This window comes from Argopecten irradians, chromosome 4, assembly GCF_041381155.1.
Source record: "Argopecten irradians isolate NY chromosome 4, Ai_NY, whole genome shotgun sequence".
Taxonomy (NCBI): Eukaryota; Metazoa; Mollusca; class Bivalvia; order Pectinida; family Pectinidae; genus Argopecten; species Argopecten irradians.
The window spans coordinates 29,439,904-29,574,127 of NC_091137.1; the positions used below are offsets into that span (position 1 = coordinate 29,439,904).

At 37.5% G+C, this 134,224-nt stretch overlaps 4 protein-coding genes and 4 long non-coding RNA genes across 8 annotated transcripts; 2 read left to right on the forward strand and 6 right to left on the reverse strand.

Moving 5' to 3' along the window:
* The first annotated feature begins 352 nt into the window (after positions 1 to 352).
* Positions 353 to 2,908, forward strand: LOC138321230 (uncharacterized). The gene is made up of 3 exons (XR_011208301.1): positions 353 to 558; positions 1,290 to 1,366; positions 1,889 to 2,908. It is a non-coding gene; the product is annotated as an uncharacterized lncRNA (long non-coding RNA).
* Positions 2,909 to 4,199: 1,291 nt separating this feature from the next.
* LOC138322218 (angiotensin-converting enzyme-like) lies at positions 4,200 to 32,852 on the reverse strand. The gene is made up of 13 exons (XM_069266264.1): positions 32,667 to 32,852; positions 21,050 to 21,217; positions 20,587 to 20,680; positions 18,134 to 18,277; positions 10,491 to 10,682; positions 9,186 to 9,283; positions 8,758 to 8,927; positions 8,372 to 8,496; positions 7,904 to 8,002; positions 7,194 to 7,338; positions 6,202 to 6,300; positions 5,660 to 5,782; positions 4,200 to 4,485 (listed from the first exon to the last, which is right to left on the reverse strand). The coding sequence occupies exons 1-13, from the start codon at positions 32,850 to 32,852 to the stop codon at positions 4,200 to 4,202; spliced, it is 1,929 nt and encodes a 642-aa protein (XP_069122365.1).
* Positions 32,853 to 35,522: 2,670 nt separating this feature from the next.
* On the reverse strand, positions 35,523 to 68,612 carry LOC138321225 (angiotensin-converting enzyme-like). Its single transcript, XM_069264741.1, has 13 exons — positions 68,217 to 68,612; positions 62,952 to 63,119; positions 62,345 to 62,438; positions 61,823 to 61,966; positions 61,173 to 61,364; positions 60,693 to 60,790; positions 43,844 to 44,013; positions 42,226 to 42,350; positions 40,809 to 40,907; positions 40,102 to 40,246; positions 39,164 to 39,262; positions 38,636 to 38,758; positions 35,523 to 36,855 (listed from the first exon to the last, which is right to left on the reverse strand). Exons 1-13 carry the CDS (start codon positions 68,403 to 68,405, stop codon positions 36,576 to 36,578), a joined length of 1,926 nt encoding a protein of 641 aa, XP_069120842.1. The 5' UTR covers positions 68,406 to 68,612; the 3' UTR covers positions 35,523 to 36,575.
* Positions 46,312 to 54,525, reverse strand: LOC138321229 (uncharacterized). The gene is made up of 2 exons (XR_011208300.1): positions 52,639 to 54,525; positions 46,312 to 46,858 (listed from the first exon to the last, which is right to left on the reverse strand). It is a non-coding gene; the product is annotated as an uncharacterized lncRNA (long non-coding RNA).
* Positions 46,999 to 52,074, reverse strand: LOC138321227 (uncharacterized). The gene is made up of 5 exons (XR_011208298.1): positions 51,944 to 52,074; positions 48,425 to 48,540; positions 47,936 to 48,010; positions 47,463 to 47,711; positions 46,999 to 47,053 (listed from the first exon to the last, which is right to left on the reverse strand). It is a non-coding gene; the product is annotated as an uncharacterized lncRNA (long non-coding RNA).
* Positions 55,702 to 59,926, forward strand: LOC138321228 (uncharacterized). The gene is made up of 3 exons (XR_011208299.1): positions 55,702 to 55,803; positions 56,583 to 56,693; positions 59,233 to 59,926. It is a non-coding gene; the product is annotated as an uncharacterized lncRNA (long non-coding RNA).
* Positions 68,613 to 87,622: 19,010 nt separating the features above from the next.
* Positions 87,623 to 94,942, reverse strand: LOC138322219 (uncharacterized). Its single transcript, XM_069266265.1, has 2 exons — positions 94,317 to 94,942; positions 87,623 to 87,767 (listed from the first exon to the last, which is right to left on the reverse strand). The coding sequence occupies exons 1-2, from the start codon at positions 94,925 to 94,927 to the stop codon at positions 87,623 to 87,625; spliced, it is 756 nt and encodes a 251-aa protein (XP_069122366.1). The 5' UTR covers positions 94,928 to 94,942.
* Positions 94,943 to 103,647: 8,705 nt separating this feature from the next.
* Positions 103,648 to 127,391, reverse strand: LOC138321232 (KAT8 regulatory NSL complex subunit 1-like). Its single transcript, XM_069264743.1, has 8 exons — positions 125,362 to 127,391; positions 118,334 to 119,193; positions 111,693 to 111,792; positions 111,393 to 111,478; positions 110,782 to 110,922; positions 109,621 to 109,888; positions 108,362 to 108,512; positions 103,648 to 105,887 (listed from the first exon to the last, which is right to left on the reverse strand). The coding sequence occupies exons 1-8, from the start codon at positions 126,714 to 126,716 to the stop codon at positions 105,198 to 105,200; spliced, it is 3,651 nt and encodes a 1,216-aa protein (XP_069120844.1). The 5' UTR covers positions 126,717 to 127,391; the 3' UTR covers positions 103,648 to 105,197.
* Positions 127,392 to 134,224: the final 6,833 nt, after the last annotated feature.

The window sequence follows — 134,224 nt, forward strand, 5'->3', positions numbered from 1 at the left end:
TTAATTATGATTCATAAGAAAATTTCAATAGTTTGCAAGGGAAAATGAATTTAATACTAAAGTGTGAAGAGAATTTTCTATTCTTTAATTACCAAAATAAGGCATGCAAATTGCTTTGCGACTTGTACAAAATAGACATGTGGAAAACTAAGAAATGATATGCTGTTTAATATGCTTGATGTACAGTCATAATAGATATGACGAAAAAGGCCATTTGTATATGGTTTGTTTGTTTGGCTAATTAACGTCATATTAACAGCTATGGTCATTTAAGGACGGCCTCCCATGTGCGAGGTGCGTGTTTTGGGAGACTGCGGTATATTAGTGTTGTGTCTTCTTTACAGTGGAACTGTTGCCCTTTTTATAGTGCTATATCACTGAAGCATGCCGCCGAAGACACCAAGCAACACACCCCACCCAGCGCAGTCAGAAAAATCTTACTGTGATTCAAAGTTTGCCCATATGAAGGGAAGATAAGAGTATACGTTGCATCCGGACACAATGTCATCAGTGCAATGGACATGAAAGAAGCAATTGACAGTGGAAGAGATGTAGTCGGTAAGTACAAAAAGAAAAGAAGAAAAACATGTCTTAGACAATTATGTATATCAAAGTCTAAAGCGATCTATTCTTATCGCCTTTTGTTTGTCGTTGTGAAGGCCACGATGGCCGAGTAGTTTAGATGTCTCGACATATTACCATAAACCCTCCACATCTGGGCTCCACTGTCCATTGCTTCTATCTTTGCTTGAATATCATATGGGTAGTTGCCAGATAATGCCTTCTGGTCACTTATTTTTCCCCTGGTACTCCGGCTTTCCTCCACCAAACAACCTGGCACATCCTTATATGTCCCTGACTGTAAAAGTAAAAAGGGCATAAAACTATTAAATGCCAAATCATCCATCGTATTAAATTCCATAAACAATTTTAAAACATTTTCGACCTTTTCTCCAAAACTACGACTAAAACAAAAATTAAAAAAATACTCACTGTATTACATCAAATATTTGTGGATAATTCTTTAATGGTTTGGAAATTCTGTGTGAAGAAACAACGGAACAAACAGTCACAATGAAATGGAAAAAAATGTTAAATTGATGGTTTCATGAAAGCAACAAATGCACCTTCACAATGAACATTTTATGTTGTACAGTACTTGCAGCAAGTTTAATTATTAGGGATCGTTTTATATACAACTTCAAAACAATGAATGAAAAACTGAAATCAAAGTAGACGTTTTGATACCGAGATGCTATCATAATAAACATGTCTCGTTTTTCCTTTAGGATGTTAGACTACAGTTGTGGATGTAAACATCTCAGCACAAACCTTCACAGGTCACAAAATGAAAGGAGTGTCAAATGTAAGTAACTAGAGATTGGATGAGAATGGAAGAAAGACATTCAGGGAACATAATATCGGCCCTGGTGAATTTATTCAAAAAGAAAAAAAATAATTTCCTTTGCCAACAAAGAACAAGAAAACAAATATCTTTAGGTTCTTTCAAATTTCACCTTTGACAAGGCAACAGATGGGAGAATATTCAAACCAACCACCCGACCTCCACCTGCTTTGCCTAATGAAGAGGGATCATGTGTCCTCACTCCTCACGCAGATGATCAGAGTGGAGAAAGGACTGTGGATAATGTTTGTTTGTTTGGTTAATTAACGTCCTATTAACATCCATGGTCATGTAAGGACGGCATCCCATGTATATACGTATGGAGTGTGCAGCTTGTATGTAAGTGCGAGGTGCGTGTTTTGAGTGACTGGTATTTTCGTGTTGTTTCTTCTTGTATAGCGTAACTGTTGCCCTTTTTATAGTGATATATCACTGAAGCTGTGTGAAAATATTATTATTATCACTGTCCTTTATTTATTACAGTCCGGAAGCACAATCCATTTCCACCCAACTAGGATGTGACAGGTATTAGAGGCAATAATCCAAATTCACGGGATTTGTTGGCGGATCAGCTCACACACACCGCCGCCTGTCCGGATCAACATTACAGATTGATATGTATGTGTCAGCCTGAAGTGAAGTTGATAAGCGAAACAATGTCGTCACCACGAAAACAACTTGAGTATAATGAAAAAGTGCATTCAATTAAACATTTCAATAGTCGTAACCTTACCTCAGCACAATTTCACGGTAAGCGGCATGCCGCCGAAGACACCAAACAACACACTCCATCCGGTCACATTATACTGACAACGGGGCAACTAGTCGTCTCACTCCCTGTTTGCTGAGCGCTAAGCAAGAGCACCAACTACCTGCAGGTATGGCGTTAGAATTGTACCTGCTGCCCCTCTTGCATGATCGTAAAAGGCGACTAAATTTAGGATCTTGCCTTTTCTCTTCTAAGCTTCCTATTGCCTCCCTAAGACCCCTCGCGAGCTTTCATCCGGGCCATCGAGAGTGATTTACATAAGTTGTATAACATGTTTCTCAATCGATGTAAAATAAAATTTATATTTTAATGCCTCCCTTGGCACCGCCTCACTTTTGGCCTTGAGTTGAGCGTTCGCCCCTGTGAGGATGGCTCTGGGTTCTGTCCCCTGGCCGAGACACATCATGCAATAGGGACATCAGGTACAATTCTAACGCCATACCTGCAGCCCTCTGGCTAATAGCAAGTAACGGGTTGGTTTTGTCATCCCCATCTTTGCTGGTTTTGTGTAAACTCCGTTGAGCAAGAATTTGAATTAAATAAGGAGACATTTGAATGATGTACAAGGAATCATTATGACTTATGATATTAAAGACAGCACTAATTGGAAGAGTTTTTTTGTTTGTAATTTTTTTTATTAAATTCCTACTAACGTCCTTACAGCCATGGTCATGTAAGGACGGCCTCCCATGTATCCAGTGTGTAGAGTGTAGGTTGTGCATTGTGGGTGTTTTGCGTTGTATTCATGTGATGTCTTGTATGTCTTTGTATAGTGGAACTGTTGCGTTTTAACACATCCCATCCGGTTACATTATACTGACAACGGGCGAACCAGTCGTCTCCCACCTTAGGCGGTAGATACACGCAACACTACGCATACATGGGAGGCCGTCCTTACATGACCATAGCTGTTAATAGGACGTTTATAAATCAAACAAACAAACAAACAAACTTGAGAAACAATACCACAGGGACAGAAACCAGATCGTCTTTTGATAAGGATCTATATTTGCAAAAAGTCTAGAATATTGGTGACTGAAATATCTGTTTTTAGATACTTTGTTTGAGTTTTACGGCCCATTGACAACTAAGGTCATTTAGGGCAACACTACAACAATTCAAAACAGAACAGAACAGAAGGCAAAATGACGTCCTGGACGTCCTTCTGCCTTCTGTTCCTACAAAAATGGAAAAGAAAATAGTTGACACGACAATTTAGGCGTCTAAAACGGTTAAAGGGATTAATCTTACGTAAACAGATAAATGCCAAACCGTTCAAATTGAGCTACCTTCGCAAAGTTGGTGGGATGCAGGTGTTCGAAAACGTCACTCAGATATCGTCATTCAAAAACCAAAGAATGCCCAAATCATCTGTGGTAGAAAAGTATTTCAGAGACCTTGAATCTCTTATTGCTGATCTAATCGAATTGCAACGAAACGGGTAAATCATTCCAATATAATCCTGTCAGGGTCTTAGCGGGAAAAAAAGGTCCAGGAATGTTGTATCTCGCGTGAGCGAAAACGACACAAATATGACAATGATGTCATGCTTGAATGGCACCGAGGAAAATGTCTTCACTGATCCAAGAGCCTCCATATGCAACCGTTTGGACAACCCAGGAGAATGAATGGATAACCGACGAGACAAATGAAAAGTGGCCCCGGGAAATATTTCTCCGCCACTGTGGAAATGAGCGCCCTCAGTTGCTGCTCATTGATGGCCCCTCATCTCACGAGGGTGTGGGACAATACAAGAGACTATTAATTATAATATCCTTATTCTGTCTACCGGGTTATACTGCATAGGACGGCCTCAATTGTGTGCGGTGTGTTGCGTGTATGAAGTGTGTGGTGCGTGTTTTGGGCGACTGCAGTATATTTCTGCTGTGTCTTCTTGTATAGTGAAACCCTTGCCCTTTTTATAGTGCTTTAGCACTGAAGCATGCAGCCGAATTTGCAGCCAGTAGCGTAAATATATTTGCTTCACAGTACAATAACCATTCAAATTTTTCAAGTAATTTAATGTCAAGAACGAAACAACAGAGAAAACCAAGTGTTTCTATAATATATAAGAATAGCATTCAGATTAGTCTTGTTCGAGCTAGAGGAAGATCCCGGAGAATCTGGAGATGGAATAATTGTTGGACAGATAGAGCTCCATCCTATGTTTTCCTCCTTATTCTGTTCCTTCAGCCACTGTAACAACGGATCGAAATACTGCATCATAGGGAGGACGCTCATTTCCCTGGAACCAGTGATCACTTTCATCGCCTCTTGCCATGGTTTGGATGAACCCATCTTCAACATTTTCCTGAAAAATAAGATTAGAGCTGAAATTATCTTCAAATATGTTTGATATATCAGAGCCACGGTAATCATGGTAGGACGACGACATTTCGTGTTCTGTAGTCATTTTACCAGACGTAATTCTATTCGCATTATAACATTCACAGAGAAAAATGCGAGTGACTTCCCGAACATTATTTTTCTACAAATACAATCCATTTATACTGTTCACTGGTTTATCGATATTCATTGCATTTATTTATTGTCAGTACTAGCCATGGATATTTTCATTAAGTTCAATTTATTTCCTTTTTGTCACTAAATGAATAATTAATTAATACATGGTAAGTATTGCCATTTCTTTATATATATATATATATATAATGAGAAATGTTTCTTTAGTTTCAAATATCGCTAAAGGGAACAACCAACTGATCGATTCACGTGTTCCTATTCGCCCTAGATACTGATTCAAAAACGTATATATCATAATAGAATATGTTTAATATTTATTCTTTGAAATGTTTTCTAACACACAGAAGTATTTGTAAAGGGAACAACAAACAAAATGGGGAAAAAGTGTCCTTCGAAATGGCCCCTGTGTATATGTGTATACAAGATTGAGCCCAGGATAGAATTTTAACCCGGCTGCTGAATGGCTGGCTAATTATGAATTTCAAGAGTAAAAATGTTTCCTGACAATTAATTATTCTTAGATAACCATGATATGAATTCGGAAATTCAGATTGAGATTTAGGTCCAAAATATAAATTCTGATAATGAATAGGTTATACATTTTAATTTCAGGTTTTTTTAGTGTAAATTCGTCCGATTTCAGCACGGCTACCCTTGTTGGAGTTTTAAGCTGAAGGACCCAAACTTTTTTTTCTATCTAATGCTATATGAGAACATAGTCTTTAATAATAGAATACAATAGTTAACTAATATCCCTTTTTTTGATAATACATTACAAAACTTAAACAAACTTTAACATTCTTTTTATGTAAAATTATTTAGTTGGTTGTTCTCTAAAGCATTCATTGTAACATCGTTCATTTTGGAAACCGAAACGACAATCTGTCGAAATTTACATCTTTTAAACAGAGTAAAAAGTATTGAAAATCCAATCATAAGTGAGTATTTCGTGCAATAAAAACAACAATACAAAATATGATACTGATACCAATGCCCTCATTTACCTCAGTAAGTTGCCTGCAGCAGTTTGACGATACACGTCACATCTGTGTAGGGGACCGGTGTATCCAATCTCGTCACAAAGCGCTTTGTGCCATTGGAACTGTAGAATGAAACTCACAAAATACCTTTGAAAGAAACATCAATACATTGTCAGTTAATAAGACGGATTTTGAAACATGTAGTTCTTATCGTCATGAATAGTTATAGTTTTGTAACATCATGTTTTACCAATTTTACGACGATTCCAATCGTCGCGAATCTGCTTGTAAAATTGTTTAAGAGTAAGAATAGAAATCATGGTACAGATAAAATGTTTGACAGTGTCCAATTGTATAACTCTAACGTATCCTTAATTCATTTGTTATTCGAGCGTGAGATTTTGTTTAACTATAGATTCTCATATGATGATAAAATGACAAAATAGTATGTTGCTTATTTTTTCAATGTGTCATCTTAATATTCACACAATAAAGTAGAAAGTTGCACAAGAAATTGAATAAAATAGAAAGTTTAAACATATTGTGACAAACCGAAACAAGCTTACCTGATGTAAGGAGTATTTCCTGGGATGTGATATTTTGCGCCAGGATCGAAATCATCCTCTGTCCTTTCCACGGGAGGAGATATACCTTGGTACTTACATCTGACGATTAACGGATTGTACAAAATACGATAAGCAGATGTGAAATATCAATTACATTATAAAACTTGTTTTGTTCTCCCAGATGAACTTTGTCAGTGATATTTTGGGTTTAAATTTCAAGGATATTGAGGACGACAAATAATGACGAAACCTGAAATTGATTGAAAGTTCCGTCATACAGTTCCTACTAAAAAAAATCTTGATGACAAGAAAAAGGTCCGCGTATCTTCAAAATGAAGTCAATGCACTAGTCGTCTCATTAGCAAGATTGTAATACATAACTTTAACTTGCATTTTCAGCTTTAAAGATGCTCCACCGCCGACAGAGCATACATAATATTCATTATGTGAACAATAATTGGTGTTTTCAATCGTGTATGTATATGCCTTATTAACACAAAAACTAGCATATAATATTTTTTTTCGCCTTTGGTGCATGCGCAATCATTACTTCATTCCATATAGGATATAGTGCAACGAAATTTTTTCGGGATGCAATTAAATATTTTTCACATTTTCAACTTGAAGTAAATTAGAAGCTCAAACTTTTCAATGGTGATGATGGTGTAAAGACAGTAATTTTTGTAACTGAAGAAAAATACTAAATCGTCTGCTCCTGCTTTTGATGGTGAAAAAATACAATTTGTCAGTGGTGGAGCATTTTTAACATATCTTTGCTTTAGTTAAATATTTTGGTCATCACTTATATCACAGTTGCTGTCTTTGGTTTTGATTTTTGTTTAACTAACATTATTTTAACAGGTACGTCCATGCAAGGACGGCCTCCCATGTATGCGGTTTGTGTTTTGGAAGACTGCAGTAGGTTCTTCTGGTGTCTTCTTGTATTGTACCCTTTAAGATCTACTGATTATGTTCGTTACTTTTGAATTTACCTAAGGTCCCACCAATCATTGTTGTAAGTTGACGGAGTTGTCTGCCCATTAAACACACTCCATCGCCACTGATCAATGAGGTAACCAAAGGGCAGGAAGGCTACCTTGTCTAAAGCCATCTTTAGTAGGAAATTTATGTCACTCTCTGTAATATAAAGTTTTAACTAATGGTTCAATTTGAAAAAAAAACATTAGTTTATCCAGAGAGGCCTAAAGGAAAACTATACCAGAAATTGAGGATATTAAATGAGTGACTTTACGATATGAAATTTATTAAAAGAATTCAATAATAATATGTCACGAGCCATTAGGCCTTTAATATTGTTTATTTTATTAATTGTGATCATGACGTCATCATTACCTACCTGTAATGTCAAAATGATGTTATTGCCGTATGATATTTATGACATGGCTGAACGGGTTAGTTACGTGATAAAACAAGAATATATGACAAATTCTATAAAAATGCATATCAGTGTTGCTTGCTGACGAGGATTAATATGCAAGACAGATAAAGGTGAGACTCAAATATCGCGACTTAACCTGTGCCCTTTTTATCTGTCACTGACCGAACTGAGGAAAAAAACTGCTATATATACTACTGTCGTTAAAACTAATGAATTTTACTTGTTTTTATTCTAGAGAAAACAATTCAAATCCAATGCACATACAACATTGGCTTCGAGAAAAAGTCGGTATTAATTACTTACTGTTATCTTTCGGAATTTCATCTAACAGTCCAATCGCCTTCAGATGTTCAGGAGTTTGAAAGGACAAACTGACAATATCAGCCATGCCCTCGTGGAAACCTGTAAAAAAATGGAATAACATAAATAATCACATTTTCATTTAGTTTGTTGAAAATCTAAAATCTTAAAAAAAAAATTTCAATATCATAGTTCTTTTTAATATATGATCTACTCTTAGTATTGAAAATATTCCGTTATTAGACCAAGAGGCCATTAAATAGACCGCTGTGCATCTACTTTTAATCTAAGGAAGCATTCAAACTATGTGAATGATAAGTAAACAAATTCCTTTAAAGTCATGCACTCGGAGCAAACCTTACGTCCATTTAAGTAACAAACAAATCAATTTTAGCGCTGGAAACTGGAAGGATAATTAAAGGCGTGCGAAAAGTGCTATCTTTAAGTGCAGCAGTGCAATATGATGTTTACCAGGATTGGCTCCAGCACGATAAAGTACAGGTTGGTTTCTGTACTCCAAAAAATAGATAACATGTCCCATTTCATGATGGACGGTGAGAAGTTGGGCCTCGGTTAGAGTTGTACATTGTTTTATCCTACAACGAAAGACTAGACATTCTGGGCAAACCACAAATAAAATATTGGTCATGTAGTTCTGCGTTGAATATAACATTTTGCCAGAAACATCCTTGGGGGAAGGGATTTATATAAATTTTGGCTCTGATTCAAACTGGCCGCGATTTCTCAAAACATTTAGCGCGCTGTCTAAATTAAAAACGTTATGTTAATTTTGGTTTTTGGTCCGTTTAAAAATTTCTTTCCACAAATTTTGTTATTTTTAAGTGAAGGACAATCACCTGAAGTCTTGACCGTCAAAGAAATCCCACGCAGAAGCATGACAAACTACGTCACGATCGGCTGGTTTCTCGAGCATGGACTTTGTCCAGAATCCTTCTGGCATAGGGCCAAGGCCGAGTGATGTGAAGAACTCCTCCGCCACTCGGTACATGTGAGTGATATTGTAGCCCTAAGCAAAGAGAATAGGATCATAATGTCAATTTTAAATCATCGTAATATCAATTTTATAAACGCTGTCGAACCACTTTTCCCAACAATAGCAACGGTCTGATAACTCTCGAACATAACCGGCTTTATGGTAGATCGAAGAAGAATTAATTTAGAAAATCTATATGTAAAAATGTGAAATGGCTGTACCAATCAGCTATTTATCAGTTATTTAATTCGACTCGATGAATTTCTCTGCTGACTACCATTTCCATGTTACCTTCTCTATCATCTTGGCTGTGACGTTTACACTGGTGGCCTCGGGGTATGGTTCTACAATGTCGTATATATTCAGCCAGTTCTGTGACCACATGTTACCTAATAAACAAATATTCCATGTCACAAAGATTAGGCTGGTAGCAAAAACGCTCAAAGATATTGAGAATAATGCTTATAATATAATTCAGATAACTCAATCAGGTACTAATAAGGCATAAATTTCCGTAAATTAACGAACTTTTACAATAAAACAAATTGAGTTGTGGTTTGTTTATTTGTTTGATTAATCAACGTCCTATTAACAGCTATGGTCATGTAAAGATGGCCTCCCATAAATGCTGTGTGTAGCTTGTATGTTGTACGAGGTGCGTGTTTTGGGAAACAGTGGTATATTCATGTAGTGTCTTGTCTAGTATAACTGTTGCCCTTTTTTATATGCTATATCACTGAAACATGTCGCCCAAGGCACTAAACAACACATCCCATAATTCAGTTTTGCAAATGACTGTGCCACTTTCAGAATTCCCCGCGAAAACGTTTTGTATTTATGACGTCATATTTTGTGACGTACAATTCTTTCAGTCTATCGAAAAATTACCTCAAATATCAAACCAATAGAAATGAGTGTAACATATGAAATTAAATTATTTTATCACAATTATTATGTAAATCAATTATAAGTCATATTAAACGGTCTACCATGTATGCGGTATGTAGAGTGTATGAAGTGCGCAATGCGTGCTTTGGGAGACTACGTTATGTTCGTTTGTTTGATTATTTTAACGTCCTATTAACAGCCAGGGTCATGTAAGGACTGCCTTCCATGCATGAAGTGTGTAACGTGTGTGAAGTGCGAGGTGCGTGTTTTAGGAGACTGCGGTATGTTTTTGTTGTGTCTTCTGGTATAGTGGAACCGTTGCCCTTTTATAGTGCTATACCACATAAGCATGCCGCCGAAAGCTTTTCTCACATGGGTGGACGCTCAACTCAAGGCCAAAAGTGAGGTGAAGAAAGAAAAGATAAGATCATAAATTAAGACGCCTTTTAAGATAATGCAATAGAGGCATGTGGTACAATTTTAACGCCTTATATGCAGGGCAAAGCTATGCTATAAAATCTCGTTCCTAACTGTTTGAAAATATTTTGATAGTTATTGTTTCGTGTGTTACCGTTCGAAGACATTTGTTGATGATATTTACGACAATTATGAGCAACCGTTGCCAATATGGGAACATTTATATACCGTTGACAAATGACGGCATCGGGATACACAAGCATCTTTAAGCCATCAACATAATGCAATTACCAAACAAATGAGCGGGAATATGCCCGTTGTCAGGGAAATACTGTTCCCCATATTGCTTCATCAACTTCCGGCGGACATAGGCATGGAGGTTTTCATATAATGGACGGAGTTGTTCGTATAGATTTTTAACATCCTCCTCAAACGTCGGTGTCTCGTACCAAGATCTCCAGTACTCCCCCGTATCGTTGTAACCTGGAAATAGCAATGCCCGGGCAACATTTTATGATAGTTAGTTTAAACAGATTATATGTTCATTCAAAACACATCTAGGATTAAAACCAAGCTTAAAGTTTACGTGAATTCCTTTCCCAAAACCATCAAGGGTAACTTATTTTTGGCACTAGAAACACTTTTATAAGGTATTGTAAAGACACGTCAACATAGAAAAGTAAATATAGTCAAATACATGTACGTGTACATACAAACATTTGCCCTGCAGGTAGGGCGTTAGAATTGTACCTGCTGCCCCTATTGCATGATCGTAAAAGGCGACTAAATTTAGGATCTTATCTTTTCTCTTGTTCCTAACTGACTTTATCTTTCCTAATGCCTCCCTTGGTACCTGAGTTGAGCGTTCGCCCCTATGAGGAAGGCTCTGGGTTCTGTCCCCTGGCCGAGACACACCAAAGTCTATAAAAGCGGTAGTTTCTGCTCCTGCTTAGCGCTCAACAAACGGGGAGTGGGACGACTGGTTCGCCCGTTGTAAGTATAATGTGACTGGGTGGAGTGTGTTGCTTGGTGTCTTCGGCGGCATGCTTCAGTGATATAGCACTATAGAAAGGGCAACAGTTCCACTATAAAAGGAGACACAATATGAATAACCGCGTCTCCCAAAACACGCACCTCGCACAACATACACGCAACACACCGCATACATGGGAGGCCGTCCTTACATGACCAAAGCTGTTAATAGGATGTTAATTAATCAAACAAACAAACAAACAAATCAGTTATAAATCTTGGACAAAATAGAACGAAATGAGAAATATCCTCAACAGAGCTGCCATAGATACAAGATGCATTATCAATAAGATAATCTCTATATAAATCTGAATTTAATTGACTTGCTTGGTTTCTTAGTTGGCATAAAATACTATTAAATGATCTAGATCCACTGTATCTAAAAGTATCAGTATATAATTCATTAGCATTAATGGGTATGGCATGACGGACTAGCTCCCTCTTAAGTTCACATGATCTCATAACATAATAATTACAATCAGGTCTATTCCAATAAGACATTAAATTAGGATAAAAGCTATTAAAGTACATACGATATCTGCATATAGGTGTTTGAAATATACTTTGGTGTCTCATATCATGATTTATTATGTTATTGTCAATAATATAAGGTTCAATATTTTCGAAAAAATAGTATGGAGTTTGAAGGTTGATAATTTTGAAGAAAAACATATGTTGTTGGTCATTTCTACGTTTCTTTATAATATCCTAGCAAAGTTCTTCATAAATGAGAGCATGGTTTGTACCTCTGCGTAATCCGGTGACAATCCTAGCTGCATCTAATTGGATAGATTCTAATAGATCAGTTTCAGTTTGGTTACAATTATTCCACACAACACTTGCATATTCAAGGTTGCTGCGTATATAAGATTTATAAATAAATTTCAAGTGATTTCCTATCGAGCTTGTGTTTAAGAGATCTAAACATATTCATTTTTTTTCGTAAATGTAATTGATGTGGTCTGACCAAGAACCGTGATAATTTAAGTAGACTCCAAGATGTTGTTTTTTTTTTACATTTGCTTCAGTATTATTTATAAATGTCGGATCCGGATGGAGAATATCGGCATTATGTTTATTAGAAATAATAAGTGCTTCAATTTTATTAGGATTAAAAAGTATTCCCCATTTATCAACCCAAAGAGATATTCTTAAAAGATCATTATCTAAAATTTCAGCTGCTGTTACTTGATTATTATTAATGAGAACAAAGAGTGATGTGTCATCTGTAAAAAAAATTGACATTAGAGTGAATTTCCCAAGATGATTTATATCAATCAATTAGTACTCTCCGCTGTCTATCCATTAGTTTGTGAGCCAATTGAGAACATTATCTTTTATACCATAATTTTTAAATTTATATACTAGACCATCATGCGAAACCCTATCAAATGTCTTGCTAATATCACAGAAAACTAACCTTGTCTCTTTCCTTTTATCAAGTTGCTTAAGTATTGTATCATAAACAGATAAGAGTTGATTTACAGTGGAGTCTTCTGGAAGAAATCCTGACTGATTTTTTGAAATTATGTTATTAGACGACAGATAATTAAAGAGATTTTTAGGTCACCTGAGACGAAGTCTCAAGTGACCTATTCTAATCGCCTTTTGTCCGTCGTCGTCCGTCGTCCGTCCGTCGTGCGTCGTCCGTCGTATGTCCGTAAACAATTTACATTTTCAACTTCTTCTCCAAAACTGCTGAAGCAATTTCAATGAAATTTTGCACAAACCTTCTAAGGCATAAGGCCAATCAAAATTGTGAATTATATGGTCCCCACCCCCCAGGGAGCTATTGGAGGGGCTAAAAGGGATAAAATTGACTAAAATTTCAAAAATCTTCTTCTCCACTCACAGATGTGATGGAATTAAATACTCTTCATAGATAGAAAGGTCCTAAGGTCCTTTACAAAAATTGTGAATTATATGACCCTGGGGTCTCAGGTTTCCCCCTGGGGAGGGGGTTAAGTTTACTATAGTTTATATAGGGAAAACACATTTTTGAGTATTATTTGATCATTTGTAATAGGAAATGAGTCAAATATTGTCAGAATTATCCGTATGAGATGGCCATTGAATCCTATTAACCAATTTTCCATAACTGACCCCCAGGGGCCTTAGGGGCGGGGTCAAAAGGGGTCAAATAGGCTATAACTTCAAAAATCTTCTTCTGAAATCCTGGAAATGGTAGAATCACATACTCTTCGTAGGATCTGAAAGGTCTTAAGGTCCTTTACAAAAATTGTGAATTATATGACCCTGGTGTCTCAGGTTTCCCCCTGGGGAGGGGGTTAAGTTTACTATAGTTTATATAGGGAAAACACATTTTTGAGTATTATTTGATCATTTGTAATAGGAAATGAGTCAAATATTGTCAGAATTATCAGTATGAGATGGCCATTGAATCCTATTAACCAATTTTCCATAACTGACCCCCAGGGGCCTTAGGGGCGGGGTCAAAAGGGGTCAAATAGGCTATAACTACAAAAATCTTCTTCTGAAATCCTGGAAATGGTAGAATCACATACTCATAGATGGAAAGGTCTTGAGGTCCTTTACAAAAATTGTGAATTATATGACCCTGGGGTCTCACGTTTCCCCCTGGGGAGGGGGTCAAGTTTACTAGGGAAAACACATTTATGAGCATTTTTTTGCTCAATTTTCATAGGAAATGAGTCGAACTTGTTTAGAATTATTAGCCTGAGATAACATTTTAATATCATATCTATATTGGTCCTGGTCAACCCCCTCGGGCAGAGGGGCGGGGCCAAAAGGGGCAAATAGGCTAAAACTTTAAAAATTTTCTTCTTAAATACTGGAAATGGTAGAACCAAATACTCTTCTTAGATGGACAGGTCTTAAGGTGTTTTATGAAAATTGTGAATTATATGACCCATCACGTTTTCCCCCTGGGGAGGGGGTCAAGTTTACTATAGTTTATATAGGGAAAACACATTTATGAGCATTTTTTGCTCAATTTTCATAGGAAATGAGTCAAACTTGTTTAGAATTATTAGCCTGAGATAACATTTATATATTATATCTATATTGGTCCTGGTCAACCCCCTCAGGGCACAGGGGCGGGGCCAAAAAGGGGCAAATAGGCTAAAACTTCAAAAAAAATCTTCTTCTTAAATACTGGAAATGGTAGAATCAAATACTCGTCATAAAAAAGGCAGGTCTTAAGGTGTTTTATGAAAATTGTGAATTATATGACCCTTGGGTCTCGGGTTTCCCCCTGGGGAGGGGGGTAAGTTTACTGTAGTTTATAAAGGGAAAAGACATTTTTGAGCATTATTTAGTCATTATAATAGGAAATTAGTCAATTGTAGTCAGAATTATCCCTATGTGATGACCATTGAAACTTATTACCAACTTTTCCATGGCTGATCCCCAGGGTCCTTAGGGGCGGGGCCAAAAACGGGTCAAATAGGCTAAAACTTCAAAAATCTTCTTCTGAAATTCTGGAACTGGTAGAATCAAATACTCTGCATAGATTGAAAGGTCTTAAAGTCCTTTACAAAAATTGTGAATTTCATGGCCCTGGGGTCCCATGTTTCCCTCTGGGGAGGGGGTCAAGTTTACTTTAGTTTATATAGGAAAAACACATTTATGAACATTATTTGCCTATTTTTCATAGGAAATTAGTCAAACTGGGTTAGAATTATTAGTCTGAGATAGCATTTTAACATCATATCCATATTGGTCCTGGCCGACCCCCAGGGGCCAGAGGGGTGGGGCCAAAAGGGGTCAAAATGGATAACATTTCAAAAATCTTTCTTCTGATTTCACAGATTTGATGGAACCAAATAATCTTCATAGATTAAAAAGTCAAATTTATAAAATCACTGACTGACTTCAAGGGCCTGATGGGCAAATATATAGTGTTTATATGCATGTCTTTGTTTCATTCTGTATCTGAACACAGGTGACCGTTAAGGCCCATGGGCCTCTTGTTAAAAATTATTTTCTCAAGCATTTTGCTAAATAATGTTGTAACAGAAATAGGCCTATAATCAGATGGGTCACTTCTTATTCCTTTACCTTTACAGATAGCTGTAACATTAGCATTTTTCCAGATTTGAGGTAGATGTCCAAGTTCAATTGATTTACTAATTAAAAAAGAATATGTTATGGTTTAACAAGTGATTCAGATACACCTTTGATAAATTAAGGGTGAATTGAGTCAGGACCTGGACGTTTTTTTACATTGATGAGATGAAGCTGGTCAAGTATGTCTTGTTCAGTGATAGTAATATTTGATAGTTCGTGGGGGAAATGGGGGATATCTAATGGAACATCATCAATAGTTTTATTAGTTGTAGAAATAGATGTAAAAAAAGGAGTTCAGAGATTCACACTTCTCTACTGGATGTAATTTCAAATCACCATTTATTTCCAAAGGATAATATGTATCATTTATACTTTTGGTATTCATTACAGACTTGGCAATTCGCCACCATTTACCTGAAGGGATACTTTTGTCCATAAGAGAATTTTATAATTTTAAACGATAATTTTGTTTCGCATTTCTTATCATAGTTATCACACTATTCCGTAGAGGTCTATATTTTTCCCATGAAGCAGGAGAATTTATCTGTTTAGCCTTAGTGGGTTGTCTGTTTCTCTGTCTCATCTTCAAGCGTATTTCATTATTCATCCATATTTTATCACCAGGTCGTATAATTGCAGTTTTTTGTGGTACATATTGGTTAACACAATTAAATATTTTATTGGAAACAATTTCATTCAAAATATCAATGTCGTTAGTAATACCAAGTTCCCTGTCCCAGTCAACTGATGAAAGATATTGATTAGCATTATCAAAATCGGTGTTATTGTAGTATATTAGTGGGTTTTTTTTAAAACCACGTTTGCGTATAGTCTTGAACGAAACAGATGCACTTACAGCACAGTGGTCACTACAAGCTGGAGGATTGACAGATACATTAAAAATTTTATTTTTAGCCCACCATCATCAGATGGTGGGCTATTCAAACCGCTTTTTGTCCGTGGTCCGACGTCCGTCCTTCCGTCCGTCCGTTAACAAGTATTGTTATCGCTATTTCTCAAAAAGCACTGAAGGGATCTGTCTCACATTTCATATGTAGGTTTCCCTAGGGCCCTTATTGTGCATATTGCATTTTGGGAATCGGTCAACAAGATGGCCACCAGGCAGCCATCTTGGATTTTGACAGTTAAAGATTGTTATCGCTATTTATCACAAAGTACTGAAGGGGTCTTTCTCAAATTTGATATGTCGGTTACCATAGGATCTAGTTGTGCCTGTTGAATTTTTGGATCAATCGGTCAACAAAATGGCCGCCTGGCAGCCATCTTGGAATTTGATTGTTAAAGTTTGATATCGCTATTTCTCAGAAAGAATTGAATGAATCTGTCTCAAATTTCATATATAGGTTCCCTTAGGGCTCTAGTTGTGCATATTTCGATTTGGGACCGATCGATCAACAAGATGGCCGCCAAGGAGCCATCTTGGATTTTGATAGTTGAAGTGTGTTACTACTATTTCTCAGAAAGTACTGAAGCGATCTGTCTCAAATTTTATATGTAGTATGTTTGCAAAAGTTTGAAAAGCAGAGAAAAGATCCCTATTTCCATTGTAAGACATAGATCATTCTTTGCTGGGCGCCAAGATCCCTCTGGGATCTCTTGTTATCGTTAGTCAGGATAACGTCAAAAGAAGATGATGAAGTGGAGGTTATCCTAGTAGGTTCATTAACAGTGTTTTCCAACCCATATTTCATCATTACTCTTTTTAAATGTGAATAAGATGTTAATTTCAACATATCTTGAATGATATCGCCAAGTAGAAATATTTTTTTATCTAAATGTGACACTTTCTCGATGGCTTCATCAAATTATATAAACACCCAATAAGTACATTTTCATTTTGTAACTTAACTTCTATCCAGATCATCTCCAGACTCTCATGTTCAAGATCATATCTCTGTTTTGCAATAATAGTGTTTTTGACATATATCAAAACATCTCCCCCTTGTCTATTTTGTCTGTCCTTTCTGAATAAAAAATGCTCTGTCAAAATATCTTCATCATTGATGTCTTGGTTCAAATGGGATTCACTAATGCAAACAATATCAAATTCACCATATTAGAGCATCAATTAGATCAGTTTTGTTCCTTAATGAACAAGCATTTACATGGCAAATGCTTCAATCATCATATATATATATTAATTATTGTTTGTATCGGACCCTGGATTAGGATGTACATCTGCACATATTAAAAGGGGTAGCCATATTACAGAATATTGGAATGAAAGGTCTGGATTTGCTAGGCTCAAAGACAAGACGAAATAATAGATTTTCAAACGTACAAGTACAGGTATATCCGTTATAGAACTCATAGGCCGGGCCGTGTACATATATTTACATTTAGTCTTTATGGAATAAGATGAAGCATGTGTAATTGTATATGCAACTATAACATAGACATGACCAGGCCATGAGCTCCGTAGAATACCTGTATAACGATGTATTGACAGTAACTACATGTATAATGATTAGAAATGTTGAGTTTCCGCTGATGTACAAGTACAAAGAGGACTATTGTTTGTTTCTTTTTGTAGTATTGCTTGATATTACCACATTTAAGTCCATGGTATGAATAGCAACTGTAGGATTACCACCTGTATTAAGGCGGTATCATTGGCAAAAAATCTCATTCTACAATTGATATCTTTCACTATATCATTAATATATACAAGGAAGAAAAGAGGACCTAAGATTGAGCCTTGAGGTACATCAATCTTAATATTACGTGTTGTGGGGTGTACATTTTTGACCCAACTAGCCCATGGCCTAATATATTGTTTGAATATAATAACTTCGCTGAGACTGGGAAACGGACATATGTAAACATCATACCACTAAAAGCGATGGCCTCGTTCATGACGTTGACAAATTCTGTATACTTTGATCTCATTGTCTTTCCTGTAGCGTTTCGCCATCCTTTCCAAACAGCCACCAACTCCTGATAGTTCCTACTCTTCGCCATCAAATCCGTAAGACCTGGATTATCATAAACGTCGTTAATGACATAGACAACGAAGTTAAGGTAAAACTAATTGTATATATTGCTGATGAATGTTTGGTATTCATTTAGGAAAATCAGAATTTTCAATTGTTTGTTTGATTGAATTAAAGTCCAATTAACAGCCAGGGTCATGTCGCGGCTTCCCATGTATGTAGTGTAATGACGTGAGAATATGTTTTGAAAGATTGTGTGTTGTGTCGTTTTGTATAGTGAAACGCTTGCCTTTTTATAGTGCTATATCACTGGAGCATGCTGCCGAAGACACCAAGCAATACACCCCACCCGGTCACATTATATTGACAATGGGCGAACGAGTCTTCCCATTCTCTTAATGCTAAGCGTTAAGCAGGAGCAGAAACTACTACTTTAATAGAGTATGGCGTGTCTCGGACAGGTGACAGAACCCAGATGCTTTCTCACAGGGGCGAGTGCTCAACCAAAGGCCAGAAGAGGGTTGGTGTCAAAGGAGACGTTATGAAGAAAGTAAGTTTTTTTTTGGTTTGATTAATTAAGGTCCTATTAACAGTCAGGGTCATGTAAGGACGGCCTCTCATGTATGCGTTGTGCTGTGTGTATGAAGTGCGGGTGTGTTTTAGAAGTTTGCAGTATATTCGTGTTTTGTCTTCTTTTATAGTGGACGTCTTGTCTTTTTGTCGTGCTATATCACTGAAGCATGGCGCCGAACACACCAAGCAACACAACCCACCCGGTCACATTACACTAACGGGCGAACCAGTCGTCCCATCCCCTTAATACTGAGCGCTGGGTAGGAGCATGAAACCACCACTGTTATAGACTATGGTGTAGACGTCAGATCTCAGAGCCTTCATCAAAGGGGCGAGTGCTCAATAAAAGGTCAAAAGTGGAGTGGTGTCAAGGAAGACGTTATGACGAAGATAGTAAGGCAGGAAGAAAAAAACTATAAGATTTACCACCTCATCTCGACGCCTCACACTTATGTCACAATAATTTATGTATTAACATTGAACATTTGAGTTTAGAACCACATTCTTTTAATAACAACAGAATACATTGCAAACATCTGAGCAAATGTACAGGACATAGAGAATTATATCCTAATAGTTTGTCCCAATGTTATATACAGGTATATTACATAATAGATGAGTAAACTTAAAACCAACGTTTCATATTCACACCTTTAATCAAACATGACTTAGAACACGGCCCAAGCCCGCCTCAAAACATATGCATGTTTTCGGTTTGTTTTCCTATTTTATGTTTTTGTTGAATTAACAATAAAAAGGGCAACAGTTCTACTATATAAGAAGACACAACATGAACATATCGCCCACAACATACACGAAACACACCGCATACATGGGAGGCCGTCCTTACATAACCCTGGCTGTTATTAGGACGTTAATTAATAATAAAAAAACCCAGCTACACTGCAAGTATCATCGCGGGAGAAACTCTGGTTTAGTATATAATGTCATTTCAAAATATTTTATTTAATCGAAAGATTTAATTCTGGATCGGGCAGCAGGCAAAGCCTATATAAGCCCTCTCCACATGATTGCTTGCATGTATTATATATACAATTTAGAAACATATTTTATCTTTAAAAGCATATTTGCGCTGGACTGATTCTATAAAAGAATATTTACATAATTAATCATTTTTAGAATTAGCACAAATTATACATATTACTGAAAACACTTATAAATAGTAATTTACATATACAATTAGATGAAATTACATAAAGTTATGAATAATATGCATATCTTCCTTTAGTATTAAACTTTAATTAATAACGGTATTTATTGATTAATATTTGCTTAATCAAATGGTTCTAATTTTAACTTAACTGGATTCTGATTAGGATTATAACTGGAAAATTCTCACTCCGGACTTTCATTGTAACTGGGCAGCACTAAAATGTCCAGTGTTTTACCACTAAGTGCCTACACAGTCACAAATATACGGAGTATGAGCAACATCGAGGGAGTAAACTATTATATATATATGCACGTATATTTTTACATTCAATTCATCAAGGAAAGTGATTAATCAGTGCTATTGGTTTAGTATATAATATACCATAATCGTGGAAAAAACCAAAAGAAATGGTTTCACTGCAAACCGTGCACCACGTGATGTCTTAATTGGAACAATAGTATTATTTTTATGTTAATATATCATGTAAACCTTAGGTAACCCTACGTGGAACATTGTACAAGTCGTCAGTAGTTTTGTAACTTTACAATGATACTGCATATCTTTATCTTTCTTGATACGTGTTTTGTCTATATTTTGGACTTACCTGGTTCCAGAGACAGACAGCCTTTACCGAACTCCGGTAGACACACTTCAGCGGTACTGTATATACTTGTAAGTTCAGCCCCAAGCGTGGATATCTAGCGAACGTTAATACCGAAAATATTATCTAGGTATAGGATAAAACGTATAGAAGTTTTAGTATAGGTAGTGATATCCAATAGGATTCAACAATGTCTATTACCAATAATTAGGAAAAATATGAATGAAGTTGTTTAGCAGGATACATGCAACACTGCAATGACATACATAACAGAATTCCGTTCGTGTTTCTTCTTTTCCTTTCGTGCTTTTTCTACTAATGGTGTCATGTGCACGAAACATTTATTCTACATAAATGAAAACCGGTGTCTATTCTCACCTTGTTAGCTCAGGGTTATAATTGACAACATTTTATCTACATAAACACTATTTTTTCCTGTAGAATACCTCCACAATTCCATACTTACTGATCTAAATTTCTCGGTGTCGTTTATAGCAGCAAACCCTATGTCAACAAGTCCACCGAACTGCCGTTTAATATCAGGGTCTGTAAAGGTTTTCCAATTAGGAAATCTAGTGCTGATGTTTCTAGCAACTTCATTGGCAAATTCGGCAGCTTCCAAATTAATTGCTGTCTGCAAAGAACGTTAAAGATTATCGATTATGTGTGGTGCTTCTGCTTAGAAAAGTGGTAAAAACTCCAAATGTTGTATTTTGCATTACATTCATATGTTCTAAATAAAATTTTGCCGTATGGGGTGTGTTACTTGGTGTCTTTGGTGGCATGACTCAGTGATATAGCACTATAAAAATGTCAAGTTCCGCAATAAAAGCAGACAAAACACGAATATAACGCAGCAACAAACACCCGCACTTCATACACGCAACACATCGCATATATTGTTAGACCGTACTTACATGACCCTAGCTGTTAATAGGACGTTATTAATTTAATCAAACACACAAACGTAATTTTCGCGCATATGATATCCATTTAATATCACAACTTATTTATAGAGTCATGGGTAACATATTTTATTATTCATCACTGGCAATATATTGTCGGATATTATAGTATCGTCTGATGTTATGGCACAAGAAAAACTGTCTACTTAAAAAAAACATATATATATACAATACAGTGGACAAATGTACATACCAATGAATTTGGTTAGTTGGTTGGTCGTGCAAGGACGGCCTTCTGCGTATGTGATGTCTTAGGTATTTTGAAGGGTGAGGTGCGTGATTTGGGAGACATGTATGTTAGTGTCTTCTTGTATATTGGATTTCTTTCCCTTTTTATAGTCCTATATCACTGTAGCATGAAGCCGAAGACACCAAGCAACACACCCCGACCCGGTCAAATACTAACAACGGCGAACCAGTTGTCCAACTATGGGTATGCCGAACTCTAAGCAGGAGCGGACACTACCACTTTAATATTCTATGGTGTGTCGTGGCCAAGGGAAAGAACCCGGAGCTTTCCTCATAGGGGCGAGAAGTCAACCGAAGGCCAAAGGTGAGGTGGTGTCAAGGGAGGAAGAAAGGAAAGGAAAATACCCTAAATTTAGTCGCCTTTAGTTTCACTTTTACTATCTAAAGAGTAGGGAATTGTTTGAAACAGTCATTTACCTGAAAACGAGTTATTTACATGCATTCAATTTTGCTTTTTTGTTTGGGAAACGCATTGGGTGTACTTCATTCGGAACCTCTCTGACTATCTTTATTTCCAATGAAAAAATACAACGCTTGGTGATCCATCTGCTTTGGTGATCCAGATTTGATGCAGCGGATGAAAATTTGTTTACATATTCTAGCAACATGGCCTCCAGGTTGCCATCTCTGGAAATAATTGGTAACCGATAGGGACAGTGAAAATAAGCAACAAGTAGTTAAAACCGCAGTAAATATTCTAAATGACTACATACGAGAAAAATCACTGGGCAGTATCGATAATAATATACATGTAATACATATATGTGTGTGTGTTTATTGTTATAATTTTGATAAACAGTATGTTTTCAAGTTGTGATAACATTTTTCTCAACGATATAACAAAACACCTTTTGAATGGATTATTCGGAAATAGCACTTTTATTGTCTACCTCAACATAAACTATTATATAAACTAGTTTATGTCTGGTGGGACAATAAAGTGATATTTCCCTAATACCCATTCAATAACTGTATATCAGCAAACCAAAATGTTTACAAGTGACAATGTGCGACTTGGATTAAGACCCAGCAAATGAATATTTTACAAACTGAAAAATTGGAAGTGACCCTGCAGGTAGGGCGTTAGAATACACAGATTCCAGGATACAAAGTTTAGCTCACCTCGTCCGATTTTTGTTTGTTTGATTTATTAACGTCCTATTAACAACTATGGTCATGTAAGGACGGCCTCCCATGAATGCCCTGCAGGTAGGGCGTTAGAATTGTACCTGCTGCCCCTATTGCATGATCGTAAAAGGCGACTAAATTTAGGATCTTATCTTTTCTCTTCTTCCTAACTGACTTTATCTTTCCTAATGCCTCCCTTGGCACCGCCTCACTTTTGGCCTTGAGTTGAGCGTTCGCCTCTGTGAGGAAGGCTCTGGGTTCTGTCCCCTGGCCGAGACACACCACAGTCTATAAAAGTGGTAGTTTCTGCTCCTGCTTGGCGCTCAGCATACAGGGAGTGGGACGACTGGTTCGCCCGTTGTCAGTTTAATGTGACCGGGTGGGGTGCTTCAGTGATATAGCACTATAAAAAGGGCAACAGTTCCACTATAAAAGAAGACACAACATGTATATACCGCAGTCTCCCAAAAACACATACCGGCACAACATACATGCAACATACCGCATACATGGGAGGCCGTCCTTACATGACCATAGCTGTTAATAGGATGTAAATTAATCAAACAAACAAACAAAAAGAATGCAGTGTGTTGCGTGTATGTTGTGCAAAGTGCGTGTTTTGGGAGACTGCGGTATGTTCGTGTTGTGTCTTCTTGTATAGTGGAACTGTTGCCCTTTTTATAGTGCTATAGCTATATCACTGTCCAAGGACCGAGGTGAGCTTATGGGATACCGCGGCGTCCGGCGTCCGTCAACAATCGACTTCTCCATAACTGCTGCTCGGATTTCAACAAAATTTGACTGGTAGCATCCTTATGGGCTTCTAACTGAAAATTGTACAAAAGATAGGGCAGACCCTCAGGGGCCTGGCCAAAAGGGCTCAATTTGGCTATTTCCATATAAATGACTTCTTCTCTGAAACTAAGCATGGGATAGCAATCATTATGTAAAGGTAGCATCCTTATAGTGTTTGGATTCAAAATTTTGCAAATGATGGGGCTGATCCCCCGGGGACCTGAGGGGCGGAGTCAAAAATGGTCAATTTGACTATTTCCATATAAACGACTTCTTCTCTGCAACTAAACATGGGATTACGCTCATAATGCAATGGAAGCATCCTTATAGGTGGGGATTCAAATTGTGCAAATGATGGGGCAGAACAACAACCTCCCCCCCCCCCCCCCCGGTGGCCTGAGGGGCGAGGTAAAAAGGGGTCAATTTGGCTGTTTCCATGTAAACGACTTCTCTGCAATTAAGCATGGGAGAGCACTCATAATGCAATACTATGTATTAAGGTAGCATCCTTATAAGGTGGGGATTTGAAATTGTACAAATGATAGGGCTGATCCCCCGGGGTTTAAGACGCGGGGCCAAAAAGGTCAATTAGGCTACTATTTTCATATAAATTACTTCCTCTCTAAACCTTTGTGTTGGATAGCATATTCGTATGGTATCTTTAGCATCATTATGTGGCTGTGATTCAAAATCGAACAAATTTTAGAGTCAATTTTGCTATGTTTTTCTAATTGTAAGAAGCTTTGTGATAATTACTAAAAACAAACCATGTGAGCGATAAGGCCCTCTGGGCCTCTTGTTCCGTCACGCGGTGATACTTATAGGCAGAGAATACCAATGTCCGAGTAACGGTCATTGTCGGTAATACTTGCTCAATAACGGAACTAAGATTCAACTATTATGTTTTGTTTCTTATTTATATTTTATTACTGATTTTTGTAAGAAAGTACCCAGGTAAGTTATGAGATATCTGTGAGACGTCAGATGCCGTTGATTTCCAAATGTTGGACAACAGCTGGATTTGATGTCGTAACTTACATGTCATTTCCTTGTGAAGTGTCTATTAAAGTTAATTTTTCATGCGTATTCAGATTATATTTGGTACAATATATTTTGACAATCAATGTTCAGTGTTTTGTCATAATGTGTGATTCTCCACTCGTGAACAATTGTTACATATACCGCCATTTATTTCATATGTGCCCTACATAAATAAAGTCAAGAGGTCATGAAAGTCACATGTCAAAATTGACTGTATGTGGTATTGCGAAACGGTGTATTGTACCTGCTGGCCCTATTGCATGATCCTAAAGGCGACTAAATTTAGGATACTATCTTTTTACTTTCTGACTTGACATTATTTTTCTTAGCGTCTCCATCGACACAAACAAACAAAACTTTGAACAATTTACTTTCTATCCTTATCGTTTTATAATGAGAAATAATTGTTGGATCTTTGAGCATTTGTGAACAATCGTCGTGTTTTGGTTTCAAAGTTTTAAAGCAACCACCACCACAGCGGAAATGTCTTCACAACAACTTTACCAATTAATAACATTTAGTATCCAACTGGAAAGATGTTTGTATAAAATAAAATTTTGGACCTAAGTATGTCAGTTCGTTCAAAAAGATCTCAATAATGTTTCCCTGAGGCGTACAGGTATCAATATTGCACAGTCAGTAAATCACATAACCCACAGCCTTCATCCCGCCTGACATGTCCATCCGTCTAACTTGTTACCCACAACCTTCATCCCGCTTGACATGTCCATCCGTCTAACTTGTTACAAAGTAGAGCAATGTCTTAATGAGAATGTTAAATGGAATAAGAGGTCAATGAATAGAATATTTCAGTTAGAATTTACTAGACTGGCATACCTTAAACCATAGCTTACACTGTACATTCGATTTGATAACAAGTTTGAAAATGTACACATATAATTCTTCTTCGTGTATCGATACTCTTTCAATTTATAAATTTCACGAATGTTTATCCATTGATCAATATCATAACGAAAAATTAAGCATATCACATTCACGAGAGAAACATCTTAATACCCTATTTTGACCACCAGTTGAATAGTACTCCACATAGCCAGATCCATTGAGTCAAACCTTTGTCATACTGTATATCTCAGACCTGACTGGTCCTAAAGAACAAAACTACAATAGTGCTTAGGTGTCGGACTATACCAGAGCCAATGGATTAGTCCAGGCAATTTTTAAATGCTGGCCAACAAGTATTGTTCTACATGTGTGAAAAAGGTTTGATAACAGGAAAAGGTCATTGCCCTTAATCTGATAAATGCTGGCCAACATTATTGTTCTACATGTGTGAAAAGGGTTTGATAACAGGAAAAGGTCATTGTCCTTAACCTGCTAGTTTTCAGCAACAACCTAAAGTAGTACACTCACTTTTTTTTCATTTTGGAACAGAACAAAATGGCCGCGAAATCTGCAAACGTTCAAAATGACATGTGATTAAAGTTATTGTGACGGGGTTGTGAACAGGTTAGTGTTGATATATGTAAAGAATAACATCTTATTGTATAATAGGCGCGGTGGCACGCAGACATTGCCCAGAACAAATTATACAGAACTTTTACTGAAGGTGGTGAAAATTTTGGCCAGCGATGCATTTCATTCCTGGTGTTTTTATATAGTATATAGGGGTATTTTTTATATGTATACTATATATTATTGACAGAACGTCAAACTCCTGTGCATAAAGTCAGTTATGCCAGGTTTACACTATTTTCCCTGCGGCCACGGCAGCCCCGTTTTGCCCGGAACGTAGTTCGCCGTTTTCACGGTTCGCCAAGGCTAACTAGAGATGAAAGTCTGATGACGGACTCTTTGGAGCAGGTGTATGCCCATAGTATTAAAATTGAAAATAATGAAATAATCAGAAATGAAACGATATCTAATTTCTTTAAAACACATATTAATTACAAAATGTATTAAAAGAAAAGAAAAATCTGAACTAGATTTGGTAAATATATCATATTATTACATAATTTGTTTACACCAATCTATATGAAGAAATATACTATTTTCAACTATTACACCGACCGTTCAATAAAACCTTGTTATATTGCACGGTTCGAAGTTATATTGCACGCTTCCATGGAAACGTTATATTGCACGGTTCGAGATGTTATATTGCACGGCTTCAGGAACACCTCGCTGTTGTCGTCTAGTTTTGTAGACAACTTGCGAGTAACAGTGAGTTACGTTATTATGACGTCACAAAGGTTCACGCTCAATTTCGCGCTGGTTTTATAGATCTCGAATCAAGCACGTCATGTAGACGTTTACTGTACCGAGTAAAGGACAGACACGATGAATGTATTAGATCAAAAGGTTGCAAGCAGGTCTAATAATGTGAAAACAGACAATAAGACATCCAAACCGGAGTTACAACTTGACGTACGTGGGCTATACGTCAATCTTCAATAGGATATTAGTTTTTTTCCGTACGGTACGGTGTTGATGATTTTGTTAAGTGATTGTCGTATTCGTTTTATAAAACTGGTGATTATGTAATAAAACAAATATTCCATGGTTACTGTGCTCTAGTTCATAATATTTACCCCTCGGTGATGGCAATCAACAAATGCTATATTGTACTCGGCCTTTGGCCTCGTGCAATATAACATTTGTTGATTACCATCACCTCGGGTTAAATATTATGAACTAGAGCACAGTAACCCATGAAATATTTCTATAATGTATTATATAGCAGCTAACTAATAGGAGACAGTAGTTTAATATGGCAAAGTGTTTCTATGTAGATCACTTTTATGTTATGGTTCTCACTTAATTGAATGTTTTTGTAATAATAGCTTTGGTATAATTTGATGGTTAATATGTGTTTGATAATGCCTATTTCTATTATTCGTTAATACAAATACTCGATAAAGTATCAAATATGTACCAGACCAACCTATGATATTCCATCATATATTGCTTGCAACGTACAGTTGTGTGACCGCACAACGTACCTAAACCTGCGTGCGCACAACTGTGCGGTTCGGATCGCACAGCTGTGCGATCGGGACGATCGGACAATCAAATTTGCGAAATTATTCCATAAACGGACCGTGTTGATTAATGATGAGTCTAATTTACTTGTACTGTCATTTCAGTGGATATCTAAATCTACTACTTACTTTCTGTTTAAACATAGGTTTCTACACATTTACCATCATAATATTTTAAATATATTTTGATTGATATATATTTAATTTTGATTTATTCATTGTATTGTCAGTTTGAACGATATCTCTATATATATATAATATAAAGACATGGAATCAATATAAGTTGTGTACATTTATTAGAAGATCATTAAATGAAAGTGGTGACATGTACATTAAAATAATGTGGAGTGTCATATATAATTCATGTTGTCAAGAGACAAGATCTGTTTAGTTAGTGTACTTATACACATAAAATCAATCGTGATAAAACGTGGGAAAACGTAACAGAACGTTAAAAAAACTTGAAAGCACCATGAGTTTCCGGGGAACGTGCTTGCTGCCCGTTCCACTACGGACCGTCTGCAAGTTCTGTTATGGCTTCGTACGCACTGTTACGTTTTGTTTCGTCAATCCCGTTTTATTACGTCATGTTACATTTATCATCTGTACCGTGACAGCCATGGCAAATATTAATCACGTAATTCCATTAATCAAAATGTTAATCACGGCGGCTCACGTTTGTCTATCACGTCCTCCTGCGTTGTTTCACGTTGTGTCGCGGTCACCACGTTTTGTCCATGGTGGCCTGAAACAGGGCTGCCGTGTCATTAGGAAGAAGATCCTAAATTTAGTCGCCTTTTACGATCATGCAATAGGGGCAGCAGGTACAATTCTAAAGTCCTACCTGCAGGCCCAATTATGCAAACAAATTGACACATAATTCAGTGTAAAAATCATGTAAAAGGATTAGGAAAATTAACATAAAACAGAACATCTTAATATTGATATTGAGGTGGGGGTGCGATAGAACACGGCCAAAAAATTAAAAGAAATAGGGCGTGTATACAAAGGATGGGTTTTATGGCAACTTGTTAGATTAATAACAATAAAATGTTGAAGAAAATGTATGCCAATATGACGCATGTGATTTTTTTCTGAGAAGGCAGATCACTTAAACCAATCAGGTTATTTTACAAAAGGTGACGTCATACGGTACCCCATATAGGGGACAGCATAGTAAAATGGAGGGAACTACTAAAATTGTACAACATTATTTCTATATGTGTCTGTACATAAATTAGCTATAAGTATAGCTTGCATTTATGCACACTCCACATACAGGAAACAAAGATTTAAATGATTGAAAATGACCAACGTAAGGTGACATATTTATTATCAATAAAAAAAGATAAATAAAACCTATATATCAAAGTAATATAACAAATATTAGGCAAACAAATTGACACATAATTCAAAGGTTCAAAGTTTAAAATATCTCTGTTGTGCGTAGTGAGAGATCTTGACAAAGCCGTGTTAGTTCATGGTTTATTCATTCTAACAAAAATAACGTGACGTCACGGTCACAAAGCTATAACGTCACAATGCACTATGGCGCGCAAAGGCATATAAAATGTTAATGAAATATCTCAAAGAGGATTTTTTAACTTCCCTACCAAAATATCAATGGCCTTTTGCGGTTACAATACTAAATACAAGTTTCCTGCATCTCCATGTTAACAGTGAAGATTCATTTGATGTGAAAATGATAGTTGCTTTAATGTAATGTATTAAAATATTATAATGTGAAATAATCGTTGAATATTCCAGCATTCGTAAACAGTCATCGTTAGTTTGAATATTCCAGCATTCGTAAACAGTCATCGTTAGTTTGAATATATTGTTGTGAAGCAGCCGCCAAAACTTTATCAACTGGAAAGCTTAGACGTGTGTCTATAATAAGCTTTTCGACCATAAGTAGGTTAAGTTCACGTTATAAGATGTCAATGATGTTGCCTTAGGCGTACAAGTATTCATATCACGCAGTCAGTAAATAAAAAAAACTCAACCTTCACCCCTCCTGACATGTCCATCTCCCTTATGTGTAACCAAGTAGAGCAATGTATTTAAGATGCTCCACCGCTGACAAATGGTATTTTTTCACTATCAAAAACAGGAGACGATTTAGTATTTTTCTTCAGTTACAAAAGTTACTTACTTTACACCATAACCTCCGTTAAAAAGTTTAAGCTTCTAATTTTGATTCAAGTTGAAAATATGAAAAAATAATTCATTGCATCCCGAAAAAATTCCGTGGCACTATATCCTATATGGAATGAAGTATTAATTGCGCATGCACCCAAAGCCGAAATGAATTATTTTATATTAATTATTTTTCAAATGAAGAATATCATTTATACTCTGTCGGCGGTGGAGCATCTTTAATGGGAATGTTAAATCGAGTAAGGGGTCAATTAATAGAATATTTCAGTCAGGATTTACAGGACTTGCATATCGTAAATTACAGCTGATGCTCCGTACTGTTTTCAAATTAAAAATTAAGTAAATTTGAAGCATGTACATATACAGTTCTTTTTTGGTGTATCGGTACTCTTTCTTAATCACGAATGTACTGGCACTTTTGTTAACATAATAATGGCGTAATTAACGGCTGACTTTTTCATTGAATTAATTACAGGAATGTATCGGTATCCGCTGATCAATATGAAACGAGATAGAAAATATAATTAACATTTTACATATTCGACAGATACATCATAAAAACCCTAATTTGAATACCAGTTAAGTAATAACCGACATAGCCAAATCTATTGAGCCAAACATAAACTGTAAATACAAGATCTGATCAAAAAGGGCAAAACTACAATAGTGCTGAAGGATCAACCACATCGTAAGCAAAGAAATATCAGCATACAGGTGTTAGGTTACATTGATCATGTTGACTTAAAGTAGGCGATGTTTGATTGCATGCCAACAAGCATTGTTTTACAAAATCAAGTAAAAAAGGTCAAATAAACAGCAAGAGGTCATTGTCCTCATTCTGTGAGTTTTCTTTGTTTGTTTGTTTGATTATTTTAACGTCCTATTAACAGCTAGGGTCATGTAAGGACGGCCTCCCATGTATGCAGTGTGTAGCATGTGTGAAGTGCGTGGTTCGTGTTTTGGGAAACTGCAGTATGTTCGTGTTGTGTCTTCTTGTATGGTGGAACTGTTGCCCTTTTTATAGTGCTATATCACTGAAGCATGCCGCCGAAGACACAAAGCAACACACCCCACTCGGTCACATTATACTGACAACGGGCGAACCAGTCGTCCCACTCCCTGTTTGCTGAGCGCTAAGCAAGAGTAGAAACTACCACTTTTATAGACTTTGGTGTGTCTCGGCCAGGGGACAGAACCCAAAGCCTTCCTCACAAGGGCAACGCTCAACCCAATGCCAAAAGTGAGGCGGTACCAAGGTAGGCATTAGGAAAGATAAAGTCAGTTAGAAAGAAGAGAAAAGATAAGATCCTAAATTTAGTGGCCTTTTACGATCATGCAATAGGGGCAGCAGGTACAATTCTAACGCCCAACCTGCAGGGCCACTGTCAGTTTTCAACAGCAGCCTAAAGTAGTACATCCACTACAGGTAAATATCGGATTCGGCATATCGGTACTGAAACAGCCGCTTTTGAGGTCTCGAAGTTCTGAGATCAAGCGTAAAATATATTAAAATTTGTTGTTTTTTTTATTAATTAACGTCCCATTAACAGCTATGGTCATGTAAGGACGGCCTCCCATGTATGCGTGTATGTTGTGCGAGGTGCGTGTTTTGGGAGACTGTGGTATATTCATGTTGTTTCTTCTTGTATAGTGCAACTGTTGACATTTTATAGTGCTATATCACTGAAGCATGCCACCGAAAACACCAAGCCCGGTCACATTATACTGACACTGGTTCGCCCGTTGTCAGAACATACCGCAGTCTCCCAGTACACTCACCTCGCACAACATACACGCAACTCACCGCATACATGGGAGGCCGTCCTTACATGACCATAGCTGTTAATAGGACGTTAATAAATCAAACAAACAAACAAACAAAGAATAATGTGACCGGAGGGGTGTGTTGCTTGTTGTCTTCGGCGGCATGCTTCAATGATACAACACTATAAAAAGAGCAACAGTTCCACTATACCGCAGTCTCCCAAAACACGCACCTCGCACAACATACACGCAACACACCGCATACATGGGAGGACCTCCTTACATGACCCTAGCTGTTAATAGGACGTTAATTAATCAAACAAACCTTAACAGTCCATTATCTTTCCGAAACAAGATCTATAAACAACAATATCATGATAAAACTAATCATTGGCCTACGATGAGGTTATAACACCAAACAAATGCGTGATTCTCTGTGTAATCTATGTTAACAATGAAGATTAATTTTACTGTTTCCTGTCTGGTTCAACTATAGGAGATTTCAGAAAAGATGGCGTGCGTTAATTGGGACGATGGCGAGAAACATTATACGACCCGGTGTAATGAAAATTTACATTTTATTTATTTTGATTTAAATTATTCAGAAGATGATGAGTGTAGTGTATACTGTCATGAAATAACTTCCGCCGCGAATCTACAAAATTATTAATCTAGCTTTGTATTCCCATTTTAAAAATCAAAGTTGTTTCGGAAAGATCGTGGGCGTTTAAAACATGTGGCAGCGATGTATAGCTGATAGATACTCCTATTGTCTTTCTCTGATAGGCCCACACCAAAATCAACATCTATCGCGCTCTAATTATACGGCATAAGATGTAGGGATACAGAATGTGTAATACAACATCGAACAAGCGAGTTTTATGATAAGGTTGTTAGACCGGAACAGATAAGGTTTGATTAATACATTAGACGAACTGATTCAGAAATGTTGTAAGAGTATCATTAAAACAAGTCTCACCATTGTCTTGAGGTTTTCGTCTGTGATATTGGTGTTGTAATTCCATGATGCTTTCACGTTTTTGTTGTAAACTATTCCAGCCTTTGCATCATATTCCTGTAAAAACAATCTCCCCTCGGACTCCGTACCGCCCTGGGCCTGTCCCCTCCCAAGGGTCAGTGATATTACGATCAGTACAATCCACATGGTGTTATATTTGTAAGCACTTGAGTGCTGGATTGCTTTCTGAAATACTGATATCAACTTTTTTCGTAAGAGTGGACGGACGGTTGTGTAGTCAAGACTGAACTACATAATATTCCCTAGTACCTTTGACGTGTATCTGAGGATATTCCCCATGCGCCAAATTTACATATTAACAGCTCAAACGAACAGGTAACTGTACTACATATGAAAGCGTACATATGTTTTCTTTTTGTTTAATGTTATTTATTATTACATGACCATAGCTGTTAATAGGACGTTAATTGATCAAACAAACAAACAAATTATTACTACTGGACATTGCCAGATTTACTACTGGACATTGCTAGATGGTAGCGATATAAATTTATACGCGATTTTTGCTTTCTTTGACAGCGCATCTGAATTAATCATTTTTGAATCAGTTTGTAAGACTGACATGTAAGTTATGAAATATAGTATAGTGCTGTTTTAGAAAATCGTGTTCTGCTTAACTGACTAGTACACAAAACAAACAGGTGTATTTCTGTTTCTTTCTGCTGAAATTTAAACATCAAATTATCATAATAAATTAATGGCATAATATAGCAATAATGAACCTTTAATGAGGTCCATATGGTGTTATATCGCCCGTGTAGAGTAAAAAATGACCGAGGGCGTAACCCAAGGTCAATATTTATAAAATTATATAAGGGCAGTATATGGAACGAAACAACGTCCTGATTTTTTATATTTGATATGTCGTGTCTTAAACAATTGTCAAAAACAATCTCTGATGTGTATATTACTTACATGAAAGGATTGGTCAAAGAACGCAACCCTGAAAAATGCAGCGATAGGGCATATTTTCCAAAGGAATATTGACTCGGTGTTTCAAATTCACGTGACCATGTATTAGCGAAATGAAAAAAATCAGAGCATACCTAATATTTTACCATATTTAACCATATTGCGTTCTTGTATATCTGTTATTAAATCAAGTTACCGTATACCGGAATAACAATTTTACAACAAACATAACAGATAAATATTCTATCAGCTCACTGTTCGCTCTCCACTAATTTATGCTGGACGTTATTGGATCAGAAACTTCATATTTTTTTATCATCTGACCGAAGGTGAGGATGAACTATTGTTATCATGTTTCGTCCGTCATCGTGCGTAAGACTATTTATACAAAAGCCGATTCCTCCTTAACCCTTGAGTGGATTGCATTCATAAATATTTGGCGTGAAACATCATTTGGGAAGGACAATTATATTTTATATGAACGAGTAAGGTCCGACCCCTATGGGCAAAAGGGCGGGGCTCCAAGAGGGGAAATTTTCTTAATTTAGCTTTAAAATCCTACTCCTCCTCAACCCTTGAGTGGATTTCACCAATACTCGGTGTAAAATATCATATTTTATATAAATGAGCCTGTTCCGACCCCTAGTGGCCGAGGGATGGGGCCCCAAAAGAGGAAATTTTCTTAATTTTAGCTTTAAAATCCTACTCCTCCTTAGTCCTGGAGTGGATTTCATCCATATTTGATGTGAAACAATATCGGGGAAGGACAATCATATTTTATATAAATGAGCAAGGTTCGACCCCGGGGAATGTGGGGCGGGGCTCAGAAGTGGGAACTTTGATTAAATTTGTTTAAAAAATCCTACTCCCCCTTAACCCTTGCATCATTAGGAAAAGATAATCATATTTTATATAAATGAGTTAGGTTCCACCCCTGGGAATAGAGGGACGGGGCTCAAAATGGGTCGTTCGACTGAAATTTGGCTTTAAAATCGTACTTCTCCTTCTCCCTTTAGTGAATAACAGCCATAATTGGTGTGGAACATCAATGGGGAAAAACAAATATATTTCATATAAATGAGCCAGATTTGAAGGGGCAGGGCTGAGAATGGAAAACTTTGATGAAAGTTTGCTTTAAAATCCTAATCCTCGTTAACCCTTGAGAAGATTACAACAATATTTGTCATGAAACATCATAAGGTGAGGACAATTATATTTTATTAAGAACCGCGGTAAGAACCATGGGAATAGGACGACGGTCGTCCAAAATAGTAGCTATGCTGAAATTTGGCTTTAAAGTCTGACCCCTCCTTGGGTTACAACCATTTATGTCGTGGAACATCTGTAGAAACAATTTATTCAAATGAACGAACAACTTCTTGTAAATAACTAAGAGGCCTAGAGATTTTATATTTGGCTTACAGCATACTAGTATGAAGGGCTACAAAGTTTGTTCAACATATGACCTTTACCTATTTCAGAAACTTTCATATTCAATTAAGGTGTTCCTTGTTTTTCTTCTATTAATTGTTAACCAATCATGGTTTGACTGTTGTTTTGTGCCATGAGTCAGATGACCGTTAAGACCTATGGGTTGCTTGTTACCTAAAGCTTTACCCTAGGGGATGAATGTTCAACGCAATGTCAGAAGTGCGTTACCAGTATTATTATTTTGGTTATTTTGCTGGTACTTGATGTTCAAATTTTGATCTGTTAAGATATTTCATGATATCACTATAATGGTATATCTTACTCCAAATATTTCTATTTATTGTGTTTAATTTCCTAATGTCTAGTGGTAATTGATCGTTCCTTACCCAAAGTATTTGTCGGTTCACTTACACTGGCCACGATAGATAACACAACACCGGGCTTATTCTAAAATTATGTATTTGAAAATAAACTATTAAGGATAAATATTTCATGATATGGTGATATGTTATCATTTTATCGATTTTCCAAGTTAAAACAGTGATACAAAATCATATAAATCATTAAAATATATACAAATGTGAAATAACTTCATTATGTTACTAAAATGTGTTAAGTGATCTAAAATTGTAAAAGTACAAAAAACACTTGATAAAACAACTTAATTTACAAAATTAAAATATACTACATATGATCGTAATCAAAACACGTGATTTCCATCCAGCAAATGATATTAGTAATGTTATCGAACAGACGATCGTTTACTATTCTTTATATCGAACGAAGAAACGGACGGACGATGGAAGGAACGCACGAGTGCACGCACGCATAAAAAACGAATACAATGATGATAATATATATCTGCAGCTGCACTTGGGTATCCTCGTGTCCTTTTTACATCCGTCTGTTAGACACGAACATACTGTCTTTACACAGACAAACAACACGGGCAAATGAAGCAATGGCCAGATAGACAGATTGACATCGAACAAAATGTTTCAAGAAATTATTGACGTACATAACACGTCCAAAGTTGAGCATCGTAAGAAGTGCATGAATATCGTACTAACAGAATAACAAACAATAACAATAGGGATTTCCATCCCTAATTATGTGTATTAATCACGATTTTGTTTAATATCGAACACTAATTGATATGTTTTCATTTGCTTCCAGCCTCTAAATACTACAGTAAAACCCCGGTATATCGAACAGCTTGAACGATCGGTAAATAGAGATTCTGCCTCTGACAGCCTATGTACCAATCAACAGTATTCCCAATTATGTTCATCAAACCTATTTAATCTATTTACATAAGATGCTGTTCGATAGTTCAAACATTTATAATACACTTAAAATGCATATCTAAAGATGTTTTTGCCTGAAAGAAACGTATGTCGATCCTCTTCATTGATTTCACACATACGTGGTTGTAAAAGGAATGTAATATACCCTATCGCGGGAAATGTTCGCGGTCGTAATATTTGGTAAAACCTTGATGATTTTCTAACCGCACATCACCCTTAAAAATAAAATCAGACCGACTAGAAATGTTGTTGGGTAAATCCTACTGGAACCAGAAGGAGATCTAGGACCATTCGGAGATGGAATATTTGTTGGACAGATGGAGCTCCATCCTATGTTTTCCTCCTTATTCTGTTCCTTCAGCCACTGTAACAACGGATCGAAATACTCCATCATAGGGAGGACGCTCATTTCCCGGGAACCTGTGATCGCTTGCATCGCCTCTTGCCATTGTTTGGATGAACCCATCTTCAACATATTTCTGAAGTAAAACAAAAAATGAAAAGAATTTTTAAAAAATCCTCAAATGTGTATCCTATTTATTCCGACTCAGAAATATTTATCAGGCCCGGCTTCGCCTCGCCCGATAAAGCTCATTTTAGACCCAATATTATTCCGGTTTTTTTTCTGTATTTTGGTGTATTGCTTTATATCAATGAGCTATAGACTGGTTTTGATACTGATCAAAATCCGTCAATATTTGCGTGAGTTACGGGACTTTAAAATCATCAAAACATATAATTCCTTGGATATCCAAGAGTTGCTGATCTGACATGAGAGCAGCACGACTTCTTCTCAAGACCAAGAAGACCCAGGGTACTGATATTTGGCCTGTAGCATGCTGGGATGAAGTGCTACCAAGTTTGTTCAAGTAAATGACCTTGACCTTTATTTAAGGTCACAGGGTCAAATTGGCTAAAAATCCTTTCATCAACTTCTTGTGAATAACTAAGAGGCCTAGTGACCTGATATTGGACCCATGCTTGAATGAAGGGCTATCGAGTTTGTTCAAATAACCTTGATCTTCATTGAAGGTCACAGGGGTCAAAAATGCTAAAATCTTTAAACAACTTCTTCTCAAGAACCAAAAGGCCCGGGGTACTGATATTGGGTATGTAGTATGCTCGGATGAAGGGTTACCATTTTTTCAAATGAATTACCTTGATCTTCATTCAAGGTCACAGGGGTCAAATAGGCTAAAATCTTTAAACGACTTCTCAAGAACCGACAGGCCCAGGATACTCATATTGGGCCTGCAGCATGCTGGGATGAAATGCTACCAAGTGTGTTCAAATAAATGATCTTGACCTTCATTCAAGGTCACAGCGGCTAAAAGGCTAACAATCCTTTAAACCACTTCTTGTGAATAAATAAGAGGCCTAGAGACCTGATATTTGGACTGTGACATGCTTGATTAAAGGGCTATCAAATTTGTTCAAATGAATTACCTTGATCTTCATTGAAGATCACAGGGGTCAAATATGCTTAAATTTTTAAACAACTTCTTCTCAAGAACCGAAATGCCCGGGATACTCATATTGGACCTGCAGCATGCTGAGATGGGGGGCTACCAAGTTTGTTCAAATGAATGACTTTGACCTTCATTCAAGGTCACAGGGGTCAAATAGGCTAAAATATTTAAATGACTACCTAAGAATAACTAGGAGGCATAGAGACCTGATATTGGGCCTGTGACATGCTGGGATGAAGGGCTACCAAGTTTGTTCAAATGAATGACATTGATCTTCATTCAAGGTCACAGAGGTCAAATATGCTAAAATCTTTAATTGACTACGTTGTATTGTGCTAATAGTCAGATGACCGTTAAGGCCCATGGGCCTATTGTATTATTAACGATATTTTCGAATGTAAATAACTATTTTTGTAATGCTTAAACTGCTGAACAGGCGATACATTCACTTCCGTGGAATTCTTGTTTGTGATTGGATGGCGATATGTTTAGAGTTCTGTAATCATCTTTCCCGTCATTTTTTATTCAATAATCCGCTATTGGTCAATACATGGTAAGGCTAACGCCTTAATTGCAACATTGTTCAATTTGAAACCCGAAACTAAAGTACTTCATTATTACAACATATTACCTTTAGACAACATTTTTTAAATATTTACAGTCAATCATTTACGTATTTCACATTTTTACTAGTATAAAATGCATTTTTATCAAGAATAAATGTATTAAAAATTCAACTAGTATTTCGTCTGAAAACAACAGGTGATATTTGATACCGATAACAATTTACCTTAGCAAGGTTCCTGCAGCAGTTTTACGATAAATGTCGCATCTGTGTAGTGGGCCGGTGTATCCAATCTCGTCACAAAGAGCCTTATGCCATTGGAATTGTACAATGAAACTCACAAAATACCTATAGAAAAACGTTAAAACATGGTCCATTAATAAGATGGTTTTGAAAATGAAATCCTATCTTGATAAAAAGTTACAGTTCTTTTATTATCATAATTAATTGACCAGTATTGTGACTGGTTCAAACCTCGGGCATTTACTTATAGAATTGTAGAGTACGAATAGAGAGCATGCTACAGGATGATTTAAAAGCGTTTCCAATGATATAACGTATCATTAATTTCTACTTTTTTATATTCGAACAAGAGCTGATATAGTTTCATGAACTTCATATGGTGATAAAATCAGAAACTGAGATCTGTTGCATAATTTTGATATATCATCGTTGAAAAGTTCAGAAAAATGTCCACAACAAAGGGCGTTACAGAGAATGTAAACATATTATTATAAAGGACAGCAAGCTTACCTGATGTAAGGAGTATTTCCTGGGATATGATATTTTGCGCCAGGATCAAAATCATCCTCTGTCCTTTCCACGGGAGGAGATATACCTTGGTACTTACATCTGTAATGGAAATTTCCGTTCAACTTTAAATTCGCGAAAATATTTTGAAACGAAACATAACAAATTTAGTAGCCGCAAAAGAAAAATGGTTTACAGAACACTGTACACTTTCGTTCTTCTAGAAACACTTTGTCATTGATATTTTGGACTTCAATATGGGGATATTGGGGATGACAAATAACGATCAAATTTAAATTACATATAAAGTGCAATGGGTTTTTTTATAGAACCGTCAAAAAGACCCGTCTTGTTTCTGTAAAACCTGATGTAGAAAAAATGCTAAAAAGAAAAAGGTCCGTGAACCTTCAAATCAAGTCAATTCTAGTCGTTTCATTTTGCAGTTTTAAAACGAAAATTTTAATAGATAAATACATCGTTTCTAAAAAAAACATGGAAAAACATACCAATTATTATTAATCTTTCTTGCTACCACCAAAATTTATTTCTAATTATTTCTAAGATTAAGGGGATGGACCAGCAGGCCGAACGTAGCGAAATCTATTCATTAGCACATCTCAATGCTACAGTATAGTGTTGTAACTAAGCAGTGCCGGACTCGAGCATCGATCTTCTAAGTGTATTACATGACAGCATGTAACATTTACACTTTAGTGAACTTATGCTGCCTGTCCATTTGTCTGATGAAGGTGACGTGATACACATCGCATTAATCACTAGTCGAAACGTCATATATAAAATCTCCACTACTTGTGTACCGATTTCATAACATAAAATCGTTGATTAAAACTTCTTTTCCTTTAATAAAGTTCAACGTTTTAAAAATCGTTATTCGTACCTTTTACGATCTACTGCGTCTGTTCCTAACCTTATAAACTTACCTAAGGTCCCACCAATCGTGGTTGTACGTTGACGGAGTTGTCTTTCCATTAAATACACCCCATCGCCACTGATCAATCAGGTAACCAAAGGGTAGAAAAGCTACCTTGTATAAAGCCATCTTTAGTAGGAAGTTTATGTCACTCTCTGTAATTAATAGTTCAGTTTGTAAAGCTACGTACAGTAGGTAAGACAAAGCCAGCAGTGAATGTATTATCTAGCGAAACAAAACATTACTCAAAAGTAAAACCAAATCAAGAATACTGTTGATATTACTTCTTTGACCCTTATTAATTAAGTTCTATATAGTCATATTGGTCCAGCTTGCTGACGAGATTTGATATGCAAGTGAGATAGAGATGGAGCTCAAATATCATGACTATATCGTAACTTATAACTAACATGGTTGGTCATACGTCTTTTTGATTTAAGTCCTTGACCAAACTGGGAAAATAATAGTGTTATTTTTCTTGACTATTCGGCGATGAAACAATTTTTATCGTTTTATTTTTTCTGCAAATTATCATTGAGTTCGCATCTGACTTTTAAAAACTTCCAATTTTACTTGTTTTCTTTTGCAGAAAACAACTCCAATTCAATGTCGATGCAACAATAACATCGACTTCTCAAATATGATGTTATCCGGAGACTCTGGTTTTCATTTAAATCTCAACGAGCTGTGAAAAAGTAGACGGCACCAATCACTTACTGTCATCTGTTGGAATATCATCTAACAGCCCAATCGCCTTCATATGCTCAGGAGTTTGAAACGACAGAGTGACTATATCAGCCATGCCCTCGTGAAAACCTGTCAAATAATGTAATTGAATAAATACGTTTTTATTTAATTAAATGAAAATTGTTTAAAATGTTTCACTATGTGTTATCTTAGCATTGAACATTTAACACTATTAGACCGATTAGGGAGATTGGTGAAAAACAAAATTCGGTAAAATGATGTACTCGAAACAAACCTAACAACAGTTTAAATAACAAACATTCAGATATTTCGTGCTACAGACATCATCGACTCATATGAACAGATAAGTTACCGGTAACCCAGGTTGTATATTTGAACGACTGTTTACCCGTTGTCGGTATAATGTGACCGGGTTGGTTGTGTTGCTTGGTATCTTCGGTAACATACTATAGTGACATAGCACTAGAAAAAGGGCAAGAGTTCCACTATACCAGAAGACACAACACGGATATACCACAGTCTCCCAAAACACGCATCACGCACTTCATACACGCTACACACACACAAAAATACTTATTTTGGGGACTACATCATGTTGTTACATGTTTCATATATGCATGTACACTTACAAGCCAATGAGATACAAGCTGGTATCGCTGCTCATAGAGTTGAAAGGTATGTATAACGTGAATAAAGACAACGAAATACCAAACGGAGTAATATTTCCACACATGCAGATGTTTTACTATATAACCGTGTATGCTGTTAGTTATAATGTAATAAGCCCTCGTTTTTAACACGAACGTTTCTACATCATACAACATATATCCCCAACCAAAATACTGTCGGAAATGAATGGGGAACATAGAGTTGTACAGGAGAAAGACACGAATAACAGATAACAGCAGATGATATTGAGTAGAAAGATAAGGTAGCTTTCGTTTATATTTTAGAAAAATCAAAATATCCATTTATAATCTAATTAAGATGTAGTTCAATTTTAACATGCAATTACTTTTTTTCAGGTATTGTGTTTTAACGGTTTATTATAATATCATCTGACATGATATAACTATAATATGATATCAGTTAAGTCCTGTATGATATAAATAAATATAATTAATTTGTGTGTTTGTGGAACTGATAAATGATGCTAATTAAATGTTTGACATTCTTACTTACAGGAGTTAATTTTACCCTTCCTCACCTCTCAGGCAGCAGGAATGCGTTTGACTTCGAGCCATAAGTGATTTTTCGATAAATACCATAAAAACCATAAAAGGCTACTTGTGACATAATCTGAGTTGACGTCTAACATTTGAGTTACTAAAGAATCAATATCTTCACTGGTATATAAGTTACTAATGTAGTGATCATGGGCGCTACCTCGGCTTACTAATACTGCCGAAAATTAAATGAACATTACCGGGGTTAGCTCCCCTGCGGTAGAGAACTGGTTGATCGACGTAAGCTAGATAATAGATCACGTGACCCATCTCGTGATGAACAGTTAGAAGTTGACTCTCTGTAACTGCTGTGCATTGCTTAATCCTGAAAACACATTATATATATATTTCTATTTCGTTTAATGCAAAACAATTTAAAACTTCATCAGTCAAACATACAAACATAATACAATACGACTCTTGTGTGGATATGAAGGATAGGGATTCTACTCGAGAGTCTCGAGAGGTTGAAGTATTTGAGGCCTGCCGAGGGATTTAAAACATTTTGTAGATCACAAGATAGAGTTCCAACATCCTTCATATCAACATTTATACAATATTCATATTCTAATTAAAATTGGATATAATTAATAGATTAATATGGTTTTATTTTTTAGTTTCTTCGTGAATTCGTCTAGAAACTGGTAATTCTAGTTGAACATGCAATGTGATGGACTCATCACATTAAAACTAATTGAATATATATTCTATTCAGCAATATTAGGATTTATGTTAGATTTGCTGTTAAAATAACAAAATGTATGAATAATCCCTTGAAGCGTCAACTCTTTTAGTCTAATATAGCATAGTCAAATAGCATAAGGTACGGATTTCTTTCTTTATATTTCGCCGACATTGAATATTTTTTGTAAATCCAATTATCAGCAGTAATAAGTTTTGTTCTCAATTAAAAAATATCAAACAGTGTGTTCCATCATCTTGTAATATACGATTTCTAGTCCGACATCGTGTAATGGTCGTACATTGAGTAATCCTAAAAATCAATGCGGCTCAAACATTTATAATGAATAAAAATACGACAAACCACTATCCATCTATGCCCGAGTTTGAATGCTACGAAGGGTTCAATAACATCTTTATATCAACCCAGCTTTACTAAATAGTTCTTGATAAAAGATGCTCTACCGCCGATAGAGCATAAACGCTATTCATCATTTGAACAATAATTGGTGTTTGATCGTGGATATATGTCTAAATATAATATAATTTATTTTGCCTTGCGCAATCAGTACTTCATTCCATATAGGATATAGTGCCACGGATGTTTTTCGGGATACAATTATCTTTTTTTTTTCACTTGAAGTACAATCAGGATCTTAATTTTTTCAATGGTGGTAATGGTGTAAAGTAAGTGGCTTTTGTAACTAAAGAAAAATTCTTTATCGTCTGCTCCTGTTTTGAATGCGAAACAATACCATTTGTCAGCGGTGGATCATCTTTAACGACTTTTATAATTAATAAATAGTATTCTCCTATGAACTAATAAGTTTATAAGGTTGTCACTATTTAAAACTTCTTACATCGCCAATGAATTATCATTTTCTGTAGTTATTGTTCAGGCATGCGCAGTTTCTATTTTGATAACACTTTCATTTTCATTCTTTTTTAACATGCAATCGGCTGTTAAATAAATTTCAAAAGTAATAAAATTGTTTATTTATGGAGGGTAAACCTGTTTAGCAAAGCTAATTTTTATTAGGGTCCGCTATTACTGTCAGTATGGCGATATCAGCATAACAGAAAATAGAACACATCTATGTATTAATGTAATATTCTTTTTGAGTGAAGGACAATCACCTGAAGTCTTGACCATCATAAAAATCCCACGCAGAAGCATGACAAACCACGTCACGGTCGGCTGGTTTCTCGAGCATGGACTTTGTCCAGAATCCTTCTGGCATAGGGTCTAGACCGATTGATGTGAAGAACTCCTCCGCCACTCGGTACATGTGTGTGATATTGTAGCCCTAAACACAGAATTGGAATATAAATTATAATGTCAATGATATATATGATTGTAATTTTGACAAAAAATGTCAAATTTTCGAGGCGATCTGCCCCTTTATCAAGACACGCAAAACGAACACGATTACATAATATGATACGAATATAACTGTTCGTATCATATTATATAATCGTGTTAGTTTTTTGTCCACACGGTTGGTAACTTCTTTGTCCATATTTCCGTATTATTCGTATCCTACAGACCTACGTATGATGGAATCCCGAGTCATCTATTGATAACACTTCTTTGACTTCATACACAGCCAATATTTCCTAACCTGAAATTGACCTGAAATTGACCAGAATTTCTGGTTAAAATTTTGACCTGAAATTAACCTGAAAGGAGCAGAACAGTCAATTTCAGGTTAAAAAACTGACCTGAATTTCACCTGAAATTGACCTGAATTTCACATTAAAATTTGCTGAGGTCAAATTCTGGTCAAATTCATGAGAAATTCTGGTCAATTTCAGGTTAGACTTTTAACCTGAAATTGACCTCAAATTATATTCTGGTCAATTTCATGTGAAATTCTGGTCAATTTCAGGTTAGACTTTTAACCTGAAATTGACCTCAATTTTCTCAGGTCATTTTCAGGTGAAATTCTGGTTAAATTCATATGAAATTCTGGTCAATTTCAGGTTTGAATTTTAACCTGAAATTGACTTTTCTGCTCCTTTCAGGTCAATTTGACCAGAAAAAATCTTGACCTGAAATTCAGAAAATCTTGACCTGAAATTCAGGTCAATTTCTGGTCAAGATTTTTTCTGGTCATTTTCAGGTCAATTTTACTGTCTATGTCATTTCCAGGTAAATGGTTCACTTGCATCAGGGTATTGTTAGAATTTGTAGCCATTTCTGAGCATATCAGGTGTTGCAATCACGCTGCTGAGGAATGTTTGGTGAGTTTGGTCATTTGTATCTTATGTTGTAGGAAACAGATTTTTACAGGTGAAGAATATTAATCAAAATGTGACCATTGAATTGTTTTTTCCTTGACATTTTCAACTTTACTGACCATAAGGAATGAGTGTGACCACCCAAAAGTAGCAGAGGCGGCTTAACTACTTCTAAACCATGAACTTCGTGGATATAAAGGACCGCATCCAGTTCGTAGCAAGGAGCTTATGGCCCTAAACATTCCAAATGATCAGATCACGAGGCTACTAGGTTGCAGCATCCGCACATGTTTATAACCTCCTTCAACACGTACAGTCGGGTAATGCTACCATCAGGAGACAACCTAGCGAAGTCTTATAAGAAATTACAGAATATAAATCAATTGTCTGACAAAGAAGTCACATTTTAACAAGTATTCTTCACCATAGCATATTGTTTAAGTTTTATATACATGTACATGTAGATATACGTACATGTTGTAAATACATTTATCTATTAAAAGAAGAAATGACAATCACAGATTGTTTTGTCACTTCATGATAGCTTTAAACGATTCACATTCAAAGAGGTTCACCTTCTTCAACTCTTTTTTTCTAGGAACTTCGACTTTAGTGGGTCGATTTTTTTCGTAGAGGATCTTTTACACAGCCTAGAACTCCCCTCCCTCCCCTCCCCCTCCCTAGGAAAACAATGACAAAGTCTGTTTTCTGCTTTATGTAATTTATCTTCCAAAAGTCCTTTACTTGATCTTCCTGCCACTGCAATCCCTGAAATGTAAAAGAGAAACATTTACATTTCAACTGCACATGATCTACAAGTTATTTAGCTGAATCTACAGACATAAAGTCAAAACTCAAAATAAAACTGCATTTAATATACTGGAGATGGCATACCGTGTTAACACTTTCATTATAAGTCGGAATCATATTGTACACTGTTCTGGAAATAAAGAACACTTTGTCATCAAATGCGTTGGTTTTTTCCCTCTAAAATAGTCATAGTAAGATAAAAAATGTTCAAGTTTCTCTTAACATTTTTTGGGTTATATATACAGTAAATCAGATGACTCAGCATTACCAGTGTTTAATTAAATTAGATTAAAAAAGTTTCAGGAAAAATCATATATACATGTAGCATCTGACATGTTTACTGTATATAGAATTCTACATAATTCTTTCATAAAATAAGTTATTGCAAAAGCTTAAGGATGTCATATGGAATTGTTATAATGAAATAAAGTCAGTCCCTTATTTTCCACGTATGGTTCTTCATAAAGATATTGTGTGCGTGTTATATTTGATACTTTATTAGTGTAGTGTGGGAGAACGGTGATGATGATGCACAAACCAGGGAGACAATCAACTACAATATATACAATTTATTTACATAGATATTTTACATTGATGTACAAATCGATCCATCTTGCTCACACAGATTCATTCATTCTCGCTCACTAAGCCTAAATATATATATATACACAGGAACGGTTGCAAATGTTCAGATACTGTCTCTGCACACGATCACTATCCACTACGATGACTCATGCGCGCAGTAATGTGATGGCCATGACAACGACGACGTCACCCAGACGTAAACGACGTAAACAGTTGTACAGTTGTTCCCGCGGTCTCGTTCAGGACCCGCGAACACACTCTCTCTGGCTCTCATGTGTCACCCAGACACTTAACATAGGATGCTGTTCAAAGCCGCAGCTGAAGATATTAGCGTCCTAAAGGCGACTCCGACCCCTACCAGCACACTTATGAGCATTCAATGTGTAGGCGGTCAGGCGAGTCTCATCAGTCCGTGGAGCCAAGTCTCATGTGTCGAATTGGCTGTCTTATCCACTTTGTAGCCGAATCGTATCCTCACATACGGGTATGTCAATCCCCCGCATTGAGACCAGACATCTGCAAAATACAGATGCATATACAACTCTAGATAAAATACTCACGAACATCACACGTCATCCATAACTCTTTCATACTTTGTTGGAAGATTAATAACAGAGTAATATAACAATTCCTTCAACCAATCTTAAAACATTTACCTTTAAACCAGGTCAACTTCTTAGAAATCATATGAAGTCAGCAAAGTACAAACGTCTGCAAAGAATAGATAATATTCATCTTAAAGACATTAATAAGGTGATGGGGGGTTGCTTTCCTAAAAATATCAGTGCTACAATACATAATCTTATTTACAAAACATAAGGTCACACTTGAAAAACATGGAAGCCATGAGGACAGAACTACTTTTTCTATGGAAGTATGGAAGCTGTGTGGTGGCAAATGTATAACATAGAAACAGAAATATATTAATTAGTGCATTTGTGTGAGCTTGTAATTTTTACCTAAAGCCACAATTAAAACTCTTTTTAAGCACTTTAAAATGTGATATTTTCATTTTTATGCTTAATTTATACGTATTTTGGAATATCATAAAATTGGAATGCATGATTGAATGAAGATTTATGTTGCAATCTACAAGCACATAGAATAACTCTCTACTCACTTTTAAATATCCATGAACACTAATGCTGAAGACCTGTAATCTTCTAGCAGGTGATCCACTTCGTATGGGTCCTCTTCTCCCTCGTACTGAACCTCATATACTGCATCAGCAGCACCATCAACACCGGACACAACACTCAAAACTGTCCCCTTATACCATTCGCGTTGGTTTTTATTTTCATCGATAACCCATTGCTGTTTTATGGTTCTTCCCACAAACTTCACCTTTGATGTGCGGGCTCTTGATAACCTAGAAAACACAAATTAGGCAAAATATTCAAACACATGTTTTTTTAGTTTTAATGAGCTAATGATTATTGTTACTTCAATTATAATTATAATACATACTGTTGAATTGTTTGTAATAGAAATTTTGCTGAAATACATGTTCTTGTAACGAGAAATAAATAATAAATTATTATTCTTAATTCCTCTTGTTTCATTTTTTAAAACAAAACTTTCACTTGATGATACCTTTGTGAGGTAGATGCTGAACTGCCAGCTATAGCTTCATTGCAAGGAGGTGCTTTGGTCACTTCATGATTTTCACTGTAATATTTCAGACATTAAATTCAATAATATATTTTGAAATAACAGTAATATTGGTATCACTCATATGTGAAATGGTTTAATCTGTTATATCTTAATAATTTCAAACTATAAGTTATAGGGGCCGCCTGGTTAATATGTGGGGCAGGTTAATAGTTTTTTTGGGTACAGTTCAGTGATTTAAGGGAGTCGCCTAGATGAGTCCTGGACTCGTCATTTTCCTGTGGGACTCACCAAAATTTTGAGAACCTTCCATATTTCTTTGTACTGGGACCCATCAAAATTTGAAATTTAGTGTGATGGACTCGCCTTAAAAAATCCTACATAAATTGCTGAGTACTCTGATTTTCCTACACCATCTAAAATGGCATGTTCAATAAATATTATTGTATTATGTACACAATTTCAATTTACCTTGGCAAAGTTGATGTATGGGATGTGGGCGTTGGAACATTACTTTTGGCTGCGGTTGTCTTGGAATGTGTTCGTCTGCTTCTTCGGGTCACATTTTTCTTGGCCGATTCATTATACTGAAAAGACAAAAAGTGTCAGTGTTAAAATTTAATTCTGTACTTTTACCATTCAAAACTTAGATACTTACCACAGAATCATGTATCACACCCTTTCAATGATTTTTCCTGAATAAGCTAACTATATAATATAAAATATTAATTATGTCATATTTAATATTAATAAGCCTATCAATTCTTCATATTCTATACATGTCTTACCCAAATTCCCGGCTCTCTGATTCCTGGACTTTTCCCTTCTCGTGGTGAAGTTAACTCTGGAAGTAGAGCTTTGTAGTAAAAGCTTTCAAGCTTTGGCAACATTTTGTTTTCCCACAACTGAATATTTCTAAAAATGCGTTGAATGTACATTTGGTATGGCTGGCTTGTGCGCACTACAAGATCAATCCAGGGCTTATCACAAATGTTCATCAATCCATGGCATTGATAGAAATAGTCATGGTTTTCTCGCAGTGTTAATTTGCCCTCCTTCAATTCCAAACAAAAGTTTTTCTGAGTTTCAGCTGCTTGATACAAATTAAGTGGTTTATTGTACAGAACATTCTTCACTTCAACCAGGCCAACTTCCCCATTTCGAACAACAACTATTCCATCCGGACTGGCACCTAAAAATTTGTTGCATCTGTCAATGACAAGGCCACTCGATTGGATTTCCATATTGATATTATGCTCAGTCTTTTTCAGTTGGTATTCTTTCAGGCTATTTTCTTCTTGCAAGAGACCATGTGTGGTGTATCTATTTCCTCTGAATTTACTGTAGAGATGTTTGCGGACTAAACATAAGACAGGTATCGATGGATTTCTGCGTATAATAGGGCCAAAAGTAGATGCTGTGATTCTCTTTCGTCTCTCTGTATGCCAGATGGATGAATGTGATTGTTGGAGGGTTGATTTTTCAATTTGTAAGATTTTGCTTTCACTGATGTTAATCTCTCTCTTTTAAATACTGGTCTTTCAATTCATCAAGTGTTTTTGGTGATACATCCTCTGAGAAATCTATGGCCTCTGGTCCATATGATAGTCTAGCTTTCTTGGAGTTCGCCTGAGTTGCGCTTACCATTTTTCTCTTCCATCTTTTTTCTTTTGTCGTTTGCTTGCCTTTATGTGTGGTGGTATTTAGGTGCATCTGGTGTCTTTGCCTGTACAGTTTAGAAAACAGGAACCCAGGCTCTGTAGCTGTAGCGGATTTCCACACCGTCGGAGACCATTGTGGTCCAAGATTCATTCTTAATGCCCCACCATAGCAACGACCATGCCAGGAACCACGATTACAAAGGTTGTAGACCTTTCCTCCGTCAAATTTAGATCGAATGTGCATCCAACTTTCAGCCAGGTTGGTAGTGAGGCATCCAATCAATCGACTGCTCTTCTCTGCCAGAGGTATTAATATGTTGGTGACATCTTTAATTATGCACTGATCTACCTGGTCAAAAACTGTGTATAAGTGCCTTGTCTTGCCTCTTCTTGAGCCTGTAATGAGGTGCCGTCTGTCCACATGTTAACCTGCTCAGTGATGACCTCATCAACATGGGTGTTGTTGGAATGTGAGTCTGCATTATCGTCACATGGTGGTAACGTAGGAGACGTTGATTTGGCTTTACAGAAATCTGAACAGTTGGTATGGTTTCCAAAGACATGATGCACAGATTGACGAATATCCCTGGATAGCTTCTGAGATGCCAGATGTCTGTTTCCATTCTCTTCAGCTTCCCTGCTTCGCATTCGAATGGCACAACGAATGGCACTTACAATCCGGATTCTGGCTGCTTTGGTTAGATGGTGTCTACCTTTATAAGAGGGATTATCCACTACCAACTTTTCTAACTTAGATCGGACACATTTGCAGGCATGATTGCAACACTCTAGTTTAACAACATCTTTGCCCCATATCGGCACTTCTTCCCTAATCTTTGCAAATGTAGAAGAGTCCCCATCACCGATGACTTTGGTGTACCGCAGGCCATGCTTTGTTTCTGCCTGATTGAAACCTTCAACGATTATGTCCGCCTCCATGGACTGGCTGCTATCTTCCCAGTTCTTAAAACACTTATGTGGTCTAGGTACCTCCTGTTTTTGTTGTGACATATTGCAAATGTAACAGTACTTGTTACGTACTCCTATGTGTAACAGTTTCTTTGTTTCCTGGCCAATAATTATAGCTACCCCACCCAGAGCATTATATGTGTGTTTGTGTGTTCTCTTCGACCATCCTCCGTCCGTTATGACTGTTATGCATGGTACCTCTCCATGATAATTGCCTTTACTGATCGCGATCTCTCGTTCCTCAGCACCTGCCATCAATAGTTCCGTTTCTAGGGCATCTTTCCACCACTGGCCTATTTCCTGTTCAATGGCGGAAAAGGAGGTTTGGGTCATACCAGGCGAATCAAGGGTGGCGAGGAATTCGTTCAAATGGGCTGGACCATTACCTGTTACCATGCTTCCCCACACGGCTCTCACATTGATGTCGTACCGTTTGGAGTTAGGCAGCTTTGGACTTGTCTCAAATTTGAACATTTTTTTGCAGCCTTGACACTGAGACATGTAAATTGACGCTAATCCTAACGTACGCTCCTCTGATACAAGTTTTATGGGGGCTTCACCTTTCACCGAGAGTTTTACGGCTTCATCACATAAACATGCATGCATAGTTATCGTCGATACATATTTCTGAACACATTCTAAGTTTATTACACGAAAACCATTGCCAACAACATTGTTCACTCTTTTTATGCACAATTTGATGGTACTTGTGTCAGAAACATTACGCACACTGTAGATGGGCTTCACTTTTTGATGGCTAACCAAATGCCTCCGTGTTGTGAACATACCTTTGTTGGAAAAGTTTTTTTTTCTCAAAATTCTCATGTGAATACAACCAAATGTTTGAGGTGCATCTTGCAAAGAAACTTTGGCAATTGTGGGGGCTAAACAAAATTTGTATTTGGGTCTTCCAGGTCTCAAAGTTTGACGTTTCACAGAATTTATGCCGGATGATAATCCAAACCTTTTTTTGGTGTTTTTTCTCTTTGTTCCCATGTCGAAATGCTGTTTTCTATCCCTCTCTATATAGTCTAGCACTGACGACGTGTGTATGAGTTTCCGTAGTTTTACTGACATGACATAACTTTCTTGTACGCTTTTGTAAACACTTATTTAACACTACCGTGCATCTTAATTCCAAACATAACCAACCCAATAATGCAAACCAAATTTTAATAAAGTAAAAAAGAAGAAATAATAAAATGTTGTCACCGGATGTTTATACAGTCTACTGACAGTTAGCACGTAAACAAGACTGCAACATTAATGTTTGTACTTACCTTTAAAGTCCGATCGATATATTTTGTAGTAAAAGCATTGAACAAATATGAAATGAGCAAAGATTGCCACGCTTACTTACCACAAATACCTTTTGTTTCTTCAGAATTCATCTATTCGTGGTTTGTTGAATGGACCGTATCACCAACCGGAAGTCCTGTCACGCAGAAGAGACCTTATTCATAATAAAAAAAAAAACAAATAATTACCGATCGGATTTAAAAAATATTATGTTAAAAATATGAAGTCGGGAATTGTTAAACCAACAACATTTTAAACAGACGTCTAATCGGTAAATTAAAATATTTTCATTTTGTGCGGGCGTGATGAGTATCGGTACTTCCTGCAAGAAGCTGAGAGGGAAATTGGAATGAAGCCGTGGATTTCTGTCGTAATTGTTGTTTATAGGCTCGAGAGTATTTACAATTGAACGTTAATTTGACAATATGATATTTGTGGAACCCGCAAAAAACCCGATTTACTGATATCAAGGCCTTCGATCTTTCATAAAATCATTTTACTTTTTGTGAACTGCTGCTGCTACTGAATCCAATATGGCGACGCCCATAAAAAGATATAGCCAGACAGTAAAACTTTAGATTTCGTTTAAAGAGAAAGAGAAAAAATCTTAAACTCGCTATCCGGAGCATGTGCTATGGATAAATTGTCAAACGAGTGCATGCACACAACTAACTAATATTAGAAATGCAAAACCCGAAAGAATATGGAAATATAAAGTTTAGGACATAAAGATAGAACACCATAGTAAAAACTTACCCCGTTTCTTGGGCTGTGAAGGCACACCTGTCTGGTATTAACAACGGCTTGACACGTCTTACCGGTTCGCTGGTCTTAGACTGTGTGTCGCTACTTACACGGTGCGTCCAATACCCGGAACGGGACGTAAAAAATATCCGGCGGAACGTATTTAAACTTACCGCGAAATATGAATCGTGACAATTAGAAACCATTTAATGTATCGCTGTAACTGCAATAAGGTTATATTAGTCAGTCATGTCATGATGTGCTTCATGTCCAAATATATATACATGTATTAGCAACCTGCATAGCTAGAGATACCAACAGGCATGCATTTACACTACAATTATAATTATTAAATATCCCCAAAAAACACGGATTTCATCACAAATATCAATACAGCAGTCAGTCAATTTATTATATACAGCATAAGCCTACATGTACAAATGTAGTTGCCTGTTACAATATTTTACTCAACATGTTATTAACATAATAATAAGAAAACCAACAAATCAGAATAAATTAACAATAAATCTGTGTAATTATGACGACTAGAATGTTTTATGAAAGGCGTGATGTTTTACATACAATGATAATTATTCTATATAGACAATGCAATTTGTAACTTGGTTTTTTTAAAGAACTTGTAAAATTAATCGCATCTTTACTTTAATTTTAATAGGCCTAGCATAAAGTACAAATGTAGTTCTACATGGTACATTACTTGTCATTAGCTGCAACAAATTAGCTACTGTTTTAGCTAAAAGATATCACCTTCTGACTGATCTTTTTTATTTTTATTCTTTTTCTTGTACAGGTACCCCTATACTTAAAACCACTTTTAAATATAGTACTGAAAATCAATTTGGAGTAGTTTATATATGTATATTGTAAATTTACATACCGTACATGTACAATTGACAAAACGTCAAGCTCCTATGATTTACATGTACTGGCTAGGCTACTTCAGTCATATTTTTCTGTATTTTGACAAAATTTCAATTTACTGTCATGATTTTATTAAATTTTTCCTAAATTGGCAATTATTGCAGTTATGGGCTTAACGAATCATATTCCTAGGGAAATCTAATAAAATAACCGCAAGGAAAAAATATCCCAAGGTCTGGGTCAGGACCCCAATGAAACTTTTCACAAATATTGTCTGATCAACAAAAAAAACAACCTCGTTTGTTTTATGAGAGAGAAAAAAACTCGTCTAAATTTAATATTCATATCGATGGATTACCTGAAACAACTTCTTTCGCCTCTACTCATTTTCTACGGAAGATTGTCAACATCCCGGCCTCTGTAGTCAAAACGCGCACGTGCTGTTGTTTACGTCTGCTCGATATAGATGGCGCTCTAGTTCAAATCTAGATCATCGATATGTTTATCATTTACGGATCGGCGGAGTCAAGCATCTCATCGACCCAGATTGGATGGAGTCTGTGACAACAGATCAAGACGGTGGCTTTTGATATTGTCACAATATTTTGATTATATCGTCAATATTAGTGAATGTGGTGTAATACATTACGATATATGATGTTTGCCGGTACACTACGACTAGGATGCCTAACTGTCAGCGATATTACAAGCAGCTTAACTATGTTATCGGAACAAAATACGACAATCACAAAGTAAGTTTGAGAAGCCAACATCTGATGAAAAATAAATCCTATGCCGCCCGGAAGCGGGGAGGTTCTGATTAAGACAGTAGTTTTAGTGTGTCTTTTTATGACTCCATATATTTACAAAGTACCTAAAATTAAAGCCAAAATAAATCCGTAAGAAAGCCCAGTCCATCTGACCCAATAAATAAAGGTGTATACATTATGTCCAATAGGCCTACTGTTTGTACTCTATGTAGAGTCTAGTAGTTTGTGTATCATCAGGTACTGTATGGAGTGTATGCATATCCATATTCAGTGAATTAGATTGTCACAACCCATACTGTAATGAATCCTTCAAATTACATTTATAATCATGATTGGCATGAAGAAGTATACATGTACATTAATTGTACCCTACATGTAGACTACATAGTACATGTAGAAATCTACATATAATAATTCTACATGTAGAACTAACTATATTTATAAGACTCAAGACTGTCATCATTCTCTTTTGTCCATAACCTTGCTTAAATAGGCTTATATAAAGAATAAAGGTTAAATAAGAAATCAAATAAAACATGAACACTAGCTGTTTGTGTTATCACAACTTCAGTGTGGTAATTGTATAAATTCCACACCATTATGGATAATGTTTATATATGTAAATGGTGAAGTTTACATTGGTATACATTCTGCAGCTTCACAAATTAATAAATATAGTGCATAATTATGTACATGTACCTACCAGGAAAGGATCCCTTCATGTTTTCGACACAGCTTTTTTAATGAAAAAAAAATCACTAGACTAAGAAAATAGAAATACCAGAGTAGTGATGCTTTAATTTAGATACAATAATAATGTTATAATTAATATAATCCTGATTCAATGATGGCATTTATGTTTTGTAAACATTCTTTAATTTGTTCTTAAATTTATCTATGGTACATATTGTGTCAACTGAATATTAATTCAGATCCAATATTGATGTTTTCTTTGTGAATCTTATCAATATGCAATTTTGAAATACATAGATTATTTATAGTAAATAACTGACAACCAATGGCTAAATATAATTATATGATTATTTAATGATATATTTCTAATATTTTGCTATCATGAAAATATAGAATATTGAAATTAATTGTGGATACTTATAATTACATTTTGTATGTCTAGTCTTTGATGAGGACATTTATAGAACTTTTAACTGATTCGATAGTTCTGTAAAAGTTTATTTTAAGAGAACAGTTATCAGCATGGTGTAATAGGGAAAAGTAAATCTTTAAAGAACCTTACTTGCAATATTGATTCAATAACCCCAAGTAAATACGGGTAGTTAACCTATAGGTACATATAGTTACATACACAAAATGTATACATGTACATACATGTATATGTCAGATATACAAACATGTTAAATTGCCATCATTAGTTTATTTTTCTTTAATTTTCCAGATTTGACAGATTTGACAGATTGAAATTAAATACCGGAGATATAAAATTGATTTTAATCAAGAAAATATTCCAGGACTGGGCAAGAAGAACTTACCCAAACTTTTTTATTTGGTAAGCAAACAAAATATGGAAAAAAAGTTTGTATGATATTGTACATATGAATGTCACTGTATTGATAAGTGTATTGGGAGCAAAGTTTTTATTCATTGTAAGTTTTATTCCATAATTAACTTTAAAATCAGATTGCTATAACTCATGTGGTATATTATACAATATACATGTATACTTCATAATATCTTCCCTTTGAATAAAGTGAGATATATTGTATAAGAACTGGCTCTTCATCCTCTTCTTATCTAATAATATCCTGCAAAGCCCTGCATTTCTGAAGTGTTAAATATATGACTTATGGTGATGAAATTTGAAGGATACATATGTAGTTCAATTCTATAACCCAAAGCTAATGTTTAATACACTACATTCAGGTCATTGACCCTATGTTCTAAGAGAAAGGTAAAAAATAAAAGCCAAGTTCACAGTGATTTGATTGTCCAGGCTGGACCCTATTCTGAACTATTTGTAGTAATAACTACTAATAAGGGGAGACAATCTTGAGTTACGCTGCATATGATTTGTTCTACAGATGTAATATTTAATTTAGTCACAATTTTTCTTTTCTTTTTCTTTTTCATACACATGGGTCTGTGAAAGACTTGCCATGGAACATATATAAAAAGTATGTACCCATTTTCACAAATATGTACATGATCTAATAGTGACTTTCCAACATTATAATTTATATGTCTAGGCATTGATCATAACAAAAAGGCACTAGTATTGTAGCCTCTTTGTTGTAAAACTTTATTAATGACAACTGTTGAATATTTCAGACTGACCACATTAAAATGCATGGCCACAAACAGCACTTTTCTCCAGACGTGACAGTGTTTGAAAATTGAAGATCAGCAAACTAGCCATGCCTCTTCGGCTACGAAGATCAGGTATTTTTTAGGTCATCTGACCCGAAGGGTCAGGATGACCTATAGTCGTCATGTTTTGTCCGTCGTCGTCCGCCGTCCGCCGTGCGCCGTGCGTTAACTTTTCACATTTTGAACTTCTTCTCAAGTTCTACCGGTGCGATTAGGCTGAAACTTGCATGAAATGATCCTGCCATGGTCCCGACAAAGTGTTGTTATTTTTCGGGTCGATCCGAAATCCAAGATGGCCGCCACAGCCGCCATCTTGAAAACACATTTTGAACTTCTTCTCAAGTTCTACCGGTGCGATTAGGCTGAAACTTGCATGAAATGATCCTGCCATGGTCCCGACAAAGTGTTGTTATTTTTCGGGTCGATCCTGAATCCAAGATGGCCGCCAAAGCCGCCATCTTGAAAACACATTTTGAACTTCTTCTCAAGTTCTACCGGTGCGATTAGGCTGAAACTTGCATGAAATGATCCTGACATGGTCCCGACAAAGTGTTGTTATTTTTCGGGTCGATCCGAAATCCAAGATGGCCGCCTCAGCCGCCATCTTGAAAACACATTTTGAACTTCTTCTCAAGTTCTACCGGTGCGATTTGGCTGAAACTTGCATGAAATGATCCTGACATGGTCCCGACAAAGTGTTGTTATTTTTCGGGTCGATCCGAAATCCAAGATGGCCGCCACAGCCGCCATCTTGAAAATACATTTTGAACTTCTTCTCAAGTTCTACTGGTGCAATTAGGCTGAAACTTGCATGAAATGATCCTGACATGGTCCTGACAAAGTGTTGTTACATTTCGGGTCGATCCGAAATCCAAGATGGCCGCCACAGCCGCCATCTTGAAAACACATTTTGAACTTCTTCTCAAGTTCTACCAGTGCGATTTGGCTGAAACTTGCATGAAATGATCCTGACATGGTCCCGACAAAGTGTTGTTATTTTTCGGCTCAATCCGAAAACCAAGATGGCCGCCACAGCCGCCATCTTTAAAACACATTTTGAACTTCTTCTCAAGTTCTACCAGTGCGATTTGGCTGAAACTGGCATGAAATGATCCTGACATGGTCCCGACGAAGTGTTGTTATTTTTCAGATCCATCCGAAATCCAAGATGGCCGCCTCAGCCGCCATCTTGAAAATACATTTTGAACTTCTTCTCAAGTTCTACCGGTGCGATTTGGCTGAAACTTGCATGAAATGATCCTGACATGGTCCCGACAAAGTGTTGTTATTTTTCGGGTCGATCCGAAATCCAAGATGGCCGCCACAGCCGCCATCTTTAAAACACATTTTGAACGTCTTCTCAAGTTCTACTGGTGCGATTGGGCTGAAACTTGCATGAAATGATCCTGACATGGTCCCAACAAAGTGTTGTTATTTTTCGGGTCGATCCAAAATTCAAGATGGCCGCCACAGCCGCCATCTTGAAAACACATTTTGAACTTCTTCTCAAGTTCTACCGGTGCGATTTGGCTGAAACTTGCATGAAATGATCCTGATATGGTCCCGACAAAATGTTGTTATTTTTCGGGTCGATCCTTAATCCAAGATGGCCGCCAAAGCCGCCATCTTGAAAACACATTTTGAACTTCTTCTCAAGTTCTACCAGTGCGATTTGGCTGAAACTTGCATGAAATGATCCTGACATGGTCCCGACAAAGTGTTGTTATTTTTCGGGTCAATCCGAAAACCAAGATGGCCGCCACAGCCGCCATCTTTAAAACACATTTTGAACTTCTCATGTTCTACCAGTGCGATTTGGCTGAAACTTGCATGAAATGATCCTGACATGGTCCCGACAAAGTGTTGTTACATCTCTGGTTGATCCCAAATCGAAGATGGCTACCATAACACTATATCTAATTAATTTCCTACATGTTAAGGCCCTTTGGCCTCTTGTTCGAAAGAAAATTTGTTGAAAGAAATTGAAAATGATCCTGACATGGTCCTGACAAAGTGACACCATATGAAATTAAATTTACTATTGCCAAGGTAGTCAGATGACCGTTAAGGCCCTTTGGGCCTCTTGTTTCACATCTGAAATGATTTCATACTTAAATACGAGTTGTCTTTCTGAAATTTATGAAACTTACTTAGTCAATATATTTCTTTTGTGACATTAAGTTCCTGCTTGTAAATTTTAAATAATGTGGTTAACATTTACCTTGTTTGAAACACATGCATTTCTAATGTGAGAAATAAGGACTTTTCAGTTGGAGTTGGAGAATGGTTTTATACTAACCATGTAGAATTTTAAATACATGTTGTAATACCTTCGAATAGATCAAATGTCCATAATTAATTAACTTGGTAAAAGACACAAATGGTTTTCGGGATGAATAACATGACTTGGTAATTTGACGAACAAATAACAAAATGTTTTTCTTTTTTACTTGCGGTTAATTAAGACCAATATTCATATTTTATGCGTGCCGGCAAACCACAGAAACATCTAGTAATACATACACTATGTACGTGTACATGCTATCATGATATTTACTTAGTCAACATCATATTCATTGTGGCATTTGTTTTTTATTTCTATTTCTTTTAGGTTTTCTTTCTCCCTAAATGGATGGACTGCTGCCTTCTGTTGGTATGAGATTGCAGATATCTGGGGCCAGTCAGTGCCTGTAACCCCTGAATTGGAGTGAGGAGTCCATACTCTGTTTGTCTGAATTATTGGTTAGGTCAACAAGCGACGGCTACTCTCAAGTAACAGGCTTGACCATGGCAACAAGGGATTTGATTGGCTACAAGGCAACACCTCTGGTCATATACACAGCTCCATATATATCACACTGACAAAACCCACATCATCCTTTGTACAAAGCATGTACATATATGTAAAAAGTTAACTTCATCAGTGTATACTGTATACCAATTATTACCGAATTTTGTAATTATAAGTACAATTGCTATGTGTCAGAGCAGGAACTTTTGTACATACCGTTATATATATCATGCATAATCTGCATATTTCTCTGTCCAAAGTGATGATCAAACAAGATATTGGTAAAGAGTTATCGCTCTTTGCTACAAATGATAAGCAAAACATGTGCTGAAGTTTTATGTAGCAGGTTTTTTTTTCTTAACTGCAAAATAAATACTGCTTTAAAACACTTACAATGTCTTTTTTCAGACGTTTTTATACTGGAGGAATCATTTTAATAGACAATTTTACAAATTATTTTTAATAGAAAGTAGATCTATGAAAGCCATAACAGTATCCAGTAAATGATCCAAAGAAAATTTGAAAAATTTTGGGTGACTTTGGAAATCTTAACCAGAATTTCAGGTCAAGATTTCTTGACCCAAAATTCAGGTGAAGATTTCTTAACCTGAATTTTAGGTCAAGATTTCTTGACCAGAAATTGACCTGATAATGACCAGAATTTCAGGTCAAGAAATCTTGACCTGAAATTCAGGTTAAGATTTCTTGACCTGAATTTCATGTCAAGATTTCTTAACCTGAATTTCAGGTGAAGATTTCTTGACCTGAAATTCACCTGAAATTCACCAGAATTTCGCATTAAATTTGACCTGAATTTCAGGTCAAGAAATCTTCACCTGAAATTGACCAGAATTTCTCTTGAAATTTGACCTGAAATTCAGGTCAAGAAATCTTAACCTGAAATTGACCAGAAATTGACCAGAATTTCAGGTCAAGAAATCTTGACCTGAATTTCACCTGAAATTAACCAGAAGTTCTGGTCAATTTCAGGTGAATTTCAGGTCAAGATTTCTTGACCTGAAATTCAGGTTAGGAAATATTGGCTGTGTAATTTTAATATCAGTTTTACATATGTTTTATATAAAAAAAAAATCTTTATAATATCCAGGTAAGACTGTCACGGGACATTTCGCAGATCAAATTTTTCCTACCATAGCAACATAACTAGCTTAACGGAAGGTTGTAAAAATTAATTTAGGGAAGCTATATGTAAAAAGCTAATGTTAAATGGTTGAACAATTCAATCCGATAAATTCCTGCTGGTACCATTTCCACCTTACCTTCTCCGCCATCTTGGCTGTGATGTCTACACTGGTGGCCTCGGGGTATGGTTCTACAATGTCGTATATATTCAGCCAGGTCTGTGACCACATGTTACCTAGGAAACAAATGTTACATGTCACAAAGGTTAGGCTGGTAGCAACAAACAATTGAATAAGATATATCGGTTGTAACATTTACGTTCAGTAATGTTTAGACTTTTATCAGATGTTTTGACAATGAGAAGAGTCTTCATTATTCGATAAAAGAAAGGCATAAACAAACGATTTATAAAAGGCATACATGTCCTTCATTGGTCATCACAATTTCAAATGTATATTTGCTGCATCTTATAATGTCAGAGATAAATGTTGAATTTATTCCCATGTTAATGAGAATCGTTGTTGAGGCCAACAAGTAATATCTAAACGATACTGTACTAGACTAGTGCTAAAGTAATATATACAGGCATCCTTAAGCCATCAACATAATCCAATTACCAAACAAATGAGCGGGAATGTGCCCGTTGTCAGGGAAGTACTGTTCCCCATATTGCTTCATCAACTTCCGGCGGACATAGGCATGGAGGTTTTCATATAATGGACGGAGTTGTTCGTACAGATTTTTAACATCCTCCTCAAACGTCGGTGTCTCGTACCAAGACCTCCAGTACTCTCCTGTGTCGTTGTAACCTGGACATAGGAAAGCTTGCCACATCAAGTCATATTCGCCATTGTCCGGATTTTATAGTAAACAGTCGGTATGAAATCGATTATCACAGATTATATATTCCATAATTCGTTTTGAATAAGATCTTATAAGAGTCACAATTTTATTATTTTGCTGTGTGTAAGGTATGACAAAATGTGTGAAAACGTTACGCCTGAACAATATAACCAATGATAAGCTTTGATGGAAATAAATATTTAATCAACTTAGTTATGTTCAAATGCACCAACGTAATCCATAGGAACGCAAAAATATCAACATGGGCTAATACAATCATGATACAATTCATTATGTATAGTCGTCTTAACTCTGCCTAATCCATTGATATCTGCAATGCGATCATTGCGAAAGAATACACTGTACATTTTATATAAATAATAACTTCGCGGGGATTGGAAATGGACATGTGTAAACGTCATACCGCTAAAAGCGATGGCCTCGTTCATGACGTTGACAAAGTCTGTGTACTTTGCTTTCATTTTCTTTCCTGAAGCGTCTCGCCATCCTTTCCAAACAGCCACCAACTCCTGATAGTTCCTACTCTTCGCCATCAAATCCGTCAGACCTGGTTTATCAGAAATGTTTATGGTATAAATAATTTAAGGTTAAACAAATATGACTATTCATTCACGAATTATTTTTAAATATGTTGGATGTTCTAACAGGAAAGTGTGTGAGTGTGTCAACCCTTATGCAATCGTGTTATATATCATAAAATATACCTTACGTCCAAGAAACACATATCAACTCTGCTTTGTTTTACGCTTTTCGACTTATTATTGATTTTTCATTCAAACTCCGGTTGTCGCACACGTGCCGTTCAAAAGCTCATCAACAACCGACAGTTTTCAGTAGGCCCAGTCTACCTAAGACAATGTTTTACTTACGTGTGTTAAGTTTAAACTCCATCTACATAAGGCATTGTGTCTATATTTGAACTTACCTGGTTCTAGAGACAGACAGCCTTTACCGAACTCCGGTAGACACACCTGACCGGTACTGTATATACCTGTCAGCTCAGCCTCTAGTGTGGATATCTAGCGAAAATTGATACCGAAATGATTATCTAGATATAAGATAAAATACAAATTAATTGAAAATGTGTGTCATTTATAAAAGTAGAATCTAAACCTGAATTTTTGACATTAATTAAGCAATAAATAATTTATCATCACCTCCATCACATTTGATGGGATATAGTATATCGCAAAAGTTGCCATTTAAGTATCAAAAATTATTTTAAATACATGTCAAAATACTTCTGCAAACAACAAACAACCAAATGTGTCGAGCACGATCCATAAAACCACTAAAATGAAATACAGAACATTATTCGATTCGTTTAATTGGAACATAAAGCCATGTGATTTTCTTTTTTTTCTGCCTTTTCTACTGATGGTGTTATGTGCATTAAACATTTTATTCGACACAAATAAAAACAGGTGTTCATTCCCACATTAATTGTCTCAATGTTATAACTGACACCAGTGTATCTAAATAAAACACTTGCTGATCCTTCCTTTAGAACACGTCACCAATGCCATACTTACTGATTTCAGTTTCTCGGTGTCGTTTATAGCAGCAAACCCTAAGTCAACAAGTTTCATGAACTGCCGTTTAACAACCGGGTCTGTGAATGTGTTCCAATTAGGAAATCTTGTGCTGATGTTTCTAGCAACTTCTTTGGAAAATTCTGCAGATTCCAAATTAGATGCTGTCTGCAAACAACAGTAGAGACCATCATTAGAAAAGGTATTTTAATCATTCATTAACGCAATAAATTTTTGATATGTGTCAAATATAAGTTATCAATATACTGTTAATGTGTTTTTGGTTGTTTGTCTGATTAATTAACGTCTTACTAACAGCCAGGACCATATAAGGACCGCCTCCCATGTATGCGGTGTGTAGTGTGTGTGAAATGAACGGATTCTGTTTTGGGAGACTACGGTATATTCGTGTTATGTCTTCTTGTATAATGGAACTATTGCCATTTTATAGTGCTATATCACTGAAACTTGCTGCCGAAGACACCAAGCAACACACCCCACCCGGTCACATTATACTGACAACGGACGAACCAGTCGTTCTACTCACTTTATGCTGAGCGCTAAGCAGGAACAGAAACTACCACTTTCATAGACTATGGTGTGTCTCTGTCATCGGACAGAAAACAATCAGCATGTACAAGTATTCATTTATGCTGCTATAAATAATCATACAGCCCTTGACAACTATCTTTATTGACACCATAAATCAGTATTCTAGAAGTAGGAAACGTGGTTAAGACGCAGTAGGAAGGGTTTGGGAGTAGATATATCTAGTTTACGTACAGTGTTTTTGTTTGTTTCTTGTTGTACGTCTAATAAACAGTCAGAGTCATTTAATGTCTAGGAAATATTGGAGTATCACCTTCTCTACGTGGAATTCGAAATAATACCACAGTTAACTATCTAGTCTAAATATTAAATGTTGTTTGTGCAATTTAGTATGAAAACACGTCTGGAGATAGCATATCCATCACAACGCTAAAATTAGGATATTTTCATTCCATATAAATTCCTTATACCAATGTTAGGTAGCCATGTCTATTCCCTAACCCTAATTCTCTAATATGTATCATACTCTTTCCTTAGAGTGCTTGAGTAAGAACTTGCGTGCGAGGGTGTGTATGTAGGCGCGTGTGGCGTATGTGTGTCAGTGTGGATGTGGGAGTGAGGATCATGTTCGTAAATGATGGTGATGATGATTATGATGAAGAATGGTAATGACGATGACTATTATGAATGTTGCTACTGAAGATGATAATGAAGATGATGAATGGTGATGATGAAGATGATGAATGGTGATGGTGATGACGAAGATGATGAGTGGTGGTGATGATGATGATGATGGTGATGAATGGTGATGGTGATGAAATGATGATGATGATGATGATGATGAAGATGAAGATGATGAATGGTGATGGTGATGATGAATAGAGATGGTGATAATGAAGATGATGAAGATGATTAGTGGTGGTGGTGATGATGATGATGATGTCATGGTGATGGTGATGAACGGTGATGGTGATGAAAATGATGATGATGATGATGATGATGATGATGATGATGATGATGAATGGTGATGATGATGATGATGATGACGATGAATGGTGATGATGATGATGATGATGATGATGATGATGATGATGATGATGATGATGATGATGATGATGATGGTGATGATGATGATGATGATGATGATGATGATGATGATGATGATGATGATGATGATGAATGAAGCTGATGCAGCAGATTATGATGTTGATGGTGAATGAAACTGCTGTGGCAGATGACGATTGATGATAATCTTTTGTTTTGTATTTGTAAAAATGCTTTGGAAAAATAAAATAATTATAAAACAGGTATGTCTATTCCCGAAATGTGTACAACTATTATCAATAATAACAAAATAAACCTTGTCAGAATAACTCATTTTTATAGCTATCTTATATGGCCCGATTTCCTACACGTCTATTGAGATATTGACCCGTATTCAATTTTTGCTTTTTTGTAGTCTGTTCAATCAAATTCTATTTTAAAGATACAAGTGCTAAAATTCATTTTCTCATTACATAACCCTAATAGCTTGTTGACAAAGGATTAATGATTATGCAGAGGTCGTAGACCTCTTCTATTAAAAATATGAAACAAAATAACGTACGTATCTAACATTAATTTACGAATCCATATTGTACAAATCAAATATCACTTTAGATGTCTTTTACAAATGTTAAGTGTCATATTGGATCTAAAATATGCAAAAATGTTAATAATCCGAACACGGTAAAATATTATTCGGTTTTGTCTTGTTGACAGTAAGCAGATTACTAAAAGCACTACGAACACTAAAAGTATTACTACTTACTAAAAATAATTTCAAAACGTATACAAACTTGAGTTTGAGCAAAGTACCAAACTAGCCTCGGTATGTTGGAGTTGTCATCATTAATATCTTTCGTATATTTTATGACTTACTATCACCGACGTTATATCCTGGCCTGTCTCATAGTAAAATTGAAGGCTACAGAACACAAGGTAATGTGGTTCTTTGAATCAGTGCTCTGTAGTTGACTTTGTGGCTTTGAAGATGGGTGTCGCTCTCTCTGTAATCATCATAGGACGTCTTTTTTCTGTTTACTGCCTCCATGTTTACTATGAGATAGTCCAGGGGTGGATATAACGTCAGTGTTAGTAACCCATGGAGTATCGAGGATGTGTCTAATATTACGGAAAAAGGAATTGGGCATCACGGCAAGCCTATAAATCTAATATCCTAATGGAAAACTGTACAATACGAGTGACTAAGTGCGACTTAGATTAAGAAGAAAAAATTCATATTTAACAAGTTGAAACTTGGCGGACTGTTTTTCTTATCAAACTTTCGCGACGACAATGTCCCACGAATTTGTCAAAGTAGTATTACCCTCATCAAAGTACTTACTACACACAAAACAGTGCGTTATTTTTAACATATATAAACCTAAAAGTGATTTGTTGAAGATTTAAAATCATTTACTGTCCATTGTTGACTCTCTTTTGCGTGGGGAAATGATTTATTGGCAACATCAGAGACTTTTAATGACGCTTAGGTTTATACTCGACGTTTTGAATTCTAAAATGCCCCGCCATGGTGTAAATATCGATTAGTTTTACTCACCATTTTTCTGTATTCCATTGATATAACAAAAAAATGCGTTGAAATGACGTGATAACTTGTCAATTGCCCTTATTTGATTTGCGGTACTTATAAATTCCTATATATCGACAAACCTGTCAAATATATTCCTAGAAATGTAGCTATAAAACCACCAATATGAATTGACTGTATTACCTACATTATCGAAAGCACCGCTCCCCATGCTAAACACGATTTTTTTGCAAACGTGATAATTTAAAGTTATATGTGCCGTATTTTTCATACACACGAATCAAGATAAGCTTTTAATATGCTATGCATCACCAAAATTGACTAACATCTTGAAAATTAAAAAAAAAAACCCAGTAATTTCAATGCATTTATAGTGAAGCGAAATGAGTACCTACGGTCAGACTATGAAGACATTGTGATCTATAATTTTATTTCACATATTTACAGTGTTATTAGTAATTGTGAAGTGATTTCTGCAGGAAAATTTCCATCTTAACATATATAAGTCATAAAAAACAAATTTGCAGTACATAATTTCTGTGTTATTACTAACGTTTATAAGGCTACTGAAGCCATTTGGTGGTTGATTTCCACGGCTTAATGCGTCAAACCTTATTATTTTCAATAGGTTAATGAAGAAAGATTAACATGCCAACATTTTCGCCCAGTTACGACAAAGCATGTACCCACGATAAGGTTATGCTTTGTGGTATTCAGTCTATAACCTGATCCTGTATGGCCAAGTCTAATTCTCAACTTTAGTACTGTCGCATTTGTAATGAATGTACATATATCTTATTGAACAAACAAAAAAAGATAAAATGTTATGTTTTCCATATGAAAATGATATTTCTGACTGTATTATGAGAAATGTTCTGTGGGTTTTCGAATATTCGCGAACAATCAGCGTTGTTTTGATGCATTGTTAAAGGGCGACCACCAAAACAGCAAAAGTTTCTGCATAAGTGTATCAATTAATGTCATTTAGTGTCCAACTGACAAGTCTAGATGCTACAAGTATCTATAGGTAGCAATAACAAGCAGTCACAACATCAAGTAACCCACAACCTTCGGCACACCTGACACATCCTTCTGTCTACTGTATAACAATACACACAATTTAATTAATGAGTATATTAACACGAGGTCAAGTGAATAGAATATTTTAGTAAGGCTTTACAAGGCTGGCATAACGTAAAACACTGCTTACGCTTATTTTAGAATGAAGTTTAAAAGATGTGTATGTGTACATGATATTCCTCTTGGTGTATCAGTGTTCTTTCTCAATTGCCAGTGTACTGGCACTTTTGTGAACAAAGTATCATAACTAACGACTGAATTTATACACTTATATATTTCAAAGGTACGAGGAAAACATCATAAAACCCTAATTTGGCCAACAGTTAATTTGTTATTCGACATAGCCAGATCCAATGAGTCAAACAATACTGTAAATCTAAGACCTGACTGGTCCAAAAGAGCAAAACTACAATAGTGCTAAAGGACCGACCACATTATCAGCATGCAGGTTTCAGGCCACCGTATCTAATTGAGTAAACAAGGCGATGATTTATTGCATGCCAACCAGCCTTGTTCTAGAGTATATAATTAAAGAAGAAGGATATGATAGGGATTTTTTTTAATTATTTCCGCAGAAGACTTAAATAGTACTTTCACTTTGTTTAATTGGCATTTTTACGCAAAGAACAAGTTTGCAAACGTGTATTAGTGTTACCGATATACCAGCAGTATTTTCAGAAGTATAATAGAAGATCAATGTACTAAGTATACTCGACCCGTCCATACTGTAACAGAAACTAACACTTCATCAAAACAGGTGGCTGTTACGTATAGCTGACAAATACTCTGACTATCTTCATCTGATGAACCCACATCTCATCATCCTCCAATTAACGGCATAAGATACAGGAGTTACGGTTTAAGTAAAACGAGATTTATGAAGTAGGAAAAACAGTTACAAAGAAACCTGACGTATAGCAGCGCAATTTTATGGAACACAAGTTTGAACAAAGGCGCTTCATTTTTAAGTTTGGAAGACAAGGAGAGATAAGATTTGATTGATAAATTAGACAAAATAAAAATTTCATTAAAACAAATCTCACCATTTTCTCCAGGTTTTCGTCTGTGATGTTGGTGTAATAATTCCATGATGCTTTCACGTTTTTGTTGTAAACTATTCCGGCCTTTGCATCATATTCCTGTAAAAACAATCTCCCCTCGGCCTCGGTACCGCTCTGGGCCTGTCCCCTCCCAAGGGTCAGTGACATCATAACCACTAGAAAAATCCACATGGTGTTTTATTAGTAAGCATATGCGAAATAGATTGTTTTTTTTAAATATTAACTTTTTCCCCAAGAATGGGCGGAATCTGACGGTAGTGTAGTCCAGGCTGAACTCCGTAATGTTCCCTCGCACCTGTTCACGGCAAGAGAGTGTACATTATGTACGTGTACCTGAGATTACTCTCCACGCGACTAATTTGCATATTAACAACTAGGCATCCGTTCTCCTGTGGCGTAAAGCAAACGATCAAGGTACGCATATACATGTAAGTAATTATGCAACATGTGAAAGCATGCATATGTTACGTTTTTCTTTAATGTTAGTTTATCACTACTTGACATTGTCAGATGATTGTGATATTTATTTATCATTATTTATATACAATTTTAATTACTTTTTAAGCCCCACTACCTTTCAGAAACAAAACAAAAATAAAAGTTTCATAAAAATAGAAATGATATAAGAAAGTGATAGTCAACTTAAGTGCCGTAAATAGGACGAAGGCGGGAAACATATGAGGACCTGCGTTATCAAAATTATTAAAAAGTTAATGCCGTGTGTGAGAGGTAATGTGCCTTTAAAGCCACACTATACGTAACTATCAACAAAAATATAAGTTAAATTCGACTCCGATATTGTTAGTATTTGTAGATGTAGTTGAAATTAAGATATACTAAAGAATATTTATAATGTTTTTTAATAACTTTGGTGCAGCAGTTGTTGAAAGTGGATGCATGTAAACATGCCTTCATTTTAAACTGGTCGCCATAGAAGTTACGATTATTGCCGAACGGAAGTCGGAAAGTTCATGACCCGTTTTCGGAAGAGTTCGGACAGACGTTACGTAGTTACGGTAGTCACATGACGTTCTCGGCAACGACGTTACAATGTCGGCTAACTTCGACTTGTTTGACTAAGTGGGACCCACCTAGCGACGTTTAATATTTATTTGATTTTTATCAAAATATTCCGAATCATAATCGATCATCTTGACTTCGATTCAGTCCAATCTCTGCATGACTTTCAACGGGATTTTTTATCAACATTCTTCTAAATCATGAAAAAAAATAAGAAAGATACGGATATTGGGCCTTTAAATATTTGTTTCCGTGCGACTGAATTAATGAGAGGAAGAAATCCACTTATCTTCTTAGTTCAACGGTCAACTTAATACATGGAAAAGAATGGGCCGCATTAGATAATATGAAAGGCCATTCATTGCTGAAACGATATAATTTATCGCGTTAAACACACTTATAATGCGTTAAAAACCGCATTTAAAGCGTTAAATTATATCATTTCAGACATTAACGGCCTTACATACAAAGTTATGATGCTTTGAAGATTCCGTCCAAATTTTAATTAATTGGTAGGACAGACATGTACGTTATGAAATACAATATAGTATTGTTTGGGAAGATCGAATGATTTGCTACGGATGAGTACATCGTTGGAAAACCAGACAGCTGCTTAGTAAATCGGTGTTTTTCTGTTCCTGTTAAACACCCCGTCTTGTTTGTAACTGCCGCTAAGGTAATAATTCCGTCCCACCCAATCTGAACTAAGTTAGATATTATACAACTGTTTCATGCCTTAACAGTCAACAAATGTTACTTTTCTACAGAGCACTCGTGTTCTACTGATCTACTTTTAATCTTCATGAAGCTGAATCCCGTTTTAAAGAAATACATATTTCTAGGACAATTCATATCTTGCACTTTTAATGTAAAAACATGGTGTGGAAATGAAGATAGCGTTGCAAGGTGTCGCTTCATGTCTGGCTTGACTTGATTCTGTTACGATGAATGTATTGTGACGTCACCATTACATGACGTCATTATAACGTTGCGCTTCGACGAAGACGTCAAAATGGCGGACAGACTGTTGTGTGCGGGGATGGCAGCAAATGTTGCTTTTCTACAGAAGACAGTTAGGCCTATTCATGTTCTACATGTATATTGATCTACTTTTAAATCTTCGAAGCTGAATCCCGTTTTGTCTTCGACTCGGGCACTATTCCATCCCTAAACAATACTATGAGGCAAGAGTGCCCTCTCAACCAGGCCATAATAGATAAATAGCATTATATCACCATTTGGTCCATATTAAATCAAGTGATCCTATATCAAAATAAAAAAAAATCACTACACGTTGCTGTGGTAGTTTTAGTATGTTTGTTTTCCATTCAGAAAATTTTTTCCGAGAGACTGTTCTCCTTCATCGTCCATGTAAAACGCATTATTCGTTGTAATGTGAAGGAAACTGCCAGTGAGCCAGTAAGAATGGACACATGGTATCGGTTATGGTATCACTCAGGTGCTTTACGATGTACAATAAATGTCAGCTGATACTACTAAGTGACCACTTGTTATTGACACAATATTTGAACGCGGCCATCTGACCTGCACCACTTGGTCAGACCTGCTGGTTTTATAACAGTATCCTGAATGGAGAACGCATTGTGTTCATCATATTGTCTTATTTTATACTGTAAAGTTGTACACCAGCTTTATTTCGCGTGCGACTTATATTCACGAATGTTAATCTCCAATATCTCCGTACGTTATATTGAAAGCAATATCAATAATTACAAGTAAAGTTAGGTGTGAAAATCAATTATTGTGTACTTAATTTGATACGGCCAGACTAGGTCTACAGTACTAGGTCATAGGTCTACCGTACTAGGTCAACAATACTAGGGTATACAGGACTAGGTCTACAGTACTAGGTCGATCTACAGTACTAGGTCATAGGTCCGTACTAGGTCAACAATACTATTGTATACTACCGTACTAGGTCAACAGTACTAGGGTATACAGGACTAGGTCTACAGTACTAGGTCGATCCCAGACTAAGTCTACAGTACTAGGTCGATCCAAGACTAGGTCTACAGCACTAGGTCATAGGTCTACAGTACTAGGGTCTACAGTACTAGGGTATACAGGACTAGGTCTACAGTACTAGGTCGATCTCAGACTAAGTCTACAGTACTAGGTCGATCCAAGACTAGGTCTACAGCACTAGGTCATAGGTCTACAGTACTAGGGTCTACAGTACTAGGTCTACAGTACTAGGTCAATCTCAGACTATGTCTACAGCACTACGTCATCGGTCTACAGTACTAGGTCATAGGTCTACAGTACTAGGTCATAGATCTATAGTACTAGGGTCTACAGTACAGTACTAGAGTACTAGGTCGATCCCAGACTCAGTCTAAAAACTAGGTCGATCCAAGACTAGGTCTATAGTACTAGGTCATAGATCAACAGTACTAGGGTCTACAGTACTAGGTCTACAGTACTAGGTCGATCACAGACTATGTCTACAGCACTTCGTCATAGGTCTACTGTACTAGGTCATAGGTCTACGGTACTAGGTCATAGATCTACAGTACTAGGGTCTACAGTACTAGGTCTACAGTACTAGGTCGATCCCTGACTATGTCTACAGCACTACGTCTTAGGTCTACAGTACTAGGTCATAGATCTACAGTCATAGATCTACAGTATTAGGGTCTACAGTACTAGGTCTACAGTACTAGGTCGATCCTAGTAGATCTACAGCACTACGTCTTAGGTCTACAGTACTAGGTCGAAGGTCTACCGTACTAGGTCTACAGTATTAGGGTATACAGTACTAGGTCTACAGTACTAGGTCGATCCCAGACTAGATCTACAGCACTACTTCATAGGTCTACAGTACTAGGGTCTACAGTATAAGGTGTTAGGTCTGCAGTACTTGGTCATAGGTCTTCGGCACTAGGTATGCAGTACTAGGTCATAGGTCTTCAGTACTAGGGTCTACAGTACAAGGTCATAGGTCTACAGTACTAGGTCATAGGTCAAAAGTACTAGGTCATATGTCTACAGTGCCAAGGTCTACAGTACCATGTCTATAGCACTAGGTCATAGGTCTACAGCACTAGGTCATAGGCCTACAGTACTAGGTCATAGGTCTACAGTACATATGTCTACAGTACTAGGTCATATGTCTACAGTACTAGGTCATAGGTCTACAGTACTAGGTCATAGGTCTACATTACTATGTCTACAGTACTAGGTCATAGGTCTACAGCACTAGGTCATAGGTCTACATTTATAGGTCATAGGTCTACAGTATTAGGTCATAGGTCTACAGTACTAGATCTACAGAACTATGTCATAGGTCTACAGTAATATGTCTTCAGTACTAGGTCATAGGTCTACAGTACTATGTCTACAGTACTAGGTCATAGGTCTACAGTACTAGGGTCTACAGTACTAGGTCCTAGGTCTACAGTACTAGGTCCTAGGTCTACAGTACTAGGTCCTAAGTCTACTGTACTAGGTCATAGGTCTACAGTACTAGGTCCTAGGTCTACAGTTACTAGGTCATAGGTCTACAGTACTAGGTCATAGGTCTACAGTACTAGGTCATAGGTCTACAGTACTAGGTCATAGGTCTACAGTACTAGGTCCATAGGTCTACAGTACTAGGGTCTACAGTACTAGGTATAGGACTAGGTCTACAGTACTAGGTCGATCCCAGACTAAGTCTACAGTACTAGATCTAGTCGTCTACAAGACTAGGTCTACAGCACTAGGTCATAGATCTACAGTACTAGGGTCTACAGTACTAGGTCATAGGTCTACAGTACTAGGGTGGTCTACAGTACTAGGTCAATCTCAGACTTTGTCTACAGCACTACGTCATCGGTCTACAGTACTAGGTCATAGGTCTACAGTACTAGGTCAAAGATCTATAGTACTATAGGGTCTACAGTACTAGGTCGATCACAGACTATGTCTACAGCACTTCGTCATAGGTCTACTGTACTAGGTCATAGATCTACAGTACTAGGGTCTACAGTACTAGGTCTACAGTACTAGGTCGATCCTAGTAGATCTACAGCACTACGTCTTAGGTTTACAGTACTAGGTCGATCCCAGACTATGTCTACAGCAACTACGTCTTAGGTCTACAGTACTAGGTCATAGATCTACAGTATTAGGGTCTACAGTACTAGGTCTACAGTACTAGGTCGATCCTAGTAGATCTACAGCACTACGTCTTAGGTCTACAGTACTAGGTCGAAGGTCTACCGTACTAGGTCTACAGTATTAGGGTATACAGTACTAGGTCTACAGTACTAGGTCGATCCCAGACTAGATCTACAGCACTACTTCATAGGTCTACAGTACTAGGGTTAGGTCTCTACATAGGTCTTCGGTAGGTACAGTACTAGGTCATATCAGTACAAGGGTCTACAGTACTAGGTCATAGGTCTACAGTACTAGGTCATAGTCAAAAGTACTAGGTCATATGTCTCAGTACTAGGTCCAGTACTACCGGGTCTACAGTAACTAGGTCATAGGTCTACAGCACTATGTCATTAAGTCTACAGTACTAGGGCATAGGTCTACAGTACTAGGTCTTAGGCCTACAGTACTAGGGTCTACAGTACTATGTCTAGGTCATATGTCTACAGCACTAGGTCATAGGTCTACAGTACTTACTAGGTCTACAGTACTAGGTCTACAGTACTAGGTCATCTCTAGCAAACTAGGTCTAGGGCCTACAGCACTAGGTCATCGGTCTACAGTACTTGGTTTCAGTATAGGTCAGTACTAGGTCATAGGTCTATAGTACTAGGGTCTACAGTACTAGGTCTAGAGTACTATGTCGATCCCAGTACTAGTCAACACAGTCTCTACAGTTACTAGGTCGATCCAGTACTAGGTCTACAGTACAGTACTAGGTCATAGATCAACAGTACTAGGGTCTACAGTACTAGTCTACAGTACTAGGTCGATCACCAGGACTGTATATCAGAGACTTACAGTTACTAGGTCTACTGTAGGTCTAGGTCACTAGATCTGAACAGTCACTAGGGTGTTACAGTACTAGTTCTACAGTACTAGGTCGATCACATGACTATGTCTACAGCACTACGTCTTAGGTCTACAGTACTAGGTCATAAGATTCTACAGTATTAGGGTCTACAGTACTAGGTCTACAGTACTAGGTCGATCCCAGTAGATCTACAGCACTACGTCTCATAGGTGTCTACAGCACTTAGGTCGAAGGTCTACCGTACTAGGTCTACAGTATAAGGGTATACAGTATTATAGGTCTACAGTACTAGGTCGATCCCAGACTACGGATCTACAGCACTACTTCATAGGTCTACAGTACTAGGGGTCATACAGTCTAGGTCTATCAGTACTTGGTACATAGGTCTTCGGCACTTAGGTATGCAGTACGGTAGGTCATAGGTCAGTTCAGTACTAGTCTACAGTACTAGGTCATCAGGTATACAGTACAGTACTAGGTCTACAGTACTAGGTCAATATGTCTACAGTACTAGGTCATACATCAAAAGTACTAGGACATATTGTCTAGTGCCAAGGTCTAACAGTACCAGGTCTATATAGGTCTATGTCTACAGCACTAGGTCATAAGTCTACAGTACTTAGGCATAGGTCTACAGTACTAGGTCAATAGTCCTACAGTACTAGGTCATAGGTCTACAGTACTAGGGTCTACAGTACTAGGTCATATGTCTACAGTACTAGGTCATAGGTCTACAGTACTAGGTCATAGGTCTACATTTACTATGTCATTACACAGTACTAGGTTCCACAGGTCTACAGCACTAGGTCATAGGTCTACATTAATAGGTCATAGGTCTACAGTATTAGGTCATAGGTCTTACAGTACTAGATCTACAGAACTATGTCATAGGTCCTACAGTAATATGTCTTCAGTACTAGGTCATAGGTCTCCTACAGTACTATGTCTACAGTACTAGGTCTACATACAGGGTCTACAGTACTAGGGTCTACAGTACTAGGTCCATAGGTCTACAGTAACTAGGTCCTAGGTCAACAGTACTCAGGGACTAGGTCTTCTGCACTAGGTCAAAGGGTCTACAGTACTAGGTCCTCTGGGTCAGACAGTACTAGGTCATAGGATCTACACAGACCTGCTAGGTCATTCGGTCTACAGTACTAGAGTTTACAGTACTAGGTCCATAGGTCTACCGTACTAGGTGCCTACAAGTACTAGGGTCGATACAAGACATAGGTCTATTCCAACATTTACATAGGTCCATTAGTATCTACAGAACTAAGTCTACAGTACTAGGTCGATCAAGACTAGTCAGCACAAGGTTACATAGATCTACAGTACTAGGTCATAGGTCTACAGTACTAAGGTCCCATTAGGTCTACATTACTAGGTCACAGTACTAGGTCAATCTCATACTTTGTCATACAGTACTACGTCATCGGTCAGACAGTACTAGTCATAGGTCAACCATACATAGGTCATATAGATCTATAGACTACTAGGTCTACAGTACTAGGTCTACATGTACTACAGGTCATTGGTCATAGTCTAAGTACTAGTCTATAGGTCATAGGTCTACAGTACTAGGTCATAGTCTACAGTTTTGTCTACTGTACTAAAAAAAAGGACTACAGTACTAGGTATACAACACATTAACCTAGCAACTAGGTCAACTAATACAGTAATAGTCTAACAGATACATAATCTACATAGGTACTAGTTGAATATACTAGGTAATAGTCTAATGATTGTTACAGTTTTTACTTCAGAAAGGTGCAATGTAAATCAAGTCTACAGTACTAGGTTTCCTCAGGTCTACAGAACAATCATCTCTACTACTTAGGTCACTCTGACTGCCTACAGTACTAGGTCATATACTAGTCATAGGTCTACAGACTAGGTCAAGGTCTACAGTACTAGGTCTTGAGCTAGGTCAGGGCACTACTAGGTACTGAGGTCTACAGTACTAGGTCGATCCCAGACTAGGTCGGGTACTTACGGTCCTCCAAGCTATGGTCTACAGTACTAGGTCATAGGTCTACAGTACTAGGTTCTTTTTTTACTAGATGCTTACAAGTCTACAGTAAGGTCAATAATAATATAGGTCTAGGTTAGTTCATCTTCCATTTCAACATTTCAGACTAAACCGTCATTCATCTATAGGTCAGACACAGTACTTCATAGGTATTGATATCATATATAAGTACTAGGTCACAGGCAATACTTCCTATCCTGAATTGACAGAATTTGTCTAATCAGTATCTACAGTAAAGGTTGACATGAAAAGAGCAGTACTAGGCCAATTTCAGGTTAAAGGTCAGTACTAACCGGAATTTCACAGAAATTCTAGGTACATACTAGTCTACTACAACTATTCAAGGTCTGACGTACTAGGTCTACAGTTACTAGTAAATTCTTACTAGTGGTCTACAGTTGATTTGAATTTCTGATCAAGTTAGGAAAGGTCTAGTACTTGACTGAAATTCACCAGAACTACACTGACCAGAAATTACTAAAATACAAAACTAGTTTCTACAGGTGAATTTCAGGGTCTACAGTGAGGTCATAGGTCTACAGTTATTTCAAGTACTAGGTCAAGAGTACTTCATTGACAAAACAAGATCTACAGTACTATTTCGATAGGTCACAGTCAGCCATAGTCTAGTCACGTGACAGGGTCATAGTTCCAGCTTGACTACGACGCAACAACTATAGGTCTAGATTGGATTACTAGGTCATCTACAGTAAGGTTGATCTAAAAGTAAACGGTCTGTGTACTATTAAGAGAAAAAGTACTCAGGTCAATCCAGTACTAGTACTGAGTACTTATTTCAATTTAGGTCATAAGTATGTCTATATCTACTAGTACAGAGTCATAAGATCACAGTAACAAGTCACAGTAACTAGGTCCGAACACAGACTATTCCTACATCACATTGTCAAAGGTCTACTGTACAATCATCAGATTCGACATACAAGTTCAGCAGTACTTGGTCGATCCAAGACTATTGTCTACATCACTACGTTCGTTAGGTCTACATACTAGAGACAACAGTAACTAGTCAAAGATCAACCCAGTATTAGGGTCTACAGTACTAGGTCTTCACCTTCACTAAGTCACAGTACTAGTATTTAGAGTTTAAATATGGTCTACAGTATAGGTATAGGTCTACAGTACTGGTCTGATAGAAGTACTAGGTAACTTTGATCAATTCCAGTACTACAAGGCCCGTCTACAGTAGGTTACCAGTTAGTCTACAGTAATGGAACATTGTGATAAAATATATAAGCTGAATGTTGTGGGAGTTTTTTACGGTACACTTAATAGGTTTTTTATTGTTTTTAATTTTACAGTTTGTGAAGAGACATTATCCGCTACACAATGTTGAGTCTGTCCACGATTTAGTGATGGGAACTATCCACCACTCGTGTACTGTACGACGTAACTTTCGTTACTACCCTCTAACTGTTGCTGTTGCGGAGTCTGTCCTCGATTTGGTAACTACCACACTCGTTACTACCCTCTAACTGTTGGCGGAGTCTGTCCACGATTTTGGTAACTACCACCTCGTTACTACCCTCTAACTGTTGGCGGAGTCTGTCCACGATTTGGTAACTACCACCTCGTTACTACCCTCTAACTGTTGGCGGAGTCTGTCCACGATTTGGTAACTACCACCTCGTTACTACCCTCTAACTGTTGGCGGAGTCTGTCCACGATTTGGTAACTACCACCTCGTTACTACCCTCTAACTGTTGGCGGAGTCTGTCCACGATTTGGTAACTACCACCTCGTTACTACCCTCTAACTGTGGCGGAGTTGTCCACGATTTGTAACTACCCTCGTTACTACCTATACTGTTGGCGGAGTGTGTCCACGATTTGGTAACTACCACCTCGTTACTACCCTCTAACTGTTGGCGGAGTCTGTCCACGATTTGGTAACTACCACCTCGTTACTACCCTCTAACTGTTGGCGGAGTCTGTCCACGATTTGGTAACTACCACCTCGTTACTACCCTCTAACTGTTGGCGGAGTCTGTCCACGATTTGGTAACTACCACCTCGTTACTACCCTCTAACTGTTGGCGGAGTGTGTCCACGATTTGGTAACTACCACCTCGTTACTACCCTCTAACTGTTGGCGGAGTCTGTCCACGATTTGGTAACTACCACCTCGTTACTACCCTCTAACTGTTGGCGGAGTCTGTCCACGATTTGGTAACTACCACCTCGTTACTACCCTCTAACTGTTGGCGGAGTCTGTCCACGATTTGGTAACTACCACCTCGTTATACTACCCTCTAACTGTTGGCGGAGTGTGTCCACGATTTGGTAACTACCACCTCGTTACTACCCTCTAACTGTTGGCGGAGTCTGTCCACGATTTGGTAACTACCACCTCGTTACTACCCTCTAACTGTTGGCGGAGTCTGTCCACGATTTGGTAACTACCACCTCGTTACTACCCTCTAACTGTTGGCGGAGTCTGTCCACGATTTGGTAACTACCACCTCGTTACTACCCTCTAACTGTTGGCGGAGTCTGTCCACGATTTGGTAACTACCACCTCGTTACTACCCTCTAACTGTTGGCGGAGTCTGTCCACGATTTGGTAACTACCACCTCGTTACTACCCTCTAACTGTTGGCGGAGTCTGTCCACGATTTGGTAACTACCACCTCGTTACTACCCTCTAACTGTTGGCGGAGTCTGTCCACGATTTGGTAACTACCACCTCGTTACTACCCTCTAACTGTTGGCGGAGTCTGTCCACGATTTGGTAACTACCACCTCGTTACTACCCTCTAACTGTTGGCGGAGTCTGTCCACGATTTGGTAACTACCACCTCGTTACTACCCTCTAACTGTTGGCGGAGTCTGTCCACGATTTGGTAACTACCACCTCGTTACTACCCTCTAACTGTTGGCGGAGTCTGTCCACGATTTGGTAACTACCACCTCGTTACTACCCTCTAACTGTTGGCGGAGTCTGTCCACGATTTGGTAACTACCACCTCGTTACTACCCTCTAACTGTTGGCGGAGTCTGTCCACGATTTTGTAACTACCACCTCGTTACTACCCTCTAACTGTTGGCGGAGTGTGTCCACGATTTGGTAACTACCACCTCGTTACTACCCTCTAACTGTTGCGGAGTTGTCCACGATTTGGTAACTACCACCTCGTTACTACCCTCTAACTGTTGGCGGAGTGTGTCCACGATTTGGTAACTACCACCTCGTTACTACCCTCTAACTGTTGGCGGAGACTGTCCACGATTTGGTAACTACCACCTCGTTACTACCCTCTAACTGTTGGCGGAGACTGTCCACGATTTGGTAACTACCACCTCGTTACTACCCTCTAACTGTTGGCGGAGTCTGTCCACGATTTGGTAACTACCATCTCGTTACTACCCTCTTACTGTTGGCGGAGTCTGTCCACGATTTGGTAACTACCATCTCGTTACTACCCTCTAACTGTTGGCGGAGTCTGTCCACGATTTGGTAACTACCACCTCGTTACTACCCTCTAACTGTTGGCGGAGTCTGTCCACGATTTGGTAACTACCACCTCGTTACTACCCTCTAACTGTTGGCGGAGTCTGTCCACGATTTGGTAACTACCACCTCGTTACTACCCTCTAACTGTTGGCGGAGACTGTCCACGATTTGGTAACTACCACCTCGTTACTACCCTCTAACTGTTGGCGGAGTCTGTCCACGATTTGGTAACTACCACCTCGTTACTACCCTCTAACTGTTGGCGGAGTCTGTCCACGATTTGGTAACTACCACCTCGTTACTACCCTCTAACTGTTGGCGGAGTCTGTCCACGATTTGGTAACTACCACCTCGTTACTACCCTCTAACTGTTGGCGGAGTCTGTCCACGATTTGGTAACTACCACCTCGTTACTACCCTCTAACTGTTGGCGGGAGTCTGTCCACGATTTGGTAACTACCACCTCGTTACTACCCTCTAACTGTTGGCGGAGTCTGTCCACGATTTGGTAACTACCACCTCGTTACTACCCTCTAACTGTTGGCGGAGTCTGTCCACGATTTGGTAACTACCACCTCGTTACTACCCTCTAACTGTTGGCGGAGTCTGTCCACGATTTGGTAACTACCACCTCGTTACTACCCTCTAACTGTTGGCGGAGTCTGTCCACGATTTGGTAACTACCACCTCGTTACTACCCTCTAACTGTTGGCGGAGTCTGTCCACGATTTGGTAACTACCACCTCGTTACTACCCTCTAACTGTTGGCGGAGTCTGTCCACGATTTGGTAACTACCACCTCGTTACTACCCTCTAACTGTTGGCGGAGTCTGTCCACGATTTGGTAACTACCACCTCGTTACTACCCTCTAACTGTTGGCGGAGTCTGTCCACGATTTGGTAACTACCACCTCGTTACTACCCTCTAACTGTTGGCGGAGACTGTCCACGATTTGGTAACTACCACCTCGTTACTACCCTCTAACTGTTGGCGGAGTCTGTCCACGATTTGGTAACTACCACCTCGTTACTACCCTCTAACTGTTGGCGGAGTCTGTCCACGATTTTGGTAACTACCACCTCGTTACTACCCTCTAACTGTTGGCGGAGTCTGTCCACGATTTGGTAACTACCACCTCGTTACTACCCTCTAACTGTTGGCGGAGTCTGTCCACGATTTGGTAACTACCACCTCGTTACTACCCTCTAACTGTTGGCGGAGTCTGTCCACGATTTGGTAACTACCACCCTCGTTACTACCCTCTAACTGTTGGCGGAGTCTGTCCACGATTTGGTAACTACCACCTCGTTACTACCCTCTAACTGTTGGCGGAGTCTGTCCACGATTTGGTAACTACCACCTCGTTACTACCCTCTAACTGTTGGCGGAGTCTGTCCACGATTTGGTAACTACCACCTCGTTACTACCCTCTAACTGTTGGCGGAGTCTGTCCACGATTTGGTAACTACCACCTCGTTACTACCCTCTAACTGTTGGCGGAGTCTGTCCACGATTTGGTAACTACCATCTCGTTACTACCCTCTAACTGTTGGCGGAGTCTGTCCACGATTTGGTAACTACCACCTCGTTACTACCCTCTAACTGTTGGCGGAGTCTGTCCACGATTTGGTAACTACCACCTCGTTACTACCCTCTAACTGTTGGCGGAGTCTGTCCACGATTTGGTAACTACCACCTCGTTACTACCCTCTAACTGTTGGCGGAGTCTGTCCACGATTTGGTAACTACCACCTCGTTACTACCCTCTAACTGTTGGCGGAGTCTGTCCACGATTTGGTAACTACCACCTCGTTACTACCCTCTAACTGTTGGCGGAGTCTGTCCACGATTTGGTAACTACCATCTCGTTACTACCCTCTAACTGTTGGCGGAGTCTGTCCACGATTTGGTAACTACCACCTCGTTACTACCCTCTAACTGTTGGCGGAGTCTGTCCACGATTTGGTAACTACCACCTCGTTACTACCCTCTAACTGTTGGCGGAGTCTGTCCACGATTTGGTAACTACCACCTCGTTACTACCCTCTAACTGTTGGCGGAGTCTGTCCACGATTTGGTAACTACCACCACCTCGTTACTACCCTCTAACTGTTGGCGGAGTCTGTCCACGATTTGGTAACTACCACCTCGTTACTACCCTCTAACTGTTGGCGGAGTCTGTCCACGATTTGGTAACTACCACCTCGTTACTACCCTCTAACTGTTGGCGGAGTCTGTCCACGATTTGGTAACTACCACCTCGTTACTACCCTCTAACTGTTGGCGGAGTGTGTCCACGATTTGGTAACTACCACCTCGTTACTACCCTCTAACTGTTGGCGGAGTCTGTCCACGATTTGGTAACTACCACCTCGTTACTACCCTCTAACTGTTGGCGGAGTCTGTCCACGATTTGGTAACTACCACCTCGTTACTACCCTCTAACTGTTGGCGGAGTCTGTCCACGATTTGGTAACTACCACCTCGTTACTACCCTCTAACTGTTGGCGGAGTCTGTCCACGATTTGGTAACTACCACCTCGTTACTACCCTCTAACTGTTGGCGGAGTCTGTCCACGATTTGGTAACTACCACCTCGTTACTACCCTCTAACTGTTGGCGGAGTCTGTCCACGATTTGGTAACTACCACCTCGTTACTACCCTCTAACTGTTGGCGGAGTCTGTCCACGATTTGGTAACTACCACCTCGTTACTACCCTCTAACTGTTGGCGGAGTCTGTCCACGATTTGGTAACTACCACCTCGTTACTACCCTCTAACTGTTGGCGGAGTCTGTCCACGATTTGGTAACTACCACCTCGTTACTACCCTCTAACTGTTGGTGGAGTCTGTCCACGATTTGGTAACTACCACCTCGTTACTACCCTCTAACTGTTGGTGGAGTCTGTCCACGATTTGGTAACTACCACCTCGTTACTACCCTCTAACTGTTGGCGGAGTCTGTCCACGATTTGGTAACTACCACCTCGTTACTACCCTCTAACTGTTGGCGGAGTCTGTCCACGATTTGGTAACTACCACCTCGTTACTACCCTCTAACTGTTGGCGGAGTCTGTCCACGATTTGGTAACTACCACCTCGTTACTACCCTCTAACTGTTGGCGGAGTCTGTCCACGATTTGGTAACTACCACCTCGTTACTACCCTCTAACTGTTGGCGGAGTCTGTCCACGATTTGGTAACTACCACCTCGTTACTACCCTCTAACTGTTGGCGGAGTCTGTCCACGATTTGGTAACTACCACCTCGTTACTACCCTCTAACTGTTGGCGGAGTCTGTCCACGATTTGGTAACTACCACCTCGTTACTACCCTCTAACTGTAGGCGGAGTCTGTCCACGATTTGGTAACTACCACCTCGTTACTACCCTCTAACTGTTGGTGGAGTCTGTCCACGATTTGGTAACTACCACCTCGTTACTACCCTCTAACTGTTGGCGGAGTCTGTCCACGATTTGGTAACTACCACCTCGTTACTACCCTCTAACTGTTGGCGGAGTCTGTCCACGATTTGGTAACTACCACCTCGTTACTACCCTCTAACTGTTGGCGGAGTCTGTCCACGATTTGGTAACTACCACCTCGTTACTACCCTCTAACTGTTGGCGGAGTCTGTCCACGATTTGGTAACTACCACCTCGTTACTACCCTCTAACTGTTGGCGGAGTCTGTCCACGATTTGGTAACTACCACCTCGTTACTACCCTCTAACTGTTGGCGGAGTTGTCCACGATTTGGTAACTACCACCTCGTTACTACCCTCTAACTGTTGGTGGAGACTGTCCACGATTTGGTAACTACCACCTCGTTACTACCCTCTAACTGTTGGCGGAGTCTGTCCACGATTTGGTAACTACCACCTCGTTACTACCCTCTAACTGTTGGCGGAGTCTGTCCACGATTTGGTAACTACCACCTCGTTACTACCCTCTAACTGTTGGCGGAGTCTGTCCACGATTTGGTAACTACCACCTCGTTACTACCCTCTAACTGTTGGCGGAGTCTGTCCACGATTTGGTAACTACCACCTCGTTACTACCCTCTAACTGTTGGCGGAGTCTGTCCACGATTTGGTAACTACCACCTCGTTACTACCCTCTAACTGTTGGCGGAGTCTGTCCACGATTTGGTAACTACCACCTCGTTACTACCCTCTAACTGTTGGCGGAGGAGTCTGTCCACGATTTGGTAACTACCACCTCGTTACTACCCTCTAACTGTTGGCGGAGGTCTGTCCACGATTTGGTAACTACCACCTCGTTACTACCCTCTAACTGTTGGCGGAGTGTGTCCACGATTTGGTAACTACCACCTCGTTACTACCCTCTAACTGTTGGCGGAGTCTGTCCACGATTTGGTAACTACCACCTCGTTACTACCCTCTAACTGTTGGCGGAGTCTGTCCACGATTTGGTAACTACCACCTCGTTACTACCCTACTGTCCACGATTTGGTAACTACCACCTCGTTACTACCCTCTAACTGTTGGCGGGTGTCTGTCCACGATTTGGTAACTACCACCTCGTTACTACCCTCTAACTGTTGGCGGAGTCTGTCCACGATTTGGTAACTACCACTCGTTACTACCCTCTAACTGTTGGCGGAGTCTGTCCACGATTTGGTAACTACCACCTCGTTACTACCCTCTAACTGTTGGCGGAGTCTGTCCACGATTTGGTAACTACCACCTCGTTACTACCCTCTAACTGTTGGCGGAGTCTGTCCACGATTTGGTAACTACCACCTCGTTACTACCCTCTAACTGTTGGCGGAGTCTGTCCACGATTTGGTAACTACCACCTCGTTACTACCCTCTAACTGTTGGCGGAGACTGTCCACGATTTGGTAACTACCACCTCGTTACTACCCTCTAACTGTAGGCGGAGTCTGTCCACGATTTGGTAACTACCACCTCGTTACTACCCTCTAACTGTAGGCGGAGTCTGTCCACGATTTGGTAACTACCACCTCGTTACTACCCTCTAACTGTTGGCGGAGTCTGTCCACGATTTGGTAACTACCACCTCGTTACTACCCTCTAACTGTTGGCGGAGTCTGTCCACGATTTGGTAACTACCACCTCGTTACTACCCTCTAACTGTAGGCGGAGTCTGTCCACGATTTGGTAACTACCACCTCGTTACTACCCTCTAACTGTTGGCGGAGTCTGTCCACGATTTGGTAACTACCACCTCGTTACTACCCTCTAACTGTTGGCGGAGTCTGTCCACGATTTGGTAACTACCACCTCGTTACTACCCTCTAACTGTTGGCGGAGTCTGTCCACGATTTGGTAACTACCACCTCGTTACTACCCTCTAACTGTTGGCGGAGTCTGTCCACGATTTGGTAACTACCACCTCGTTACTACCCTCTAACTGTTGGCGGACTGTCCACGATTTGGTAACTACCACCTCGTTACTAACCCTCTAACTGTTGGCGGAGTCTGTCCACGATTTGGTAACTACCACCTCGTTACTACCCTCTAACTGTTGGCGGAGTCTGTCCACGATTTGGTAACTACCATCTCGTTACTACCCTCTAACTGTTGGCGGAGTCTGTCCACGATTTGGTAACTACCACCTCGTTACTACCCTCTAACTGTTGGCGGAGTGTGTCCACGATTTGGTAACTACCACCTCGTTACTACCCTCTAACTGTTGGCGGAGTCTGTCCACGATTTGGTAACTACCACCTCGTTACTACCCTCTAACTGTTGGCGGAGTCTGTCCACGATTTGTAACTACCACCTCGTTACTACCCTCTAACTGTTGGCGGAGTCTGTCCACGATTTGGTAACTACCACCTCGTTACTACCCTCTAACTGTTGGCGGAGTCTGTCCACGATTTGGTAACTACCACCTCGTTACTACCCTCTAACTGTTGGCGGAGTCTGTCCACGATTTGGTAACTACCACCTCGTTACTACCCTCTAACTGTTGGCGGAGTCTGTCCACGATTTGGTAACTACCACCTCGTTACTACCCTCTAACTGTTGGCGGAGTCTGTCCACGATTTGGTAACTACCACCTCGTTACTACCCTCTAACTGTTGGCGGAGTCTGTCCACGATTTGGTAACTACCATCTCGTTACTACCCTCTAACTGTGGCGGAGTCTGTCCACGATTTGGGTTTCGTTACTACCCTCTAACTGTTAGTCTGTCCACGATTTGGTAACTACCACCTCGTTACTACCCTCTAACTGTTGGCGGAGTCTGTCCACGATTTGGTAACTACCCACCTCGTTACTACCCTCTAACTGTTGGCGGAGTCTGTCCACGATTTGGTAACTACCACCTCGTTACTACCCTCTAACTGTTGGCGGAGTCTGTCCACGATTTGGTAACTACCACCTCGTAACCTTAACTACTACACATATTTGATAACTACAATAGTTTCGTTACTAAATCTGGTGTTGGCAAAAGATTTGTCCACGATTTTAAACCGTTGAACCCTCTTTTTTATGAGTCCCTCTACCTATTAGACATGTTTGTCCATATTTGGTAACTACCACCTCGTTTTACTACCGTCTCAACTGTTTTATACGTGCGGTAACAAAGCTCACCTCGTTAACCATCTCGTTATACCCTCTATTCTGTAGGCGGAGTTGCAAAAATTAGTATGACAATTTTCATAAGGATAAAGTTTTTCTGGAAATCAGATCAATAGCGGATGACCTAAAGTATTTCGTAATTTTAACATGTACCAAAGTTTACCCGATAACCTTTGTGCGGAGTGACGTCACGAAACTACCACCGGTACGCTCTTCGTAAAACAAATTCAAATTGTTACCAAGATAAATGGTTTAAACAAGGCCACAGTTCTCCTAATGTAACTTTTTTTTTCTTTTCCTATCTTATAAAATCGCCAACGCTCACTGTCGACACAATCTCACTACTAAACAACTCCACTAGTACAGTCCAGAGTAAAGCACTGGGTGCACTATCAAAAACGGGACTGCCAAAAACTGCATTAATAAATAGCATACTATTGAAACCGTCACATCCTCGTATGATGTTCCAAGGGTTACTATCATTGTCTTTACATCCACCCTGGAATATGTGATAGCAAAATTGAAAGCACATCTGGGGGGAAAACTAACCAATTACAGGCCCAAGATTACGCACCCAACTTCAAAGCCACACAGTATACAGTCATTCGATTCTTCTAATGTACATTAAAGGACCAAAACACCTGAGTATTCAGTTTTGCTATGACATAGTCCAGGGGTGGATATGACGACGGTGAATATAACCCCTGGAATATCGAGGATGAAACCGTCTGTGAGCTTCTTGTATTACATAGGTATAATTGATCGTTGCTTTTCCCACCATTCACTCATTTGTCACCGGTTTTAGCCGTGGAAGATTTCGCTCTGTCAACCCGTAGACAATTACGTGACCTCATGATTTCATACGGTGTGACCGTGGCGTGCATTGTCGATGACGTCATCAATATTGACGTGCAGACGACGGTATCATGTTCGTATCGCGGTGAAAATGCTTCTTTTTAGGCTACTATCTCATTTTTTTCTTTTGTATATGGGGGAAAAAGAATCTTTTCCTGCCTTTGAGGGGTGTGACAAACAAAATCACGACCGTCGGGGGAATTCCTGAATGTCCAACCCTCGGCAAGTCTCGGGTTAGACGTTCATGAAATACCCCTCGGGTTGTGATTTCGTTGTCACACCCTCTAGGTAGGGAAAGGTTCTATTAGTCATGAGATTGTGGACAATACGTCAGTTTTTAAGTAACGACGTAATTTATATAGGAATGACGTCACAATGGTTACCTACACACAAGAGCAAATAACTCTCTCTAAGATACAAGAAGGAAATATAATTCCCGTCCCTTGACTCAAAATTCTCTTACCGGAATTCCCTCAGAGGGATCACCATGATCTGTCCGGATGATTGATCGGAAATCTCTGTGGCTATATATTCCTCCGCCATTTTCCTTTTCTTTTCCTTTTTGTTCCACTTTTTTCCTTTTTTATCCTGAATTTTTTTGTTTCTTTGAAGCAAAGAAAAAGAATTCAATTTAGCCCTTTCAAATATTTCCAATATTTTTTTGCAATTACTAATTCTAATCTTGTCTTGGTAGAATTTTACATTTTTTAAGATGAAATGGGAATTCCTTTTTGTGAGAGTATATTAAAGGACGTTTTTCGTTCAAGTTAATTGGCATTTTTGCCCGACCTCTTCGCTCGAGACTCCACAGCTCCTAATAGGCTATTACTTTCTTTTACTTTATAACATTGCTGTTGCACATTTTGCTACAGGAAAAGAGCATAGTAGGGCCTATCAGAGATGGAAGTAGAATCCCGCATATAACGACATATAAACGGGTTAGGATTAGTACCGGATATAATGGCAAAGTACCCGGACAGGAGAAGTACCTGGTTATAACGGTATACCGGGGCAGGAAAAAGTACCAGATATTGATATGGTACCTGGGTACCGTTTCACAAAGCTACGTAACTTACGAATTTTCGTAACTTTTGCGTAAGTCATATCTTACGAATTACTAATATCATTTCACAAAATTTCATAACTTACGAACGTTCGTAAGTTACGTCAAAAATCCTTGCGTAACTTTACGCCAACTCTACCCTGGTCGTAACTTCTATCGCATTTTTCATGTCGTGTTGGAATAAAACTCGTCATATCTCCCTTCGTTTTGTGGATCAAGCGCAATACTATTACACGTTGTAAAACTATACAGATAAAAACAGGAGAACTTTTGTTTCTAAGAAAAATTTCATTTGGCAATGTCCAATTTTTCTCTTTCAGTGAGTTAAAAAATCGTGTCAATTTAGTCTAATTCCGAGCATTTTTAAATTATTGACGTCGGGCGGTGTAATCGCCGGAGCGGAAATTACATGAATGACATTGCGTTTCGAAATATTAATAAGTTAAGCAGAAAATAATGGCTTGTGATGTCACAGGTTTAGTAGTTGATTTATTTCTATTTATGTATGACCAATTAAATACGAAAAGATAATTACACTCTAAAGTGATGATGTCGTTTTCTCTAGAATAACATACATGCAATAGTGTACCACTGTGCACTGCACATAAAACTTAAACAAATTCTAATATAAGATAGACCAAAAATAGCAATTTAGTATATATGCGCAGAAAAGCCGAGAAAACACTGATCAAAATAATTCATTTTAGTAATTGCATTACGTACGTAAATAAGTTGTCTATTGATGTCCACAAAGTCAACAAATAATTTCAATCGCCGTCCGGTACATATTTTAACTTTGACGTCATCGGTACAAAAAAATGAACGCTGTGTGAAGGATAAGTACCAAAGATTTAGCGAACACATATCAAGGGATATTAATTTGCTTATAGAATAATGCGAAGTTTTTAAAAACATCTTTGGAACATTTGAAAAAAAACAAATATACCATGTCTGACGTCCTCAGTCGAAAATCTATTTATAATTAGTAGGCCCAAACCGGGATCGCAATGGATGATCACTGTTCGATTTGCAACACGATACGACCATTTATTCAGAGTGTCATCGGGTATATAGTTAGCTAACCACTAGTAAAAATGATACCAAGGGTGACTTGACCCCCCATTCTGGATTTGTTTTTAAGACAATCTGTAGAAAAATAAAACCTTAGATCTGAAATATTTACTGAAAAAATGCCAGTCCAGACACTCACATTAAGAAAAGGTAGTCCATTATTAGTTTGGGGAAGTATATAGAGAGATTCAGTAGGGCATAATCTTATACCTTGTATAATGAACCCATTACTCTCTCCCATATAAAATTAATGATGAACATTTTTTGGTGTCCTCTCTCTAAAAAAAAACCGAATTTTGACTTTGTTTACCATGTTCCCTCCTGGGATTCGTGAGAACGAAGTTCAATGATAGACTTATTCTATATTGCTTTTAGTGAAATTTGACAGTAGAAGTTGAGAAGCTTTAAGTTTTACTCGTAAATAATTAAAACCATAACTTCAAATTTAAGTTTGAAGTCACAAAACTTAGACCCCTCTCACCGTGAAATGTACCGCTACATGTATCTACTACTTTGCCATTTTCATACTAAGCGGTAAGATAGACAAGTAAACACGCTATACCGATTAATTTCGAGTAGTCTAGTCTATTCCTCTTTTGACATAATCTTATAAATAAGTCAAAATAAAAGAGTGGTTGAGCATAATAGTTATCGACATAATCGGCCAGTTATTTTATATTTCATTTCAGGTTAAAAGAAATAAGTATCCCATAGATGTTTGTATGATAAATAACATAATATGATGTGGTGTGTAGACGTAAGCCTATGGTAGCTAACAGAGAACGGCGCCGCTGGAAATCCGGCGCCTCTTCCTTTGAATGCGTGAAGTGGGGCAAATAAAGATTAAAAGACAAGCCAATTTTCATTGAAATTCTCAAAATCCACTAAAAGATGTGTTTCAGTTCTCAAAAATAACCACCGCCCCCCCCCCCCCCCCCCCCGAAAAAAAAAAAAAAAAATGCAAATAAAGCCAACATTCTTGCGGGAAACAAGGATGTATTAGTGAGGATATACGTTCTTGTTCGTATTATATACCTAAGAGCGCACACACTCTGTAAAGCCATTTGCTGAGTCACCAATAGGTTTACAAACCTTCTTAAGAATGACATTAAATGCATTGTGCATCATTCCCTCATTCTATCATTCTATGGACAGAGGTATTCGCCCAATCTGAGTGTTATAACACAAATATACAATATAAATATTATGCCACAAGAAGATGAAAACATTCAGTTCAAGTTTATTTAATTTAAAGGCACATTTTAAAAAAATTATACTATTTTTGAATAACATAATTCTCAAACATTTGAATTTTAAAACACTATTTTTTTCAATAAGATGGAATGGCACAAATCATTCCTCCTACATTTGCGAAAGAATTTAACATATCTTATTTTAGATTCACAACAGAAATTCATGCCAGTAGGGACGAGGATTCCTACGTCTTTTCGTAAGTTACGCAAAAAAGTTACGAACACCTTATTGTGAAACGCACTTACGAATTTCGTAAGTTTTGCGTAACCTTTTCGTAAATATTTACGAACGTTCGTAAGTTACGAAGTTTTGTAAAACGATACCCACTCACACTGGAGATAAATGTTTAAAACAAGGCCACAGTGTTCTCTAAATGTAACATTTTTATTTCTCTATTCCTATCTTATAAAATCGCAGCCAAACGCTCACTGTCGACACATATCTCTACTAAAACAACTCACACTAGTAACATATACCCGATGATAAGCCTCAGATCAGCACTAACAAAAAAACGGGAACAGCCATAAACTTCTTTAAATTAATTGCATACTATTGATAACAGTCACAGTCACCTCGTATGGATGTTCCAACAGTTACTAAACCTTGTCTTGTTACATTCCACACCTGAGAATATGTGATAGCAAATTTGAAAGCAGAGTCTGGGGGGAAAAAATCTAACCTCAATTACAGGCCTGCAAGATTACAGCCACCCAACTTCAAAGGTCCACACTGAATACAGTCATTCGATTTATTCATAATGTTCATTTTAATGGAACCAAACAAAACCTGAGTAGTATTTCAAGTTGTTGCCTAGGACTCAAAGTTCCAGGGGTGGATATGAAGACGAGTGATATTGTTCCCCTGGAATAACGAGGATGAAACCGTCTGTGAGCTTCTTGTATTACATAGGTATAATTGATCGTTGCTTTTCCACCATTCACTCATTTGTCACCGTTTTTAGCCGTGGAAGATTTCGCTCTGTCAACCGTAGACAATTACGTGACCTCATGATTTCATACGGTGTGACCGTGGCGTGCATTGTCGATGACGTCATCAATATTGACGTGCAGACGACGGTATCATGTTCGTATCGCGGTGAAAATGCTTCTTTTTAGGCTACTATCTCATTTTTTTTCTTTTGTATATGGGGGAAAAAGAATCTTTTCCTGCCTTTGAGGGTGTGACAACAAAATCACGACCGTCGGGGGAATTCCTGAATGTCCAACCCCTCGGCAAGTCTGCGTCGGGTTTAGACGTTCATGAAATACCCCTCGGGTTGTGATTTCAGTTTGTCACACCCTCTAGGTAGGGAAAGGTTCTAGATTAGTCTCATGAGTATTGTGGACAATACGTCAGTTTTTAAGTAGTAACGACGGTATTTTATTATAGGAATGAAACGTCAACAATGGTTACCTACCACACAAGAGCAAATAACTCTCTCTAAGATACAAGAAGTGAAATATAATTCCCGTCCCTTGACTCAAAATTTCTCTTAGCCGGGAATTCGCTCAGAGAAAGGATCTCACGCCCATGATCTGTCCGGATGATGTGATCGGAAATCTCTGTGGCTATATATTACTCCCGCATTTTTCCTTTCTTTTCCTTTTGTTCCACTTTACCGCCCCTTGGTTTATCCTTTTTGGTTTCTTTTCAATCTCAAAGTCGTCTACTGTCGTCCTTCAAGCTTCTGGGTTTGTCACATGACCAATATTTTTGCAATTACTTAATTCCTATATTTTTGTCATGGTAGATTTTACATTTTTTTTATGAAATGGGAATTCCTTTTTGTGGAGTATATTAAAGGACGTTTTTCGTTCAAGTTAATTGGCCCATTTTTGCCCGACCGCTCGAGACTCCCAGCTCCTAATAGGCTATTACTTTCATACTTTATAACAATGCTGTGCACATTTTGCTACAGGAAATGAGCAAGTAGGCCTATCAGAGAAGAAGAATCGCATATAACGACATTACCGGGATAGGATTAGTACCGGATATAATGGCAGTACCCGGACAGGAGAAGTACCGGTTATAACGGTAGTACCGGGGCAGGAAAAGTACCAGATATGGTACCTGGACAGTAGAATTACCGGATATAAAGGCAGCAGTGAAGACAGGAGAAGTACCGGATGTAACGTCAGTACCGGGACAGGATTAGAACCTGATATAACGACAGTACCGGGGACAGGAGAAATACCGGATATACCGGTAGTACCGGGACTGGAAATGTACCGGATATGGTACCGGGATAGGAGAATTAACGGGTATACGTTAACGGCAGTAGTAAGGACAGGAGAAGTACAGGATATAACGACAGTACCGGGACAGGATTAGTACCGATATAACGGCAGTACCGGGACAGGCGAAGTACCGGATATAGTACCGGGACAGGTGAGGTACCGGATGTAACGGCAGTACCGAGGACAGGAGAATTACCGGATGTAACGGCAGTACCGGGACAGGAGAAGTACTGGATATAACGGCAGTCCCGGGACAGAATTACCGTACCGGTATAGGAGAATTACCGAATATATTTACATTTCCGTTTAACGGCAGTACCGGGACAGGAAAAGTACCGGAAATAGCACCGGGAAAGGAGAATTACCGGATATAACGGCAGTACTGGGACAGTAGAATTACCGGATATAACGACAGTACCGGGACAGGATTAGAACCTGATATAACGGCAGTACCGGGACAGGAGAAGTACTGGATATAGTACCGGGATAGGTGAGGTACCGGATATAACGGCAGTACCGGGACAGGATTAGTACCGATATAACGGCAGTACCGGGACAGGCGAAGTACCGGATATAGTACCGGGATAGGTGAGGTACCGAATGTAACGGCAGCACCGAGGACAGGAGAATTACCGGATGTAACGGCAGTACCGGGACAGGAGAAGTACTGGATATAACGGCAGTCCCGGGACAGAATTACCGTACCGATATAGGGGAATTACCGAATATATTTACATTTCCGTTTAACGGCAGTACCGGGACAGGAAAAGTACCGGAAATAGCACCGGGAAAAGAGAATTACCGGATATAACGGCAGTACTGGGACAGTAGAATTACCGGATATAACGACAGTACCGGGACAGGATTAGAACCTGATATAACGACAGTACCGGGGACAGGAGAAATACCGGATATACCGGTAGTACCGGGACTGGAAATGTACCGGATATGGTACCGGGATAGGAGAATTAACGGGTATACGTTGACGGCAGTAGTGAGGACAGGAGAAGTACCGGATATAACGACAGTACCGGGACAGGATTAGTACCGATATAACGGCAGTACCGGGACAGGATTAGTACCGATATAACGGCAGTACCGGGACAGGCGAAGTACCGGATATAGTACCGGGATAGGTGAGGTACCGGATGTAACGGCAGTACCGAGGACAGGAGAATTACCGGATGTAACGGCAGTACCGGGACAGGAGAAGTACTGGATATAACGGCAGTCCCGGGACAGAATTACCGTACCGGTATAGGAGAATTACCGAATATATTTACATTTCCGTTTAACGGCAGTACCGGGACAGGAAAAGTACCGGAAATAGCACCGGGAAAGGAGAATTACCGGATATAACGGCAGTACTGGGACAGTAGAATTACCGGATATAACGACAGTACCGGGACAGGAGAATTACCGGAAATAGCACCGGGATAGGAGAATTACCGGATATATCGGATATAACGGCAGTACCGGAACAGGAGAATTACCGGATATAACGGCAGTACCGGAACAGGAGAATTACCGGAAAAAAGCACCGGGATAGGAGAATAACCGGATATAACGGCAGTACCGGAACAAGGGGAAGTACCAATAGTATCGACATAATAAGGACTGTACCGGGGACAGGGGAAATACCAAATGTAAAGACATAAACCTACAAGATATTAAAAAAAATCCCTTTATACTATAAACCTGTTTCTGAAATATCATCGTCAAACGTTTGCTCTTACTTATTCCATATCCATCCTTTTCGTCCATTGCAGCTGCCAGGCAGACTCTTCCAATATAACTGTCCAAAAGGCCTTCGTCCACATCATTTTTCCTTTCTCCTCTTTGCATGTAAATATCGGGATTAACTCTGACTTCGCTGTCTTCATAAGGAACTAGTGGTTCTTTCCTGACACCACCACTGTTCAAGATGTCATCAACGCCAGGATAACGTAAAAGTTTCTCGCGGCTTTTCATGGGTTCCTTAAAACGAACCCGATGCCCTTTATCTCCGAGACGAAACGTATTAGAATCTCCCATATCAATATCTAACGTTTGCTTTGGACGAGCCTTCATCCTGTCAATGTCGTAAAGCATACAAGGCAAAGTTGAACTTGTTATTCCATGCGACGTCATAGTTGTCATGACGTCACGACGAACAGTTCTGACGGGAAATGTACATTCGTCATTTGTCGCGCAATTTCATTGACTAAGTGTGTGCACCTAGAGGATATTTCATACAGTTTGCGACTATTGTCTTCATAACTATTTCTCTGTTTTTATACCATGAGTTTACGTTCAGTGTATACTCTACTTAGACAAACTTAAAAGTACTTTTTTTCTCTCTCTGATATTATCAATGAAAATAATTGTTGAACTTACCCAAGATGTACAATCTGCACACACAATTTTCCCATTACTCCAAATTTAGTCTGTTTATATTTCTTTCAACACCAGGAAAGGATACTAGAAAGTTTGGAAATCTTAAAATCTCAAAATTCTTAAATCATACCCGCATTATCACCAATAAGAGTTGTATACACATACATTTGGTATAACGCCTAACAGTAATTTAGAATCATTACCAAATTGCGCGGGGAATAGATTTAGTGTACATGTATACAAATATTGTCGAATGTTGATTAATGATACTTCGGAACGAATTCAGTGATTTTGAAAGCTGAATACTGAATATGGGTTTGTTTGGGTTTTCTCATTTGTATTATACTGGCTTTCACCACCCTCGGTATTCCAGAGGTTATTATCACTGTCGTTATGGTATGCGGAGTGAGACTTAAAAAACAATCACAGTTAAATTTGAATGGCACTCGGAGTAGCATATAAAATGATTATCATAGATAATCAGCCGGTTCCGGAGTTATCGGATGTGCTCCCGACCATGGTAACAATCAGAGTGTTCTGTAAAAATGTGCAATTCATGCAGAATTGACTCGTGACTAACACTAACTAAACGTGCCAGTCAGATGTTAATGTTATTGTAAGACTGTTGTTGTTTTCAAGTACAACGTAGTTGGTTCATCATAGTACAGTGTTTACATATACAGTGACCTTTCACATTGCAGGCGTGAAGCTACCATATAGATGTACGAGAATCCACATAATTTAATGTTAAAACTGACTCGAATAACGTTTTTACACAAAATCTATGGGAAATTATCTTTTTACCTGTATCGCAAATTATTGTACTGCCATTGTCTTGGGATCGATCGTTATATGTCAAATAAAAGACAGTCAAGAAACTGAATCCGGCACACGCTAAAAGTTATTCGCCGATCGCCAAAATGTCTCCAAAGGATGGGCAAAGGGTGTATAATTCACCGCTGATTCATTTATTGACTTTATTCTAGTTATAACAAAATGCTATTGCATATCATACGCTAGCATTACAATGTCATTCTAATGTTGTAAATCCAGCTGTTGTGTAATTAACTAATCAAGTATATACAACTGTCTTTGTAACATTTGGTATTGCAACATTCAAGACTTGTGGATTTTTCCTACATTATTACAACTATAGGCCTAGCTGCAATATTGTAGCACAAAAGACAGAAAATGGTGTCGTCTTTAGAGCTACAATTGGTGCCTATTACTGCTAATGGAGCAAAGTAACAATTATGCAAATCATTTTAAAACGTTTGAATGCATTTTATCGTACTTGTTTTATATCGATAGCATAATTGACAATAAGACTGAACCGAATAAATTATCAAATTATCAGCGAAACAATTTTTTACATGCATACAGATGAATGTCTGGCAAGTCTACAAATTGTGAATTTGACGTCTTGTGAGCGGTACGGTAGATATTTAGAATGGTAGATGTTTGTTTTGAACAAAATTATTTATAAAATGCACGTAAAATCATAAAATAATGGGAAACCTACAGATGCAATGCTTTTCAGAGTAATGATTCTTACATGTATCTCGTCGATACCTTTTTCTCTTGAAAAAAATTATGATACATGTAAATCAAGCCTGAATGGCATAAAGCACACTTTCTCTCCGGTAAAGGTATAACAGGATGAGAATACCGTCCCGTCTCTACTTTAAGTTTCAAGTTCCCAACAAGAAATTTGGCTAAGCTTTATCGATGTTACTATCATATGTCATCATTGTAACAAGCTAAAACTTAACCCATAGCAGCGGTTTAGTAGCAGTATCACAAGGATATACAGACATAATAGAAAGAAATCAATTACGTACCGGAATTGCCTTCCCAGAGAAATAACATAAAACGAAAAAAAAAAAAAAAAAAAAAAAACACCTCTACTTTGTAAGTGACGATATGAATTACAGTTAATTTATAAATCTTCTAAACCTATTTCAATGTAGTTTTTTTTTTTTAAATATTTAGACAGATCGATTTTATTTGCTATAAATATATAATGAAGTTATGAGGTATGTTTCCTTCTTCTTTCAAACACAGGTACATAATGTACCAAGGTGATATCAAAGCTCCCCTCAACCCTTATTGGCCTTCCCCTATATTTACCCTGATGTAAAGGTCACGTTGTCTGTTTCCTTCGTTGGTGGGTTTTTACATTTTTACGTGATCAGATTGATTTTATACAGAATGTTCACTCGGGAATCTTGAAAATGAGTAACAATATATTGGCTCTGTTTCAAAAATCAGCCCACCGGGTTAGTCCCAGCAATTCGGGAAGAGTTTTCATCTGTATGCCGTTATAAATAGTAAATAGCTTGTTAAATATGCGGGATGGTCTCCCTTAGACCTTACAGGTACTTCTTCGAAATATATTATCAAAAGTCGATCTTATCCTACAACGAACTGCTAATTTATATGATTTACCAGTTTTGGACATAGAAGCTTGTATTCATGTATTTACACATATTTTAAATATTTAGACAAATCGATTTTATTTGCTATATATAATGAAGTTCAATTCTGGTGTATATGTCTCTTTCTTCTTTCACTTGAAACACAGGTACATAATGTACCAAGGTGTTTCCTCCGTTGGTGGGTGGATCGGAGTACTTCTCATCGAAAGACTTCTCAGTGATTTGGTAGTTCCGGGTTTTTTTCGTTTTTTTTCGGTACGATTGACTAGTCGGCAGTGAGCTGACAAGTGAGCTTAAAATATGATAGGTGATGCTGAATCGGTTAGTGAGCTGGGGTGACTGGTGAGGGGACCTAGTAAGCCAGAGAGAAAGTGTCTGATGGTGAGAGTTAAAATAGAGGAGTAGACAGGGTAAATGACTAGAAAGATGCAGTCATACGATGTGTATAAATATATTAATATACCTCTACTTCTTTTACACTATATAAAAGATACTTTGTTAAATTTACTAGCTCCCTGCTTTTGCCAAAAACCTCTCTCAGCTGTGCTAGCACACTCCTGGAAGCTAGCACACCCTTTCACTCGGATATTTCCGTTTAACCAATCAGATTTGAGGTGGGCGGGACTTGTTTTCGATTACGCCATCAGTTACTATGTGAATTAACAATTGGACGGAGCTAGTTTCCGATCACGCCATCTCCGTTGACGTACTCAGACGACGTTAGTATCGATCGTAAACTGTTACCGAACACGTCGTCATGTTTATCTTGTAAGTGAGAGGCTTGTGAAAAAATGTAATGGGGTCAGAGGACAATACCTTTTACATGTACGTACAGTTGTTATATATATATTTAGGCTACCTGTAAGTGGTTAACGTCTCGGAATTTCAACAATATTTAAGGATTAACTTGAATAGATTTTTTATGTTATGGAGATATAATTCAATTTTGCTTGTTACGAGCATTTTCATTGGCTTAAAAATTTACTTTATCAGCCCATAAAGGAAAAAATGGCGTCGTCGTTTATAACTTTGCTTCTGATTGGCTGAGATGACGGCGTAATGATTTCATAGACAAAAGAGTCCCAAAATGAATTTTGAATATTGAAGAGATTATCTTTTTAGTAAATTGAATTATAAGGATTAATTTGAATAGATTTTTTATGTTATGGAGATATAACACAAAAATCTTAGTGTACTCTCATCATAAACCGCTTCGCGGTTTATTTAGAGTACGCTAAGATTTTTGTGTTATATCTCCATAACATAAAAAATCTATTCAAGTTAATCCTTAAATAACACAAAAATCTGAGTGTACTCTAAATAAACCGCGAAGCGGTTTATGATGAGAGTACACTCAGATTTTTGTGTTATATCTCCATAACATAAAAAATCTATTCAAATTAATCCTTATAACTCAATTTACTAAAGATAATCTCTTCAACATTTAAAATTCATTTTGGGACTCTTTTTTCTATGAAATCATTACGCCGTCATCTCAGCCAATCAGAAGCAACGTTATAAACGGCGACGCCATGTTTTTAGTATTATGCCTAGTGGTATAAATGTTGAAATATCGAGAAATCATAGCAGAATCAAATTTTAACCTGCTGTTTGAATAGAAGCAAAACAAAACGGACATGGAATCACAGTTATCATCTCTGAATAATTTTTATTTTTGAAGATAAGATTACGTAGATCGATTACAATGGAAAATTATCTCAATCTCCAATGGCCATTGCCGTACGCGACAGGAATAGATAACGTTAGCGTATGAAAGAAAATATATTTTTAGTCTTATCATAGCTTTTGTATGTATCGGTATATTATGGCCCTGCAGGCAGAGCGTTAGAATTGTACCTGCTGCCCCTATTGCATGATCGTAAAAGGCGACTAAATTTAGGATCTTATCTTTTCTCTTCTTCCTAACTGACTTTATCTTTCCTAATGCCTCCCTTGGCACCGCCTCACTTTTGGCCTTGAGTTGAGCGTTCGCCCCTGTGAGGAAGGCTCTGGGTTCTGTCCCCTGGCCGAGACACACCAAAGTCTATAAAAGTGGTAGTTTCTGCTCCTGCTTAGCGTTCAGCCTAGATATAGGGAGTGGGACGACTGGTTCGCCCGTTGTCAGTATAATGTGACCGGGTGGGGTGTGCTGCTTGGTGTCTTCGGCGGCATGCTTCAGTGATATTGCACTTTAAAAAGGGCAACAGTTCCATTATACAAGAAGACACAACACGAACATACCGCAGTCTCCCGAAACACGCACCTCGCACAACATACACGCAACACACCGCATACATGGGAGGCCGTCCTTACAAGACCATAGCTGTTAATAGGACGTTAATAAATCAAACGAACAAACGAACAAACGAAGTATCGGTATATTAAAACAGTTAAAGTATGAGTGATATATCAAGTTTCCGGTTTCCCTCGAACTTGCCTATTTCCCTCGGCTCCGCCTCGGGAAACCAGAAACTTGCTATATCCCTCAAACCATTACTTTAACTGTATATCATTTTGAAAATATCACTGCATCTGCAGGTAGGGCGTTAGAATTGTACCTGCTGCCCCTATTGCATGATCGTAAAAGGCGACTAAATTTAGGATCTTATCTTTTCTCTTCTTCCTAACCGACTTTATCTTTCCTAATGCCTCCCTTGGCACCGCCTCACTTTTGGCCTTGAGTTGAGCGTTCGCCCCTGTGAGGAAGGCTCTGGGTTCTGTCCCCTGGCCGAGACACACCAAAGTCTATAAAAGTGGTAGTTTCTGCTCCTGCTTAGCGTTCAGCATACAGGGAGTGGGACGACTGGTTCGCCCGTTGTCAGTATAATGTGACCGGGTGGGGTGTGCTGCTTGGTGTTTTCGGCGGCATGCTTCAGTGATATAGCACTATAAAAAGGGCAACAGTTCCACTATACAAGAAGACACAACATGAACATACCGCAGTCTCCCAGTACACTCACCTCGCACAACATACACGCAACACACCGCATACATGGGAGGCCGTCCTTACATGACCATAGCTGTTAATAGGACGTTAATAAATCAAACAAACAAACAAAAAAAAACACTGCATCTGTCATCACTGTTGTTCGATGTTAAATAAAGAGCATTTATTTATCTATAATTGGTTATGCTAAGGCATGCACGGGTTAAATCATATTCTGAATACACCTACAATAGCGTCTAGAAATGCAGACGGTAATCCCGATATATCAAAAGTGTTTGATCTGGTTTCCTGGATTGTTAGAACTGTTCCTTGACATGTTGATTTGGAGGGGATTCGGCAGTGACCCTGACTACTCCCCTGAAGTTTATGCAAGACAGTTAACGTGATCAGAAGGATTTTATACAAAATTTTCAAACGGGAATCTTGAGGATGAGAAGCGATATATTGTCGCTTTTTCGAGAAACAGCCCGCCGGGTTAGTCCGGATCCAAGCACTTCGGAAAAAAAGTAAACAGCAAGTTAAGATATTAGATAGTCTCCCTTAGACCTTAAAGCTACTTCTTCGAAATATATTATTAAAGTCGATCTTAACATACAGGAACTGCTAATTTATACGATTTACTAATAAAGGCGCATACCTTCACCAAAGCTGCTTTTCATTTTTGAAATGCAACTGCTAAACGAAATTGGTAATTTTGTAGTCCAAAACGCTCATTAGCATCCCATTAACTCTGATTTTAACTTCATTAACAATCTTATTTAAGTAGATGTTTCCTGGCTGTATCTGGTATTACAGTAGTAATCACTTACAGCAATTCATCTCATATATTGCATGTACATTTTTAATGCAGAAAAGGCTAAACCCTCAATCTCCACCAAAATAATATTTTCCTTCTAAAGACTATCCTTATTGATTACGGGTTATTAATCTTCTATCATAAAAGTGATATATTAATATATAATTTACATAGATATGTGTGTGTGTGTGTGTGTGTTGTGTGTGTGTGCGCAATCCTTTTTAGGGGGAAACAGAGAGCAACCTTTACTCAGCATTGAATTTTCCAGAAGCTTAATCAGACATAGCCCTACTAGAACCAATATACTACACGGCCTACTAAACATTAATCGGTCTAAAGACACCAATTTCTGTTTAGACGTCTTGGCCTTGATGTGCATCATTGCAATAACATTTTCTAAAATATATCACTACTCATTAACTTTGCAAAGATCTCCAAAATTCTTCTCCGGTACTATTTTTCACATTTAACGAAATGTTCCACTAGAAAAATAACAAAGTAAAATATTTTGTGATTTCATTTTAATTGCACTAGCTGCAGGCTATTGGTCAATTTTTTTCTTCCACTCATCTTACAATATTCAACAACTAAGCAACAACCTCCAATCAAGAGAACAAAACGCTAAGTAGATTTTTTCTTATGCTTTTTCATTCTTCTGAAAGTTTTTTATTTGATTTTTTTTTACATTTATATACTCTGAAACCAGAGATAACATACATTATACACAAAAGTGAAAGATAACTCGTATTTATTTGTACATAATGGAAGTAGTGTAAATCACACCTCTCTGTACAGGAGAACCACAGTATGTACAACATACTTACTCACATGCACACATCATGTCCAGTCTTTGTACTCAGACAAATGAAAGGCTACTGATTTTTTTTTGTATGACCCTCGAAAAACACATTAATGTAAACAGATGACCAATTAGTTAATGATTATAGGATAATTATCAGACAAATATTTCCTCCCAACTTTAACCATTACTTTAACGTTCAGACCATATCATTTACTACCTCAAATAATTATACAGGTATACTAATTATGTAAGCCCCCATTCCTAGAACAAAATAAATATCTTTCTGCTGTAGGTAAGCATGGTATATGTATCAACTTTGATAAAAGTTAAGAATTAAGATCCTGGATGCAAGAGCTATAATGCTGCAAGAGCTATAATTTTGTCACACGCTGAACTCTGTATAAACATTTGTTCTGGACAGTGTAGATTACAAGTACATTTGTTCAATTAAATGCAAAAATAGGTAATTCAAATTTTTTCCCCTTCATCTTTAATATTCATGAAATACTTAAAAGACATATCATATACCTGACTACCAGCAAACAGCTCCCATCGTTAACAAAAATAATATTTTTAACTAGTCTTTTTTATTTTATTTTTTACCATAGATTTACCTGGTCCCCCCCCCCCCCCCTTCATTGAACTACTATTTTCCAAAGACTTATTATATTTGAAAAGGACAATATTTTCTCTATAGTGTTATAACATTTCAGCATTAATGTTCATTCAAAAGTCATTTAATTTTCATAGCAATCATTACCGCACTAAGACTTCATCAACATCAACACAAAAGGTAAAGTTAGACTAATTTTTTTATCTTTTTTTTTTTATCTTTCTTTCTAATATTATCCAATATTTATATAAGTTTTGCATACAATGTCAACAAGATATTTCTATCTCTAAAATCCAACATTATTAACTAAAATGATTAAGAACTTGGAGAACATTTATGAAAACAAATTACGGTGTAATTACTACTACATTAATAATAAAAACAATTTAACAAGTAACCAGTGACATTATTATTTCCCTAAAGTAACAAAAACAAGCCAGTCTGTGGCGGCCGGGATAGGGATTCCTTTAACATGATTATTTGAGTTACAGATATACATACATGTATATGGATATACTGCTGCAAGTAAAAATAAAATACGGTTTAGTATGTAAGTTTGTGTGAAAAGCACCTTAAAGCAAGGAATGTTAACAAGTTTCTACAGTAATTATGGTCATTGAGAATGAAGGTAGTTCTCTCATCAAAGTTATCCCCCTTTAATAACAAGTGTTCTTAATCTATCAATTATGAAAGAAACAGTTTAATAGATGTAAAAGATAAAATAAATTCAATATACATTATGCAATGCTTACATTTGAAAAGGATTTTTTTTCAGTAACAATTCCTACTTTAAATGCAATCAAATATGATATTGTGTTTTACCTGTACTAAATTAACTTTTTAGATGCTTTCAGTAGATTTTATATAACAATATCATAATAATGGAGAAATAATACTAGAGAACTATGAAGTTAATTAAACAATGTTGTTGATGATAACCATCAAGTGAAATCAGTGATCAATTCGTAAAAGGTAGCATGATTTTACAAATACTGAGCACTGCAAATTTATAAAGAAAAAGCACAAGATAATTATCCAAAAACGTCAAGTTTTCTTGGGTGTTATTATGCAACTATTGAAAAGTCAAATATCATGGAAAAATAGGGAGATATTATAACAAAAATGCATAACGTTTCATCAACAGCACTATACATTAAGATCAGTGGACAAATAGTGGCCAACCTTGGCAATCTACATTCAAAAGATGTGTTACCATTACACAAACATACACAGCTGACAACAGGGTTGGTGACCATTCCTAGGTCTGGTGCAGACAGGATCACTGATTTACAGTACACAAATGGCACAAATATATCACTGTCAATATTCACTCAATTCAATAATGACAACTAAGTAACAATATGTAAATGACAAACAGAGAAAACAAATCTAGGGTAATTGATTCCAATTTCAATACATGATTCTTGTCCAAACATAAATTTATCTAGATCTGTTCTTAAACAGTCAATATCCTCATAATAAATTTCAAGAACATTTAAATTTTTTGGATTTGAACACAAAAGATTCCAATATAGAACTATACACAGTATACAGATGGTTTCTTTGTGTACGAATCAGCATAATTCTAAACGGAACATAATTTGTTAATTGTTACTCTACTAAATCTGACCAGACCATATACATTTAAATGCATGGACAGAAATAATCAGACCCTTGCAACTTCCACACACACCTATTTACAAATTCATGGCATTTGGTCAAAATCTACCAACTAGCCATTAAACTAGAAGAAAGTTTAACACCTTGAACAATAGTCTCTCCCTTTATCTCCTCCAAAACATTTAGCACTTCAGTTGTATGGATTTAATTGATCAATTAACTCACTCGACCTTTTTTTCTTTTCAAAGTCTATTCTGACTAGATTTTCTGGCTTTTCCCTCGGATATATACAATTCCTTGTTGATGTAAGTATGTTCTCAGCACTACATTTGTGATTTCCATAACAATGGGATTAACCTGATTAAATTAAAGACTTCTGCTATCTGGCAAATATATTATAAACCAATATCAATGTGCCGTGTCCTATTGCTTCCCATTACATTCATTTCCTTCATTGTGTGACATATATAATAAAACACTTCATCATAAACAAGCATTTCATACATATATCAAAATAGACCCTAAAGCTATTTCCAACAAACAAGGTCCTTATAACTTGTCATACCTATTCCTAGGCATACAGGCCTTGTACAGAGATTCTAGGCAATCTCCAACCAGCGAATGTCTTCTGTTGGAGACTCTGGTCATATCCTAAGGCTTACTTCTTTCTTGGGAGAGATTCTAGGCTTTCTCCAGTCAATCCGGGAATTGACGAACCTTCAGCCTTCCTTGGATAGCTCCAGTAGAGACCTTCAGCTAACATGTAAATTAGCCTTTTCAAGAGTGATGATTTATTCCCAAACACAGTGGAACCATCTCATCGTTTTAGCTTCAGGATGACAGATTGTTTTGAGGCTTTCTCCTTATCTTTCTCCCCGTTGACCATCCATTCCGGGTCGTTGGGATCCTCCCCTACGACTGATCCTGATGATGTACTTGGGAGAGGGGAGCAAGGATGACTGCTTCCTGACATCGAATCATCTTGCTGGTGGTGACTGCTGCCGTACTCACTCATCAGGGAAACGCGTGAGCTCGACATGCGGGCGCGACGTACACGGACAGCTGGCGGCTGAACCATCTTCATTTGTTCATACTCGTCCTCAGTTAATGGGAAAATTCGCTCTGGCCATGGTTCAACATAGCATGACTCCACAGTTTCAAATAACTGTGAGTCTCGGCTGTTTTCGTCCATGCTAGCACTCATACTGAGGCGTCGAGAGGAGGCTGAACTACTTCTCCTCCTGAATGCCTCATCTTTAAATGCTTGCATCTGTGGGGTTGGAGAAGGACTGGTGGAGAGTGAACTTGACAAGGGAAGAATTGGTTCATTTACACTTATATCCATCTGAATATCATCGGGGATAGCTGGAGTTCTTGGTTGTTCCTCTCCTCTTGAACCACGTTGTCGACGACTCGGGTATTGGATGAAGGAGGTAAATCTTTTCTTTTCTTGGACTTCACAGGTCTTGTGTCTTTCTATGAATGATTCATCTGTAAGATCTTCAACCTGAATAACAGAAATCAGACATATAGAATAGTAAGATCTTCAAACAACACAACAGAGATCAGACATATAGAATAGTACAATCTTCAAACTAAACAACAAAAAACAGACATACAATAGTAAGATCTTCAAACTTAACAACAGAGATCAGACATATAGAATAGTAAGATCTTCAACCTAAACAACAGAGATCAGACATATAGAATAGTAAGATCTTCAAACTAAACAACAGAAATCAGACATATATAATAACAGTTTAAGAAATAATCTAGGATTGATTTGTCTGCTTATTGTTACAAACCATGGTGCTACATGACAGTGATTTTGTTAAAATGCTAGAAAACTAATATAAGATATTTTTGCAAAATATTACACATAATATGTCTGTAAAATTTGCAGAAAATTTATGAGAGGCAGTAAGATAGGGAAATGTTTTATTTAGATGTATATTTGTTCAGTGTGATTTTAAAGGAGAATACAACAGTATTAATACAAGAAAAGTATATATGGTAGAAGTAAACTATACCACTGACATTTATTGATCCCCAACAGACTACATCTTATTTGCAAACAAATTGTTGCTCGGTATTAAATTACACCACATTATTGCGATTAAGTCATGAAAACATACAGTAATTTTCAAACCACTAATACTTTCCGATGGAATTTTTTGCTTGTCTATCATATTTGGTTTCTCTTTACCACCAAATACCTTCAAAAATATTTTATTTGGCTTTTGATCTGTTAAAAAAAGAGTTATTTCAGAAATCAACATTAAAATTTTGCTTGGCTATGACGAAATACTGTATTACCTCCCTTAGATCACATGGGATATGAACAAAAAGTACCCTAGTTTACACTGGATCAGCAAAAAGGGTGAAGCCAATTGACTCTTGATTTTTAAATTCAATTACCGTATTCGACCCCATAAGCACCCCTCACCTTTTTTTGGGCCTCTATTTCAATTGGCCAGGCAGAAATAAAGACCAAAACTACACAATTACTGTTTACCCTTAAACTTGTCTTCACCTGCTCATGGACAGAAAACCTCATTACCTCCCTTTGATCATACCTTAACAATGTACAAGCTTTGGTTGGGAAATATTCTAAAATGTCATCAAAAAAGATACACCATAGACATGCAAGACAATTCCAAATAAGCATCAACCTAACTTTTAGATAATCTCTTGCTCATCAGGTATACATCCTCGATACTCCGATCACTTACAATCTCTACACCCCTGGACTATCTCAAAGTGAAATTGAAGAAAGCTCAGCGGAAAACTTTTGACCAATCACAGACCAGCAAAGATTTCCTTTGAAGACTACATAGAGAGCGACGCCAAACATCAAAGCCACAGTCAACCACAGTGTACCGTTATATGGCTCTTTTGATATACATCAAACGACTAAAAAACCTGTTCTGTTCTGTTGCCTCCAGTTTTACTATGAGATAGTCCAGGGGTGTGGAGATTGTAAGTGATCGTACCCCCTGGAGTATCGAGGATGTCAGGTATAAGGAAAAGAAGTAATCAAGACAAAATTGCTGAGATTAGATCCCTAAAATGAGTTGATAATGTTAATATAAGCATTGAATTATCTTCTGTAAATATAAGCATTAAACTACCTTCCTGTGACATCTTTGTTCCAGGGGTCAACATTAACTTTTTATGCACATGTCCCTTTGGATATTGGAAAGATAAATTCACTTGTCCGAATGAAATAATCACTTGTCCGACACAACTTATTATAAGATTTTTAAGCAGTGCTATGCACATTATGTATGTCTTGATTCCAAGTACAATGTTAACAAATCATTCTACAATAACAAATGTACAAGTGGAATTTAACATTTTAAAATGAATAAATATCATTTTATTTACCTCATTTACAGTGAGTATTGAATGTGGACTATGAAAATACATTGAATTCGTAAATAACAACAAAGAAACAGATGTTTTCACTTGTCCCATCGGTCAAGTGCTGTAATGTTTTCACTTGTCCTTCAGCAATTTAGTCTGGTACTGGGCAAGCGGTTAAACCTTAATGTAGACCCCTGTGATCTATATAGATGCTAGAGCTTTGCAGGCAATCATCTCTTCATAATATGCTAGTGCATTTATGAAGATTTTCTGCAAAGTTCTGGCATCTATTCAGACTATAGATTCCATAGTACGACAGTTTAATGCTTAAATACGCTCCAGTACAAGATCTACAAACTTCCTGTTTGGGGGTCACCTTAGCATAATCCCTGGTCTAGCATGGAAACATCTCGGGATGTACTAGAAACCGTTCACGTTTCCGAGAAATTTGATTTCAATCATGCCAAAGATTTCATAGGCAACATGCTGTTTGGTCATGCTGAGGTGACCCCGAACAGGGCATTGTTGGATTTTGTATTGAGCGTATCAGAGAGCATCGTAATTAGTTTGGTCCATAATGTGCAGTCTACTGTACACCTGAATTAGGTACATTACCTCTTCCTCCTCCTCTGTAACTTCTTTAGGAACATCTACAGGTTCCTTGATTTGAGGTTTCTCTTCCTCAGTTTCAATCTCCTTACTTGGATTAGACTCCTCACTCTCTTCCTCCTGGACTTCCCCATCGCCCTTGGTCAGGTCTCGCCACCTAAAACACAGTCACATTTATAATCACTATATATATATATATATAATCACTCAAGTTATGAAAAGCATTCAAATGGACAGACAAATGTGAATGATGCCTTATGAATATTAAGTTACAACAAACAATTTACCCACTGCAAAATTCTTGTTTCTATGCCTTATGTGTGTTTAGATGGAAATAAACCTTTACCCAAAGAATTACTGTGACACATCACTATCAATTTAAGAAGGGCTCTTTTGAAAGACAAGAGGCCCAGAGGGCCTGTATTGCTCACCTGGTTTGTAATGCCAAGTAATGTTCTAAATACAGGTTCATTGTTTCTTTTCTGAAGGAATTTAAATATTTACCTCTAATTCCCCTATTGAACGCCACCCCTCCTGCCCCCCCCCCCCACCCAGGGGCTCAGAGCCAAAACTTATACAAGTTCTGTTCCCCTTTCCCCATGGATGTTTGTGGCCAAATTTGGTCAGAGCCAAAATTTAAACAAGTTCTGTTCCCCTTCCCCCAAGGATGTTTGTGGCCAAATTTGGTTACAATCCATGAAGAACTCTATGACTAGTAGTGATTTAAAGGAAATGTTGACGAACGCCGTGCCATGACATAAGCTCACCAGCCCTTCAGGTCAGGTTAGCTAAAAATGGGTACTGTACTGGTAAAATTTCCCAAACTTTCCAATACTTTCTGTCAAGAATTGGGCCTTATGTCTGTCTATAAAGCTAAAGAAAATATGTTTCGTGAATGGGGCTTTATGTTCAGCTTAAAAGCTCAAGAAAATATCAGCTATAACAAAATACTGTAAACCAGCTTTCTTTCGTGATTATTAAATTTTGCAATTTCCATTAAAAAAATTTGCAAAGATTAACATTCGGGGATTTAAAAATTAAATGAATATTCTTATCAATATCAAATGATAGAGATATCAATTCGCAAAGATAAACCTTGGCAAGTTTACTTGGATCGTGAAATTTGCTAAAGTAAGTTGTACCCAAAAGAAAGTTGGTTAACAGTAGGCTACAGGCCGACTTACTTTGGTGTTACATGTAGCCCGACTTACTTTGGTGTTACATGTAGCCCGACTTACTTTGGTGTTACATGTAGCCTGACTTACTTTGGTGTTACAATCTCCTTGTACTGGAGTTTCTCCACACGCGTAGAAGCAGCCATACTGTAGGGGATGACAATGTTGTTGATGTCATACTCGTTCTCTCTACGTCGTCTCCACTGAGCATCTTTCATTTCCTTCAAGGTGGACGAAGGTGCACTTGATGATAGACTGCCTCCTTCTTTATTGATGGGAGAGGTGAGAATATTTTTACCGTCCATGTCAGAGTAGCCTCCTGAATACGATAACGATAGGTTGTCGTTTTGCTTCAGTGCTGCAAAAACAGAATTAAGTAAAATAAAATCAAAACTGTACTTTAGAAACATATTCTTCAGATAGAATGAAATGGCTGTTAAAAGTTGAGATGTAAAGGTTTAACAACAAGAACTATATGTATTCTGTCACCTTCAGATGAGGTTTAAACATACATTACCAATAATAAATACCAACTTAAATATGACAAAATATCAGATTGTTTGCGGTTGTTGAGAAAGTAATTTTGTTATGTATGTGTATTATGGTGGCCAGTTAGGGCCACCTCACAATTGCAAGGGATGTACATGTAGTTGCTAGATTGCAAGGACAAGATGACAAGAAGAAATTATGATGTCAGCTGATATTCTCACCACCTTGCCTCACAATCTTATATGAGGAAACAAACCGAACTAAAATAAAAATTGCTCTAAAAATGTTTTTCTCTTTGATGCATACCAATGTTTTAACATATTTATAATAATATTTTGTCTCAATTTTGCATATTTTTTTCTGTGTTTTGGGGACACATGTGTGCGCATTTTGGTGCATTTTTTGTTTTGGTTAAGGTTTGTCTCCTTCTGCAAGACCGCAAGGTTGCGTGGCGAGGACAAAAGATTACCAGCCACCCAATCTTGCTATCTCGCCTTGCAACCTCACAACCTCTACTTGAGGTAGCATTGGTAGAGTATAATCATTTTTAGCAGCATTTCAATATATATTATACAACCTGTTTCCATTACAGTGTAAATTTGTTTTTTCTTCTTTCATGTCAATCAAAGCTGTATGTTTCTGTCTTCATAAATATTCTATATTATATTTAACACTAATTTCAACATCATGGTAAATCCTTGTGCTTTGTGGAAGAAACATATATTCTTAGCTGCTTATAGTGTGTTGGAAGTCATTTCATACCCATCGCTAATTGTGCAACTCTTCGCCTCTTCATGTCTGAACGTGCTAGACGTCTTTCTTTTGCAGACTTTTTAGGAGTCATGGACAATCCTGCAGATCTTGGCTTGGTGGGGGTTCTTCTCTCATATTTGTTACGTAACTCTGTTGGAAATACAACAAATACAATACAACCTAGATTTCAAATAACTTTAAAAGCACATTATTTTGCAATTTCATCATTTCATTGAAGTTTTACCTGTACTTTTTTATCAATCATTATTGGGTAGTTCAATGTAAACAGTCAATGTTTTTTTTCCATCCCAATGTTTTAGATTCTATGGCAAAATGTGTCTTTTAAAGGAAGTCTAAAGCTAGATTCCAGATTCTAATAGAGGTAAGGCTTTTTCGAATCAAAATTTTAAAGCAAAGGGCATTTTTTACCCAATGTGGAAAAAACATTTTGCAACTTGGGAAGGATATTTCCAAGAGGCAAAATGGAATTCTTGGGAAACACAACAAGAATTTGGAATAAATTCCACTGAAAATGAGATCAGTTATCAGCCCCAAAAAGCAGCAGCCCTTTAAAAGCCCAGAAACCTTATTTGACAGTGGACCATGTTGAGATGACTTACTGGCAGACGACAAGAGAGCCGCAGCAGCACCCTTTGCATACTTGGTCTTCTTGTTAACGCGTTGCTGATTCATCAACTTTTGCCGCCTAGTTTGAAAAAGAATAACATGAAATTAATTTCAACAAATTACAACTCAGAAAATGAAACTTTAATTAAGAAATATTCTATAAATAAATACTAAGGCCCATTTTTTTTTTTTTTTGGTTTTTTGTTGTTAGATTGTTAAGAAACCATTTTGCAAGAGATACAGAACTTTGCTCTGCATGAACTGTCTTGTAGGAAGTTGGAACGACAGCCTACCTTCTCTCTGTTGCGAGAGCTTTTGCATTTTTCGGGGGTGGTTTGTTTTGCCATTCTCCACTCTTAAGGAGTGCCTCAAAGTGGATAGGGAGTGGAATTTCTGTAAAGATACAAACAACCTATCAATTAAGGCATTTTACAAAGGAATATAAAGGAAAACAATTCTTTAAAATAATAACATATCTCATTATAATAAATATCTAAAAGAGAGGTTTATATGAACTTAAATAACTCTGCTATACATTTAAGTACACTCTTCACTAGATTTTAAAATTTTCAAGCTGCTGCAAACACATTTCTTTTCAACTGCTGCTTGGAAAAGAAACAAACAAATGCATATGGACTACAACAATTTCACATCCTATATATAAACTGACTTCATATATATAACTTTTCATAGAACATCTCTCAGGAGTTGTATATATGGATATGGAAGCATGCATTAATTATTATTATACCCAAGGACGAAACTTCACTATAACATAACATCTTGATCAATGTATGATGATAAATGTGCAGCACAATTTTGTGATAACACTTTACAGTTATTTAAAGGAACCGACTATATAGCTACAGAATCAATCTTTGACCAGCGAAGCTTGACATTCACATTCTGACATTACCGGTTATCAATAACACATAATTTGGCAGCTGTGTTCAATGGGAAACTTCAAAGGTCTACTACCGTGGCAAGATACATATACACATATGCACAGGTCTACCTGTACATTACATGTGTGTATACAGTTGAATACCTTTAGTAAACTGTCATTAATTCCACCGTCACAATTTATGGTGGTAATAGTGATATATCATTACAGTACGTATACCGGTACACAAGCTCTAAGGCTGTAGATGCTATTATAACAAAGACTCAATATAGGCTGTGAAAGCTTCCCCTTTCATTTACCAATAATACTCATTTACATAATATGTGTACTTCCTTCATAATTCAATCATGATCATCCTACTATCTATTGAGAACCAGTGCTCAGGGATATTGTATTATAATGTACAATAAAACCTGCCTTAGTGACGGGTGTATAACAACTACAGTGTACCTGTTTATAAGACCCTTTCTTCGCCAGAGTTTGACCCATATTTCAACATAAATGGACTACTTGGCTTTATTTATTTTCCTGAATGTCCCTTATAGGTGATCTCTATAGTATAGACAGGTTTGACTTGCGGTATACGTAGTGTATAATATTTTTAATTTCGATATGACCTAATAATAATAAAACTGAATTGTAATTATTGAGTAATGCCTTTTTAGGCTATTTAATTCTGTTTAATTATAATTATAGCAATGTACATGTTTGTCCTCAAGACACGTATATGTGTACATGCTACAAACTAATATTATATGGAGTAGCACACATATATAGGCACTGTTGTAAGTTGTCGACATGATGTACATCGACGACCCTTTAACCTGCATGATTCATCTGATTATCTGTACTACCTCGATGACCCTGACCCCTACACAATGGAATAGTCTTTGTTAAAAGTCATAGTGGCCCTGTGGGAGGGGTATTATCCAGCAATGCACTTGGCTCTATTTCCTGTATGCACTTTCCTTTACTGATACATGTGTTCTAGCAGGTTAAGTATCTTAACTCTGCTTACAATTTTTCCTTGGAATTAAAATGGTAATACTGGAAAAGTACTGTCTAATTACCTTGAACTTATGCAACTTATCAAGATGATTTCATCATGAATATTATTTTCAATGGAATGGCTGAACAACAAATTTGGTTGATATGTATATATACATTGGTCCAATTTATCATCATTAAATCAACTCTTGTATGCTTGATATACATCATTACATAAATGAATATAAAGCTAGTCAGAGCTCGAGATGTTCTTATCATTACGCCAACTATTCACGTCCATATGCTAACTGAACATATTTCACTGTTAACAAAATCAATGATCCCAGGACTAATACAGCAGCAGCTGACTGACCAATGTCCATTACTATATCAGTGACCAATTATCAGTATGTAATCACCAGCAATTAACATTACTACGCATATGTACCTAGAGGAACAGATATATACACCGCACAACACTTATCAAAACAGAAATATCTGTGCCAACCATTAGTATCTCAAGACTGAGTGGTTTTGCCTAAAATATTTTGCAACAATGCTGTATACTATTAATTAACTTTTCTAAAGTCACAGTTAATATTCTGAACCAAAAATAAAATCATTCTTTTACAAAAGTCTTCTGCTTAAGAAATCGAATTAACAATACACACATTTCAATTTTGGCACAAAACTCGGATCCTGATTCTCAAGTTCATTACCTAGTACATATATACTGGCATTCAACAATATGTGCCAAGAAAATCAAATATTATAAAACAAGAGATGTCCTTTGTGTATTTGCTACCAATTGCAATCCTATTGCCATAATCACAGCCATGGCCAACCATCTTATATTTTATAGCCATATCAAAGACTCACATGGAGGAAACAGCCCACTTTATGAGATAACGTCATGTTTGACATAAATACTAGTACTTTGTTACATCACATCAAAATGTTTTAAGTAAAGCATCTGGACATTGGCTATATTCATGCAGTACCAGTATGGTGGTTTGTCCTTCATTTGATCAATCCCAAATCATAACCGAGACTTACACAACATGTATACAGCACTTGTGTACAATAAACAAGGGTTGACATTCAGGTATTGATTCATATATATGCAGGGATTTTCCTACAGTCTTTTTACAGGGTCCAGGGTCCATCGAATTGGGAAATTTTACGCGGCATAACATAAAATTGGGAAAAATGACTAAATAAAGAAAGACACTATTTTATGATTTAACTGTTTATTTATTGTACATCCAGTGATTTTTCTCCTTATATAACTAGGGTCAGTAAACGACCCCATTCCCAATGCCAAACCCCCCAAGTTTTTCCCCAATTACAATGAAAATTTCCCAAATCAAATCTCTGAAAGAAAAACAAAACCCGAAAATCTCTCTCCTCGTTGTTTAATCTAAAACAACCGACTCTGAAGCTGTTGTAATGGTCATCATCTTTTGATAAAATGAAACAGTTTACTGTTTTACAATATTTAATCACCTAAAATACCATGTTCAGTAATGGGAAGCTTTTTCCCAAAACTGCTCTTTGTGGGATTAAAAATTCCCAATTTGTTCCAAAAACCTCCTCCCCAAAATACCCTGAAAAATCACTGACATCTGAAATATTTCAAGTTGACTGTAGTGTTCATTCAATCATTGTAGTCGACTTTTATTTCCGTTTTAGTATTCAACATATCATGACAATTTCATACCAAGAATGACATTACTCAGACTTTCAATTTAAGATTCCGATTGGGAATTTTTAGCTACAAATTGGGAATTTTAGCTAAATTTTCGGAGGGGAATGGGTCCCTTATTTGGCCCCAGATTCTACAGTAGCAAAATCCCTGATATGATAGTACAAGTTACAACCAAATTTTACTACAATACAGAGTTTGTCCTGTAGATATTATTATATAAGTATTGATCCAGATCACACTACCCTGTATCCTGGTTATCACCTTGGTAGAAAACACCCAGTACTTCCCTAAGATATTGATCCTAATTAGATATACTGTACATACATCAGTGTGGCAGCCTTTGTACCAGATCTGCACACACTCTACATTAAACAGGCTACCCTGTGTATCTCTACATAAAATGTCCTTTGTCTTCAGTAAACGCACTGGTGCCCTCTGGGATCATCAATTCTTCATGGAGCAAGAATTATTAATTAACACTATCCACTTGTACTATGGTATAATTATAACCAGGCTGTTCATGTTAACATCTTCAAAGAGATTCAAAAACTAAAAATTGAGCATATTCTCCAACTGAAGTGAACTCAAAAAATAAAGTTAATGTAAAAATAATAAATACAAAATATATCATTTTTACTATCTAAATTATAACAAGAGATCCCAGAGGGATCTTGGCGCCCACCAAAGAATGATCTATGTCTGACAATGGAAAGAGGGATCTTTTCCCTGCTTTTCAAACACACTACATATAAAGTTTGAGACAGATCGCTATAGTACTTTCTAAGAAATAGTGGTAACAAACTTCAACAATGAAATCTAAGATGGTGGCCGATTTGCCATCTTGTTTACCGATCAGTCCCGAAAGGCATTATGGATCAGTCCTTAAATGTACTATGCACAACTAGCTTAGGGTACAAGGGGAAACTATGCATGGAATTTGAGAAAGATCCCTTCAGTACTTTCTGAGAAATAGCGATAAAAACTTTAACTATCAAAATCCAAGATGGCTGACAGTCGGTCATCTTGTTTACCGATCGGTCCCAAAATGCAATATGCACAACTAGGGTCCTAGGGGAACCTGTAAATGAAATTTGAGAAAGATCGTAGTAACAAACTTTAACCATTAAAATCCAAGATGGCCGCCTGTCGGCCATCTTGTTCACCAGTCGTCCCAAAATGCAATATGCACAACTAGGGTCCTAGGGGAACCAATATATGAAATTTGAGAAAGATCCCTTCAGTACTTTTTGAGAAATAGCGGTAACAAACTTTAACTATCAAAATCCAAGATGGCCACCTGTCGGCTATCTTGTTCACCGATCGGTCCCAAAATGCAATATGCACAACTAGGGTCCTAGGGGAACCTATATATGAAATTTGAGAAGAGAGAAAGATCCCTTCAGTACTTTTTGAGAAATAGCGGTAACAAACTTTTAACTATCAAAATCCAAGATGGCCGCCTGTCGGCCATCTTGTTCACCGATCGGTCCCAAAATGCAATATGCACAACTAGGGTCCTAGGGGAACCTATATATGAAATTTGAGAAAGATCCCTTCAGTACTTTTTGAGAAATAGCGGTAACAAACTTTAACTATCAAAATCCAAGATGGCCGCCTGTCGGCCATCTTGTTGACCGATCGGGCCCAAAATGCAATATGCACAACTAGGGTCTTAGGGGAACCGACATATGAAATTTGAGAAAGATCCCTTTAGTACTGAGAAATAGCGGTAACAAGAATTGTTAACTGACGGACGGACGGACGGACGGACCACGGACCACATACTTTTTATAGATATAGTTCTGGAAAACCTAGCGCTAACTTCAATTATCAACATCAACCATGAAAAGGTATTTAGTTTACACAATCAACTGCCCATATAAATTCTAGACAAGTTACAACTCACAATTTTTATTTTAAACAGAAAAGGAAGACAAAGACTGATGCTATAAATTAAAGCTTTGTTCTATTAGTGATAAAAATACTTGCATTGTATAATTTGTATTGTATGCTTGGAAACTGTAAATGTATGATACCTTAGTAAAGCTACTCCATTAACTACAGGTGTGTAAATGAGGAGGTAACTTGGTATACTGGATTCTTTGTGGAGGATACTGGGTTGAGGTGTAGATGCAGACAAGAGATATCAAGATGTATCCATCATTAACAGGCAATACAGTTTTCTTTGATGTCAACAAAGCACTTGAGAACATCTTTAGGGACCCATATGTGACCAGACAACATCATAGTCTAGAAGATGTCTTCCTTCGATCTCTATACCTTTATACATTAAACTACACCAGTGAGAAAATCAATCAAACAGTTCTGAATGATATATGAATGAATAGGTGACCTTGTAGGCTAACTTGTAATCTGTCGGCCTCACTTACAGTATAATACAAATGACTCCCCCACAATGGCTGTGACAGGCTGTCACCCTTCGGTGACCAAGAGAAACTTCAGTCATACGATTCTCTATAAGTTACAATAAGTGATGATACAAGCTATTAAAGAGTAATGACTAGTATTATAATCATATACTGAAAATCAAGTTCAATTGACCATCCATAAAACTAGTTATCCTCATAAGAAATGTTGCTGACTTCATCAGGAATTTCTGTACTTCATCTTATTATGAATGGATGAACCAATAAATACATTGGAATCTTGCTGTCTGGGTTTATTTAGATTACCCTGGCTAGTGTTTGTACTATATATCAGCGCTATGGTTCCTACCACTTCCAATAAAACTGAACCATTACAATGTGGGAAAGCAACATATACAAATTATACATGTAGTTATTTGTGACACATGCCCAATCTATACAGCTGGCTACTGTACATGTAGTACTTCACATAATGTGTACACGCATATATTTGAAATTGTCTCTGCACATGTGAGTCAATATATTGATCCCTACAGCCGACTTTCTACTTTAGACTCCTGAATGTAAAATCTTACATGAATAGGAACAAATGAAGAGACTATATAGTAGTTATGTAAAGTGATATGCATTTCATCATACTATAGCATGATACTGTATTGCATGTATCAAAATAATAAAACGGCTTAATATGAAAATACACATCAACATGACAAATGTAGTTAATATAATGATCAGCATTTCAAACAATAATCCCAGATTAATTCATTTTTGAAAAGAAGAAAGTCATGATAATAAACCAAAGCAATCTGTATGGTGATATTTCCTGAATAAATGAATGTACCGTCCTGAAAAAATTAATCATACATGACAATATACAAATCAGTCATATATGATATCAATGTTGCATGCACAAATTTATGTTAAAATTTTATATTTCATTGTTATTACCTTGTGTGAAAGACAGAACGGGATGAAATGCAGGGTCAAGGATGGATACACGCTCCTGGATCGGCATGTTGTCAGGGTTGACACTCTGGGTGTTGTTATACCGTCCACCACACATTGGACATGATGACTTCGGAGGATAACATTCACATCGGACAGTGGATAATCGTGCAGCCTTTCGACTACGCTGGTGTAGGCCTGATGTCCAAAGAAGCTTCCGTTTCCGATAGCTTCGAACAGGTCGACACCTGGCCGCCTGACAAGTCATATCGGGTGGGAATGGTGATGTTGGAATCTCGGGTGTTGATGCAACACTATCCCCTGCTGGTCCTATAGCTACTTGTGTTTGTGGCGTACTTGGAGCATCAGATGATGATCCTGACGCTGCATTTTGTTCATGAGATTGCCCTATCATGCCATTGAGAGGCTTTGTACTATGATTTTGCTGTCCCTTTATTTTGTTGTTATCCCCTATATTGTTACTATTACTAACCCCCTGTGCAGGTGACAGACAATTTCCTAAAGATTTTGTGAGTTTGGATGCCTGCACATTCACATTCATGAGCAGAGTTGAAACATTACATGGCGAGGCTTCATTTTTCTTTTGCAAATTAGCAATTTTAGCATCCAGAGGGGACATTTTGGAATCTGCTGCCCTTGCTTGTTTTAGTCGGATACTCAAATCCTCGGGAGGAGGAGCCTCGCCAAGTATCACACTTCCCTTTGTGTGTCGAATCTGTTTGAAAATTTCACTCTGCTGTCGTATACGATACTCTAGATCAGACACTTGCGCTTGAAGCCACGTCCACCTTGATGCCACTGCTGCACGATCCGTTGCCCATTTCCACTCTGCTCTACGATGCCTAAAACAAAATTCATGTTTTTGTTAGAATGTGAATGTTAGGGCTGTAACGAGTATCCGAGTACTCGAGTATTCACGAATTATTGAGAAAGATCGGATACGAATATTCGTTACTCCTGATATTTGTGGATCGCGATCTTTCAAAAGCAAAACATAATACCTTCTTTAATGCTGTCATAGCTCAAAAATGTGAAGGAATGTACACTAAAGTCTGAATATCATCGATGTTTTCACTTTGAAGTAGACCGGAAGTACACAAGAGCTGCGTGAAGTAAAGCTAGCAACATGTTATTTTCGTACCCACGCTTCGATGCAATGTTGTAAATTCTTCATAAAATAATAATGATAAATCATAATTATTGACTTCTAGAGATGTAAAAGATTATTATCGATTTCGTTTTCATTACGGGTCGGAAATATGTAAAAATACGAATATATTATATTAGGCAACTGAGTACTGTAGATGTGAACCCCATGTCAAAAACGAAAGGTAGGCTAATTATGAGTCAAAATCATAAATCACCTAATTAACAAGAGATCCCAGAGGGATCTTGGCGCCCACCAAAGAATGATCTATGTCTGACAACAGAAAGAGGGATCTTTTCCCTGCTTTTCAAACTTTTACTACATACTATATATGAACCTTGAGAAAGATCCTTTCAGTACTTTCTGAGATATGTAGCAGTAACAAACTTCAATTATCAAAATTCAAGATGGCAACCTGTCGATCATCTTGCTGACCGATCTGTCCCAAAATGCAATATGCACAACTAGGGTCGTAGGGGAACCTACATATGAAATTTGAGAAAGATTCCTTCAGTACTTTCTGGGAAATAGTGTTAACAAACTTTAACTATCAAAATCCAAGATGGCCGCCGGTCGGCTATCTTGTTGACCGATCACTCCCAAAATGCAATATGCACAACTAGGGTTCAAGGGGAACATGAATATGAAATTTGAGAGAGATCCCTTCAGTACTTTCTGAGAAATAGCGGTAACAAACTTTAACTATCAAAATCCAAGATGGCCGTCAGTCGGTCGGCCATCTTGTTGACTGATTGGTCCCAAAATGCAATATGCACAACTAGGGCCCTAGGGGAACCTATATATGAAATTTGAGAAAGATCCCTTCAGTACTTTCTGGGAAATAGCGGTAACAAACTTTAACTATCAAAATCCAAGATGGCCGCCGGTCGGCCATCATTGTTGACCGATTGGTCCCAAAATGCAATATGCACAACTAGGGCCCTAGGGAAACCTACATATGAAATTTGAGAAAGATCCCTTAAGTACTTTCTGAGAAATAGCGGTAACAAACTTTAACTATCAAAATCCAAGATGGCCGCCAGTCGGCCATCTTGTTGACCGATTGGTCCCAAAATGCAATATGCACAACTAGGGCCCAAGGAGAACCAACATATGAAATTTGAGAAAGATCCCTTCAAAACTTTCTGAGAAATAGCGGTAACAAACTTTAACTATCAAAATCCAAGATGGCCGCCAGTCGGCCATCTTGTTGATCGATTGGTCCCAAAATGCAATATGCACAACTAGGGCCCTAGGGGAACCTACATGTAAAATTTGAGAAAGATCCCTTTAGTACTTTCTGAGAAATAGCGGTAACAAACTTTAACTATCAAAATCCAAGATGGCCGTCAGTCGGTCGGCCATCTTGTTGACTGATTGATCCCAAAATGCAATATGCACAACTAGGGCCCTAGGGGAACCTGCATGTGAAATTTGAGAAAGATCCCTTAAGTACTTTCTGAGAAATAGCGGTAACAAACTTTAACTATCAAAATCCAAGATGGCCGCCAGTCGGCCATCTTGTTGACCGATTGGTCCCAAAATGCAATATGCACAACTAGGCCCCTAGGGAAACCTACATATGAAATTTGAGAAAGATCCCTTCAGTACTTTCTGGGAAATAGCGGTAACAAACTTTAACTATCAAAATCCAAGATGGCCGCCAGTCGGCCATCTTGTTGACCGATTGGTCCCAAAATGCAATATGCACAACTAGGCCCCTAGGGAAACCTACATATGAAATTTGAGAAAGATCCCTTAAGTACTTTCTGAGAAATAGCGGTAACAAACTTTAACTATCAAAATCCAAGATGGCCGCCAGTCGGCCATCTTGTTGACCGATTGGTCCCAAAATGCAATATGCACAACTAGGGCCCTAGGGGAACCTACATGTAAAATTTGAGAAAGATCCCTTTAGTTATTTCTGAGAAATAGCGGTAACAAACTTTAACTATCAAAATCCAAGATGGCCGCCAGTCGGCCATCTTGTTGACCGATTGATCCCAAAATGCAATATGCACAACTAGGGCCCTAGGGGAACCTGCATGTGAAATTTGAGAAAGATCCCTTCTCTACTTTCTGAGAAATAGCGGTAACAAGAATTGTTAACGGACGGACGGACGGACGGACGGAAGGACGGACGGACGGAAGGACGGACGGACGGACGACGGACCACGGACGAAAGGCGATTTGAATAGCCCACCATCTGATGATGGTGGGCTAAAAATAAAAACTATAGGCCTAGAACTAAAGTAAATTGTGACTTCTCTTATAGATTTTAAATATTTTTTTCCCCTTAATTTCAATGTTTTGCTGTATTTGACCAAAATAAAAGTAACAATGAAATGTTTTGATATGGTGATTTATGCCTTACCATGATAATTTATATACAGTGTACCTGTTCACAGATGGGTTGACTTAGATGCAAGAGATGACGTTATTTCAAAATTCAAATGATTTGATTTTTTTTACAGTTACAGTGACTGAATCCTACTGTACTTCACCTGTAACTCTATTGCTAAATGATAAGGAATGTAAAACTGCTAAAATTGGTTTTATTATCAATCAAACATTTATCAATATATAAGATCATTATTGATTTATCAATATTTTGCTTGTATCTAACTGGTGATTCGTGGTCCGATCTGTGAATCGTCAACCCTGAATCGTGGATCGGATCGGATCGCCACATGTTAGACAATCCACAGCCCTAGTGAATGTCTTGTCAGACATAATTACTACAGCTGAAACGAATATTCAAGTTTTCGCGAATGAAAACCTTTTTACCGAATATTTGAATAGTAAAATAGTATTTGAATATTCGATAAATATTTACCTGCCTTCTGATATCCCTTATAAGTTATAACGCATTATTTTTACCTTGTTATTCACATATATGAAAATTGAAAGTTTTATTTTCATTTTATTTGTCAGTTTAGCAACGTTATATTATATCAGATAAATGCCGGTAAAAGTGTTTTTTAAAAAGAAATAAGTATATTTGAAATATGATAAAGATGAAAATAATTAATGATTTGACTCACTGAAAATCGACCGACTGAAGTGTGGTTGCATGCATGTTTACAATCGCAACAAAATGTCTGACTAATTTTCTGCTACAATTTTCAGTGAGACAGTTATCGAGAAATAATAGTAAAATCATTTATAGCTTTTTTGCCTTGGCTACTTTTCAGTATTTTTTTTTTCTAAACATGATATTTTTACATCAATAAAAATTAAAAGTTTAAACATTATATTATGGTTTGATTTGACCAATTGTCCTGATTAATATGATTTTTTAAATAAGCAATTTTACATGATTTTTCAAAAATCGGCCATTCAAAACAGGAAGTGCATTTTGTTTAATATTAATATATATAAGGTAATATAAATATTATTTGTTCTTTCCAAAATTGTACTCAAAGCATTTGAAAATTACTTAACTTTTATAACATATGTTGTTCTGCTGTATTTCACAATTTAAGAGTTTATCTAAAAAAAAACCAACCTATGCACAATTGCACATACAGAGATACATCTGCCGATTGTAAAAAAGGCGGAGTCGCCAATCTCTCTAATTCATGTTTCTGGTTACACATAATTATCTCGGTCTTTCCTGGGATTCTGTCTAACAATTTTGTTGTGTAAACTAAATAACTAAATAATCAGCAATCAATTTTATGCACATAAAAAATACACGTAATTAAGGGCATAATACCGATGTTATAAAATTAAAGTACACCACACTGTTGTAAAACATTGTTTAATCGATATATACAACAACATGCATTTGCTCATTACACAAAGGACGAAGCCCATCTTTACTTCCAGTACAGTAGCAAGGAAGTTTGAATGCGTATGGAGAGTTTGGGAGTTTCAAAGATCTTTGACATTAAGGTCTGAATATTCAATTCCAACATACACATCAGACGAATATTCAATATCAAAATCTGCTTTTCGTTTCAGCTCTAGTAATTACAGTACACACATATATGCACCTTCAGTCTCACAGTCCTACATCCATGCTGAAAAATGATGAAGTTTTTCTTAACACACCCAATTTCCAAACACACGGACACAAGCTTCAAACATATTTTTTTTTCAGTTGCATTACATTCATAGCAAATCTAAAACAGTTGATAAATTAATCAGTTACTGTACCATATATATATTTTAATTTTGAAGGGATGTAAAGTAACAATACGCACGACGGAGTATGGTTTATTGAATGATCAGGATCTTTTGTAAGTTTGTACTTTTCACTTGATGCATAAAATACTTTATTTGATGCTTCTTAGTAATTAAATGTTTTTCATTATGAAATGCTGTGAATGCGCAATTTGCTAGATGAAATTCTTATTTGTTAAAGAGAAAAAAATCACTTTCGCAACTTTTGCTAAGCAAACTGGAAAGTTAGTGTGAGCCCAGGAACAAGAGTTACTAAACATTAAAAAGTTTCCTTATCTTTGGACATGGACCTAGAGTATTCACTCAAGCTCCCATATGAAATAAGGAGGCGACAAGAAGAGGTAGAGATACAGACATGCATGAGCAAACTATATATTCTCCGCCCCACCTGAAATAATGGCAAAGGGATTTGACTCAAACGATATCAGATCAATGATGTATTAAAATTATTTTCCCTGTGTACGTAGTTCAAGGTAAAATATCAATAATAGGTGAATAGATTTTTTTTTCGTATATGATAAAGCATTTGTTGATTATGTATTATTTATTTCAAATAAGAATTAGATAGTAAAATACCTTTGTAAATTTTGTGACCAGTTATAACTCTCAGCATGTCAATCACCAATACGGGGGTTTTGAGATCCCAAAACGACGTGGGTAAAGTACAATTTACCGTTAATTAGTCCCACCATCCGGTGATTATGACGTCATCATTTGACGCGAGTTTCGAGACGTCATAATCACTGGAAGGTGGGACTAATCGACAGGAAAATGTACTTTACCCACGTCGTTTTGGGATCTTGAAACTCCCGTATTGCAAATAGGTAAATCTATCATCCGGAGCTGGCAGTCAGCAATAAAATGTAGACTGCCTTTTCCTATCTTTATCAATATGCTGACTACATATTCATTGATTTTTATTAAAGTTGACAATACTGTAGTGTCTCACTAAACATATGTGCTACTAGGTCTATGCATTCCATGCATGTGTCTGTAACTATGTTTAACTTGTGAACATATGCAAGTATATGGTAACTTCCGGTTTTTATATCCCCAAATATCAAAAGTTTTCATTTACGATTTTCTACTATTTCAAATTTCTATTTAGAGGGGAAACTGCCTTTATATTTTTTTGTGCATCAGCTCTAGATCAAGGAGAATCAATGCAATGTTCTTCACACACATAGCAAGACATGTGCTATAAATAGCCATGACACACACTGATGCAATACACATGAACAGCTGCAAGATAAATATTATTACACACATACATTTTTTCCGACACATCAGTCTGTGTGTATATCATATATACTCATGTAACAGTTATGGTAAATCATCAATGAAATATTTTGTATTACACATTTCTGTAAACGCTCATGACCTAATTAAATGAGTTTTTTATGGATTTTTTTTTAGATTTATAGCACTTGACTGCATAAAAATTGATCAATCAAGAAATAAAGATCAATACCAGGTAGTTGCATTGATCTCTTAATTTCAAACACTAAGCATACAAAAGTATTAGAACTACCCTGTATGTTTGACTTCAAATTCAAAATAAGAAACTGGAGATAACTAATTACGTCTCCTGTTTATTTTTTCCCCTACCTTAGTCTTGTCCGATTCAATTTTATTTGACATTTTCTTCATTGATAGGCTATGCCAGTATACTTACAAAGGGTTTAAAGTCGCCTTGGGGTCTCGGTCATAGTAAATATCATCTTCATCACAACTCTCTCCTCCTGAACTACTTTCTGTAGCATCGGAATCTATGGCACTTTGTGCATGCTTCAAGTTCATAGTAAGGTGTCCTGCGACACGGCTGGATTCCGTACATGTTTCCTCATCAATGGATAAGACGCCTTGAGAGACAATGTCCTTCTCGGCTTTAGTCTGACTAACAAGACGCTGTAGTGAAGTCTTGCTATTGTTGTTGGAGGACTGCAACTTCCGCACAAGATTAACAAGAGCTGCTGTTGACAAACTTTTAACATCTTCACTTTGAAACAAGTCTGTTTTTAGATCATTGTTATTACTATTGCTTGATTTAATGGTTTTCGCAACTGTTTGTAAATTACTGTTCTGAAAATTTACAAAACTGCTTAACTGATTTCGAACATGACTTTCTAGATGATTTCCTTGGATACGGCGCAGTCTCCGAAGCAATGCTTGTGTACGTCTTTCAAGCACATGCTGCTTTCTACCAACTTGTTCGGATAATTTGAGTTTTTTAACCTCAGACTCGCAGGCCGTTTCAGTCTGCTCCTTCGATTTGCTAATTGGTGTTTCACTGACATCTGGTCCGTTCCCCATTGAAGCAACCATATCAGATCCAGATGACTTTATTAAATCGTTTACTTGTGCAGTTGGCTGAGATTTAAAATCTGTCTCTTTACTACAGTTTGACGAGTGCTGAACAACTTCACCCAAACTACAATTTTTCACATCCAATGATTGTTTATAGTTGGGGAGATTGCGTTTTTCTGGAACTTGAAAATCTTCACGTTTAATCTGACTTATCAATCCACCTTGTTTACCTGTGCTTCTCGTCTCATTAGCGGAGTTCGTCTTGTTCATTTTCTCATCAACGTCAATTTGATTGCTGTTCTGTTCTAAAACAGAAAATGACAGAGAATGTTCTTGAGAAATTTGGGGTAATTTTTGAACTAATTTCAAGTGTTTTAAGTTCGCTGCAGTAATTTGTTTACATCCAACTGGTTTGAGTAACCCCTGTTTGTGAGCCTGTTGTAATTGTTGCAAGGTCAAATGCGAGGTGAACCCCACGATGCCTCTTCCTTGTTTACCTTTGGCGCACGGTGCGCCTAATCTGTCGCGTTCAGACGACGCCGTCGGTACTTTCTCGGATTTGTGATGGGTCAGTCCGTTTCCGTTTAGAATGGGTGTTGGCAGCTCGGGTGGAGCTGGGGGTGGGGATTCAGAGAGTTTTATATGAGCTTGTGTGGCCGCTTCCGTAAGAGCGGGAGCCATAGCGGCCATACAACATACTCTCAATGAGAGGGGGACCGACATAAACGTGACCTCTCAATAGTGTCTACCATCAGAAATGGCAGGGTTTAACGTCACGACATTTACAAAATACATTAACAAAATGTTATAACACCATTATCAAAAACACAGAAATACTGGGTGACGAACAAATCCTGTCGTCTTGTCCTAATATAATCACAGAGCACGTGACTTTTTTGTCAATTCCCTGTCGAGTTCTCAAATGAAAACAAACCGCAAATCAGCTGGTGTCTCCTTCCAACTGACGTCTATTTCACCATTATGTACATCCAATTGTCAGATAATAGTTCGAAAAGATGCAAGGATACAAAAATATTGCCATTTCTCTGAGAAACGAATAATTAAATAGCAAAAAGCAGCGAACCACGTGATCTGGCCACGTCCCTTAAGCACACATGCATGAAGTTATGTCTGAATCATTTTCCGACGCTTATTATGCATTCACTTTATGTCCTTTGTGCATACACTATATCTCAAACGATGTAAAAAATCTTCTTCTTTCAGATGATATGCTGTTTACCGTAGATCATGCCTCGAAATCCATAGACTTCTGCAGTAAATTGGAGTACGCCCTGCCATTCTTTGCAGCACAGTAATGGCGTTGGATAAGGTGTATATTCATTGGGCTCAATCTTCCATAGAGGAAAAATGCGGGCTGGCAATACCTAGAACGTAATGCGTCATTTCGACTATCCCTCTAGGCGCAATTGTGTGATTGGCCAGTTGCGTGAGATTTGTCTGAGTAAATCCAATACACTTCCTCCCTAGTATAAAAGGACAAAACCAACCTTTTAATTGATTTTGAATTAATAATTTTTGAATTAAAATATGTAGCCAATACAATATTATTATTTCAAAAATAAATCTCTTTTCAATTTAATAAATTCTTCCGTAAATTACCACAAATGTTCTACAGACAGAGTGGAACGTTGACTAAGCAGTAGACGGAAGAGCAGAATGAAAGTGTGCGTAAGGTGGTTTCCCTCGTGTGTGTAGCTATATTTCGGGTAAAATGTAGGACTCGCACCTATAATGCACACACAGGTCGCGTTACATTAAATAACAAATGTTTATATTTATGAACTTTTTTATGAACTAATTAAATTTCACAAATTACAGTATGCATTTATATATTGTAATAAACATAGAAAAAGTTTATACCGTGTTTATATAATTAACATTACCTTGATACGGTTTATCAAAATATTCATTTCTATTTATGTAACATTTCTTACTATTAGTTTTGTAAAACCAAAACCGGTCTAGGCTATACATTTTTTCCGATATGTTTTGTTGTAAGAACACATTAAATTCACTAAGCACGTATAAAAAATCTTCGAAACTGGTACGTCCTTGAAAAACGCTCCTTGTACTAGTTAGCCTACATGCGATTTAATTGTTCACCTCATTGTTTTATAGGTCAAAATAAATAATCTGCTAATTTATCAGTATAATGTACATGTTTTATTATTTATTTCGCTTCAGATGAAGTCCATATTGAGATTTAAATGGTTATAACTTATATATAATAAAGTAACATATCCCGAATTAAACTGATTTCTTCGTGAAAGCAAACGATCAGATTATCATTTGTTGCAATACAAAAATTTACAATTAGGATTAAATAATGCCATCACAAAAATAATTGATATACTGCATTATACTGTGTTTTACAAGAGACATACATAGTATGCAATGCTATCTAAGTCTGTTACCAAGGCCTATATACATTTGATCACAAAGACTTGCATAATTGGGGTAACAATTAATCGTTGTTTCGGTGATAAAACTGCATCTAGTGTGGATTTTAAATGTAGGCCTACCTTAATGTTACACAGAAACAAAAAGAAAGTTGTTCTTTACATAAATATTAGTTTGAATCTTTTGCAAGAAATACTTGCAGAATGATGGAGACATTCCTGCATTCACTAATGTCCAAATGACGATACTCATAAAAATGACTTCATTTCTGAAAAAAAAGAAAAGAAAAAAAAACTTTGTGAAATTACAGAAGTGTGTTATGTACATATAGCATATGAACTGCGTGTGTTAAACTGCAAATAAAGATATACCAATCAAATTGATTGGATATCTATATCTTGATAGTCTATAATTACTTATTTCTCATATACGGATTTTTCTTTAGTTGTCTTATTGTCGGAAATGTTTTCTGGAATATATCTAGATGCATCCATTGTGAATCGTGCACATGTTTCTAAACCGTTATCATACGTTTACGTAAAGTACTAGCCCGCTATCATTAGGCTTTTTTTTTTAAATTATTTTAATTTCTTTTTGTCTATTTTAATTTGTTGTCTATTTTTTTAAACCCTTATTATAAAGGCAGGTTTAGTGGACTAGTCAAGTACCTGTTGTTAAATGATATACGATAATTTGTTATTTAAAAAACAAGCTATTTTCCCCGTTTTTCGGTTAATTATCAATCTTAGAGCTAAGTATGTCTATCATTCTCAGAATTATCGATATGAAAAAAAAAAAAAAAAAAAAATCAACGGAACCATAACATGATTGACGCCTTATAGACGAAAAGCTAATCCTTGAAATCGTAATATTTGTCATGTCATTTTGTTGTTGTTTGCTTTAGATAAACTGATAATGACGTGTTATACTATCATAACAGACGAAACATATATATGTGTCTGATGACAGCAACTAAGTTTTCCTTATGGAAGAAAAATACAGTTTATATATAGTTCTAACACATACTGATGTGAAAAATGATGCTCAAAAGCCAATGGTGATTTATTGTACAAAGGTGTTGAAGGGAAGTAACTCCGACATCGGAACCATACTGATCAGATTTTATTAATTGAGGTGGTGTGGGTTGTTGTTGTTAATGTCGCAAATTTAAGTAAGGTTTCTATGTTATTATTTGAATACTAGACTATTTGTTTTAAAATCATTATTTGAATTCATTGATCTACTGTTAAAATATAGATTTTATCACTATTTACTTCTAAAAGGCATAACACATATTCGAAGTATAGTATATACAATAATGTAAATATGTATATTAATGCCATTTTGTGTTCCTTTTGATAGTATTAATCATGATTATGTAGCAACAATCCACAGTCAATTAGTTTTTTTACCAAAAATAGCTCAATAACATAAGCAGGTTTTGTGGACCATATACATGCGTCCTAGAGTACAATACTCCTGGATCTGTTACTCTATTTTCAATGTGATCATATCTACGATAGTAATAGTTAAACCTGGGGTATCGAGGTTGGGGTATTTATAACAACAGTTCGATACGAGTATATATACAGCAGTTATAACAGATGTCATGTGTTTACTGTAGCCATATACATATATATATAATATGCTAAGGCAACTTGCAGACAAGACATCTGGCCATGCCTAGCATCTCTTTACGTATGTGTATATCTATGTAGGTGTTTACTGTACCACCTGCACGATTCACTGCCTACGTCCAGCAGCCCAATGACCCGATACTCTACATTACCCCATGCTGGGTTGAGAGTGACCAGGTGTACATAGTGTAGCATCTACAAACCGATGCGCCGAAAGGCTCAAGGTAATAAAAGAATTGAATTGACATGGTCCACTGCTTACTATGTCCAGCAGCCAATGACCATTACCACCTAAGTCGTCAGAAATGTGATATCGATTTGACCCCATGCTGGGTTGAGAGTGACCCAATACTTTCTCGTACTGTATGTACCGATACAGGTGCTTTAGCACCTGCACGATCTTATAAAACACCTGCACGATGTACTAAGATGTACGACGCTGAGAAACTAGTAGCTACTGTTGTAGCGGAAAAGATATAACCCTTTCAGTCAGAAGGTGATATCTTTTCCGCTACAACAGTAGCTAAGAAACTAGATAACTACGTATACATTATACCGCCTCTAGACCTGTCTCATGTCCAGCAGCTCATTACCTGGCCACAAAACACATGCCCCATGCTGGTTGTGAGGGACTCAATACCACTGTACTCATGTACCTACGTAACAAATAATACAGGTATATACTGTAGCACCATGTTCAGCAGCACAGTAACTGATCAAAGAGATATAAGGATTAGTTGTACTGTTTATGTGTATATACCAGTAGTATTTTACGGGATTTTTTTATTGAAACCTATAAAACATCTAAAATAATCTATTTTATGGGGCCAATTAGGATAGATCCATACATAACGTCTGTAACTAATTCTCAGACGAGAACGCTATAGTTTAATCAAAACTTGCAACCAAAATATCAGATAAATGTGACGTGATAATATACATGCAGTGAGAATACTTTGGTGTGAAAATGAAAAAAATGGTATAAAGTGAAATAAACAAAAAGACAAAGTTCATTTGATGGTATATGGTATAATGTCTTTCTGTTTTATATATTCTAAAATATTTGATTTTATGAAGAATTATCTATAGTAGTTATGCTAGGTTCAAACTTCAAAGTAATAAAGAACTAAACTTTGAACCATGTGCATGCACGCAGCCATGTTGAACCAATTTTCCATTTGTCATGGTTTTGGAATATATGTTTTACATTTTTTTATAAAAAGGTTCCCATGATGCTACATAAAGTATTATTCTTGGTGTCTTACGTCGAGTAAAAGATAGCTTTAGAGGTGAATATTGAATGGTAATCGATTGAGAATAGATATAAACTCATTAAAGGTACATATATGGTCGTTAAATGAAAATCTTGGTATTCAAGGGTTTCGAGAGTATTAAATCTTTAATGTTAAGATTACTCTTTTTTCCACTTCTGATTCCTTAAGAGCTGTACATTGTATGCATGTAAGATTCCTATGATCGATACTTTCGTGTCGTCTGTGAATACATAGATGGATATATGCCTCGGAGTTATTATCCGGGAGGTCGTTTATGAAGATGACAAACAGTATCGGACCCAATACAGACCCTTGTTGAACTCCAAATCTCCATACCGTTGTAAAGAGAACGGGTAAAATGGGATACGATTTTTCACCATATTTTTAATGACTTAAGTGAATCTTTTATTTTGACAGTAAACGGAAGCAAACAACAAAATGATAATTAATATCTTCAGTTCTTATGATGCGCTTTTCTTTGTCCTTGTAATTATTAGTCAGAGTTCGGAAATATCAGCTATCTGCAAAGGTGATTCAATTTTCAATTAAAGATTGGTTAAAAATACTATATACCGGGTATATTTGAAAAGAATCATGAATGACTAAAAAGATCGGCAGGACTTTAAATCGTGTTATAGATAATTTGCAAGAAAGCAGACAGCTTATTGCAAGTATCATATAGGCGGATATCTTTCAATAAGATATAACAATGATAACGGACTAAAAACGGCATTGTGGTACCTGTCATCTAAGGCCATACACAAGGCAACAGAAAAATAACTAAATGTTTTATGTAATACATTGTAGTTTATTTTTTGTATCAAATATATACCAATTGTTCTTTTGTTATAGATTTACCTGTATGATTTATATAAATGTAGAAAAGTTTAAAAGAGCTATCATATAATGAGGCAAATATAAAAATGTAAATAAAAACCGATATACTATATTTATATGGGTTATCAAGGCAGTATGTCCCTTTATGAAGACAAACAGAAAACAAACATGTAACATGATATAGAATTAACAACAGAAAATACAAGATGACAAAGAAAACAAATACAATGTATAATAATCAATGTATTTGGAAGAAATGAGATCATTTATACAAAATTGTATAGTATTCAAACATAACACTGAGCAATATTCATAAATGGAAATGTTTTAAAAAACACTGTATTTTGTCACCCAACAAATAAGGCTGACAATTTTTTCATAACAAAGTTATATATGATTCAACCACCAGTAATAAAAGCATAATATAAGTCTCTGGTTTTATCTGAATGTGGACACACCTCTTCCAGTGAAGTTATAAGACAGGCCATATGTCAATTAACATAAGACACATATCAGTCTAGCATTATTCTGGGTTTGTGCTATATAGCAGTCAACATTGAAAGAATACAGACAGAAAACTTCAAAAGGTATAATTAATCACATTGAGTAAGGGCTTTCCAGTGAGAATGAAAAGAAGGAGCATCTCACCGTGAGAATGGAGAGGGAGGGCATCCCAGTGAGAATGGTAAGGGAGGGCATCCCATTGAGAATGGAGAGGGAGGGCATCCAGCGAGAATGGAGAGGGAGGGCATCCCAGGGAGAATGGAGATGGAGGGCATCGCAGTGAGAATGGAGAGGGAGGGCATGACAGTGAGAATGGAGTGGGAGGGCATCCCAGTGAGAATGGAGAGGGAGGCCATCCCAGTGAGAATGGAGAGGGAGGGCATCCCAGTGAGAATGGAGAGGGAGGACATCCCAGTGATAGTGAAGAGGGTGGCCATCCCAGTTAGAATGGAAAGGGAGGGCATCCCAGTTAGAATGGAAAGGGATGGCATCCCAGTGAGAATGGAGAGGGAGGACATCCCAGTGAGAATGGAGAGGGAGGGCATACCAGTGAGAATGGAGAGGGAGGGCATACCAGTTAGAATGGAGAGGGAGGGTATGACAGTGAGAATGGAGAGGGAGGGCATACCAATAAGAATGGAGAGAGAGGACATCCCAGTGAGAATGATGAGAGAGGGCATGACAGTCAGAATGGAAAGGGAGGGCATTACAGTGAGAATGGAGAGGCAGGGCATCAGTGAGAATGGAGAGGGAGGGCATCAGTGAGAATGGAGAGGGAGGACATTACAGTGAGAATGGAGAGAGAGGACATCTAAGTGAGAATGGAGAGAGAGGGCATCCCAGTGAGAATGGAGAGGGAGGACATTACAGTGAGAATGGTGAGAAGAGCATCCCAATGAGAATGGAGAGGGATGGCATCATAGTAAAAATGGAGAGGGAGGACATCCCAGTGAGAATGCAGAGGGAGGGCATCCCAGTGTGAATGGAGAGGGAGGACATTACAGTGAGAATGGAGAGGGAGGACATTACAGTGAGAATGGAGAGGGAGGACATTACAGTGAGAATGGAAAGGGAGGACATCCCAGTGTGAATGGAGAGGGAGGACATTACAGTGAGAATGAAGAGGGAGGACATTACAGTGAGAATGGTGAGAGAGGGCATCCCCCAGAGAATGGAGAGGGAGGGCATCCCAGTGTGAATGGAGAGGGAGGACATTACAGTGAGAATGAAGAGGGAGGACATTACAGTGAGAATGGTGAGAGAGGGCATCCCCCAGAGAATGGAGAGGGAGGGCATCCCAGTGAGAATCGTGAGGGATGCCATACCAGTGAGAATGAAGAGAGAGGGCATCCCGATGAGAAAAAAGAGAGAGGGCATCCCGGTGAGAATAAAGAGAGAGGGCATCCCAGTGAGAATGGAGAGAGGGAGGACATTACATTGAGAATGGTGAGAGAGGGTATCCCCCAGAGAATGGAGAGGGAGGGCATCCCAGAGAGAATGGAGAGGGAGGGCATCCCAGTGAGAATGGAGAGGGAGGACATCCCAGTGAGAATGGAGA

What these genes read in the sequence shown, in the direction of transcription:
- LOC138322218 (XM_069266264.1), bottom strand. Translation starts at nt 32,852, where the DNA reads ATGTGGATTGTACTGATCGTAATATCACTGACCCTTGGGAGGGGACAG. An exon ending in ACACCGAGAAATTTAGATCA is followed by an intron (nt 20,681 to 21,049) that starts GTAAGTATGGAA and finishes AACGTTCGCTAG; the next exon opens with ATATCCACGCTTGGGGCTGA. An exon ending in CAGCCAAGATGATAGAGAAG is followed by an intron (nt 8,928 to 9,185) that starts GTAACATGGAAA and finishes CTCTTTGCTTAG; the next exon opens with GGCTACAATATCACTCACAT.
- LOC138321225 (XM_069264741.1), bottom strand. Translation starts at nt 68,405, where the DNA reads ATGTGGATTTTTCTAGTGGTTATGATGTCACTGACCCTTGGGAGGGGA. An exon ending in CGAGGCCATCGCTTTTAGCG is followed by an intron (nt 61,365 to 61,822) that starts GTATGACGTTTA and finishes TCCTATGTCCAG; the next exon opens with GTTACAACGACACAGGAGAG. An exon ending in CAGCCAAGATGGCGGAGAAG is followed by an intron (nt 44,014 to 60,692) that starts GTAAGGTGGAAA and finishes TTCTGTGTTTAG; the next exon opens with GGCTACAATATCACACACAT.
- LOC138322219 (XM_069266265.1), bottom strand. Translation starts at nt 94,927, where the DNA reads ATGACAACTATGACGTCGCATGGAATAACAAGTTCAACTTTGCCTTGT. An exon ending in TATCCCGGTGCTTTTTTCCG is followed by an intron (nt 87,768 to 94,316) that starts GTAATTCTCCTG and finishes TTTGCTTCAAAG; the next exon opens with AAACAAAAAAATTCAGGATA.
- LOC138321232 (XM_069264743.1), bottom strand. Translation starts at nt 126,716, where the DNA reads ATGTCGGTCCCCCTCTCATTGAGAGTATGTTGTATGGCCGCTATGGCT. An exon ending in GGCTCTCTTGTCGTCTGCCA is followed by an intron (nt 110,923 to 111,392) that starts GTAAGTCATCTC and finishes TATTTCCAACAG; the next exon opens with AGTTACGTAACAAATATGAG. An exon ending in AAGGAGATTGTAACACCAAA is followed by an intron (nt 108,513 to 109,620) that starts GTAAGTCAGGCT and finishes ACTGTGTTTTAG; the next exon opens with GTGGCGAGACCTGACCAAGG.